At 43.5% G+C, this 144,179-nt stretch overlaps 1 non-coding gene across 1 annotated transcript; it reads left to right on the forward strand.

Annotated features, from left to right (window-relative positions):
* Nucleotides 1-62,203: 62,203 nt before the first annotated feature.
* On the forward strand, nt 62,204-62,278 carry Trnat-ugu. The gene has a single exon. It is a non-coding gene; the product is annotated as a tRNA-Thr (tRNA).
* The last annotated feature ends 81,901 nt before the right edge of the window (nt 62,279-144,179 follow it).

Raw genomic sequence — 144,179 nt, forward strand, 5'->3', positions numbered from 1 at the left:
CCCGTCAGAACGAAAGAAGGCGGTAGTGTTGTGTTGTCAGCTGAGAAGCAGTAATGACACAACGGGTCGGTGAGGAGAGCTCAGTGAGTTCGAAATTTTACTGGCCATTGAACGTTACCTGAGTAAGAAATGCATCAGGGACATTTCAATCCTTCTAAAGCTGCACATGTCGACTTTTGGGGATGTGACTGTGAGGTGGAGTGGTTAGGGTGTGCATTTAAGGGGACCATACCCTGCCTATCTAACCCATGTTAATTTAGGAAAGTATTTGACTCATTTCTGAAAAAAACTATTTGATGCAGGACCTTAATATCTTTACCGTATGTTACATGATGCTAATAGAGTCAACTGCACTAAAATATACTTTATCCATTTTATAGTTTTTAATAAATACTTTTTTTAAGTTTAATAACAAAAAATATTAAGTTTTTTCTGCAGAAAATATTTTTTTGTGAACTTCCTAATGGGGGAATATTAATGACTGTAGTATCAGAGGTGGATTTTCATGTTATGCAGAGTCTCTGAAAAATTCATTCATTTATCTATGATAGTTTCTGATATAATGGGGCATGATGATAATGATCAAGTCCCATACTCCTTTAAAGGACGTATGGGAGCGACGCGGGAGATCCATTGCCTTCCTCCGACCGTAAATGGGGATGAATGATGATGATGAAGACGACACCACAAAACCCAGTCATCTCGAAGCAGGTGAGAAATCCCTGACCCTGCTGGGAATCGAACCCGGGACCCCGTGCTGGGGAAGCGAGAACGCTACCGCGAGACCACGAGCTGCGGACAATGGGACCTATGTACTGAAAATTTTAGTTTGAGGGAAATGGCCTTAAAGAAAAACCTTTTGAAATTTGATACTTACAGTTAATTAAAAGTGTCCTGCTGCATATGATGGCCCTTCTTTGGCCTCTAGCAGGTCTTCCAGCTTCTTTTTCACCTTCCTGAATGTTTGTCTTGCTTTCTTGGCCATATTAGATGCAGACCTGTCTGCATCGGCTATCCTCATTTTATCGCAATGTTGCAGCCCAGTGATCATATTTTCACCAGGATTAATTCCCAGCTTTTTCAGTACCCAACACTTTTCAATATTACCACAAATGAATCTCATAACAGCATCATGAACTCCTAATTTCATTGTATGCATACCTACAAGTACAGTTTTAGGAATGCGGTTCCAAATTATGCTGTTGAAACATTCATTTGGATTCTGTGTCTGCCCATACAGACATTTCCTTAGAAGGTCAGGATGAGCCAAGTCTATGAAAACAGGTTTAATTGCTGTAATGACAGAAGCAGGAAGAGAATGCTGGTGAGAATAGGATTCTCCAGTTCCCTGAGCCCTATTGTATTTGCACCACGAATTTTCTCCATGACATGGCTTATCATCAGTGGAGGACTTATATAAGAGCCGGCCGCGGTGGCCGAGAGGTTCTAGGCGCTTCAGTTTGGAACCGTGTGACCGCTACGGTCGCAGGTTCGAATCCTGCCTCGGGCATGGATGTATGTGTCGTTCTTAGGTTAATTAGGTTTAATTAATTCTAAGTTCTAGGGGACTGATGACCACAGATGTTAAGACCCATAGCGCTCAGAGTCATTTTTGAACTTATATAACAATATGGCCCAAACGTCTCTCTTCATTGCCTCCAGACTTTCTCTATTTCTCCTAATTGCGTGCCCATAGTACACCTGCAAGTTTTCTATAACAACTACTCGCAATCACACTTGAACTAAACTAACCGGGTATTTGAAAGCGTGTTGTTTACAAACAACAGAAACAAAAGAATACCGACCGTTGCATTCCAAGGATAGCCAACACACTCGAGAGTAAAAAAAATCCCTAACGTGCAATGTAGGGGATATAAAGATCTAAAATATATGCAGGAAAATGGGTGACAGAAAAGTGGGCGTGGCACAAAACACACGTGGTAGAAAAATGCTCTTTAAATGCTCGAAAAAAATTTTTCAGCAAAATCCTTTTCACAGTACTTAAATAAAACCTTAATCTATCGAAATATGACGAAAACCGAAAATCGATTTTTTCCAACCTGAACCACGGTGTGTTCCCCTTAAGAAAACGGTAAATGCGGAAGCATATGAACACATTTTACAGTTTTGTATACTGAGTATTGTAGAGGAACAGTTCGGAGACTATGATCGATTCCATCAGCATCAAATTGCACCTTTTCATAAAGCGGCATCTGCGAGGCAATGGATTGTGGACAATAACATTTCTGAAATGGACTGGCCTGCCCAGAGCTTCGACCTGAAGCCAATGGAACACCCCTGGGATGAGTTAGAACGTCGACCTCTCTCCAGACCCAGCGTCCATCACAGCTATCTTTTTTTATTTCGGCTCGTGAGGAAGAATGGGCTGCCATACATCCACAGACGTTCGTACAATGGCTATGAGCACTATGGGACTTAACTGCTGAGGTCATCAGTTCCCTAGAACTTAGAACTACTGAAACCTAACTAACCTAAGGACATCACACACATCCATGCCCGAGGCAGGATTCGAACCTGCGACCGTAGCGGTCGCGTGATTCCAGACTGTGGCGCCTAGAACCGCTCGGCCACACCGGCCGGCCAGACGTTGGTACACCTCATGGAAACTGTCGCCAGCAGAGTTCACGTCGTCACAAATGTGAAGGGTTGACACATCTCATATTAATGTCCACTAATATGTCCGGATACTTTTGAGCAGATCGTGTGTTTGTTTGGAATGAGAAATCCTCCTTTTTATTAAAAAATGAAACAAACATGAAGACACAATGGCTACTCTAAACACGGCATAATAAAGGGACACAGCACTTTTGAAAACGTTACCCAGGCAGTGGCTCTGTTTTGAACATAGAGATGAAAATTACTCATCCGATGGCCCGGTCACGTTCGACTCGTCCGTCTTATTTCCATACTTATGACATCATTTAGTCAGTTGGTGGCTTTCCGTGTGTGTTTGTGGGATTATTGAAGGCAAACTCGAGGCAGTTTCGCGAAGCACGGCAGCGGTGTGCACGCGCTATCGCGTGTACATAGAGATTACGGCTCGAGTGGCGCTCGGCGCTCACCTGCTCCCCATTATTATTTATCTCTTGTGCTCCACAATTAAATGCTTTTAGTAGTAGTTTCAGTTCCAGTGGCTGCAATATCTCCTTCGTACTGCTATTTACGAGATACTGTTTCAACAGAGTTCTTAATAGTTATTGATAATATTTTTACCCGTTGAAGAGAGTATCACGTATGCTACAGTGAAAGGTTCGTTCGCGTTACTACATTATCTATCATATTCCACAGGTTATCTGTTCGTCACCGATAATTATGCCTTCAAAAGGGACGTAATTAGCGTCACATTTGTTCATCACACGCCACACAATGTAAATTCAATGACCGTGCATTTTTAGACGGTCTTCTTTCTTACGTAGTTCTTATATGTTGTAACGAACGTGATGTACTCTCTGAGATCTGGTTCAGCACTCTCTTCACAGCCAATCGTTCTATTACGTCGTTAATTACGATGTTATGAAAGACACTATATATTTTGAAATTCTTAAAATCCTATTTCTGTTGCCTAGAGTTTTTTTTGCCGTTGTATCTGCAGGTAGTCCATGTTTCAGAATAATATTGGAGTATGAGGACTATCACATTAAAAAAAAGTATAATTTTAATTCCTTCCAAGGTTTGCCTTCTAACGTTCACATTATTATTCAGGTGATGGTATGTAACAATTTTGTTTTGCGCTGTTGCCTCACTCTCACTAGCTTTTGTTCCACCCTAAGTATTTTAAGTATGACACTTATTCGAGATTATTACCTGTGTAGTATTAAAATATACCAGAGTTTTCTTCTTAATGTCATTATTTTGAATTTATCCTCGGTAATATTTAGTTTCTTTGTGGAGAAATCAGAAATAACGACATTCAGAGAAATGGCTCTGAGCACTATGGGACTTAAAATCTGAGGTCATCAGTCCCTAGAACATAGAACTACTTAAACCTACGTAACCTAAGGATAACACACGCATCCATGCCAGAGGCAGGATTCGAACCTGCGACCGTAGCGGTCGCGCGGTTCCAGACATTAACGCCTAGAACCGCTCGGCCACTGCGGCCGGTAGTCCAAATTATCATAAAGAAATGTGGCATAAGTGACGTGTTACTTCCCATTAGGTGGTATGACCTCAGCAGCGCTTGTAAAATATCGCGTTAGTTGTCTGCCCTACGGTCACCTGAAAGGTTTATGCTGGCACTAGTGAAAGATCGCCATGCTATTCTTTCAACACCACTCAACGAATCAAGGAAATGTCTATCAGTCATTAGTTCCCGAATTCCCATACAAATATCTTCTCCTTTATTCTTGCTTCATTACTCCTTGTAAACACCTGTCACAAGTCATAAATATTAAGTTTAGTACAAGCCTTTGACGAGACCAAATTTAATGTCTAGCGAAGTTAGATACAAAGTTTTGGGATCAAGGAGGAGGGTGTTCGCCACATTGTTCTATCCAAGCAGTAATTCATTCAGACCAGGACCTTTACCCGCTACAGTAGGTTTTCATTTCTCTGCTGTCCCACTTGCATAGAAAGCCGTAGTGCTTTGTGTACCCTAGCTGTTTGCTGTGAAGAACTGCAATTACCTTGAAATCTGCACATATGCGTCATTTTTATTTCTCATACTTATAAGTCAGAGTAGCAGTTTAAAGTTCTAATATGTTTCCTTCAGATTGGCAGCTTGAGCAATCGAAATGGAGGGAAATTTGCTCCCAGTGTGGAAAAGTATTCTTTTCAGATTAACTATGGACTATGGAACCTATCGACAATCGCTACTCATTTACACTGAAATCACGGCCAAGAGTCTCCATAACGCAGACTTGGAGAAATGTTCAGAAAAAGCAACATTGCGGTAACGATAAGTACTCACTGTCGAATGACAGAGAAAAAGATTCTGTCCCTTTAATCGCGAAACTAAAATCTCAGTCCCTTTTTGTGGCAAATTTAAATCACAAACAAGATCAATGAGATCTTCTTGAAAATAAAAGTGGGGCTCATTTGATACACAGTGGCCTTGAAATGCTGGATCGGAATGTGTATCTCCTTCGCTATCTTTCGTGCATTCATATCTTTATTCGTCTTCACTCACTGTCACATTCTCAGGATGCACTGGAACTGGCAGTTTTTCATTGTCAAATATTAGCATAGTGCACGATTTTCCTTGTCTTCGAGGTGATTTTATGTACTTTTTCCAGCAAAAATAACATCCGTTAACTTGTCCGATGGTTCCAATACATGACAAACAGCATCTCTGAGAGACCTAGTTCGTGTCATGGCTGCCATCCTTACACTCGAAAGAAAATTCCTGCCACCTATTTTCGTGGGGGTAAAATTTCCTTTTTTGCGTTTTCAGAGTTAAGTCTCCACACATGTAACAAAAAGAATTTGGGCTTTTTATACACGTACGATGCATTTCTTCTTCTGAATTAACGAGAAAGATTCTTTGCGCTCGTTTTTGGATCTGTGCCACAGATTTTTCGTGAAAACGTCAGGATAAAATCATAACAAGTGTTTCGTATTAATATGTAAGTTAATTGTGAATCTTCAATACTTATAATATTTCGCGGAGAACTATAATGGTTACAGAATAGATAAGTCACATGTTTATAGAATGTAAAGTCGGTTGACAACGAGACCACATTTAATGGTTATGTTACATACTCGTCTGGCGCTGAGTATGGGGACTATCACAATTTTGATGAAATTTAATTTGTATTTCTTTCAAAGTTTTGCCTTCAAAGGTTTTTATTATTGTTCCGGAGATGGTATGTAACTGTTTCTGTATTGCCTTCTAACGACGCCTGCACACGATCAATAAACGTTTCGACTGTCGTTGGTCGCTCTACCCCCGATGGGCCAGCTATGTAATCGCTTTGATCCGTTTTCCCATTTCCTTTTGGACGCTATCGTAGTTCTCGCATTCCCTCTGTACCGAACTTTTTACTCTTTTTGGCTTCCATTCGACGCGAACTTTTCTCTGACTTGCCTTTCCTATAATTACTAGTCATACGAAACAACATATTTCATTATTTTGAAATTTTCAATTCAATACTGATTTTCGCTAGGATTCCGGGAAATATTTTTATTGTCTCGCTTTTTGTCCCAGTAATGCTCCAAAAGCTCTTCGTATCAGCACCCGAACCAATATACTATCTAAAAGCGTTTCCGCGCTGCACAACTTTGTAGCTTTGCACAAAGCTAAGTTGTAACAATCACGTGCATGCGCCCACTCCGGAACGATGACGTCACGTGCAAAACAAATACTGCGCGAGAAACACGTACAGACATGATCCATCCGTTGTAAGCTCAACCACTGTTTACACATTATATATGTATTTGATGCTGCTGAGCAACAGTCATATAATAATTTTTAAAAGAACACACCGCCATGTCATTAACACATATTGCAGGACATCAAGCCCAAAATTGGCTATAAATTAAGAAAAAATTAATATTGGCACCCCAAGAAATGCCAGATGTAAAATCATCATCTTGTTAAAAGATCAGTAAATACAGGTTTACTTTGGTATATAAAAGAAGAACACATGTCCTTAAGTCGTAATGATAGTGCTCTTTTTCCTTCAGGTTATATACAGGGTGTCCGAAAAGTCTTTCCCTGATTACATAAATTGATAACTCAGGCTAGAAGTAACATACAAATATGAAACTGGTGTCTAACTGTTTACAAGCTATCAAAGTTTTTTTCACACATCAGTAAACTTCCACATGAGCACCCTTGGTAGTACGTAGCACATCTAGGCGATATTCAATTTCCGTCCACACATCAGCCAACATCACTGGAGGGATCAATTCAACGACTGCGGTTATCCGTTGCCGCAGGGTTTCAAAATCTGGTACTCGTGTTCGGTAGACCTCGTCCTTGACATAACCCCATAAAAAGAAGTCTAATGGGGTTATGTCAGGAGAGCGTGGAGGCCAATCCATCTCCCAGGAAAGGTCATATCGAGATAGGCACGGACGTCCAAACCCCAATGAGGCGGTGCACCGTCTTGCTGAAACAAGACATTGGGGTGATACTGAAGCAGCTGAGGAACAGCATACAGTTGCAACATGTCCAGATACACTGCAGATGTGGTGGTAGCCTCAGCGAAGAAGAATGGCCCGATAATTCGATCATGCAATAGCGCGCACCAAACATTCACCCTTGGACTGCCTCTGGTGCACTCCATGACCTCGCCAGGGGGCTGTGAACCCCAAATGCGCACATTATGGCAATTCACTACTCCACTGACAAAAAAGGTCGCTTCGTCGGAAAACGCAATTCGTCTGAGATAACCATCATCGTTCTCAATACGTGATAGCATTTCGACCGCAAAGTCATATCGACGTGTACTGTCGTTGGTCAACAATGGAAGTGGAAGTTTACTGATGCGTGAAAAAAACTTTTTAAAAGTTTGTAAACAATTAGACACCAATTTCATATTTTTATCTTACTTCTAGCCTGAGTTATGAATTTATGTAATCAGGGAAAGACTTTTCGGCCACCATGTATAATTATCTTTGGGGTGGCACTGTGTACCATCATCTTTGCACTAAACGTGTATACAACAAATCATCAACAAATGTAAGGGAACGCCGGCCAGGGTGGCCGAGCGGTTCTAGGCGCTACAGTCTGGAACCGCACGACCGCTACGGTCGCAGGTTCGAATCCTCCCTCGGGCATGGATGTGTGTGATGTCCTTAGGTTAGTTAGGTTTAAGTAGTTCTAAGTTCTAGGGGACTGATGACCTCAGATGTTAAGTCCCATAGTGCTCAGAGCCATTTGAACCATTTTTTTTTTTTTGTAAGGGAACGCAAATTAAGTTGGATGAGGAACTAAAATTAAAAGGAACAAAACGAAATATTATTCAAAGACAATTAATCACAATAAGAATATAGTAAGTGTCACTGATAGTAAGAACGCAGAAGTTAACAATAGGAGTTAAAACCGTGAGGGTAGGAGTGGTGGCGGGGGGTAGGGGGGGGGGAGGTGAGAAGGATAATAGATACTCGAGAGGTGAGTATTTGTAGGGAATATACGAGGGTCGGAACTTTAATAGTGGCAACTATTTATTTACAGCTCGTACAAAATACACTCCTGGAAATTGAAATAAGAACACCGTGAATTCATTGTCCCAGGAAGGGGAAACTTTATTGACACATTCCTGGGGTCAGATACATCACATGATCACACTGACAGAACCACAGGCACATAGACACAGGCAACAGAGCATGCACAATGTCGGCACTAGTACAGTGTATATCCACCTTTCGCAGCAATGCAGGCTGCTATTCTCCCATGGAGACGATCGTAGAGCTGCTGGATGTAGTCCTGTGGAACGGCTTGCCATGCCATTTCCACCTGGCGCCTCAGTTGGACCAGCGTTCGTGCTGGACGTGCAGACCGCGTGAGACGACGCTTCATCCAGTCCCAAACATGCTCAATGGGGGACAGATCCGGAGATCTTGCTGGCCAGGGTAGTTGACTTACACCTTCTAGAGCACGTTGGGTGGCACGGGATACATGCGGACGTGCATTGTCCTGTTGGAACAGCAAGTTCCCTTGCCGGTCTAGGAATGGTAGAACGATGGGTTCGATGACGGTTTGGATGTACCGTGCACTATTCAGTGTCCCCTCGACGATCACCAGTGGTGTACGGCCAGTGTAGGAGATCGCTCCCCACACCATGATGCCGGGTGTTGGCCCTGTGTGCCTCGGTCGTATGCAGTCCTGATTGTGGCGCTCACCTGCACGGCGCCAAACACGCATACGACCATCATTGGCACCAAGGCAGAAGCGACTCTCATCGCTGAAGACGACACGTCTACATTCGTCCCTCCATTCACGCCTGTCGCGACACCACTGGAGGCGGGCTGCACGATGTTGGGGCGTGAGCGGAAGACGGCCTAACGGTGTGCGGGACCGTAGCCCAGCTTCATGGAGACGGTTGCGAATGGTCCTCGCCGATACCCCAGGAGCAACAGTGTCCCTAATTTGCTGGGAAGTGGCGGTGCGGTCCCCTACGGCACTGCGTAGGATCCTACGGTCTTGGCGTGCATCCGTGCGTCGCTGCGGTCCGGTCCCACGTCGACGGGCACGTGTACCTTCCGCCGACCACTGGCGACAACATCGATGTACTGTGGAGACCTCACGCCCCACGTGTTGAGCAATTCGGCGGTACGTCCACCCGGCCTCCCGCATGCCCACTATACGCCCTCGCTCAAAGTCCGTCAACTGCACATACGGTTCACGTCCACGCTGTCGCGGCATGCTACCAGTGTTAAAGACTGCGATGGAGCTCCGTATGCCACGGCAAACTGGCTGACACTGACGGCGGCGGTGCACAAATGCTTCGCAGCTAGCGCCATTCGACGGCCAACACCGCGGTTCCTGGTGTGTCCGCTGTGCCGTGCGTGTGATCATTGCTTGTACAGCCCTCTCGCAGTGTCCGGAGCAAGTATGGTGGGTCTGACACACCGGTGTCAATGTGTTCTTTTTTCCATTTCCAGGAGTGTAGATACGTGTTTCAAAGTTTCACTGACCTTCAAAGTAGTCACCAGTATTGTGTATAACCCGTTACCAGCGATGTGGAAGTCGTAGGATACTCTTAGTAGTGCCAGTTGTGTTGACACTTCGAGCGGCTCGGTCTATTGCCCGACGAATTTGTAGCAGTTCTGAAGGGAATGCCGTGAAGTGTTTCCTTCAGTTCAGACATCGAGTTGAACTTACGAGGGCTTAAGTCAGGGGAGTGCAGTAGGTGGTATAGCACTTAGCAGCCCCATCAGTCAAACAAATCAGTAACAGCTTGCACTGTACGTGCCTGAACATTGTCCTGCAAAATGATGATCAGGTCCTGCAGAAAGTGTCATCACTTCTGTCTCTATGCTGTTCATTTTTGTAACACAACCTACGACCAGCTTAGAGACAGAAGTGATGACACTTTCTGCTGGACCTGAAGAATGGTAATCCATCAGATTAGGTTCGTATAGTAATGCTGGCAGAATGCAGAGCTAGGGATAAGGGAATGGGAGAGAGATCGGAAGACAGACGAGAGGGGGGTGGATTGATTTGGGAGGGGATAGGGCTGTGGGATGGGTAGGGGGATCCAAGGTGGATAGAAAATATGAGACTGCATTCACAGTGCAATATTTATTAAATATAGTAAAAGCAGGGAAATATATAGTAATCATACTATGCTTATGGAAGTGTAAAAATGCGTTACACTTATATAGAATGGTTGCCCCATAGTAGGAAAAACTCCTAATGAACGCTACTTTGGTGGTACATACTATAAACAGCTCATGTATGTGTACAGACTACCTCGATCACAATAGATACAGATCTTATTTATTACAAGGATGTTAACTAAGGACAAGACAGTGACAAAATTTTCTGCACATGCAAATAACCTTGACTTGACTTAGAGGCGATGTATATAAAACTTGTTGCATGTTTTGGTTGTGGATGTAAGAGTAATAGTGAGCTGGGAAGGTAGCAAATGTAGTATTAGAAGTAGGTATTAGAGGATGGGGGGAGGGGGGAAGGGTCTAGAAACGTGTGAAGAGCAGGAAATTCTGGGAGCAAAAAGGGGGGGGGGGCAGCGGAGGGCATAAATGGAAATAAAGAATAACGGACGGTAACTGCACCACAATAGTGCAGCATCCATGCATGCATATGTTACACAAGACATGAATAAAATATATAACAGCTGTGATATGCCTGCAATGTAACAATGCATTATAAATTCGATAGTCTGGAGTAACTCCTCCTTGGCAGGAAAATATACCTAAATAAGACTGTCTCAGGCAGCACGTGAAGAAGGCAACGAGTTACGTGGCCGAAATGTTGTGCCAGAGCGACACAAACATCCGGCAGTAGACACGATAATTCCACATGTCAAGATAAATCTGGTTCAACTAAGCAGTAGTATATCAGTACGCATGTACATCGTATCTTATTAGCAACATGAACGGTACACATCCTTTGAGTCATACGACATCTGCAATGTTTAATGCTTTTGCATTAAACATTGCAGATGTGATATGACTCAAAGGATGTGTACCGTTCATGTTGCCAATGATAGCAGCACCAAAATAGATGCATTTGTACACACGGGCCACAAAACAGCATCCAATACATACAATATTCCTACAACTCATGTACATGGTTTTTTTAAACACTGTGCATTAGTTCTAACACCTCTGCCACACCCGCTGAGATGGGAGAATTATGGGCGACATAGAAGTAAAATGCACCATACTGTTTCTAATTGTAGCAAATAGAATGACAGTTAAATATTGTGGGTATGATACAAGTCTACAGGCACAATAAGTTAGAAACATATTACATCACAACATTTGCTGTGGGTAGAAAAATTATTAGGTTTTTGGGGCTTTTGAGATGAAGAATTTTAACAGACCTTTATTTTTGCCACATAGATTCACATCAATATGTTGCAATGTTGTAAACATGGGGGCACCTCAGATACACTGCAAAAATTGGGTATGTGTGGTAACTGTGTAAGAAAAGTAGCTCAAACAAATATCTGCAAGTCTGAAAGGTCTTGTAATATTTATCGGTTGGTAACCTATATATTACAATCCTAGCAGCCAAAAAAGTCAACGAACAGCCCTAAATTTAGATAAAACATTTCAGTATATAAACTACTAAAAATCCTAGAACAAGTATGTGAAGTTTTCCAATAACCTCCTGTTTCTGAGGTCATGGTCATTCAGAACTTCATCAGGGGCCTTAGACAAAGTATTATATATTTCTTCTAAAATGCTCATCTTTTACTTTTAGGTAACACATGTACTATGCCCATGAATTGTTCAATATTTGAAGTGTCATGATCACAGTCCCTCAGATGTTTACTGTTGCTTTGAGCCTTTCTACATTGTTCTTTATATCTGTCTGAAAAGTATCTGCGAATCTGGCCTACGTAACATTTATCACATGGACCACAACCGATCTTGTACACTCCAGATTTTGTGTTGGAGTCTATTTTATTTTTGTATTGTCTCAGTCGTCTGCTTCAATTGTTATTGATTTTAAATAAAATTTGCACCTTTGTATTTTTAAATAATGCGGCAAATGTTTTTTGTGGGCTATATATATATATATATATATATATATATATATATATATATATATATATAGCCCACAATATATATATATATATATATATATATATACACTCCTGGAAATGGAAAAAGGAACACATTGACACCGGTGTGTCAGACCCACCATACTTGCTCCGGACACTGCGAGAGGGCTGTACAAGCAATGATCACACGCACGGCACAGCGGACACACTAGGAACCGCGGTGTTGGCCGTCGAATGGCGCTAGCTGCGCAGCATTTGTGCACCGCCGCCGTCAGTGTCAGCCAGTTTGCCGTGGCATACGGAGCTCCATCGCAGTCTTTAACACTGGTAGCATGCCGCGACAGCGTGGACGTGAACCGTATGTGCAGTTGACGGACTTTGAGCGAGGGCGTATAGTGGGCATGCGGGAGGCCGGGTGGACGTACCGCCGAATTGCTCAACACATGGGGCGTGAGGTCTCCACAGTACATCGATGTTGTCGCCAGTGGTCGGCGGAAGGTGCACGTGCCCGTCGACCTGGGACCGGACCGCAGCGACGCACGGATGCACGCCAAGACCGTAGGATCCTACGCAGTGCCGTAGGGGACCGCACCGCCACTTCCCAGCAAATTAGGGACACTGTGCTCCTGGGGTATCGGCGAGGACCATTCGCAACCGTCTCCATGAAGCTGGGCTACGGTCCCGCACACCGTTAGGCCGTCTTCCGCTCACGCCCCAACATCGTGCAGCCCACCTCCAGTGGTGTCGCGACAGGCGTGAATGGAGGGACGAATGTAGACGTGTCGTCTTCAGCGATGAGAGTCGCTTCTGCCTTGGTGCCAATGATGGTCGTATGCGTGTTTGGCGCCGTGCAGGTGAGCGCCACAATCAGCACTGCATACGACCGAGGCACACAGGGCCAACACCCGGCATCATGGTGTGGGGAGCGATCTCCTACACTGGCCGTACACCACTGGTGATCGTCGAGGGGACACTGAATAGTGCACGGTACATCCAAACCGTCATCGAACCCATCGTTCTACCATTCCTAGACCGGCAAGGGAACTTGCTGTTCCAACAGGACAATGCACGTCCGCATGTATCCCGTGCCACCCAACGTGCTCTAGAAGGTGTAAGTCAACTACCCTGGCCAGCAAGATCTCCGGATCTGTCCCCCATTGAGCATGTTTGGGACTGGATGAAGCGTCGTCTCACGCGGTCTGCACGTCCAGCACGAACGCTGGTCCAACTGAGGCGCCAGGTGGAAATGGCATGGCAAGCCGTTCCACAGGACTACATCCAGCAGCTCTACGATCGTCTCCATGGGAGAATAGCAGCCTGCATTGCTGCGAAAGGTGGATATACACTGTACTAGTGCCGACATTGTGCATGCTCTGTTGCCTGTGTCTATGTGCCTGTGGTTCTGTCAGTGTGATCATGTGATGTATCTGACCCCAGGAATGTGTCAATAAAGTTTCCCCTTCCTGGGACAATGAATTCACGGTGTTCTTATTTCAATTTCCAGGAGTGTATAAGAAGATTGGTTACTATTGAGATGCTGTAGCCATCATTTACAGCAACCTCTTTTAAGATGCCTACCTGTTTATCAATTTCAGTTTGTTTTATATAAATAAATAAATAAATAAATAAATATATATATATATATATATATATATATATATATATATATATATATATATATATATATATAAGAAGATTGGTTACTATTGAGATGCTGTAGCCATTATTTACAGCAACCTCTTTTAAGATGCCTACCTGTTTATCAATTTCAGTTTGTTTTAAAGGTAATGTTGTCAGTCAACTAATAATTAAAATAAGCAGGCTTTTTATGGGTATTTGGATGGCATGATGTTCAGTTTATGATGCAGTCCGTAGTAGTAGGTTTGTGGTGAATCCCCAGTGTATCATACTATCATTACGACTCAGAAACATGTGTTCATTTTTTATATACCAAAGTAAACCTGTTTTTACTAAATATGAAGTGTTCCAACTATTATTTACTGATCTTTTTACAAGATGGTGATTTTACACCTGCCATTTCGTAGAGAACGAATATTTTTCTTAATTTATGGCCAATTTTGAGCTTGATGTTCTGCAGTTAATGACTTAAACACAATCACTTGAAAATGCCATAAAAGGCCGAAACCTGGGTCGTAATTAAATAAACAACAATACAGTAAAATATTATGTTTGGTACTCTGTTGCGTGCCTCTGCACTTGACCCAGGTATCAAATCATGGAGAAAGTCTTTCAAACATGCTTTAGTAGATGGCGCATGGTCTTTGGGCCAAGCTGTGCTTGTCTCTGGAGTTCTCAAATTTAAATTATATGAGAAGTGATTTTTGTTAACTACAGTTCTACTACTTTAAAATTTAATGCTGTATTTCTGTACTTTATCACAAATAAAACGTAACGCATCATTATTAATGGCACTTGGAACAAAAACTTCGTATTGCTATTCTGTCAATAACTTATATTTTTGAGGCCATGGCTGTGCGCAAAATACAAGACGATACTTACAAAGAAGAAAACAGCAACCAGCCACTGTTAACGCTATTCGTTTACACAAATGGATACGTTGCCGGTTTCGAACCGACAGGTTCTTCTTCAAACGGCTGTTTACGTTTATATTACATTTGTTGTTGTTTACATTGCTTGTTGGGAAACAGTCAACAATTAATACAAACAACGACAAATTTTCGGTTCTAACCCGGTAACGGCGCTATTTATGTGAATAAACAGCGTTATTAACATTGATTACTTGCAGTTTACTTCTTTGAAAGAATCAGCTTGTAAAAACTTTGTTATATCATTTCCCGTTTATGGCACTTTACCGCTCTTAATAAGATATTTACTTTGTAATTTGTCTATTTTTTCCGCTTATGCGGAGAGCAGTATAATTCTGTGGCACTGGAACACCTTATCAATTTTTTTTAATACAAATCTGTTATGTGCAGAATAACGTTCTTTTTTTCATTCTCTTGACAAATGTCAGATTTGGCACTTAGAACGATTTCCATTTTGATTCTTAAAATAATCTTTTCAAGACTTGGAAGAGACAGTTGAACTCTCTTATTTCTTATGTCCTAAGGAAATGGTGTAATGGCGGCTGTTTGAGAAAATTTCTATGATCTTTTCGTAAATTAAACTGTTCATGGGGATGAACTTCTCACAAGATGTGTGGGAAAGAAACAGAAGCTTCAATATCGTTTGAGAAAGTGTGGTCAATGACAAAGTACATATTTCCAAGCTCATTTGAAAGCTTCCGTACTGGAAAAATTCTGTTACTCTCTGCAGAAATACTTAAGGTCCATTTAACTGTCATTTTCGTTTTTGTGTTTCTCTAAACTGAATGCAATTGAGAAAGTCTTGTTTTTGTGAGGAGCACCTGCTCCTGTCGTTTTGATTAGGGCATTTCTAGACTTTCCCAAGCCGTTACAGGCTGTACAAAGTGGTTCTTCCCCGCAAGGAAGAAAGAAAGAGAATGTAAGAGACGGAAAATAAGGTCGGATTGGGGAAGGATGGGAAAGGTAATCAGACGCGCCCTTTCGAAAGAATCATTTTGGAGTTTGCCTTAAGCAAAGTATTGAAATCACGGAAACCTTAAATCTGGATGTCAGGATGGGGACTTAACATGCCGTCCTGCCGGACACAAACCCAGTGTCATCTCTGTGACACCTCGCTCGGTGGCTCCTAACTGCAGCGAAGTCTAACTAAAAGTGGCAGATCAGTTCTAGATGGATGGATTATGGGCTTTTGAGAAACGAAACTACAGTCTTTCCTTGATTAGAAAAAAAATTATGTCTAAGGAACGATGCTAGATAACAGTATACGGTTTGTTGCAAATCGTAGCAAAACTCACAGATTTTTATGGAAACACTTCCCACCAGTATATGGAGACTTTTGCAAATGGTAGCTTAATTAATGAATTATTTCCTGATACTCTTCTACATGTTCTTGCCCTGAGAGCATCTTACTTCTCTTCTTTCTCTCTGTTTCACCCATGCATAGTGTTACAACAATATGGTACACCGCCCCACTGGGTATTACTTGTCCGCCAGGTTTTGGAGGAAACACTTCTGGACAGATGGATCGATAGATATGATCCGTCATCGTGGCCATCACGTCCACCAGACCCGTCCCCCTTGACCCTTTTGTGGGGTTACGTTACGGCTAAAGTGTTCAGTTTACCAGTTCCTGGTGTGAAGACTCATACGGCACGAATACAGTACGCAGTAGAGGCGGTGATGGAAGAAGTATTGGACAAGATATGGAGATAAATTGAGTATCGCGTAGTCGTGCTACAGAAACAAACGGGAGCGCATCCATAAAAAACTTTATGACTTAAACTTCCATTTGCAAAAAAGTTCATAACTGTATCTAGCATAGTTGCTTAGAAATAATTTTTTTTCAATCAAGGGAAAACTTTATGCTCACCGTGTTCTAGCCCCGCGGGGTAGCCGCGCGGTCTTGGGCACCCTGCCACAGTTCGCGCGGCTCTCCCCGTCGGAGGTTCGAGTCCTCCCTCGGGCATGGGTGTTTGTGTTGTCCTTAGCGTAAATTAGTTTAAGTTAGATTAAGTAGTGTGTAAGCCCAGGGATTGATGACCTCAGCAATTTGGTCCCACAGGAACTTACCACAAAAATTCACCGTGTACTATGGTCATCAGACCCTTTGTACTGGATATGTAACAGATCAGCAGAGTCAAAGAATGAGCTAGCAAATAGTAGGAGCACTAAAAATTTTAAAAAAGTAGGCTCAGGGTTGGATTAAAGCTAAGGTGAGCTGTCAGGACTCGAACCAGACCTATGTCTGGGGCTAACTAGAGGCCCCAACGGAGTAAAAATGAGGTCGAAGAAGACCCTCCACACCCATCCAGCAGCCAGAAGGAGAATAACAATGAAATACTCCGATAAAAGTACATAGACCACTAACGGATAAAATTTATTACCGGATTCGCGGCCCTAAAGTTATCAGCTAAGATTTCAGAGAGTGACTCAGCCAGTTGTGAAGCACGCCGTGTAGCAGCGAAGGTGAAGTACTCCAACAAGATATGGGTGACCATCAGAGGGGGGAAGGGGAGGGAGGGAGCCACAACTTCAATAGGTTGAGGCAGCTTGGTGCAGGATGTACCCATGAATCAAATTAGTGTAACCACTATGGAGGTGACAGAAGATTATGGATTCATGGCGATACGGTCGAAAGGAAGACTGCCACAGTGTAGACTGCAAACTCTTTTATAATCTGTCAAGTACTGGTTATGGCCGTGTCACTCCATTCTCTGTTTCGTACTGATAAAATTAGGTGATATAATGTCGTCCCCATATCGAATTCTAGTGCCTCTATTTCGAGATCCTCCTTCCTGGTAGCCTGTAACCTCCCCCTCACTTATCGACCTTAATGACAGTGAAAATTTAAACCGGGTGTAACTGTCGGTAAAGAGGGAGGAAAGGGTTACATCTAAATGAAAGGAAAAATGCTAATGAAACTGGAGGAAATTAATTTTGAAAAGGGGTAAAGTTAATAAAGAAAGTAAATGTGCGGCCGTTACGTTAACAATTAACTAGAGGTAATTAGATATTTGAGATTTGGGGGAAATTACGGTCGCCATTCCTAAGGACAATTACTATAGTAACTGAAAAAAGAAAGGTTATTACACATATAATTAGCACTAGAAGCGTGGCAACTGAAGGTTGACACGTGCAGTGTGAAAACTGTAAGTTTGTCAGAAGTAATAAATTTCGCTACACTCTGACTTAATTTAGCAAAAGAATTAATAAAACCGGAAAATCGAAAGTTAATTTAGTGACTGAAGTTAATAGTGAGCTTTCTTTCTGAAGCACATCGAAATTCAGTAAGATACGGTTAGTCATCGAGTATAGATTTAAGTACAAAATTGTTGAGGCTTTCGTGGCCACTTGTTGACAAACTGCCTACTGGCTTCTGTCTCGGGTTCTTCGGCCGACGTTCATCAAACGATTTTTCTGACGTTTCGCCAGCACGAGTGGCTGGCATTGTCAAAGGTACATATAGTCTGCGCCCGCGAGCTCGGCTCCAGTTCACCACCGGCAATGGAGGGTGAAGCTTTGACAATGCCAGCCACTCGTGCTGGCGAAACGTCAGAAAAATCATTAGATGAACGTCGGCCGAAGAACCCGAGATAGATTTAAGTGTCAGGAAGCCATTTCTGAAAGTATTTGTATGGAGTGTAGCCATGTATGGAAGTGAAACATGGACGACAAATAGTTTGGACAAGAAGAGAATAGAAGCTTTCGAAATGTGGTGCTACAGAAGAATGCTGAAGATTAGTTGGGTAGATCACATAACAAATGAGGAGGTATTGAAGAGAACTGGGGAGAAGAGGAGTTTGTGGCACAACTTAACAAGAAGAAGGGACCGGTTGGTAGGACATGTTCTTAGGCATCAAGGGATCACCAATTTAGTATTGGAGGGCAGCGTGGAGGGTAATAATCATAGAGGGAGACCAAGAGATGAATACACTAAACAGATTCAGAAGGATGTAGGTTGCAGTAGGTACTGGGAGAGGAAGAAGCTTGCACAGGATAGAGTAGCATGGAGAGCTGCATCAAACCAGTCTCAGGACTGAAGACCACAACAACAACAACAACCGTTAGTCTTGGACTACCTCAAAAATCATTTCAAAAGCTACTTGAATCTACGCAATTTAGAAATAGGAGATTTAACTTTGAACTTGAATTAAATGATTCTGAACAATTAACAATAGTAAAATTTAGTACGTACCAAGCTGAGCTGCAGTCACAGGTAAGCTAAAATACGGTAACAAAACTCGCACTCTTAATTTGTGCTTGTGTAATCTAAATATTGTAGCCAGCTATGAATACCTTAACTGAACTTTGAAATTAAAGCAGTGAAATCGAATGATGCTGGCGTTTGAATTTCAATGAGACTCGGGTTCATTCCGGAAAAGGAAGGGACCCTGCTTGGTAATGCAATTGGGACAGTGAGCAACAAACGTTCATGCTAAGTTGCTGTAATTTTGTGATGCAACAATTTTAAAAGTTTGAAAAGCTGAGGTCTGCCATACAGTTCTAAAACTTTACGTGCTTCCAGTCTTCCTTGTTGGTTGATTGAAGGTTTGAAGCCGTCGATCGAGGAGGTGTCGACAGTCACTCATTGTCGGCCGTCGCTGTTGCAGAAGCTGGATGTTGGCGCGCCTTCTTCTCGAGACGGTCACCAGACGAAACGGGCTCTTGATGTGCGCCAGCTAATGCTTCCCGTCCGCGACACCATGTCAGAAACCATCATCGCAAGTCGAGCGCAATTACATGCTGCCAAACCCCGAAAGCCCCTGCAAATCGCGGGAGCGTCACACAACACACCTGCTCCACTGCACTACTCCAGCCAGACTCCCCCTCTGCCCGCGCTCCACGCGACAGAGTTAACACTACCAAAGATCCTAAACACATTGGTTCTCCACACGACCTATCGATGTATTCGTTCGATAGCATAGTTTTCCCTAGGCCAGACCCAGAGTATAAATACAAATAATGTTCACAAAACAAACCAACATAAATGCATATATATATATATATATATATATATATATATATATATATATATATATATATATATACAGTAAGACAATTACAATATATAAAGAGACAGAAATATCATATCTTCAGGTGACAAAATAAGGAAATAAAATTTGCAGTACAATAGATGGAAATAGGAGGATATGCATTTCCGGCGTTACACGTGCCCCACATTGTCTGAGAATGTTCGTGTAACCTAAACAGACTCATAAAATGTCCCAAAAAAGAAACAGCGGAAATGCATATGCTCAAAACATCAACAAAATTTAGCTTTCGTCTAATTAACCATGAATCAATTTTTAGACCATAATAATTGAGTGGAGACACTCCTAATCTTATTCCACTCTGTCATCTTTCACAAAATAAAGCTGGTTGACAACATATTAAAATTCATAGAAAACATTGAAAATGGTTTAGCTATTCAAAAAATCAAAATTCTTAACAGTATCAAGAAATGTACTACTATTTACAAAATTAATCAGAGTACATGGTCATAAAAAACAGATATATCAAAATACGCAAATTAATAATTAATTACATAGAATACGTATTTTATATACTTTTCATAATTAATATTCTCGTCATGAGAGTCCACTTAACGCTAAACAAGAAAATAATATACAGCAGATCGACAAAAACATAAATATTGACAACAGAATTCTTTCACATCAGCTGTCCGGGAAGAAAAACAACTCCGCCTTCCGTACCCGCAAGTACAAAGAATGCCGACAGCGGCACAAGAGCCGACAGCGTCTCCGCCTCGCCAGTATTGTTGCACCCGCCTGTTCGGCACGCTTGATCTCACTCACCTGTGTAACGGCATTTCCAGAACGTCCGTTTCACTGAATTCTTTCGGAAAAACTCACTCCCGAGTAATCTCAAGGAGTCCATTAACACTATCACAGTGGATAACTCAACACTGTCCATCATCACACGCATGTACTAGCCTGAAACTTAAAACAGCGTCTAAGTACATCGGCAATGACTAGTGAAACACACATTCATGAAATCTTACAGCTAGTTACAAAATCATATTTACATTGCTTCATCTACTGTGACTAAGCTGAAAACTTAAACTAGCAGCTTGGATTTTTCAACTGTCAAATAATCACTCTCTCTTAAATCATTTAATAAAATTAATTACTTATTAATTACAGCTTCTTTAATGTCCTCTTGGTCAGGCAAAAGCATGGCAATCAAGCAAATCGTTTAAATCTTACACTCTATATTTACATACTGTACAAATTACCCTTCTGTGGTATTAATCAATCCTAGGTTGGTACAATTTCAAGTCTACAATGTTCCGTATACCTAATAGTTTTCCAGAGCTTGGATACTCTAAGCAATAAGCATTTGTGTGAGGTATACCAATGACTTTATATGGTTCATTATACACAAACTTAAATTTAGAGATTTCATTATCTATCTCGCTCGATTTCTCATGAGCTTTTAGAAGTACTAAGTCTCCGATTGCAAACTTAGCAAAACGCGCTTTAGCGTCATGACGACGTATGCGAGCATCGGCTTTTAGCTTCATTATTTCTCACAAACGATCTTTTTTCACACCAATACTAATGTCAATCCTTGGAGGGAATTTGATTATCTCTTCCACTAAACTTTTACTTCTGTCATCTAACAGGATTTCCTCTGGAGAAAATCCCGTAGACTCATGTCTCAAGGTATTCATAATTGTCTCAAATACTGCTACGTATTTGCCCCATGCCCTATAGTTGTGATGGCAATAGGTACGGCAAAGCCGGCCTAGCTCGCGCAATACCTCTCAGCGGGATTTCCAGCCGGACAGTAAGCTGAAATATGGATCACTTTGACCCCCTTACTTGCCATGCCTTCATTCCACAACTTAGAAGTAAATTGTGCCCCATTGTCTGATAGAATCGCCTTGGGCTTGCTAATATGAACAAAATAATCGTTCACAAGCTTGCTATAGACCGCTTTGGCTGTAGCTTTCCTAATCGGGTATAGTTTGATGAACTTGGAAAATGCTTCTAGCACTACTAAAATGTAGGCAAAGTTTCCTGATAACTTGGGCAAAGGTCCGTACAAGTCCACGCACAGTAATTCAAAGATGTCATTAGGCCTTATACTTTGCATAGGACCACGACTCGTACAGTTGGTAACCTTCACCTTCTGACATAAATCGCAAGTTTTCACTCTACCAGTAACGCGTTTTAACATGTTGTTAAAATGCACTACTTCACTCAGCTTTTCCGTACATTTCTTTGGTCCACAGTGACCATACGCCAAATGGTAGTAGTCTATTATTTCCGTGACGTATTTGGTGGGCCAGCATACCCGCCAAATATTAATATCTTCATCCTTACGTATGTACAAGATATGATCGTATATCTTGTAATACGTCCTTAATTTCTCTCCTTCTGGACTCCTTTCGTCATATCGGGTTTTCACCATATTTAAACAACCATCCTCGTTCTGATGACGACGTAGATTCTTACAGATGTTCACTATTAATTTGCGTCCCTCAACTTCTTTAAAATAGTATAATTTGACCACTCCATCTGACTCATCTTTCAATATATCTTGATTAGACTCGGGCAACCGCGACAGCGCATCCGCTACGCAATTGTCGGTCCCTTTTACGTAACAGATGTCATAGTTAAATTGCTGTAAATACAGCGACCACCTAGTCAGTCTTTCGTGAAGTAGTTTACAATCCTTCAGATAAGTGAGCGCCTTATGGTCCGTATGAATAATCACCTTACGGTCCCATAGGTAACCCTCGAACTTCTTGAATCCCCACACGATAGCGAGACACTCTTTCTCAGAAATCGTGTAGTTTCGCTCACTTTTTGATAAAGTTCGACTCGCGAACGCTATCGTCCGGTGTTCCTTATCCTCTCCTTTACCAACTTCTTGGAACAGTTCTACTCCCACCCCGTAATTCGACGAATCCGTTCCCAGATGGAAGGGTAGCGATAAATCAGGATGAAATAGTATGTTAGATCTTAAAAACTCGTCTTTTAATCTCTCGAAAGCGGCCTGACACCCGTCAGTCCACACAAACGGAACATTTTTGCGTAAGAGGTTATTTAAATTTTCATCATTAAACACTTGTCCTTTTACAAATTTACGATAAAATCCTGTGAGCCCTAGAAAACTTTTTAACTGTTTCCTAGACTTGGGTGGAGGACAATTCCTTATTGCCTCTAGTTTCTCTGGATCTTTCGTAATACCAGCAGTGGTAATTACATGCCCTAAAAATTTCAGTTCCTGCTTCACAAATTCGCATTTCTTTAGCTTTAGAGTCATTCCGCCATGGCGCAATGCTCTAAAAACTTCGTCTAACAGGTCACAATGGTCATGCCAAGTGGCATTGGCCAACAATAGGTCGCCAACATATACAGTTAATCTTGAACTCAGAACCGGTCCTAGCACTTTATCTAGGGCCCTGATGAATACGGACACAGATATATTAAGTCCAAACGGCAGTACTCTATACTGATAACACCTGCCCGCGAACAAGAAGGCGGTGTATGGCCTAGATTCTTCTTCGAGTTCTATTTGCCAGTAACTAGCCGTCAGATCGAGGCTAGTCATGAACTTAACGTTATGAAAACGTTGAAAAATCTCCTCCATACTCTCTGGTCTGTCTGTTTCGCGTTGAACCACCCTATTAAACGTGCGTGCGTGAATCACAATACGCACACTACCATCCCGTTTTGCTACAATGACCAAACCGTTATTGTATGGACTCGTACTTCTTTCAATCACTCCCCATTAGATCATCTTATCTATCTCCCGCTGCACTGCTTCCTTCTTGGACAGCGGTATAGCATACGGTCTCACGAAGAATGGTTCGTGCGGAATTACATGCAACTTGCATTTATATCCTTCCACAAGTCCCGGTTTGTCTGAAAACACACTCTTATTCCTCATTATCACTTCATACAGGCCTCGTCTTTGTTCGTGTGATACGTTTGACACACCGCCTACAATACTTTCCAATTCACTTTCTACACTATTGTCAATGCCGAGATTCCTCACATTACAGTACTTCAAATTCATACCTACGTCAATACCATCCGGCCAGTTAACAATGTGTATAGGCTGGTATTGCCTATGCACACCGTCTCCTGCCTCGTCAAAACTAACTGCTATTGTTTTATCTTGTGACGTACATGTCAAAGTTTTGCTTTCACAATTAATCACTGCACGGTACTTTAATAGCCAATCTAACCCGATAATTACTTCCGTAGTTAAGTCTGGCACGACGACAAACTCTTGTTCAAGTCGTGCCCCACATATCTCGAAGTTGACAAAAATCTGTTTTGTGACCGGTTTACTGGCCTTCCCAGCAGCACCGATAATTTTCACTCCCGTTACTGGCATAACTACGATGCCGGGCCTGTCTTTCAGTAACTCAAATATTTTCCCAGATACAGCACTCAATTCTGCACCGGTGTCAATCAACACGTTTAGTTGTAGGTCGTGCATATTAACAGACACTACTATCTGTCTACACTTGTCCTCGACTGTTTCTTTATTTTCCCACAGTAAATCCTCGTCTATATCCAGGTCATTCCAGAAAAAACCATCCGGCTTTGATCCTAAATTCGGCTTATCTGGCGGCTTTTTCAGCCTCTGTTCACATACAATTTTAATTTCTACACGTTTGTCATGAGGCTTAGTCTGCAGCTTCGCCTCCAGTACCGAAACCTTTTCCTGTAACTCGTCAACTAGCGAGTGTTGCTTTGCTATCAATTCATTAATTGTCACCTTCGTTGATTCCTCTTTGGTCAGATTGATCTCATCTGCCAATCTACCTGGAGGAATGTGCCCAGTAGTATCTGCAATTACTTCCTCTAGATCTGCGCAACCCACACTGCTATCGTCTGACCGTATAATGTCAGCGCTAACCTCATACACGCTGTAATCTATGTGCTTTTCTACCAATCGTGTCCGGCTATCACTAAAATTTTCGTAATCTTTCTCCTTTATACTCTCGCAATGTTTAAACTGGAGGTTTGCGTCGGATGGGTCGGCTACTTCTACCACTATAACTTTCGGTAAAGTCTGCCGGTTAGGACCAGAACTTTCCGTTACTACTTCAACATCCAACTCCTGCGGGACGAAACACGACGAATCTTGCTCGTGCTCCCCATTAACATCAACTATTTCTAGTAAAGTCTGCCGGTTAGGGCCAGAACTTTCTATCACTTCACAAATACTATCTTGCTGTGGGACGAGACGCGGCAAATCCTGCCCGCGCTCCCCATAAACACTTCTCCCGTACAGGTCCCTATAATCTCTTAGTTCGTCGTATAAGCGACCGAACTGCCTTAACCAGACCTCATCCCTCTCTGCATCCCCTCGCTCAATGACGGACGTGTTATCCGACATCTGATCTTCTCTCAACAATTGCGAATCATTCTTAAACTCAATCTCCATTTCCGCTGTGGGTGTTACAGCTGCCACTTTATAATCGTTTTCCAACTACTTAAATTGTTCTCACTGACAGTGAATGTATTTTCTACTGCCGTGTCTACAGCTGATCTACTACTTGTGGGCGCACTCCTTTCTCTTAACACTGGCACACTCTCCCACCGTTGAATATTCCATACGGAATTTTCGTAACGACGTCACCTGGGTTTTCTCCTGTTATTGGGCCTCCAAAATTTCTCCACGCCCGGTCGGCCCCTCACCGGCGTGGCTAATGGTTTCCCTGTCTCGTCCCAGCAGATACGCTCCCCGAATGCTGCTGAGGCGGCTGATCACACCCTCTGGCGTTATTACTATTCTGCGAAGCCCGTATCACGCTAGTATGATACTGGTTTCCGTCATTCCTGTTATTATTTGCATTGTACCGATTGTCATTACGGCCCGAACCACTATTGTTATTGCTGCCAAGATTGCGGTATGCATTATTCACATAGTTATCGTTGTGGTTGCTGTGGTACCCGTTGTTGTTACCACGGCCTCTACCACTGTCGCGATTATTGCGCCAATTGTCCTCGTCCTCAACTCTTTCCAGGAAATCATTGATTGTCCTGTAATTGCTTCCTACGTAGCGTTTTGTATCATCTGGAAGCTTCTTGTAGAGTTCCCAGACTATTTCGGATTCCTTGCGGCGATCACGCAAATATTCCAACTTGCGGATCCAGCCCTCACAAAAATCCTTCATCGAGCCGCGCGAATTCGCATCGAAAGGCCTCGATACGACAAATTCGCGCCAGACACTTTGTTGTTTTTGCTCTGACCAGTATTCAGCCAGAAACAAATTTTTAAACTCGTCAAAAGTCAGGTGCGTGAAGTTGAGGTTTAAGCCCCAACGCTTGGCATCACCAGCCAACACGTCAATAACCGCATTAATTTTTCTCTCATTAGTCCATGATCTGGGTAAAACTCTTTCACAATTTTTAATGAAATCCGTCTCGCGTATACCGCCTTTTTTAAGGGATCGAACCGCTCCTCTTTCGTCAACAATTCCGAACTATGTGCACAGATTGGCACATAGCTCTGTTTTTCGTCAAGTTTCTTTTCTAATTCCGACACTCTCGTAATTACTTGGCAAGTGGTTGTCGCAAGCGTTTCTACTTCCCTTTTTTTCTCTTCGCAGGTATTAGCCTGCTTCGTCACTTTGGTATCTACTTCGGATACTAAAGCCTTTAAAGTTTCCACCTTCTTTTGATCCTCATTTTTCACTAATTGAATTTGTTCCGTCACCTTATTCTCGATGATCGGAGCAACTGCTTCTCCTACACTTTTCTCGATTCTGCTAATTTCGGAATAAAAACGAGTATTTATGCTCGCAATTTCCGCCTGAACGCCTATCATTTCCTGTTTAAGATTACCGATTTCGGTATTAATCACAACAATATCTTCTTTGATTTTATTAACTTTTGTGTTAACAACTCCAACATTGTTGTTAACAACATTAATAGCTTTGTTCTGATTGTCTAGCTTTCGTTCAATTTTTTCAGACTGAGCTTCTTGCTTGGCAGCCTGAGCTTCTTGCTTGGCAGCCTGAGCTTCTTGCTTGGCAGCCTGATCTTCTTGCTTGGCAGACAGAGCTTTAATTTCTGCCGATTGACTCTTGATTTCGTTAATCAAAACAGTCAATAAATCAGTTAAATTCTCGGAAACTACCGGTTTTACTTCCGTAGCGGCTTCCTCTTTAATTGTCCCCCCGTATTCGTCATCAAGGGATTCATATTTGATTTTCAATTCCGATTCCGAAACATTTTCTAAAGTTTGGAATTCCATTTCTGCTCTTTGTTGCGTTTCGGCGGTCGCGTCTTTCTTGCTAGCCGCCTGCCCCTGAACAATGGGTACCGCGGTGCGCGTTTCCCACTTTTCGACCGATTGTTCCGTATCCAAGTCTACCAAATTTTGGCAATTGTTGCCTTCACTCATTTTAATAATTTTCAATATAAATGCCAAATCTCAAATCTAATTAGGATTCCTCACACTAATATTCTCACTGACGTATCGACCATTTCGTAACCAGTACTTTGTTACGAGATTTGCACAATGCAAAATTCGTGTCCAGAACAACCACAGATCCGAAGATTGTCCTGTCACCAGGTCGCCACGTGTAACCTCCCCCTCACTTATCGACCTTAATGACAGTGAAAATTTAAACCGCGTGTACCTAATGGAAATTTGGGAAAAGCAATCGTCACCGAAGTTACTTTGTCGGTAAAGAGGGGGGAAAGGATTACATCTAAATGAAAGGAAAAATGCTAATGAAACTCGTGGAAATTAATTTTGAAAAGGGGTAAAGTTAATAAAGAAAGTAAATTTGCGGCCGTTACGTTAACAATTAAATAGCCGTAATTAGATATTTGAGATTTGGGGGAAATTACGGTCGCCAGTCCTAAGGACAATTACTATAGTAACTGAAAAAGAAAGGTTATTACACATATAATTAGCACTAGAAGCGTGGCAACTGAAGGTTGACACGTGTAGTGTGAAAACTGAAAGTTTGTCAGAAGTAATAAATTTCGCTACACTCTGACTTAATTTAGCAAATGAATTAATAAAACCGGAAAATCGAAAGTTAATTTTGTGACTGAAGTTAATAGTGAGCTTTCTTTCCGAAGCACATCGAAATTCAGTAAGATACGGTTAGTCTTGGACTACCTCAACAATCATTTCAAAAGCTACTTGAATCTACGCAATTTAGAAATAAGAGATTTAACTTTGAACTTGAATTAAATGATTCTGAACAATTAACAATAGTAAAATTTAGTGCGTACCAAGCTAAGCTGCAGTCACAGGTAAGCTAAAATACGGTAACAAAACTCGCACTCTTAATTTGTGCTTGTGTAATCTAAATACTGTAGCCAGCTATGAATACCTTAACTGAACTTTGAAATTAAAGCAGTGAAATCGAATGATGCTGGCGTTTGAATTTCAATGACACTCGGGTTCATTCCGGAAACGAAGGGACCCTGCTTGGTAATGCAATTGGGACAATGAGCAACAAACGTTCATGCTAAGTTGCTGTAATTTTGTGATGCAACAATTTTAAAAGTTTGAAAAGCTGAGGTCTGCCATATAGTTCTAAAACTTTACGTGCTTCCAGTCTTCCTTGTTGGTTGTTGAAGATTTGAAGCCGTCGATCGAGGAGGTGTCGACAGTCACTCATTGTCGGCCGTCGCTGTTGCAGAAGCTGGATGTTGGCGCGCCTTCTTCTCGACACGGTCACCAGACGAAACGGGCTCTTGATGTGCGCCAGCTAATGCTTCCCGTCCGCGACACCATGTCAGAAACTATCATCGCAAGTCGAGCGCAATTACATGCTGCCAAACCCCGAAAGCCCGGCAACTCGCGGGAGCGTCACACAACACACCTGCTCCACTGCACTACTCCAGCCAGACTCCCCCTCTGCCCGCGCTCCACGCGACAGAGTTAACACTACCAAAGCTCCTAAACACTTTGGTTCTCTACACGACCTATCGATGTATTCGTTCGATAGCATAGTTTTCCCTAGGCCAGACCCAGCGTATAAACACAAATAATATTCACAAAACAAACCTCATATATATATATATATATATATATATATATATATATATATATATATATATATGCAAACAGTAAGACAATTACAATATATAAAGAGACAGAAATGTCATATCTTCAGGTGACAAAATAAGGAAAAAAAATTTGCAGTGCAATAGATGGAAATAGGGTGCATTTCCGGCGTTACAAGCCTCCTTAGGAAGATGATAGAATTCATTTTTCGGGGTTCCAGTATAACTGGGGGACTGTTCAGATGGATGTCTAAGAGGATATCTTAAACGTTAATTAGCAATTGATGCAGGGAATGACAGTGGGTTATCGCCAGTAGGCTGCTCATTAGGCTCTGTAGATTAGGAATTCAGTGAAGAGCGAGTGTGATGGTCAACACTCCCGCCATAAAGACTGAATCCACCAGGCAGAGGGTGTTGCTGCCTGTTTCTAGTACATGTGAAGGCGCAGTCTTTCAGGTCTGGAACTCTTGAGCCATCCAAATAAATAATATCTGTACTAGGGTACTCATCGAATAACAAAACGAACAGTGGTGGGTCAGGTCTCGCAGTTGGAATGACGAGGTCGCCGCCGAACCATAGCTCAGGGTTCCAGAATTTAAACGTGATAAAACGAGAGCTTTGAAGACTTGTAAAATGATGGATCGATAGCTTAACGTTCGGTATGTGAGATTACGAAGTTAACTCGCCGTCCAGTGCCAGTCCTAAGAATTGGTATGTCTCCCAAAACAGCAAATATAAAATAAAAATCTAATGTACTTGAACTTCTCTGGGTAATTTTTCTAAGGAACGTTGCTGATACTTTGAGACATATTTTCTAAGTGTGAGAGCCAAATTTCTTGGTGCTCGCGTAATTTTCGTCAGCGCATCGCTAGCGGTGGTGGTCCGTCTTCAGGCAACGAGCGAACGAACTGCAGCAGGTCAGGGGAGACCAAACACAAATCTTAGATACAATAAAATGCCAGGTCGATGTTCATAGTATAACATTGTTGTTGTTGTTGTTGTTGTGGTCTTCAGTCCCGAGACTGGTTTGATGCAGCTCTCCATGCTACTCTATCCTGTGCAAGCTTCTTCATCTCCCGTACCTACTGCAACCTACATACTTCTGAATCTGTTTAGTGTATTCATCTCTTGGTCTCCCACTACGATTTTTACCCTCCACACTGCCCTCCAATGCTAAATTTGTGATCCCCTGATGCCTCTGAACATGTCCTACCAACCGGTCACTTCTTCTTATCAAGTTGTGCCACAAACTCCTCTTCTCCCCAATTCTATTCAATACCTCCTCATTAGTGATGTGATCTACCCATCTAATCTTCAGCATTCTTCTGTTTGCACCACATTTCGAAAGCTTCTATTCTCTTCTTGTCCACACTATTTATCGTCCATGTTTCACTTCCATACATGGCTACACTCCATACAAATACTCTCAGAAACGACTTCCTGACACTTAAATCTATACTCGATGTTAACAAATTTCTCTTCTTCAGAAACACTTTCCTTGTCATTGCCAGTCTACATTGTATATCCTCTCTACTTCGACCATCATCAGTTATTTTGCTCCCCAAATAGCAAAACTCCTTTACTACTTTAAGTGTCTCATTTCCTAATCTAATTCCTTCAGCGTCACCCGACTTAATTCGACTACATTTCATTATTCTCGTTTTGCTTTTGTTGATGTTCATCTTATATCCTCCTTTCAAGACACTATCCATTCCATTCAACTGCTCTTCCAAGACCTTTGCTGTCTCTGACAAAATTACAGTGTCATCGGCGAACCTCAAAGTTTTTATTTCTTCTCCATGAATTTTAATACCTACTCCGAATTTTTCTTTTGTTCCCTTTACTGCTTGTCCAATATACAGATTGAATAACATCGGGGAGAGGCTACAACCCTGTCTCAGTCCCTTCCCAACCACTGCTTCCCTTTCATACCCCTCGATCTTATAACTGCCATCTGGTTTCTGTACAAATTGTAAATAGCCTTTCGCTCCCAGTATTTTATCCCTGCCACCTTTAGAATTTGAAAGAGAGTATTCCAGCAAACATTGTCAAAAGCTTTCTCTATGTCTACAAACGCTAGAAACGTAGGTTTGCCTTTCCTTAATGTTTCTTCTAAGATAAGTCGTAAGGTCAGTATTTCCTCACGTTTTCCAACATTTCTACGGAATCCAAACTGATCCTACCCGAGGTCGGCTTCTACCAGTTTTTCCATTCGTCTGTAAAGAAATCGCGTTAGTATTTTGCAGCTGTGACTTATTAAACTGATAGTTCGGTAATTTTCACATCTGTCAACACATGCTTTCTTTGGGATTGGAATTATTATATTTTTATTGAAGACTGAGGGTATTTCGCCTGTCTCATACATCTTGCTCACTAGATGGTAGAGTTTTGTCAGGACTGGCTCTCCCAAGGCCGTCAGTAGTTCTAATGGAATGGTGTCTATTTCCGGGGCCTTGTTTCGACTCAGGTCTTCCAGTGCTCTGTCAAACTCTTCACGTAGTATCGTATCTCCCATTTCATCTTCATCTACATCCTCTTCCATTTCCATAATATTGTCCTCAAGTACATCGCCCTTGTATAGGCTCTCTATATACTCCTTCCACCTATCCGCTTTCCCTTCTTTGCTTAGAACTGGGTTTCCATCTCAGCTCTTGATATTCATGCAAGTGGCTCTCTTTTCTCCAAAGGTCTCTTTAATTTTCCTGTAGGATGTATCTATCTTACCCCTAGTGAGATAAGCCTCTACATCCTTACATTTGTCCTCTAGCCATCCATGCTTAGCCATTTTGCACTTCCTGTCGATCTCATTTTTGAGACGTTTGTATTCCTTTTTGCCTGCTTCATTTGCTGCATTTTTATAATTTCTCCTTTCATCAATTAAATTCAATATTTCTTCTGTTACCCAAGGATATCTACTAGCCCTTGTCTTTTTACCTACTTGATCCTCTGCTGCCTTCACTACTTCATCCCTCAGAGCTACCCATTCTTCTTCTACTGTATTTCTTTCCACCATTCCTGTCAATAGTTCCCTTATGCTCTCCCTCAAACTCTGTACAACCTCTGGTTTAGTCAGTTTATCCAGATCCCATCTCCTTAAATTCCTACCTTTTTGCAGTTTCTTCAGTTTTAATCTACAGTTCATAATCAATAGATAGTGGTCAGAGTCCACATCGGCCCCTGGAAATGTCTTACAATTCAAAACCTGGTTCCTAAATCTCTGTCTTACTATTATATAATCTACCTGAAACCTGTCAGTATCTCCAGGCTTCTTCCATGTATACAACCATCTTTTATGTTTCTTGAACCAAGTGTTAGCTTTGATTAAGTTATGCTCCGTGCAAAATTCTATCAGACGGCTTCCTCTTTCATTTCTTACCCCCAATCCATATTCACCTACTATGTTTCCCTCTCTCCCTCTTCCTACTATCGAATTCCAGTCACCCATGAGTATTAAATTTTCGTCTCCCATCACTATCTGAATAATTTCTTTTATCTCATCATACATTTCATCAATTGCTTCATCATCTGCACTGCTAGTTGGCATATAAACTTGTACTACTGTAGTGGACATGGGCTTCGTGTCTATCTTGCCCACAATATGCATTCACTATGCTGTTTGAAGTAGCTTATCCGCACTCCTATTTTTTTATTCATTATTGGACCTCCTCCTGTATTACGTTTATTTGATTTTGTATTTATATCCCTTTAGTCACCTGACCAAATGTCTTGTTCCTCCTGCCACCGAATTTCACTAATTCCCACTATATCTAACTTTTACCTATCCATTTCCCTTTTTAAATTTTCTAAGCTACCTGCACGATTAAGGGATCTGACATTCCACGCTCCGATCCGTAGAACGCCAGTTTTCTTTCTCCTGATAACGACGTCCTCTTGAGTAGTCCCCGCCCGGAGATCCGAATGGAGGACTATTTTACCTCCGGAATATTTTACCGAAGAGGACGCCAACATCATTTAACCATACAGTAAAGGTGCATGTCCTCGGGAAAAATTACGGCTGTAGTTTCCCCTTGCTTTTAGCCGTTCGCAGTACCAGCACAGCAAGGCCGTTTCGGTTAGTGTTACAAGGCCAAATCAGTCAATCATCCAGACTGTTGCCCCTGCAACTACTGAAAAGGCTGCTGCTCCTCTTCAGGAACTACATGTTTGTCTGGCCTCTCAACAGATACCCCTCCGTTGGGGCTTGCACCTGCGATACGGCCATCTGAATCGCTGAAGCACGCACGCCTACCCACCAACGGCAAGGTCCATGGTTCATTGGGGGGGGGGGGGGGGGGGGGGAGTATAACGTCCAATCCTTGAAAGTCATCGTCGCTTGTTTCCACCCAAGTCCACGAAACCTGTTCACACATTTACACAGTCAACTTGAACAATTTGTCTTGGCAGTCGAAACGACCACTATAAATATCATCTTGCAGAGCAACATAGACATGACATTCCACTAGACGCTTGATTCTTTTAGACACGCATTTGATCAAATTTTATTTCTGGAATCGGAGCCTTCTCGCTCGCTGTCTCAAGGGGACAAATACCTTGCACCTTCGCACTAGAGAACACGCTGTCCAGTCACATTAATGTGACCCCCTGTCAAAAGGCTAAATAATATCTTTTGCAGCGCGGATCCCTGCGTGACTTGCGGGAAGAGGGTTATTGAGTATTAATTTTAATTTTAAAAATCAACAGCCTCAGTTGCACAGATTACCTAGATTTATCTAGGTTTCAGTCGGGATAACCCAACCTTCTTCAGAATAAAAGTAATTACCGTTTGTCCATAGTGGACATCGTCAAGCTAAAACTACAAATCCATAAATGATCGTCAGACTTTAAAACCTTATCTGAAACTGCCTCGGCCCCACTTCGCGACCGGGCTGCTGCAGCCACGAGTGCTGCACGCTACGGTCAGTTCCAGTTAGTGAGGTTCTGGAGACTACCGTCACGGATGTGGAGCCATGCCCACTTCAAAGACGTGGCCAGCTACGCTAGGTTTCTCGGCTGAGGATCCGTAACGCGAACAGCCCTATCGAGGTGATCCCAAAGATTAGCAATTGGGTTTAAATCTGTGGGATTGGTGTGCAGGGGAGTGCCGTAAGCTCATACTGGTGCTCTCAAAACCACGCACATACACTACGAGCTGTGTGACTAGCTGCACTGTCGTGCTGATAGATGCCATCGTACGGAGGAAAGAGAAACTGCATGTAGGGTTGTACATAGTTCCAAGGGCCGGCCGAGGTGGCCGAGCGATTCTAGGCGCTTCAGTCCGGAACCGCGCGACTGCTACGGTCGCAGGTTCGAATCCTGCCTTAGACATGGATGTGTGTGATGTCCTTAGGTTAGATAGGTTTAAGTAGTTCTGAGTTCTAGGGGACTGATGACCTCAGATGTTAAGTCCCATAGTTCTCAGAGTCATTTGAGCCATCATTTAAAAGGATAGATGCATACTTTTGTTGATTCCTTGTCCCTTCCTGAATGACAAGATCACCCACGGAAAGCGACGAAAACATTTCTCAGACCACAACGCTCCCTCCTCCAGCCTGTACCCTTCCGACGCTTGTTGCATGGTGTTTGCTTTCAGACGTTTCACGCCGTATACGACAACTGTCATCTGTCCGACGCAGCATAAAACGTGATTCATTGGAAAAGGCCACTAGTTGCTACTTAGTGGGTGTCCAGTTGTGGTGCACGTTGCGCCACAGTTGCGTCGGTGCCGGTTTTGAATACTCATTTTGCCATGCACGGTATACTTTATCCACGGTGGCACGTGATCAGTTTAAAACTTCACTGTTTCGAAAATTCTTCCATTCTTGGCGCGAAAGCCAATAATAATGCCCTTTTGGATGTCAGCTAAATCACTCGAATTCCACATTACGACAACGACTGCACTGTTTTCCATGTCCCCCGACACGCTTTTTGTATACTGTCCACTGCTAGGGCTGCCGCCTGTCGTCTGTGAGTGGTTACTGCACGTTGACGCGGAACATAGGCAGTGGTCCCATAAATGTGACCGGACCGTGTAATAATTCTAAGTTGTAGTTGGACTCACTGAAAACAGCTATTTAAGAAATTGGGCATTCTTACTGCACCAATTGGGTACATCTACCAATCGGTCGCGAAATGGACACCACAGTGGAAACCCGATGAAGCTTTGCACAGACGTGTTGGGTAATGTCTCTAGTATGACCGTCGATCGCATCAAGACGCTCTTTTCAGTTGTAAGCGCACTGTGAGCGAATAAAGGTGCCTAGAACAACGATGTCTCCCGCCAAGTAGGAGGGCCTGCCGAGAGGCTTCGCCTTAATGAATGCACCTCACCTAACACAACTGCCACGCACTTCCTTCTTCACGGCAATTATCAGCCGCACTCTGCAGGGGCAATGAAGACGCTCCTGCAGCCTTTTCGATGGGAAGTGTTCGATCACCCACAACACAGCCCTAATTGGCTCGTCCTGAGTATCATCTCTGTTCACATGAAACGCTGGATACGAAGACAACACTTGTGAGCAAGCAACGCGCTATAGACCAGCGTAGAGAATTATCGGAAAGCGCAGGTAGCTGCCTTTTATGACGATGGTGTTGGAAGTTTGGTATAACGCTCCGACGAATGTCTACATCGGAGCGGCGACTGTGTAGAGAAGTATCTGGAAAGTGTAGCTAACTCTTGCAAATAAAATGGTTCTGATTGTCACTGCGGATTCCATTTAGCGACCGATCGGAACTTACTTTCTGGACAACCCTCGTATTACAGTGTGTGGCAAATGAGACAGGCCACCCCAAATACATCCAGAATGAATTAATATATGGAGGTACGGTTTTCGCCTAGCTATAGCGGACAATATGGCAAATTTCACGACGTTCGCAAGTAATTTTTATCGTTTATAGTTGCCGAATACGACGGCGCCTTTTTTTCTGATGAAACTATATGCTTTTTCTGTTATATTTTAAAGATACTTTTAAGAGAACTTCAACGACACAACATGTATGGGACTTGATCAAATAGTGTCAAAATAACAGCGCCGCAAACCACTGTCCCTCCGTCGGGAGAAGAGGTTCCACAGACGTCTGTGTCCGCAGCTCGTCGTCTGGGGGATAGCGTTGCTGCCTCTGGATCACGGGGTCCCGGGTTCGATTCCAGGCGGGGTTGGGAATTTTCTCTGCCCGGGGACTGGGTGTTAGTGTTGTCCTCATCACCTCATCATCATCATCATCATCATTTGTGAGAGTGACTAGATTGGACTGTGAAAAGAAAATAGACTGTGCAAAAACTACGACTTTGTACGGGCGCTAATGACCGCGCAGTTGAGCTCCCCACAAACCAAACATCATCATCATCATCGTCATCATCATCAAACAGACGTCTGTCCTATAATATCAGATGTAAGCAAAGACGTAATTCAGATACGATTCTTATGATTACCCGTGTGCTTGAAACCCATCAGTCTGTTTTATGCTGTTGTAGCATTAGGTAACTTGCTCATAAACCTAATGAGGTATTCAAAATGTATACGACAGTCGAAAAAGTGAATATCATTAATGGCGTACGTCGCCAAATTATTAGAGCTGCTGTACGGTTGTATGCACGGTTTATAAGGAAAAGTTCTAGAAACTGGAAGTGTGGAGAGTACGCAGAACGCCAAGGAAAAAGAAGAACGATGTGACACTAACATTTTAGTAGCAGCAACACACAACGCAAATATCACTAACAGGAATCTCGGAAGTACAAGAGGAGTCAACCAAATGAGTGTTCTACGAACACTACATTCCATCGCATTTCGCTGCTTCTACAGCTTCGTGGCAATGACTTCCAAAGTTGGTAACAGTTCTCCGAATATCATCTACAAGAAACGCATAGTGATGCGGCCTATGTAATCAAAATTTTGTTTAAGTAGGAAGCATCGTTTACAAACGATGGGTAATTCGATTTCTGCCACATGCCCTAATCGGCAGCTGAAAATCCACGCTGACTCATAGAAGTGGATATAAACAACGTTCATGGTTTATCAGTGTTTGCTCCGTGTTTTTCAAGACCCGCATCATTGGTCTCTGTTTTATTGATGGGAATCTAAATACACTCAAGTATCTCGAATTCCTAAGATACGCTGCTGTCTCAGTTATTGGAAAATATCCCACTGGCCATAAGGCAAACAATGTGGCATTAACACGACGGATGACCCTCCCATTCCGCACATGTAATGACAGACCCTCTTAAAATAACATTTGTAGGACACTGGAACGGTGGTTCCGGAAATGCAAAACGGTGTGCACACTCATTAAACTTAACACTTCTATACTCTTATCTGTGGCTAAAATTAAAAAAAAGAGGTCTATTAGGAAACGCCGACGACTCCCGACTCCTTATAATACGGGCCTGTGCTACTGTTAACTCCAGCTGCATTAACGTGCTGAATTGTTTGTCTAGAATCACTTCATAGCATGTAGGAATGCTCAAGGCTAACATTCTGAGCTCTTGACATGATAGCCCTGATAATAAACACACGAACCGTACCTGAGTTACGTGCTTACATTTGGCATAGTAGTGCAGACGTTTGTGGAATCTCTTTTATTGACGGCGGGACTGTGGTTTGCGCCGCCGTTATGTTGATACTATTTTATCAAGTCCCATACATGTTACGTCTTGGTAGTTCCTTTAGAATTCTCCCGAATGCCACAAAAATAAATATATAGTTCAATTAGTGAAAAAAGTTTCGGTGTCGTAATTCGGAGGCTATAAAAGATACAAATTAATTGCGAACATCAGGAAATTCGCCATATAGTCCGCTATAGCTTGGAGAAAATCGCACCTCGATTTATTAATTCATTCTGGACATATTCGAGGTGGCCTGTCTTAAGCCTCACCCTATATACATTGAGGTGACAAAAGTCATGGGATACTCCTAATATCGTGTCGGACATCCTTTCGCCCGGCGTGACGTGACTCAACAAGTCATTGGAAGATCCCTGCAGAAATATTGAGTCATGCTGCCTCTGTAGCTGTCCGTAATTGCGAAAGTGTTTCAGGTGCAGGATTTAGTGCACGAACCAACCTCTTTATCATTTCCCATAAATGTTCGATGGGATTCATGTCGGGGGATCTGGATGACCGAATCATTCGCTCGACTTGTTCAGAATATTCTTCAAACCAATCGCGAACAATTGTAGCCCAGTAACGTGGCACATTTTCATCCATAAAAATTCCATAGTTGTTTGGGAATATAAAGCACATCAATGGTTGCAAATAGTCTCCAAGTAGCTGGACATAGCCATTTCCAAACAGCGATCGGTTCAGTTGGACCAGAGGATCCAGTTCATTCCACGTAAACAAAGCCCACACCATTATGGAGCCACCACCATCTTGCACAGTGCCTTGTTGACAACTTGGGTCCATGGCTTTGTGTGGTCTGCGCCACACTCGAACCCTCCCATGAGCTCTTACCAGCCCAAATCGTGACTCCCAAATCGTGTCCAACCGATATGGTCACGAGCCCAAGAGAGGCGCTGCAGGCGATGTCATTCTATTAGCAAAGGCAATCGCTTCGGTCGTCTGCTGTCATAGACGGTTATTTCACCCAGTGTTACTTGTCTGTTAACACTGACTACTACACACAAACGCCGCCGCTCTCGGTCGTTAAGTGAAGGCTGTCGGCCACTACGTTGACTGTGATGAGAGATAATCCCTGAAATTTTGTATTCTCGGCCCACTCTTGACGCTGCGGATCTCGGAATATTGAGAAATAGAATGTCCTATGTATCTAGCTCCAACTACCATTACGCGTTCAAAGTTTCTTAATTTCCGCCATGCGGTCATCATCACGTTGGAAACCTTTTCACACGAAGCAAATAAGTACAAATGACAACTCCGCATAGGTACTGCTCTTTCATACCTTGTTTATGTGCTACTACCACAATCTGTAGATGTGTACATGGCTAACCCATGACGGCTCTAAATGGCTCTGAGCACTATGGGACTTAACTTCTGTGGTCATCAGTCCCCTAGAACTTAGAACTGCTTAAACCTAACTAACCTAAGGACATCACACACATCCATGCCCGAGGCAGGATTCGAACCTGCGACCGTAGCAGTCGCGCGGTTCCTGACTGAGCGCCTGAACCGCGAGACCACCGCGGCCGGCTAACCCATGACGTTTGTCAGTTCAGTCTATATAGCGTGAAAATTATTTAATCCGTCAAACTCTGGATGGTTGCACGGGACACCAAAATAAATGTTTTTCTCTTATGTAATAATTTCCAATGACGATTTCTTCAACCGGTAGAAGAAGTCTTCTCTCGATGAAAATTGATTAAAATAGCAAACTCTGAGAGGTTGCATGGGACACCAACAACACTTTTTCTAATGTGTGTTCCAGTGAGGTACCATTCTATGAGCACATCAAATCTTACTTACAGTGGACAAAAATTAATACTACCAAAAGACAACAACATTAACACAACTACTTCAGTTACAGAAGAGGTTTAAAAGTGCCTCCATTGACTTGTAAACAAAGGATACACTAACAGGTATCAAAGAATGCGGAAGTGTCGATAATTACTCCTGTTGCTTCTGCTGCTATTTGGGCAACCAGATCCTCTTCTGATTCAACAGAGGTCTTGTAACCAAGGTTCCGCATCTCAACCCACACAAAAATTCCAGAAGGGTTAAAATCAGAGAATCAGATAATTCATGGTACAGAACCACTTCTGCCAATACATTTTTCTGGAAACTGTCGGTTCAAGACTCGACGCACATGATTACTGAAGTGTTATAGCGGCCCTTCATGCTGGAACTACATGCGCTGTCTTGCAGCGAGCGCCACGTCATCCAGCAATTCTGGCTATGCTCTGTAATAAAGACTGCCATTTAATGGTCTAGGTGGGATATATGGTCCAATTAAACAGTCACCAACAACACGTGTACAGACATTGATCCAGAATCGAGCTTAATGAGTGCGAGTAATTGTGACATGTGGATTAACCTCACTCAAAACTTGCGAACTGTGGATGACGAACAGTCCATCACGCCCGAACGTTACCATACTTGTAAACATGGAAATGCAGGATGCATTTGACACTCTTCCAGGTACCACTGCGAAAACTGTGCTCTGAGTGGATAATCATCTGGTTTCTGATTGTGAGCGTGATGTAAGTAAAATGGATGTAACAACTGTTCATGAACCACGCTTCTTACATTCGTCCAATTAATCCCCATGTTACACGCTATTACACGAGTGCTGATGGAAAGATCTTGCTCCACATGCTGCAGGACAGATTCCTCAAACTGCAGAGTTCGTACTGTGCGACTTCATCCCTGTCCATGTAATCAACTAAACGACCTGGTCTCACACAGACGATTATGAACAGCTTTAAACGCTAAATGACGCGGGGTACGGCGTTTAGGATATCGTTGTTAATAATCCCTCTGTGCTGCTTATTCGTTGTGGATCGCTGTGTACTGTAGTAAGCGTCAACCATACATAGGGTGTATCTGAAACGAACGTAGAAAACGAGAGAGCTGGTAGAGTGGATCATGACGAGCACATTTCACATAGCAACCCACGTCCGCATCCCCTAGCGTACGTTGCTAGGCGTCGTTGAGCAGCGTCGCGCGCCGCCAAATGATACGCACACAACATCCCATCCAAGCCGTCATGGCAGCAGGTCTGCAGGGCCACGTTTTCAATATACACTGAAGAGACAAACAAAGTGGTACACTTGCCTAACAGGGCCCCAGCGAGCAGCAGAAGTGCCGCAACACGACGTGGCATGGACTCGACTAATGTCTGAAGTAGTGCTCGAGGGAAATGACACTATGAATTCTGCAGGGCTGTCCATGAATCCGTAAGAGTACGAGGGCATGGAAATATCTTCTGGACAGCACATTGCAAGGCATCCCAGATATGGTCAATAATATTCATGTCTGCGGAGTTTGGTGGCCAGCGGAAGTGTTTAAACTCAGAAGAGTGTTCCTGGAGCCACTCTGTAGCAATTCTGGACGTGTGGAGTGTCGCATTGTCCTGTTGGAATTGCCCAAGTCCTTCAGAATGCACTATGGACATTAATGATTGCAGGTGATGAGACACGATGCTTATGTACGTGTCACCTGTCAGAGCCGTATCCAGACGTATCAGGGGTCCAATATCACTCCAACTGCACACGCCCCACACCATTACAGAGCGTCCACTAGCTTACACAGTCCCCTGCTGACATGCAGGGTCCATGGATTTATGAGGTTGTCTCCATACCCGCACACGTCCATCCGCTCGATACAGTTTGAAACGAGACTCGTCCGACCAGGCAAAATGCTTCCAGTCATCAACAGTCCAATGTCAGTGTTGACGGGCCCAGACGAGGCGTAAAGCTTTGTGTCGTGCCGTCATCGAGGGCATACGAATGGGCCTTCGGCACCCAAAACCCATATCGATAATGTTTCTTTGAGTGGTTCGCACGCTGACATTTGTTGATAGCCTAGCATTGAAATCTGCAGCAATTTACGGAAGGGTTGCACTTCTGTCACGTTGAACAATTCTCTTCAGTCGTCTTTGTTCGCGTGCGTGCAGGATCTTTCTCCAGTCGCAACAATGTCGGCGGTTTGATGTTTTACCGGGATCCTGATATTAACGGTACACTCGTGAAATGGTGGTACGGGAAAAACCCCACTTCATCGCTACCTCGGAGATGTTGTGTTCCATCGCTCTCGCGCCACGTTCGACCTCAATTAAATCTTGATAACCTGCCATTATAGCAACAGTAACTGATCTAACATTTGCACCAGACACTTGTTGTCTTATGTGGGCGTTGCCGACCGTAGCGCAGTACTCCGCCTGTTTACATGTCTCTGTATTTGAATATGCATGCCTATACCAGTTTCTTCGGAGCTTCAATGTATTTGTGGCATCAAGGCAAATGAGAAGTCAGGGTGAAGTTTTATAACCTTCATTTGAAAAAAGTTACAAAAATTGCCTGAAATTACGCCATCCTGCTTGAATGCACGCCATACAACAACGCTGAACTGACCGTCGCACTCTTTCAAACACTCCTGCCAAAGTGGGAATTACTTCCGAAGCTGCCATAATCAGCTCTTCACCAGTCTCAATGGGTGTTTCATAGACAACAGGTTGCAGGTGGCCCCAGAAGAAAAACTCAGTGGGTGTCAAGGCAAGAGAGTCTGCAAGCCATGTCACCGGCCCACCGCACGCTATCCAGTTCTCACCAGTGGTTTCATCCTAATGCTTTCGCACTGTATGTACGAAGTGCGCGGGCGCCCCATCGTGATTGTACCACATTTACTATCGCACGTTGAGTGGAACATATTCCAACAATTCTGGCAGAGTTTCTCGTAAAAATATTAAGAATCTGTTTGCGTTCAGTCTCCGGGGGAATATTTATGGACCGACCAGATTATCGCTTACCAAGCCGGCCCTAATGTTGACAGAGAAGCGATCTTGGTGTCCGTGAACAAAGGCGGTATGCGGATTTTTCTGTGACCACACGTGTTGATTGTGAGTGTTGAACAGTCCTCTCGTCTATAGGATGCTTCACATTTAAAGGTACTCGATTCGGAAAGTCCGGTTGAGTGGCACACCGTTGCGAAAACCACTGGCAGAATTCAATTCAACGTGGATGATCGTCTGGGTTAAGGGCGTAAACCTTCTGAAGGCGATAGGGATGCAAATCATCTTCATGCGACACCCGCCAAATTTCCTAAACAACACGCCGAGAGCTCGTTGAGGGTGTGCTTTGCAGCAGTGCTAACGCCTCCTCTTCAATCACTGGTGTACGCCCTGTGCGTTGATGACCGCATCCGTCAGCCTTTCGCATCTGTGACACAAAATAAATACTCCAGGTTTCGAAGTAGGCCTTAAATGCACGTATCCCAGTACGAGAACGAGCCAGTGGGAAAGGCAATTCAAGCGAACCTGTCTCTCGTAGGGTTCTGTGGATGGCAGTAAACGTGCGTGGATCTGGCACTCGACGATTCGGAAATCGCCGAACGTACAAACGTGTAGGGTGAGCGTTTCCATCCACCGCCCTGTAAGCACAGTCCTCCCAAGGATAGCGATCTATTTCCTCTCCGCTCCACACAGTAACAAATACACGTTTGATGACAAACTTACGCAGGGCGAACCAGACTCTGCAGTGTTCACAGCTGCTGTCCTCTATGCAACACCTATCAAACAGGCATTTGTACAGCCAAAAGTAACGCGCTCAACACCCAATAAGAGGCGGAAAACCCGTAGTGTTGTCCCGCCTGGAATATCCGCAACTATGTCAACTACACCGTTTACAAACAAAGGTCATATAACTTCAACCCGACGTCTCTTTATATCTTGGTGTCAAAATACACTGAAATCGTTTCCCAGCAGACCTGCACCATGACGGCTCGCATGGCACGTTGTGTGCCTACACTCTTGGCAGCACGCAACACTGTTCAACCACGCCTAGCGCCGTTCGCTAACGGATGCGGACATGGGTTGTTGCGTGAAATATGGTTGTTATGACCCTCTCTACCAGCCCTCTCTTTTTCTACATTGATTTCAGATACACACTGTATATACTGTTGTGTGTTTGTGCTTGTGTTTAGCCGGCCGGAGAGGCCGAGCGGTTCTAGACGCTACAGTCTGGAAGTGTTTGATGTCCTTAGGTTAGGTAGGTTTAAGTAGTTCTAAGTTCTAGGGGACTGATGACCTCAGAAGTTAAGTCTCATAGTGCTCAGAGCCATTTCAACCATTTTGTTTGTGTTTTTGTGTGTGTATGTATGTGTTACCGCCTGGTGGCGTTGTGGGCACGTGACGCGTTAACAAAAGTATGTAAGCGGAACTGTCACGGATGGGGTATCACCCTAGCGAAGATGTGGGCTGCAAATTGGGAAACTCATTGAGATAAGCGACTTCGACGAAGGACAGATTATTAATTCGCAGAGCCTGCGGACGAGCATCTCGAAAACGGTGAAGCTAGTCAAATGTTCACGTGCTACTGTCGTGAGCATTTACGGAAAGAGGTAGAAGGGTAGTGTGTGGATGTGGTACTTGACGTTTCGGAAACTGGCGAATGTACAAACGTTGAACAGCGTGAGCATTTCCATCTGCCGCCTAGTAAGCACAGTGCATGTCTCCCATTTCCTCCCAAGAATAGCGCCCTACTTCCTGTCCGCTCCACACAGGCGTTAAATGGTAGGACGTCCACGATTCTTCACAATACGTGGGGTTCGGAGGCTTCTCTGCGCTGTGAAGTAGGATAGATGGTGATCTGTGGCATCCCTGCTGCTGCTCAAGTGTTTCGGAGCACGGAACTCTGCAACAGAACAGCTCTAGGTGTTCACATGTTGTCCCAACGACATTGTCAATTACGATTGCAGTAGGCACGGGACCATTGGGATTCGACCCTCGATCAATGGAAACGTGTCGCCTCTTCGGATGAATCATGTTTGCTACACTTGTTCGACGGTCGTCTCCACAAACACCGTCATCGATGTAAGCGGCGGCTAGAAACGTGCAGCTGATGGGAGCAGTATTATGCCATGAGAGACATTCTCTTGCACTGGCATGGACCTGTGGAAGTAATCTAAGATACGCTCACAGCTGCGAACCACCTGCAATTCTCCATCTTGATGTCTTCCCCGACGGCGATGTCATCTTTCAGCAGCATAGTTTTCTGTGTCTTGGAGCTAGAAGCGTGCTGCAGTGGTTCGAGGAGCATTATGGTGAACTCATGTTGATGTCTCGTTGACCAAATTCGCCTTATATAAATCCTTACGCAAATCAGCGGCCCATCAATTACGCGAATTAGAAGACCTATGTGTTAACATCTAATGCCAAATACCCCCACAAACCTACCAACAAACTGTCGGATCCCTGATACGTAGAATCAGTGATGTATTTCGTTCCAAAGACGGACAAACAAGCTATTAAGCAGGTGGTCATAATGTTTTAGTTCATCAGTGTATATGCATTGTATCATCATATGTGTAGCTAGGAATGAAAACATGAAATCTGGAAAACTGGCAGTAGCTGAAAGAGGTTGAGTTCGTGTCACGATCGTCTTTGCGTCGTTTAATTGTATATTTTATTCACCTGGTTACTTCTACTCCAAAGAGAGAACTCAGTGACAGGATATAAAAGTATTTGTTGTTGTAGTTCACAGAGCGTTTGCATTAGATACCTAACATCAGCCAGTTTCCTTAACATACCGGGTGATAAAAAAGTCAGTATAAATTTGAAAACTTAATAAACCATGGAATAATGTAGATAGAGAGGTAAAAATTGACATACACGCTTGGAATGGCATAGGGTTTTATTAGAACCAAAACAAAAACAAAGTTCACAAAATGTCCGACGGAAGGCGCTGGACAGCAAAACGTCAGTGGCTGCGTATGCAATCGTGTATAAAAGGAGTTGTAATGAGAGAGAGAATCAGATGCGCCAGCAGTTGCAGCATGTTGACGTTACCTGAAAAGGCGCTTTTAGTGAAGCTGTATTATCAGAATGGAGAATGTGCTAGTTCAGCGTTACGATCCTATCGCCATAGGAAGGGGATTAGAACGGTAAAGGTCCGTTGACAAAAGCAGCTGTGACGAGAATGATTTCGAATTTCGAAGCCACGGGTTGTTTAGACGATAGACCCCGTAGTGGCCGACCGAGCACAAGGCGTAATGCTGCTGAGACAGTTCAGGAAGAAATGGAGACTGTAGTGGGTTCGTCTATGCACGGGGTTCAAATGGCTCTGAGCACTATGGGACTTAACTTCTAAGGTCATCAGTCCCCTAGAACTTAGAACTACTTAAACCTAACTAACCTAAGGACATCACACACATCCATGCCCGAGGCAGGATTCGAACCTGCGACCGTAGCGGTCCTGCGGTTCCAGACTGTAGCGCCTAGAACCGCACGGCCACCACAGCCGGCGTATGCACGGGGATGTCAGCGCTCGTGCAGTCGCACGTCGCACCGGCATTCCATAAGCTACTGTTTGGTTGGCACTGAGGCGTACCTTCCGGCGCTACCCGTACAAAATCCATCGGCATCATGAACTGTTACCTGGCGATTGAGTGAAGCGGAGGGCATTTGCGGTGTGGGCGTTTAAAAAGATGGCGGAAGATGACGATTGGTTGAGTAACGTGTTGTGGACCGACGAAGCTCATTTCACGCTCCGAGGGTCTGTCAACGCCCACAACCACAGAATTTGGGCTACTGAAAATCCTAGAACTGTCGTGGAAACTCCAGTGCACGACGAGAAAGTCACGGCATGGGTTGGATTTACCACATCTACCGTTATCGGGCCTTTTTTGTTCGAGGAAATGCGCGATTCTGGTTTTGTAACTGCAACCGTGACGGGTGAGAGGTACGCCGATATGTTACAGAATCGCATTATCCCCAGCCTGTCTGATAAACACCTGCTGGAACGTAAGATGTTTATGCAGGATGGCGCTCCACCCCATATTGCTAGACGCGTGAAAGATCTCTTGTGCGCGTCTTTTGGTGATGATCGTGCGCTCAGCCGCCACTTTCGTCACGCTTGGCCTCCCAAGTCCCCAGACCTCAGTCCGTGCGATTATTGGCTTTGGGGTTACCTGAAGTCGCAAGTGTATCGTGATCGACCGACATCTCTAGGGATGCTAAAAGACAAAGTCCGACGCCAATGCCTCACCATAACTCCGGACATGCTTTACAGTGCTGTTCACAACATTATTCCTCGACTACAGCTATTGTTGAGGAATGATGGTGGACATATTGAGCATTTCCTGTAAAGAACATCATCTTTGCTTTGTCTTACTTTGCTATGGTAATTATTCTATTCTGATCAGATGAAGCGCCATCTGTCGGACAGATTTACGAACTATTGCAGTTTTTTGGTTCTAATAAAACCCCATGTCATTCCAAGCATGTGTGTCAATTTGTACCTCTCTATCTACATTATTCCGTGATTTATTCAGTTTTCAAATTTATACTGATTTTTTGATCCCAGGTATTATTTCTTGAATTTAGCTTTCGTTCTGTTAGTTCCTGATGTTTTCTAAATGTCAGGAATTCGTCGAGAGTCACACTTTAACAATTGGTGTTTTGACAATGCCGTAAGTTTTTGTTGTTTAAGATTACATTCGAAGCTTCAAAAAGTGTACACACATGGCCGCCAAATCAAATGTGATCATGGCCGTAACTATCAGAGTTACAGAAAATACAGCAAAGACAGTTCCTGTGACGAAGTATGGACGTCCAAAACCGTGCCACCTATTAGTGGTTTCACCGTACGTCAGCCACTTCTACATCTACATCTGCATATATACTTCGCAACCCACCGTACGGTGCGTGGCGAAGGGTACCCTGTACCAGTACAAGCCGTTCTTTCCCTTTTCTAGTCGCAGATAGAGCGAGGAAAAAACGACTATCTATATGCCTCCGTATGAGCCCTAATTTCTCGTGTCTTATCTTCGTGGTTCTGTCCGCCTTCGTAGCGTAGCGATAGCGTTACCGCCCACCATGCAGGGCGCCCGGGTTCGATTCCCGGCAGGAGACTGGGTGTTGTGTGTCCATCATCATTATCATCATCATTGACTCGCAAGTCGCTGATGTTCAAAATGGTTCAAATGGCTCTGAGCACTATGGGACTCAACTGCCGTGGTCATCAGTCCCCTAGAACTTAGAACTACTTAAACCTAACTAACCTAAGGACATCACACACATCCATGCCCGAGGCAGGATTCGAAACTGCGACCGTAGCAGTCGCTGATGTGGCGTCAACTAAAGTGGACTTGCAATACGGTGGCCAGACTCCCCGCATGGGGCCTCCCGGGCAGCAATGTCATACGATCATCATCATCATCATTCGTGGTACTTACGCGACATGTATGGTGGTGATATTAGGATTATTCGGCAGTCAGCTTCAAATACCGGCTCTCTGAATTTGCTCGATATTATTCCTCTAAAGGAACGTCGCCAGCCTCCGGGGAAAACCCATTTGAGATAGAGCATAGATGCTCACAACTGTAGCACACGAACAGCCGACCAACTTCGCCGTTTTCGACATGTTCATTAGCAGGCTCCGGCCATAACAATGTGTACTTTGACAGTCGCTTGCGTCAGTGTATGTCCCTATGTGCGACCCGTATGTCACTAGTATGATTCCTCATTCGTCTGTGCTTCGCTTCTATATTTTCCTTGCCGCGTCTGGTGTCCTTAACGTCACCAGGCGGCTTTCAGTCTCGCAGTGGACAGTGGTCATAATGTTTTGGTTCATCAGACTAAAATTGCACCACCCTTAGGATGTGCCACATCTCGTTTCAGTATGCAGTGCTCTTTGAAGCCTTTTATCGAAAGCGATTGGTATAAATATAATAAGTTAAATACGTCCTTTTTTAGAAGATGGTCTACCTCTACATCTGCCTGGATACTCTGCAAATCACATTTAAGTGCCTGGCAAAGGGTTCATCGAACCACCTTCACAGTTCTCTATTATTCCAATCTCGTATAGCGCGTGGAAAGAATGAACACCTATATCTTTCCGTACGAGCTCTGATTTCCCTATTTTATCTTGGTGATCGTTCCTCCCTATGTAGATCGGTGTCAACAAAATATTTTCGCATTCGGAGGAGAAAGTTGGTGATTGGAATTTCGTGAGAAGATTCCGTCGCAACGAAAAACGCCTTTCTTCTAATTATGTCCAGCCAAAATCCTGTATCATTTCTGTGACACTCTCTCCCATATTTCGCGATAATACAAAACGTGCTGTCTTTCTTTGAACATTTTGGATGTAGCATGTCAGTCCTATCTGGTAAGGATCCCACACCGCGTAAGAGCATTCTGAAAGGGGACGGACAAGCGTAGTGTAGGCAATCTCCATAGTAGATCCGTTACATTTTCTAAGTGTCCTGCCAATAAAACGCAGTCTTTGGTTAGCCTTCCCAACAACTTTTTCTATGTGTTCCTTCCAATTTAAGTTGTTTGTAATTGTAATACCTATGGATTTAGTTGAATTTACGTCTTTTAGATTAGACTGATTTATCGTGTAACCGAAGTTTAACGCGTTACTTTTAGCACTCATATGGATGACCTCACACTTTTCGTTATTTAAGGTCAACTGCCACTTTTAACACCACTCCGATATATCTTCCAAATCGTTTTGCAGTTTGTTTTGGTCTTCTGATGACTTTATTAGTCGATAAACGACAGCGTCATCTGCAAACAACCGAAGACGGCTGCTCATATTGTCTCCCAAATCGTTTATATAGAAAAGGAACAGCAAAGGGCCTATAACACTACCATGGGGAACGCCTGAAATCACTTCTGTTTTACTCTATGACTTTCCGTCAATTAGAACGAGCTGTGACCTCTCTGACAGGAAATCACAAATCCAGTCACATAACTGAGACGATATTCTATAAGCGCGCAATTTTACTACGAGCCGCTTGTGTGGTAGTGTCAAGAGCCTTCCAGAAATCCAGAAATACGGAATCGATCTGAAATCCCTTCTCAGTAGCACACAATACTTCATGTGAATAAAGAGTTAGTTGTGTTTCACAGGAACGATGTTTTCTAAACCCATATTGACTGTGAGTCAATAGACCGTTTTCTTCGAGGTAATTCATAATGTTCAAACACAACATATGTTCTAAAATCCTGCTGCATATTGACGTTAACGATATGGGCCTGTAATTTAGTGGATTACTCCTACTACCTTTCTTGAATATTGGTGTGACCTGTGTAACTTTCCAGTCTTTGGCTACGGATACTTCGTCGGGCGAACGGTTGTATATGATTGTTGAGTATGGAGGTAATGCATCAGCATACTCCGAAAGGAACCTAACTGGTATACAGTCTGGACCAGAAGACTTGCTTTTATTAAGTGATTTAAGTTGTTTCACTACTCCGAGGATATTTACTTCTACGTTACTCATTTTGGCAGCTGTTCTCGATTCGAATTCTGGAATGTTTACTTCGTCTTCTTTTGTGAAGGCATTTCGGAAGGCTGTGTTTAGTAACTCTGCTTCGCAGCACTGTCTTCGATAGTATCTCCATTGCTATCGTGCAGAGAAGGCATTGATTGATTCTTGCTGCTAACGTACTTCACATACGACAAGAATCTCTTTGGATTTTATATCAGGTTTCGGGACAAAGTTTCGTTGTGGAAATTGTTATAGGCATCTCGCATGGAAGTCCGCGCTAAATTTCGAGCTTCTGTAAGAGATCACCAATCTTGAGGATTTTGCGTCTGTTTCAATTTGGCATGTTTGTTTCGTTGTTTCTGCAACAGTGTTCTAACCCGTTTTGTGTACCAAGGAGGATCAGCTCCGTCGTTTGTTAATTTATTTGTTATAAATCTCTCACATGCTGCCGATACTATTTCTTTGAATTTAAGCCACATCTGGTCTACACTTATATTATTAATATATAATTAAATATGGCTGCGATCAAAGAGTATGCGGTATCCAAGAAGTGTAAATGAATAAATCTGAATTAACAGAAGCAATCCGAGCACTGAACAGTTACTTCCTGGAACTGGAGGGAAAGTGTTCTAGACAACAGAGGTAGTTATGTAGGCAAAATAGATATTGTTGACTAAAATGTAATTACACTGTCCAACGACATTATGGGACAATCTGTCAAAAGCCCGAATAAGCGCCTTTTGCAGCGTGGACTGCTGTGAGACGTGTAGGAAGAGAGTCAACGAGGTTCTGAAAGGTACCGACAGGATGTGAAGACATGTGGACTCCAGTGCCGTGGCTAGCTACACTGTTTCTCGGTTGTGGATCCTTCACGCGAACAGCCCAATCGAGGTTGTTCAAATTCGATTTAAATCCGGAGAGTTTGCTGTGCAGGAGAGTATGGGAAACTCATCCTAGTTCAAATGGCTCTGAGCACTATGAGACTTAACGTCTGAGGTCATCAGTCGCCTAGAACTTAGAACTACTTAAACCTAACTAACCTAAGGACATCACACACATCCATGCCCGAGGCAGGATTCGAATCTGCGACCGTAGCGGTCACGCGGTTCCAGATTGAAACGCCTAGAACCGCACGGCCACACCGGCCGGCAACTCATCCCGGTGCTCATCGAACCACGCACGTACACTGCGAGCTGTGTGACGCGTTGCACTGTCCTGCTGGTAAATGTCACCGTGCAGAGGAAAAACAAATTGCATATAGGTTTGTACGTGTTCCTCAAGGATAGATGCATACTTGTGTTGATCTATTGTGTTTTCCAGAAAGACAAGATCACGTAGGGAATGCCACGAAAACTTTCCCCACACCATAACGCTCCCTCCTCCAGCCTGGACCCTTTGCTTCAAGACGTTTTGCGAAGTACACGTCAACGGCCATCTGTCCGATGGAGGATAAAATGCGATTAATCTGAAAAGGCCACGTGTCACCACCCTGCGGTATTTGCGTGCATATGTCCTCCTTCGTCGCCTATAAACAGCCGTCACCATGAGTCATTGAACCAGGCGCCGCCGGCCGCTGTGGCCGAGCCGTTCTAGGCGCTTCAGTCCGGAACCACGCGGCTGCTACGGTCGCAGGTTCGAATCCTGCCTCGGGCATGGATGTGTGCGATGTCCTTAGGTTAGTTAGGTTTAAGTATTTCCAAGTCTAGGGGACTGATGACCTCAGATGTTAAGTCCCATAGTGCTTAGAGCCATTTGAGCCGCGCCCTTTTGACGTCAGATAAATCGCTCCGTTTTCGCACTCCTACAATGACTGCACTGTTTTCCGCATCCCCGACAGCTTTACATACCCTCCACTGCTGGTGTTGCCACTTATCGTCTGTGAGCGTTGTTGCACGTTGACGTCGAATATAGGCGGTGGTCACATTAATGTGAGTAAACCGTGTGTAAATCTGATGAGTCATGCATATGAAAAAACATTTCAAACACATTGTCACAGATGGAGCTAAAAACACAGTATCTTTCCATGTCCCTAAGTCAATAAATGAATGTGTAACTGCATTTAATGAAAACTATAAATGTGAACAGAACATGCTGAGTAGTGAAACGTTGCTGGCCGTCCGATGTCGCCGAGCGATTCTAGGCGCTTCAGTCTCGAACCGCGCGACCGCAGCGGTCGCAGGTTCGAATCCTACCTCGGGCATGGGTGTGTCTGACGTCCTTTGGTTAGTTAGGTTTACGTAGTTCTAAGTTCTAGGGGACTGATGACCTCAGATGTTAAGTACTATAGTGCTCAGAAGCATTTGAAACGTTGCTTTCATCCGTCCTCGAAGTTTCCGGGGCGTCGCGCAAAATCACACTCGCGGCCGCGGCCAAAATCCACTCACTCTTGACAATGTGTGGCGCGCATGACAAATTACACGACGCCTTGACCTTCGAGACGCGGTTAAATGTCCGAGGAATGCAAAGTCAGTAATAGGAACTGTGTAGCTATGTAATTCCTTTCAAGAAAGATTCCGAGATCTGACTTCTGGCCTGAAATATGTACTCAATAGAGAATTGAATGCACGGCCTCTAACAGGTTACTAGCAACTCTCGCCGATAACCACCACAACAGATGCAGAAGTATCGCTCCACGTCAATAGGGAAAATTTCAGACAAACGCGTTCCACTCAAATTAGCAGGAATCGAATGAAATTTATTGATATCAGTTAATCTTAAACAGATCTGTCAGTTTTATCGAACACTTAAACCAGATACCTGTTGTCTCGAAACCCTGCTCTGAGGGCTGGCCCAGCAAGTCCCACAACACTTGTTGGGGAAAACAGCAAATTACTTAGGCAGAATTCGACGTCCGCACGTGAGAACACACTTTCTAATGCTTTGTTAGCTTTCTGTACCTGAGAAGTAATCTTGTCGATCACGGAGGACGCTAACTCCAGAACTCCGCAATGTTAACCACTTCCAAATACAAGCACCGCCCTGCATGATCCGACACTTGCTGCTTCAACCCCATGAGGATTGCTGTCCGGCTCCTCAATTTGGCCGAACTCCAAATCGCTCTCCCAAATTATTTAACATATAGGCCTCCCAGCCAATTAAAGTAAGGAGTTGAAAATAGGCAATCCATTGGCCATTTCCTGCCCCAGGTTACAGCGCTTCTGCACGGTGCCGCCTTCTGCAGGGCTTGAACTTTTTCTGCAACGGATGTGGGAAACACCGGTCGTCAAGGGCAAAGTACTCTCCCTGTAAGCCAACCAGGTAGGCTCCGGCCATAACCCATTTAGGAGTATTATGGAAAGACCAATCCATCAGCTAGAAGCTGAAGAAAAACTTCCTTTTTCGTGTAGCCAAAAACATGGGCGTCTAGGAAACGAACCACGTCAGCTGTATTATTAGAAATTTGTTGCGCTACGACTGGTTTCATTCTTAGAACAGATTCGGGTCGTCGAGTTGTCCTGAAGTCAACCTGAAGATCTTCTAAGAACGAAACCGATCGTAGCACAATAAATGCATATGGGAGTACTGAAAAGTAATGCATCTGAATTTTTTATGTGAAAATTCTTAAAATTGTGTGCATGAAACAAATGTGATTACATTCTACATCTTTATTTTTCATGCCTACATATCTGTCGCTCACTACTGCTAGGTGGCTCCGAACTGTAGTGTGCAACATGGCGATGTGCGACGTAACTACGTCGGTGTGTGAGACATTGCGTGCTGTAATCTTGTTTCGAATTAGAAGAGTTCGTCCATACAAGGAGGACTCTCTCCTTCAGAACGACAATGCCAGACCACTCATGAGCGCCGAGACATCTGCAACAATCCGACGCCTTGGATTCACTTTCATTGATCATCTCCCATACAGTCTCTACTTTGTCCCATCCGATTTTCATCTGTTTCCAAAACTTAAAGAAAACCTTTGAGGAATTCACTTTGATAGTGATGAATCGGTGAAAGCATTGGTGAAGTTGTAGCTCCGTCAAAAAAGTGAAACTGTGTACAGTGATGGTATCAACAAGCTGGTTTCCCGTCGGGAGAAATGTTTTTTTTTTCTCCAGGGGTAGTATGTCGAGAAATAAAAAAGTAAACATGAAGAATAAAGTGCTAGAATGTTAATAAAATTTGTTTCACTTAAAAAGCTTTAAGAGTTTTCACATAAAAAAAATTACTTTTCAGTACGTCGTCGTACAGTAATAAGGCTGAGATGGTTTACCTTAACCGTTGCAATTAGTGTCAGATGTGGTGCACAACATGATCAATATTGTTAGGAAATGATGTGTTACAATGCTCCTAGCGCCTGCATAAGGTAAAAGGAAAGAGTGGACAGACTGGACAATTTAACCGCAGTACAACTTGACCAAGCGGCCGCTCTTTCCTCTCACAGCTGAAACTTCAAGCGACACGAGACCGTACACCCTGTCACTATTGCCAATGTGAACTCGCATATTCGTGAACGACTGCTCGTATTCTAAGACGAGAAGAATCTTTTTCCGGTAACTTACCAGCAGTGGCTGATACAAATGAGGAGTTTAATGTGTGGTGTCGTACGTCTGTAGCAGAATAACATGTCCAGAACTTGATGGTCTTCATTCTCTCGTTTAGTGATTTTTTTCTTTCGTGAACAATAAGCCCAGGGAGAAATAATTAAAAACTGTCTTCGACTTCTTGTGCATAGCAGCATGCCGTCCTCGGAATCTGTTTCCTCGTTGATGACTCGCCCTGTATTTAGAGAAGTAACGGCTGCAGTAGCATTAAAGCTGCAGATTGTGTAGTACTATGCTACCACGTCAGCGTCCTGCGTAAAACTTATGACTGTGATAAACAAATATGTTAACCCTTTCAGTCTGCTACGATTAGAATGGGTATTTTTCTTATTCAGCTTTAGATGCAACAATAACACTCTCGCTGCCAGTGCATTGCTGTTTGTATGGGAAGAGTGTTTCGTGATTATCTCAGAGTCACTTATCATGCAGTTAGCGGGCTTTGCGTCTAGGCAACTCAGCTTACAGTATACCGTATGGTATAAAACGTCTAACATTTCTTCCGTCGTTGTCCTCTTGTTCAGAATTATCCCTAGGATCGTCGGATTGATTGTCAATTTCAGATGAATTAAGGAGCTCTATAACTTCGTCTTCTGTAAGTGGCTTTCATCTATCTTAGACTCGGGGCATTGTTAAATCACGGTAAGATGACTAAAAAGACAGCGAAATAATGTCCTAAATTTCTATGCTATTACAACCTTTCAATCACAATGTCGTCATTTGGAGACATGCATAAAGTTATAAATACGTCACTTACCTTTCGTTCTGAGAGACACCTTTAGTTTTCACCGTCAAGAATGCAGCTTTCTGCGCAAATAAATTTTTTTACCTAAACTCAGAAGATATTAGCCGGCTGATGGAAGGTAAAAAGATTACTGGGAAGCGTCCATGTAACTGTGCGCATTCAGTTTTGTTTTGTGGTACCACAGATTGACGGGATATGTCGACACCGTTCTCAAATAAACTCTCTGCATGTGACAATATGAGGATATTAATCACAAATGGTAAAATTTAACAAATTTTAATATACTAAGCATTTATTTAGTATGCCCTTATATGAGGCCGCCATGACCGAATGGGTTAAACTGAGGTGATAAAAGTCAAGGGATACTTTCCAATATCTTGACGGGCCTCCCTTTGCCCGCCGTAGGGCAGAAACTCGACGTAGCATGGACTGAACAAGTAGTCGGAAGTTCCCTACAGAAATATTGAGCAATGCTGCCTCTATAGCAGTTCATAACTGTGAAAGTGTTGTCGGTGCAGGATTAAAATCTTCGATGGGATTCACTTTGCCAATCTTTGTGGCCAAATCATTTGCTCGAATTGTCCAGAATGTTCTTCAAGTTAAATGTGGCCCGGTGGCACGGCGCATTGTCATCCATGATAATTCTATCATTGTTTGAAAACAAATGGTTCCCAAGCAGCCGAACGTAACCGTTTCCAATCAATGATCGATTCAGCTTACCAGAGGACCCAGTCCATTTCATGGAAACGCAGCCTACACCATCATGTAGCCACCACCAGCTTTCACAGTGCCTTATTGACGACTTAGGCCCATGGCTCCGTGGGTCTGCACCATCAGCTCTTACCAACTTAAATCGTGACTCATCTTACCAGGTCACGGTTTTCCAGTCGTCTAGGGTCCAGCCGATGTGGTCACGAGCCCAGGAGAGGTGGTGCAGACGATGTCTTGCTGTTAGCAAAGACACTCGCTTCGGTCGTCTGCTGCCATAGACTATTAACGCCAGATTTCATTGCACTGTCCTAACGGATGCGTTTGTCGTAGTCTCGCATAGATTTTTGCGGTTGTTTCACGCAATGTTGCTTCTCTGTTAGCACGAGCAACTCTACGCAAACGCCGCTGCTCTCGATCGTTAAGTGAAAGCCGTCAGCCACTGCGTTGCTCGTTGTGAGAAGTAATGCCTGATATTTGGTATTCTCGGCATACTATTGAAACGACGAATCGCAGAATACTGATTCCCATAACGATTTCCGTAATGGAATGTCCTAAGAGTCTAACTCCAAATAGCATTCGGCGCCCAAATCTGTTAATTCCCGTCGTGCGGCCGTAATCACGTCGGAATCCTTTTCTCAGGAATCACCTGGCTACAAATGACAGCTCCGCCAATGCATTGCCCTTTTATACCACGTGTACGCAATACTGCCGCTATGCTTATATGTGCATATCTCTATCCCATGACGTTTATCACCTCAGAACTAAAGTAAAGTCGTATCACGTGATTGGCTGGGAGATCCCGAGGGGCAGGTTCAGCCTCCTAAGTGGAAAGATTTCTCCTATCCTTCACGTACACTGGTATCTTTCCCTCGTGGAGTGTGTGATTTGTGTGTTAAATGTATCTGATGCGCATAGATGATTGCAATGGGGCTGTGCGTAGTATAGTGTCACGTCTGCGTTGTGTGTTGATGAGACAAGGACGAGGGTGAAATTCAGTGTCGGCACACCGTCTACTCCTCTCGAACAGCACCAAGAGGCCGCGGGGCCTAACGTCCCCATCCAACTGACGAATCACCATCAACAGTGTCACATGCTCTCACTCCATGAGACACTGCAGAGAGATTTGGAACTTAATCCAGGGCATTGGTGCGCTGTATGGTAATCAAGAACTTTGCGCCACCGCGCATCCTCCCCTTTGCTGGAAAGACAGAGGGAAAATTGCCAACAGCGCGTGACTTATCCGTGGTGGTTATCTATCCAATTACAGGCCACGCCCAGCGTTGCTTAACTGTTGTGAGCTGACGGGAACCGGATTATTCAGGGTGTTGGCCACATACGAACCATTGCCACAAAATTCCCTATCTATTCTTCGTGTGCACCATGGACACTACATTCTCCATGAAATCACCTTACAAGTCGGCGTCACGTAAAGTGGTTAATTTTTTGTCAGATGAGCTTATCATAGGATTGCTGTAGCAGTAAAGAGAGCTTAAGAAGTTTCTTAATGCTGTCAGTTTCATGATTCAAGCCAATAATCACTCTCAGTGTTAGTAATTGTTACGTAGTGGCATTACCGAGTCTGTGGGTGGTACCTACTGCAAAGTTCGTTGTGGACAGATGGTGTTGATCTACGACCGCAAAAGAATAATTTCAGGTTCGTGAAAGTCTCTCGTTGCCCAAAGTTCTACAGGTGGAAAATGGCCTCTTTGACTTCCTACCATATTTCAGAAGTACCTGTAATACTAGAGGGTTGGTTGGTTGGTTGGTTTGTTGGGGGGGGGGGGGGGAGGGGAGGGACCAAACTGCCGGATCATCGGTCCCTACTAGAGACCATATCATATATATAAATAGTGAACAGGAGTGACCCCAACACTGAACCTTGGGGCACCCCTCATTTGACTGTGCCTCACTCAGACCCCACATTGAATAATGACCTTTTGCTGTCTGTTGTTAAAGTAAGAGGTGAACCAAATGTGAGCTACTTCCTGTATTCCATAATGGTCCAACTTCTGGAGCAATACTTCGTGATCAACACGATCAAACGCCCAGTTGGATCAAAAAGTATGCCTAGCGTTCGAAACATTTTGTTTAATCCATGCAGTACCTCACAGAGAAAAGAGAATATAGCATTTTCAGTTGTCAAATCACTTCTAATGCCGAACTGTACACTTGATAGTAAATGTTCAGTGATAACTTCTGAGTATCTTGGTACAAGGGACCCATTGTCTCCAGCAGGAATGAAAAAGACTATGAAGAAGAATATCTCGACGTGTTATTCAGGAATAGAGTCTCTAGAACTTAGAGGTTTCTACCTTCCACGACAGAGATCAAAGTGGAAAGATATAGAATTAATGAGAGGAAACTGTACTGCAATTACAAATACAACAATTACAAGATGAACTTCCAAAAGTGATCAACTCGGGTGCTGAAACAAAACTGGATTAGTATGGATGTCTTAGAAGAATCGAAGAGAGTGTGTGGTCCCTTAGGGTCAGGCACTGAAATCCTGTGACAGAAGATGAAAAGTAAGACCATGGAGGATGGCAGCAAGAAGTATGAAGTTAACGGTATGTGTAAGCTGAGAGAACATGACATTTAAAATCGGAATATATTCTGTGTTTAGTGTGATTTCGGCAGGAGTTCGTCGTAACATCCTTTTCGGCACACTTGGGAAGTTTTTAGAACTGTTTAATAAATTCCTGAAACTGAATCATTTATAACATTAATGCATAATATCTCACACTTGTGCACTAGGTGATAACACAAACGTCTTTGAAAATGAGCTTTATTAAGATAAAGATTATAAACATGTATATTGTCTAAAACCTGTTAACAGTTATTTGAACAAGAACCGGATTTAATTCTGTACATTATTCGTTGATGGAAATACATATAGTGAAATCCGTTACAGGGTATAGCTTATTCTGATATTACTGTTATAAATGTGCGTTTTTGCAGTAGTTACCATATGTTTCCCAACCAGAAAATTTTACAGTTTCATAACTTTTATTCTGTTTTTCTCCGGTTAGTATTTCTTACAGCGTCGTTAATTCTTTCTCTCAATTCTTTAGTTTTCCTGTACCAGTACATTCGAATGTAGGACACCTGTAGTTGGAAACAGATGCAAGGTGCATTGAATTCCGTTAATTGTAATGATATTCAAGAATCATATCTCTAACTTCTGGCTGAAAATGAACATGAACTACTATGAAGAAGCCTAGGTACAGATCTTTAACGGCTTTCTACACAAATTTCCAACTAATTTCTTTTTGTCTCTTGTCTCGCGTGTAGTGGAAATGTTAAACCGCTAAGTTCATTGCGCTTTCATATGACGTTTCATGCCCACTTGTTTTCCTTTAAAGTTTCAAATTATAGTCCACTTCAGATACTCAACCCTCAAACGATTCACTGGGAATGATATTGTATTTATATAAGATACTCCGGGCTTTTTCCCATATCAGTTTGTGACTGCCAGCAGGTTTTATCAAAATTTGCCACGATTTATCCCCCTCCCCCCAAATCCTTATCCATTTTGAGCTACCGTAACATTTCGAATGACTAAGAGGCAGAGGGGTCGATAAACTTTGCCCTTCCTTCGTTATTTTAAAAGCATTTTCATGTTTCCCAAGCTCACGGAGGACGTTGCTATCCCACCTTAAAGAACAGTTAGAAAGCGCCAATCTGTTTGCGTATGGTACCTTTAAGAAGTATCTCTTTTATGTGCGATTGCGTGAGCCAATGACGAGAGACTCGTCGATGGCTCAGACTGTTCTTCACGTTTAATTTACAACGACATTGTCTTGTCCCAGTGTCTGCCTTGTGTGACAGGAGAAGTTTAGTGTTTAACGTCTTACCGAGAGAGAGCTCATAAAGGCGAAGTGTTCGCTCTCGGGTCTGGCAGCCTTTTAGGCAAGGAATCGATATTCGCGTTAACTGACACTACACAGGTTATTTTTAGAGCGAGGCAAGTAGAGTATGATAAATGTGCTGTTGGAAACGACAGTATCTACCGAGTGTGTCTGTCCGTCCTCTTGGACTCAATTTTGTTTTGTTCTATATCTAAGTAGTCTCGTTACTCTCAGTCCAAGTTATCTGGCTGAGTTAGTATACAATCAATTTAACATAACAATTGGACCTATCAAGTAAATTTAAACTACTTTTGTTTTCCTGGCAAGAGACGAGGTATCGAGATGAAATCCCACTCGCATATCAACAACTGTAAAATCTGTCATGCTTGTAGTGAGGTTCTTAGCACGCCGGAGAACATAAAACTGTAATTTGAAAAACTAGGTACAACAGTTATGTCAGGAATGTGGGATTTCGACTGTGTCTATCTCTTAATACAGATAGTGGGGTAAATAAGAAATCATGATTTTTTTCGTAATTTTCAGAGGCAAAAACCTAGAGTTACCGGCTCTCTCGGCATCTGTAGTAGCCAATGATTCTATTCTTTGACGAAATGTGAAACTGTTAATCTCTTTCATGACGGACCTGAACACGTATACGATGTGACTGAATAACCTGCATAAGACAGTGATATTGTTGAGTGCGCTTGAAGTACTTTTATTGAGATGTGATGGTTTAAAGAGCATAAATGCTTTTGCGATAGGTTTTTCTAGAGCAGTTTTAAAAAATAATGATGATTTTTTTTCTACTGCACTTGGTCGGCGAGTACAGGGACAGTTAATGCTGTTTGCGGATGACGCTGGAGTTGTCGTCCGATGATGTTCCACATGGGTGCAAATGGAAGCAGAGAAGTTGATTGAGCACGCAAAAACAACATATAGACGCTCTATAGAATATGTGGATTACAACAGTGGTATGTGGGCGAGCGTTATCCTGTTGGAAAACACCTCCAGCAATGCTTTTCATGAATGGAAGCACAACAGGTCGAATCACCAGACTGGCATACAAATTTGCAGTCAGGATGCGTGGGATAATCACGAGAGTGCGCCTCCTACCATTCGAAATCGCACCCCATATCATAACTCCAAGTGTAGGTCCAGTGTGTCTAGCACACAGCTGGGTTAGTTCCAGGCCCTCCACTTACCACCTTCTAGGCAACACATTCCCAGAACCGACGCAGAACCAGCGTTCACCAGAAAACGCAACAGACCTCCACCCTCCACTGATCTGACGCTTGACACCACTACAGTCGCAAATGGCGGTGGTTTGGGTTCAGTGGTATGCACGCTATAGGACTTCTGGCTCGGAGCTTCCTTGAAGTAACCAATGTGTAACAGTTCATTGTATCACTGTGGTGCCAACTGCTGCTTAAAGTTCTGCTGCAGATGCAGTACGATGCGCCAAAGCTATACGCCGAACACGATGGTCTTCCCTCTCGACAGTACCACGTGGCCGTCCGGAGCCCGGTCTTCTTGCGACCGTACATTCCCGTGATCACCGCTGGAGCAATGATGTACAGTGGCTACATTCCTGAAAAGTCTTTCCGAAATATCTCAGGTGTAACATCCAGCTACTCGTAGCCCCATTACACGACCTCGTTTAAGCCCAGGGAGATGCTAATAATGGCATCTTTGTCGTCTTAAAGATATTCTCGACTAACATCAACTCACCGCGTCCGATCTCAAAGATAACTAACGCTGACGACCGTTACAGCGTGTAGATAAAGCAAATCTGATTTGCATCCTCATAATGGCGCTACTAGCGACTGGTGCGAAATTTAAATAGACGTCATCTTTCAGATGCAGTAACACACCTACCAACTTTCATCTATGCCGCGATTTTTACCCGTCAGTGTATAGTGGTTGGCACGGTTTCGATTCTTGCTACGGTTCTATGTCCAATTTTTGCATCGCTCGCTTGTTCGGTTTCATTAGACCAAATGAAGATCATGTTTCTTAACACCGTCTCTGGCAGACTGCTCGAACTACCTGATGGGCTAACTTCAACGCTAATTAAATTGAAAATTGGCCAACGTATCGATGTTTTTTCTTAACAAATAATTCTCAACACAACTTACGCCACAACACCCTTAGTAGCTTTTCACACTTTTTCTGACCACCCTGTACACTGATCACCCTAGATGTAGTATCATAACTTTTGTTTGTCGTCGGTTGGTATTTTATATGGGACCAGGGTTCCACACATACAATACCTTTTTCACATCGTAGATATCTAAGAAATAATAATTTTAATATGACAAATAGTATTAAAATGATATAATGAAATGATAATTAAATTGACACCCTAGCTGCAAACAGACGTTGATATACATCATTGGGGACATGTTGAAAATGTGTACCCTGACCAGGACTCGAACCCAGGATCTCCTGCTTGCATGGCTGAGCCACCGTGGTCACAGAGGATAATGCGCCTGCAGGGACTTATCCCTTGCACGCTCCCCGAGAGACCCACATTCCCAACATGTCCACACCACAACATTCGTAGTGCTCCTAATACCATCACACTCATTACTCGTGGCAGATTAGTCTACCAAGTCCCGTAAGAGTTGGGGCATAGCGTGTGCGTTCGCACAATGTTGGGAATGTGGGTCTCACGGGGAGCGTGCAAGGGATATGTCCCTGCAGGCGCGCTATCCTCTGTGCCCTCGGTGGCTCAGATGGATAGAGCGTCTGCTCTGTAAGCAGGAGATCCCAGGTTCGAATCCTGGTCGGGGCACACATTTTCAACATTTCCCCAATGATGTGTATCAACGCCTGTTTGCACCTAGGGTGTCGATTTAATTGTCCTTTCATCCTAGAGAAGCTGCACGGTCATCAAAGGCATCTGCTACCTTCATATATAGTTAAAATGATATAAGTGTATATAGTGACAATGTGAGTATGTAATACTGACTATGAACTAATAAAGTTGATACTAGTAGTACTTGTAATATTGCTGCTGCTACCGCCGCTAATAGTGATGATAATAATAATAATAATAACAATAACAGTAATAACGATAGTGGCGGATGTAAAAAAAAATTTAATGTTGTACAGAATAGGTGTTTTCTGGTATCGCGAGTTCTGGGGAAAGGATATTTCAGGAGACTGCAACAGATAAGAATACTGTGAAATGAGGAAGATCTGGCTGGAAAGAAGAATGTGCAGAAATAACGAGAGCGTGCAAAGACAATGGTAGTCACTGCTACTTCAGTGTTTTCTGAAGCTGCAGATGTTATTCAGTTCTCTAATGTAATGCGAGAGATTATACCAGAGTCAGGTTGTTACTAATGAAATCGACTTGGAGGGAATGGCTGACCAATGGAGAAGTGCAGAAGGGATTTTGCTCTGATGGGAACGGGTGTTTGTGTCATGTTGTTCAGACAAGAGGAAAGGAGAGATACCAGGGACGGTATACTATGATACGACAGTAGAGAGGACAGAGCATATGAAAATCTGTGCGCTTGTCGCGCTTGTCTGCGCATACGATGGTGTAATATGGTCAAAGAGTGGAATATCACAGATGTAACGAACACATGCATTCATGACTAGTTACAGGCGCTGTGAGCTTCCCTGTGGAACGCCTTGCAGGATAACGCCGCTGTAATCGATAATTGGTAGTATAAATGTTTGTACAAATATCTTTTCAGATCAAGATAAAAGAGCTTTTTATACTTTTGTAAGGCGTTCAGAGATGCTGATGCCTTCTTGCACATTGCAGTTACGTACTCTGTCCAATTTATATTTTCATCTATTATTACTCCTAGACCCTTTGCTGAGGGAGGGAAGTTGATATTTGTCCCATTTAGAATCAAAGATGGTAGGGATTGCCGATATTTCTGGCTACTGAGACTAGGATTTTGGACAGTTTGGCTTTAATCCTATATTTTATGCCCATTTTGATAGCTGTTTTCAGGTTTATTGTTTTTGCACCAGCTACTGGAGGTCATCAGCATACATGTATTTGCAGCAGGACAAAACTGATGAAAAGAGTATAAGACCTAATACCGAACCCTGGGGGACACCTGATACTGCCTGCTTCCATTGTGACTTAATGGTGCTGGACACGACACATTGCTGGCGAGACGTCAGGTATGAGCGAAACTACTGGCGATGAATTATGGCTTCTAAGTTTGGCAAGTAAAAAGTCGAAGTCGGCAGTATCAAAGGCTTTGCTAAATTCTGAGAACTACATCATAGTCGCCTTTTGTGCTTCCGTGGCAAACTTCAGGTCATCTGATACCTTTATTAAGACAGATACTGCGCTGCAATATTTACGGAAACTTGATTGGTACGAGCGGAACCACTGGTGATAAATTTAGGCTTCTGCGTTTGGCAAGTAAAAGGCTTTTGATACCGTTCCTCACAAGCGACTACTAATCAAATTGCGTGCATATGGAGTATCGTCTCAGTTCTGTGACTGGATTGGTGATATCCTCTCAGAGAGGTCACAGTTCGTAGTGATAGACGGTAAATCATCGAGTAGAACAGAAGTGATATCTGGCGTTCCGCAAGGTAGTGTCATAGGCCCTCTGCTGTTCCTGATTTACGTAAATGATATAGGTGATAATCTGAGCAGCCCCCTTAGATTGTTTGCAGATGGCGCTGTAATTTACCGTCTAGTAATATCATCAGACGACCAATTCCAATTACAAAATGATCTAGAGAAAATTTCTGTATGGTGAGAAAAGTGGAAATTGGCACTAAACAAAGAAAACTGCTAGGTCATCCACATGGGTACTAAAAGAAATCCGATAAATTTTGGGTATACGATAAATCTCACAAATCTAAAGGCTGTCAATTCGACTAAATACCTAGGAATTACAATTACGAGCAACTTAAATTGGAAAGACCACATAGATAATATTGTGTGGAGGGCGAAACAAAGACTGGGCTTTCTTGGCAGAACACTTAGAAGATGCGACAAACCCACTAAAGAGACAGCCTACATTACACTTGTCCGTCCTCTGCTGGAATATTGCTGCGCGATACGGGATCCTTACCAGGTAGGACTGACGGAGGACATTGAAAAAGTGCAAAGAAGGGCAGCTCGTTTCGTGTTATTGCGCAATAGGGGTGAGAGTGTCACTGATATGATACACGAGTTGGAGTGGCAGTCACTGAAACAAAGGCGGTTTTCTTTGCGGCGAGATACATTTACGAAATTTCAATCACCAATTTTCTCTTCCGAATGCGAAAATATTTTGGTGACACCCCCCTACGTAGGGAGAAATGATCATCAGAATAAACTAAGAGAAATCAGGCATCAATCGGAAAGATTTAGGTGTTCCTTTTTCCCACGCTCCCTTCGAGAGTGGAATGGTAGAGAAGTAGTATGAAAATGGTTCGCTGAACCCTCTGCCAGGCACTTAAGTGTGAATTGCAGAGTAACCATGTAGATGTAGATGTAGATGTAGATGTAGATTGGTATTTATCTAGTAAGCTGTTTCTAGTTACGCAGTTTAGTGGCCATTTTTATGGGGTGTGTCCATCCTTTGCCTTTATAACGACTTGAACTTTTACTGAGGTGTTGTGAGTGTCTGAGGAGAAAAGGCAGCCCATTCTTCCTCGACAGCCGAAATCAAAGAAGAAGATATTGGACGCTGGAGCGAAGTCGACGTTCTACCTCATCACTAACGTGTTCCATCAGTTTCAGGTTGGAACTCTGGGAAGGCCAGTCCATTTATGAATTTTGTTTTGCACAAACTATTCCCTCACAGATGCTGTTTTATGACAGGGTACACTGACACGCTGATACAATCATCATCTTCGAACTATTCCCCTGCTGTACGCAGTAGACAATACTGTAAAACATGATTATATCCTTCCACATATAGCGTTTCCTTAAGCGCAATGAGGGAACCATAACCTAACCACGAAAAACACCCTCATACCATAGCATCATCTCGTCCGAACTTCACTGTTGGCACTACATATGATGACAGGTAACATTCACCAGTTATTCACCAAACCCAAACCCTTCCATGGGATTCCTATAGGCTATAGCGTGATTCAACCTCCAAATCATTCGTTTACAGTCATCCACTGTCTAGTGTGGTCGCTCTTTACACTATGTGGAGCGTCTTTTAGCAATGACTACAGGAATGCGTGGCTTAAGAGGAGCTGATCGAAAACTGTACCCCATTATTTTTAACTCCCTCCGCGCAGTCAGTGTGCTAGCTGAACCGCTGGTAGCAAATGGTTCAAATGGCTCTGAGCACTATGGGACTTAACTGCTGAGGTCATTAGTCCCCTCGAACTTAGAACTATTTAAACCTAACTAACCTAAGGACATCACAAACATCCATGCCCGAGGCAGGATTTGAACCTGCGACCGTAGCGGTCTTGCGGTTCCAGACTGCAGCGCCTTTAACCGCACGGCCACTTCGGCCGGCGAACCGCTGGTAGCACTTGGAAACTTCCGAGTAATTCCTTAAGCTGGTTTCATGTAATTTTTTACGACCACCCTCCGCAATGCTCGATGATCCCTGTCTGTTAGTACAAGAGGTCTTCCTGATCTTGGTTTGGTTCTGGTTGTTCCTTCCAATTTCCACTTCACAGTCACATCACCAACAGTCGAACTGGGAAGCTTAAGAACAGTCCAAATGTTCTTAATGGATCTGTTGAACAGATAACATTCATAGGGTGTCCGCATACTTTTGATCAGTTAGTTAATTTAATATATCATTTGTGCGATAAATAGTAATGGTGTGGAGTCAGTTTACTTTCATATTTGCAAATTACACTACTGGCCACTAAAATTGCTACACCACGAAGATGACGTGCTACAGACGCGAAATTTAAGCGACAGGAAGAAGATGCTGTGATATGCAAATGATTAGCTTTTCAGAGCATTCACACAAGGTTGGCGTCGGTGGCGACACCTACAACGTGCTGACATGAGGAAAGTTTCCAACAGATTTCTCATACACAAACAGCAGTTGACCGGCGTTGCCTGGTGAAACGTTGTCGTGATGCCTCTTGTAAGGATGAGAAATGCGTACCATCACGTTTCCGACTTTGACAAAGGTCGGATTGTAGCCATTCGCGATTACGGTTTATCGTATCGCGACATTGCTGCGCGCGTTGGTCGAGATCCAATGACTGTTAGCAGAATATGGAATCGATGGGTTCAGGAGGGTAATACGGAACGCCGTGCTGGATCCCAACGGCCTCGTATCACTATCAGTCGAGATGACAGGTATCGTATCCGCATGGCTGTAACGGATCGTGCAGACACGTCTCGATCCCTGAGTCAACAGATGGGGACGTTTGCAAGACAACAACCATCTGCACGAACAGTTCGACGACGTTTGCAGCAGCATGGACTATCAGGTCGGAGACCATGGCTGCGGTTAACCTTGACGCTGCATCACAGACAGGAGCGCCTGCGATGGTGTACTCAACGACGAACCTGGGTGCACGAATGGCAAAACGTCACTTTTTCGGATAAATCCAGGTTCTGTTTACAGCATCACGATGGTCGCATCCGTGTTTGGCGACATCGCGGTGAACGCACATTGAAAGCGTGTATTCGTCATCGCCATACTGGCGTATCACCCGGCGTGATGGTATGGGGTGCCATTGGTTACACGTCTCGGTGACCTCTTGTTCGCATTGACGGCACTTTGAACAGTGGACCTTACATTTCAGATGTGTTACGATCCGTGGTTCTACCCTTCATTCGATCCCTGCGAAACCCTACATTTCAGCAGGATAATGCACGACCGCATGTTGCAGGTCCTGTACGGGCCTTTCAGAATACAAAAAAAGTTAGACTGCTGCCCTGGCGAGCACATTTTGCAGATCTCTCACCAATTGAAAACGTCTGGTCAATGGTGGCCGAGCAACTGGCTCGTCACAATACGCCAGTGACTGCTCTTTATGAACTGTGGTATCGTTTTGGAGCTGCATGGGCAGCTGTACCTGTACACGCCATCCAAGCTCTGTTTGATTCAATGCCCAGGCGTATCATGGCCGTTATTACGGCCAGAGGTGGTTGTTCTGGGTATTGATTTCTCAGGATCTATGCACCCAAATTGCGTGAAAATGTAATGGTTCAAATGGTTCTGTGCACTATGGGACTTAACATCTGAGGTCATCAGTCCCCTAGAGCTTAGAACTACATAAACCTAACTAACCTAAGGACATCACACACATATCCATGCCCGAGGCAGGATTCGAACCTGCGACCGTAGCGGTCACGTGGTTCCAGATTGAAGCCCCTAAAACCGCTCGGCCACTCCGGCCGGCGAAAATGTAATTACATGTCAGTTCTAGTATGATATATTTGTCCAATGAATACCCGTTTATATCTGCATTTCTTCTTGGTGTAGCAATTTTAATGGCCAGTAGGGTAATTTACAAATACGGCTACATGCTGAACATATTTTATAAGTTGTTTTGTTATATTTTATTTTATTTTTTATTAAATATACAGATTTGAGTTGGTAATTCCTGTCTATATGTCTTGTTGATGAGTTGCTGATTAAAGAAAATATGAAAACTTCAGCTGCTAAATTTCGTTATCTTAGAAATCGTTTGTCGGTTCACTGCAGCTGGACCTGGAAGGAGGACTGGAAACTAACAAAATGCTGTAAGAAGGAAGCTCTTCAGACCGTAGGAAGCACTTGGTGGAACGGTCGGGACGTGGGACAGCTGCCAGCCCTGATAGTTGCTCATGATCAGCATCGTAAACTTATGGTTAGCGTCCCCTTAGTGAAATAAAGATATATTTTTCATTATAGCAAAACGGTTGACATTTCGCATAGTTATCACTAAAATTTGTAATGATTTACTGCTAATAAATGTTATGACAAACGCTGAACATAAAATTCGTATCTCGTTTTATAGCATCTGGAAGGGAGCGTGTTGTACCTAAGGGATAGTATACCCGAGAAAACATTACGATTTTTTGCCGGTACTTCAGTGTAGCGACAGATTTTAGAATCACAGGCAGGAAGGCACCCCAGATCCCGCCATAGGCAATCTCCGATATTTTCTACGGTTTTGATATTGTTAGACACCAGCTTGCGTTTTGTGCAGCATTAGAAAATATTTCGAGTTCTACATATTTAAGGCTAGGAATATATTAATTCTTCAATTACTGGTTTTTTATGCCAAGTAAAATCCTACATGCTTTTAAAACTAATTATATAACGTGTCGCCAGTTAGGCCACAATTCGTCGATCGTGCGCCATCTTGTATCCTGAGAAAGGTCTTTTACCATGAAACGTGTAACGCACTGACGGAAAAAATCACAACACAAAAAAATAACTAACGTAGAATAACAAAATTTCTGGAATACATTTGTCTAGGTAACATAGCTAAGTTATTTAGATTGCAAGAGCACAGGTTAACGTAAGGGCGAGACAAGCCATTGCAAATATAAAATGCTGGTGCATTAATAACCGAAGTAACCACCAGAATGTTCAAGGCAAGCAAGAAACCATACGTGTATTTTGTTGTACAGGTGCCGGATGTCAGTTTGTTGGATTCAATTCCGTAACTGTTACAACACAAGGACGGTTAATGCTGTTAGTGGAAGACGCTGGAATTGTCGTCCGATGGCGCCCCATATGTGCTCGACTGGAGTCAAATCTGGTGACCGAGCAGGCCAAGGCATCATGTTGACACTGTAGAGCATGGTGGGTTACAACAGCGGTATGTAGGCAAGCGTTATCCTGCTGGAAGACGCCCCCTGGAATGTTGTTCATGAAGCTCAACAGGTCGAATCACCACAAAGATGTACAAATTTGCAGTCACGGTGAGTGGGATAACAACTAGAGTTCTCCTGCTGTCAAACTAAATCGCACCCCAGACCAGAGTTCCAAGTATGTGGGTTCAGTTTTTCTAATATGCACGCAGGTTGGTTGCAGGTCCTCAACTGGCCACCTTCTAAATAACACATTCCCATCACTGGCACCGACGCAGAACCAGGTTTCACCAGAAAACGCAACAGACCTCCACCCTCCACTGAGCTGATGCTTGACACCACTAAAGTCGCAAATGGTGCTGGTTTGAGATCAATGGAATGCACGTTACAGGACTTCTGGCTCGGAGCTTCATTGAAGTAACCGATTTGTAACAGTGCGTTGTGTCACTGTGGTTCCAACTGCTGCTCAGATTGCTGCTGCAGATGCAGTACGATGTGCGAGAACCATACACCGAAAACGATGGTCTTCTCTCTCGGTAGTGCCACGTGTCCGTCCGGGCCCGCACTTCTTGGATCCTACAGTCTCGTGACCACAGCTGCCAGCAATCATGTAAAGTGGTTACATTCCTGTCAACTCTTTCTACAATATTGCAGAAGGAACATCCAGCTTCTCGTAGCCCTATTACACGAACTCGTTCGAACTCAACGAGGTGCTGATAAAGGGGTCTTTGTCGCCTTAAAGGCATTCTTGGCTAATATCAACTCATCACGTCCAATCTCAAAGTTAACTAACGCATCCTCATACTGGCGCTACTAGCGCTACTCTCATACGACTGACGCGAAATTTTAAAAAAATCAAATCGTTCAAATGGCTTTGAGCACTATGGGACTTAACATCTGACGTCATCAGTCCCCTGGAATTTAGAACTACTTAAACCTAACTAACCTAAGGACACCACACACATCCATGCCCGAGGCAGGATTCGAATCTGCGACCGTAGCGGTCACGCGGTTCCAGACTGAAGCACCTAGAACCGCTCGACCACATCGGCCGGCGAAATTTTATTAGACCTCATGTTACAGATCTATAAACACACCTACCAAAATTATTTTATGTCACACCTCCTTTTATTGCGATTTTTTTTCGTTAGTGTATTTGCAAATTAACTGAGTTCCGTTAATGTCTTGGCAATTTTACCTCTATTGAGAATGGAGATTTTAGTTAGTTTCCAACAGCTTGGATTTCAGAATATATTTTACTTGTAACTGATTTTTGATAATACTTCTGTTGGATTTAATTTCACTTACTGGTTACTAGTGTTTAGTGGTATAATAACGTGAGAGGTGATTAAATACAGAATTGACGAGGTTTTTGATTGCAATGCTTTTAAATTTCAATACAATATTTTTTCCTAGGCACATGACCATGCTGTAACTGGAACATGTTTTCATATTTGGAAAAATCTTAATTTTACAGAGTAATTTTTGTAATGTCGGAGAAAGGCTGGAGTACATAAAAATGGAACGCCGTCATTTAAAAAGTTGGTAAGAAAGTATACTAAACTTTTATTGCAGGGCTGGATTGAGGCGAAAGTCAATAAAGTGTTATACGGTACAGCACTGTACCGTAGAATAAGAGGCAGAAGTCATACCACTAATTTCTCGTGCCTACTGGAAACTCAAATACATGGCTAGCAATGTTATTTAAGTTTTACACAAAGATTTTTTTGGATACTGAACTAGAAGAGGTTATTTAAAAAACGTGTTCCGTGCTCAGTTTCCGAGACTATACAGCCGCACACACACACACACACACACACACACACACACACACACACACACACACTACTCGATAGTATCTCCTGCACAGTGTGGTAAGTGGGAGGACGAAATATTTACACACGACTACTAGTGTACCATAGAGATCCACGCTTGAAACACACCTCATATACAGTAGAAACACACATTGTATGTCACTGATGATGAATTACGAGGGTTGTCCAGAAAGTAAGTTCCGATCGGTCGCGAAATGGAAATCACAGTGAAAACCAGAAACGTTTTATTTGCAACAGTTAGGTTCACCTTCCACCTACTTCTCAACATAGTCATCGGTCCAACATCGAGTTTTGCCGTAGTGTTGTATCAACTTTCCAATATCCTCCTCATAGAAAGCAGCCACCTGTGCTTTCAGTTAGTTAACTGCACTCGTCTGCAGCTCGTTGTCTGTGGAAAAATTTTTTCTTCATAGCCAGCGGTTCTTGTAAGCAGAGATTACGGACTGTATTGTGGGTTATCAAACACTTCTCATCGGAAACGCTGCAGGAGCGTCTTCATTGCCCCTGCAGTGTGCGGCCGAGAATTGGCATGAAGTAGGAACTGCTCGACACTAGTGTTATGTGGGCTGCATGACACAGGCGAAATCTCTAACCAGGCCCTCATACTTGGCGGGAGGCGCTATTCCTTACACATATTTTAGTGCTCACTGTTCACTCAAAACTGAAAAGAGAGACGAGACACGATCGACGGGCATACTAGAGACTCTGTCCAATACATCTGTGCAAAGCTTTACCGGATTTTCCCAGTGGTTTCCATTTCGTGACCGATCGGAACTTACTTTCTGCACAACCCTCGTATATGCTCGAATACTGTCCTGTCAAGTATTTTTACATGCTGCTCATGGTGTACAGCAAGAGATGTTTTTAGCAAACTCCACGAATTCTTAGCGGATATAAACTTTTATGATATCCTGAGCAGCAGGCCTTCATCAGAAACAAAAGAAAGAAAAATTCGGAATGAAGGAATGAAGATTAGGCTCTAGCGTCTTGTCAACGATGACATCATTAGATACTGAGAAGTAGCTCTGATTGGTGAAGGATGCGGATGGAATTCCGCCATGTCATTTTTAAAGAACTATCCCCAGCTGCCTTTAGCTAATTAGGGAAATCAAATAGCGAAAAATTTGATCTGGATGGCTGGATGTAGATTTGAACGGCTGTTCTCCACAATACGAGTGTAGTGTCATACCACTGCACTACGTCACTCCGTGGAAACTTGAGGAATGCTTCGAAGAAGCATAACAGTGTCTCTTGTATTCTCAACGATTGCAAACTATGTGTTCGACACAGTATGTTACACTCTTAAACTGTCAATAAGGACACAGTTCCGTAATGCAAACCACAGTTAACACTAGGAAATATGGAACAATCAGTCTGCGAAGTCATTGTTAAAGTCTTACGGAAAAGCTCATACGATATGGGATGGACAAAAAGGTGGAAATACCGGGAGAAATGCATGATGGAACATAAAGGCAGGTGCTAGCCAAACCTGCAGGATGCGCTGTTGTATCTGACCACGAATGGCACATGCGCAACGCCAACGACCGCTGTAAAATTCATTACAGAACTGAATTTCGCACTCGCGAACCCTGTCAAATCCAAGACAACACGAAGAGTGTTTCATAAGCAGGGAATTGCAGTGTGAGCTGGAATTCGGAAACCACTCATCAATGATACAAATGCATGTGCATCTACAACTACATCTACATGATTACTCCGCAACTCACAATTAAGTGCCTGGTAGAGGATTCACCGAAGCACCTTCAAGCTATTTCCCTACCGTTCCGCTGTGAACCAACGCGTGGGAAAAACGAACACTTAAACCTTTCTGTACTTACTCTGATTTCCCTTATTTTATTATAATAATCATTCTTCCCTCTGTAGGTGGGCGCCAACAATATATTTTCTCTCTCTGAGGAGAAGCTGGAGATTGAAATTTCATGAGAAGGTCCTGCCGCAACGAAAAGCGCCTATGTTTTAATGATTGCCGCCCCAATTGACGTATCATATCCGTGACGCTCTCTCCCTTATCCGCCGAGCTGCCCTTCTTTGAACTTTTTCGATGTCCTCCGTCAGTCCTATTTGATCCGGATCCCACACCGCACAGCAGTACTCTAGACCAGGACGTACAAGCCTATTGTAGGCAGTCTCTTTAGTAGACCTGTTGCATTTTCTTAGTGTTCTGCCAATAAATCGTAGTCTTTGATTTTCTTTAGCCAGAAGGTTATCTGTAAGATGTGTCCAACTTCAGTTGTTCGTAACTGTAATCCCGAAGTATTTAACTGAATTTACAGCGTTTAGATTGGTGTGATTTATCGTGTTACCGAAATTTAGCGTATTCCTTTTGGTACTCATGTGGATGCTCAGACTCTTTTCATCATTTAGAGTGAATTGCCACTTTTAGCGTCATACAGATATCTTTCCTAAATCGTTTTGCAATTTGTTTCGATCATCTGATGACTTTTATAAGACGATAAATGACAGCATCATCTGCAAAAAATCCAGGCGTGCCACACGGATTGTCTCCTAAGTCGTATGCGTAGATCAGGAACAGCAGAGGGCCTATAACACTTCTTTGGGGAACGCCAGAGATTACTTCTGTTTTACTCGATGATTTTCCGTCAGTTACTACGAACTGTGAGCTTTGAGACAGAAAATAACGAATCCAGTCGCACAATTGAGACTATAGTCCGTAGGCAGGGAATTTGATTTGAAGTGGCTTGTGAGGTACGGTGTCAAAAACTCTTTGGAAAATTAAAAATATCAGTATCACTCATTACTTCGTGAGGATAAAGAGCTAGTTGTGTTTCACAAGAACGATATTTTCTGAATCCCTGTTGGTTTGTCAATGAATCGTTTTCTTTTAGATAATTCATAATTTTCGAACACAGTATACGTTCCAAAATCCTACTGCAAATCGACGTTAGCGATATGGGTCTGCAATTCAGCGGATGACTCCTACTTTCTGTCTAGGATACTGGTGTGACTTGTACAAATTTCTAGTTTTTAGGTAGGAATATTTCATAGAACGATCGGTTGTACATGATTGTTAAGAATAGAGCTATTATATCAGCATACTGTGAAAGGAACACGACTGGCATAAAATCAGAACCGGAGGTCGAGTCTTTATTAAGGGATTTTGGCTGCTTTGCTACACTGATGATATCTACTTCTAAGTTAATCATGTTGTTAGTTGTTCCTGATTCAAATTCTGGAATATTTACTTCGTCTTCTTTGGCGAAAGAATTTCGGAAAACCGTATTTAGTAACACTGTTTTAGTGGGTTTATCATCAGTAACATCACCATTGTCACCGCGCAGTGAAGGTATGATTGTGTCTTTCCGCTGAAATACTTAACATACGACAGAATCTCTTTGGTTTTTCTGCCAGATTTCGAGATAGTTTCTTTGTGGAATATACTGAAAGCATCTCGCATTGAAGTTCGCACTAAATTTCGATCTTCTGTAAAACTTCGTCAGTCCTGAGAGTTTTGCGTTCTTTTAAATCTGGCGTACTTTTTTCGTTTCTTCTGTAACAGTGTTCTGACCTGTTTTGTGTACGATGGGGATCAGTACAATTTCTTATTAATGTATTTGGTATACGTCTCTCAATAGCCGTCGATACTATTTCTTTGAATTTAAATCACATCTGATCTACGCTTACATATTCAGATTGGAAAAAGTGGAGGCTCTCTCTTAGACAGACCTCAAGAGAATTTTTATCTGCTTTTTTTAATAGATATATTTTACGTTTATATTTTGTGGGTTTGGATGTTACGGTATTCAGTCCCGTTACAACGACCTTGTGGTTACTAATCCCTGTATCTGTCATGATGCTCCATATTTGGTCAGGATTATTTGTTGCTAAGAGGTCAAGTATATTTCCGCAATCATTTTCACTTAGAGTGGGCTTTGTTCAAAATAATTTTAAAGAGAGCGAATTCAGAACGATTTCGGAAACGTTTTATGCCGACCTCCAACTTTAAACATGTATTTCCCCTAATATATCGAGCGTAGATTGAAGTCACCACCAACAATAACTGTGTGAGTGGGGTGTCAATTTGAAATGAGATCAAGTTTCCTTTTAACTATTCTACAACTCTATCATCTGAGTCGGGCAGTTAGTAAAATGAACAAATTATTAATTTATTCTGGTTGTCAAGTATAAAAACTACCCATACTAACTCACAGGAACTATCTACTTCGATTTCACTACAAAGTAAACTACTTCTGACAGCAATAAACACTCCATCACCAGTCGTATTTAATCTATCCTTTCTGAACACGGTTAGGTTCTTTGTAAAAATTTTAGCTGAACTCATTTTTGGCTTTAGCCAGCTTTCCGTACCTATAATGATTTGAGGTTCAGTGCTTTGTATTAGCGCTTGGAGCTTTGGTTCTTTTTCAACACAGGTATGACAATTTACAGCTACAATACCGATTGTTTCTAGGTCAAGTTTCCCGCGTTTTCCCCGCAGCCTTTCAGGCTGACGCCCTTTCTGTAGTTTCCCGAGACCCTCTAACCCAAAAATCCGCCCAGTCGCCCCCACAAAGCCCCCGCTCCCTGTCTAGCCGCTTCCTGCGTGTAGTGGACCCGTCACCTATTAAGCGGTAGGTGGTAACCCATCACCCCGTAGCGCAAGTAGAGAAATCTGCAGCCTACACGGTCGCATAACCATATGAGCCTCTGATTCAGACCCTCCACTTGGCTCTGTACCAGAGGGCCAGAGTCGGTTCTATTGACGATGCTACAGATGGCGAGCTCGGCCTTCATTTCGCTAGCCTGACTTTACTACTTCAGCTAGCCGCCCAAACCAAGAGAGAATCCCTCCCAATTCAAAGCGACACACATTGTTAGTTCTGATATGAGCCACTACTTTTAGCTGGCTGCATCCTGTGCTCTACATGGCATCTGGGAACACCCTTTCCTCATCTGGAATGACTCCTCGCAGTATACACACAGAATGCACACTGGATTCCTCCCCCACCTTGGCAGCCATATTCCTAAGGGTCCCCATTATGCCCCTAACGTTGGCGCCCCCAATTACCAGTAAACCTAGTCTCTGCCAATGTTCATACCTTGCGGGCAAAGAGGCTTCCTCTGGAACAAGGCGAGCGACTTTAGATGACTCAGGGACTTCGTCTCTCCCAGATAGTGACCGAAAACTGTTCGTCAGACGAACTGGGGTGGCCCTCCGATCGCCCGTCCCTCTCCAAAAAGTCTTTCGCTGCCTGCCTCTCCTTGGGCGACCTCCCACTCGACCATGGGTGAGGGATCAATTTCAGTGCGGGCAGTGCCCGGGATGGCCACAGTGGTGGACAGACCAGGAGATACATGGCATGTGGTGGATGCCCCCTGATCCCCACGTCCGGCCCCCACAGTGACGCTCATTGGCAACAGCCTCAAGCGGTGTGAGCGAAGCCAACACTGCATGAAGGGTCACAAACTCAGCTCACATCCGAATACAGCAAGCACGGGCGCTATACAGGGTGGTCCATTGATAGTGACCAGGCCAAATATCTCACGAACTAAGCATAAAACGAAAAAACTACAAAGAACGAAACTCGTCTACCTTGAAGGGGGAAACTAGATGATGCTATGGTTGGTCCGCTAGATGGCACTGCATAGGTCAAACGGATATCAACTATAAATATGGTCCGCACTGGCGGAATGTTACATGATACCACGAACTTATGCGCTTGTGACTATTACAGCGCCATCTATCAAAAAGCGAAAGAAGTGGTCCAACTAAAACATTCATATTTCTTTACGTACTACACGAATATGTAATAAAAAATGGCGGTTCCTATTTAAAAAAAAACGCAGTTGATATCCGTTTTGGCCGGCCGATGTGGCCAAGCGGTTCTAGGCGCTTCAGTCTGGAACCGCACGACCGCTACGGTCGCAGGTTCGAATCCTGCCTCGAGCATGGATGTGTGTGATGTGCTTAGGTTAGTTCGGTTTAAGTAGTTCTAAGTTCTAGGGGACTGATGACCTCAGATGTTAAGTCCCGTAGTGCTCAGAGCCATTTGAACCATTTGATATCCGTTTGACCTATGGCAGCGCCATCTAGCGGGCCAACCATAGCGCCAACTGGTTTCCCCCTTCATCCTAGACAAGTTTCGTTCTTTGTAGTTTTTTCGTTTGACGCTTATTTCGTGAGATATTTGGCCCGGTCACTCTGTATATACCAAAGACAGAAAACTGAACGCTACATAGTTATTAGAATGCTAGATTGTGCCTGGTAAGCACACAACACGCAATAAATTAAGAAAATAAACTAGTATCCACAGAGATAAGTGAAAATAAGTATCTCCTGTTTGATGCTCGTAAATATAAATCGCAAACAAACGATGTACTCCCTTTATCTGGAGCAACAGCGGAAGGCCCTCTCTCTCGTTGAGGGCCCTACCACCGATACTGATCGGATTCAAGAAAACAAACAGCATGTATGATACGGAGAACGATACAAAAGTCGATATAGCAAAGCGTGGTGCCGAAGCCATAAAACATTGACTATGGAGTAATGGAAAGAGTTCTTTCATCGGATGAGTCTTTTTTCACACTGTTTTCACCGTCTGACCGTGTTTACGTCTGGCGTACACTGCCCCCTGCAGACTGCATACTACCAACAGTGAAACGTGGCAGGGCTTCGGTGGTGATTTGGACACGAATATCGTGCTATTGCATTGGCCCCTTGGTTACTCTGCAAGGTTTCGTTACTACCAAGGACTAAGTGACATTTTTGTCTGATTAGGACCATCCGAAGGTATAATGTTTGTTCCCCAGAGGTGATACTGTCTTCCAAGACGACAGGGCTCCTGTTCACCCATCTCGCATCAAGGATATTAATGATCCGTTGTGGTCTGCTTTGGAGAGAAGGGTTGCGTGATCGCTATCCTCCTCATGTTTACCTAAACGTTCCACTATTTTCGAAGAAGAATGGCATAAGATCCCCTTGAAAACAATACAGCACCTGTATTTGCCCATTCCGAGATGACTGGAAGCTTTTCTGAACGCCAACGGTTTTCCTGTACGTTATTAGGCGTAGCAGTGTGTTGTTTTTGGTGTTTCCACATTTTTGCCCCCCTCCCCCCTGTAAAACGACATCACATGTGTTTTCGTGATTATATACCAGAATAAAACTGAAAATAAAGTAAGTATGCTTCCATACGCACTGTAGAGCGACTTGCGATGTATACTGGGTGTCCCGGAAATGTTGCGACAAAGTTCAACGCGTCGTAGAGAGTGTCATGAGAAACATATCGAGGCTAAGGACCCGTGTCTGGAAACGTCACCCAAGGATGCTACAGAGCGTCGAAGTTCCAGGCGCCGGCGTGCCTGCCACTGGGCCACCCTTTTTGCAGCAAACATGACTTCGTACGCTGTCTCGCATTGTTGTTTTTTATTCATACACACCATAATTCTGGTTAAAAAAAGTACTAATCACAAGTCCAAATCACTCTCAAACTCGTGAAAATGTTTCAGAGTTCAGTCCTTTCCACCTCGAGTGAATTATTTTAAGTCCGCACCATCGTTAACTCGTCGAAATCTTCCGAGTCCTCACGACTGTTTTACTGCAGATTTTATAAGTATTCGGTACCAAAACACATGAATATCACAAATTCATGTCTCGTACTTATAAAATTTCTGGACACTTTTTTTTTCACTAGCTGCTTATATTTAATGACCCACCGTCTAATTTCTTATGGTGGGTCATATGTTGCCACTTAGTCGCTGTGACTGGGTCCGGGGTCCGGAGTGACTGAAAGTAACACCACCCAGGCTCCCGCCCCCACTCACACCGTTGCCCGTGTCCCGCCACGTGGAGGCGGGCTCTATTTGTTTGGATCCATTTGATATCTTTTTTTGTGTGCAGCATTAGAAAAACTTATAACTAATACAAAATCAAGTAAGATATTAATAAACAAAACGAAATTAAATATTTAGAAAGAAGGAAGGAAGAGAACTGAATAGAGAAGGGATAGGTATAATATTGCCCGTCACCTGGTTGTGGGCGGCGGCCCGGGTCTGGGAATGACCCTTAAAACGCTGGCCGTCGCTCGCCATGCCTTTAACATCTGCCATCCTAAAAACTAACTTAACTAGAAGAGATAAGAGTACGTTAAAGCTAGAAACTAGGACTAAGACCTCCATATCCAGCCTGCTAAACTATTTACGATATACAATAGAGAGGTAACTGATTTTGTGCTTGGCTCAAAGTTGCTAATTAAAGGGTACTTGTGGTAAAGGTAATAAGGTAATGACGCTAACGGTTTGTGTTGAGCCTACAAGGCTCCTAGTAGAGTATATCAGGCGCAAGCACCTCCCGGCCCCGCAGACAACACGACCTGAACGGTGGTTTTCCCCGATTTACCACAGGTATCCGTCGGGTTGGGCTCAAAAGAGAGGAACCACAATTAAGATCTTTCCATCCAGGACGTGCGCCGCCTCTTACCAGGGGGCGTAGGTCCCTTGAAGAGGTGCCTAACTTTAAGCTTCAGATCAGAAGTTTCTGGACACAATAAAAACGTGAACCAAACGCCGCTCTACATACGTCATGTCTCCTCCAGCTCTGGCAAACGAATGACCCTTGACAAAATGGCCGCCGTCCTTAAAGTGCCCTCGCACTGTCGTTCCAGAAATTCTCATACTCGCTTTTTCCATACATACAAAATAACAACTAATCTTACCTCTACATATATGTAAAGGCTCAGCAGACGACTATTGTATTCAGACTGACTGATTAGCGATCCCAGAGTATGAGAAATCCCATGGCTGCAGTAGAGCAGTAGGTAAACTCGTGCTTTGGCTCGGCGCCTGGTAAATCCAGTACACTTGCGGTGGGCGGGGAGCAATGAAGGGGTGGCTACAATGAGCACTCATTCAATAACGCCACGTCAGCTGTCAAATACACGAGCGCTATCGCGCCTCCTTTTCCCACCACAACAAAACGCACGAGTTCAGCCGTGTTTGCTTTTTGAACTTCTGGCATTCAGCCGTACTGGGATGCACCCTCTAGTGGACATTGTTTAAATAATTTGCAGCTTTTTTGTTTCTGATTCATGTATTGAACTACACAACATTAAGAGAAACCTTAGAATTCTTGTACTATTTTCTCTCTACTTGTTATTATGTCATTTGACATTTTAACTGACAAAATTTAATGATACGCATCGTAAATCTCTGCTTTGACTTCCTCGTACTCATATTACTTTCTGATATTTTTCTTACTCAGTTCTCACTGTATCTTCTTACATTATCTACGGCACACATCCGAGTACTATTGTTCACTTCAGTGTATTCTATAATGTTACAGTTTAATTTGATGTGGTTAACTGCCGTATTCATTCTCGTAATCTACATTTATAATTTTTTTCCTTTGAGTTTTTTTCTAGTTTTATACCTTCTTTTACTTTGAATCTCACTCTTCTATGCTCATCTGAAATTCCAAAAAGTGCCTTAGATTTGCCTGTACAATACCTTTATTATTTCAGGAAATGCAGTCATTATCATGTCATATTTCCGTGGTGTGTCATGTAGATAGGACACCCCATCGCCAAGGCGGTGAGACCACGTGGTTTTTTCGCGTATCGAGGGTGCGCCCTCAGTACCCACCCGAATAGCAGCGCGTGTTAACACGCCGCTTCCGGAATTCGGGCAGACACGCAAGCCCAGAATCGAATCCACCCGGCGGATTGACGAAGGGGGCCGGTGGACAGGCCAGCCTGGATGTGGTTGTCAGCCGGTTTCCCACATCCGACTAGGTGAATGCTGAGTTGTTACCCACGTCCGGCCTCATTTACGGATTCGCAAATATTTAGAAAACGTTGACACACTTTCACATGGAGGACACTACACACAAACAGTGGGGATACACATATTCCGTCCCACGTGGTAAAGAGGTGGCGAGAGGAAGGACATTCGGCCACCATCTAACCTTAACGTCAAATTCAGCAACAACCGTGCCGAACTCGTGTAGGTATGCGGAAAACAACCGCCGCCAGAGGCAACGTGTTGATGTCAGGGGTCACCGTCGACCTCCGCGGATTATAATAGTGAGTAACTAAAATACAGTGCAGCAAATATGTATGACAACAACAACTAATGAGCAGCCGTATTATCCAGAAGCACCTCCATACTTCCGTGCTTTGGCTTACAGAAGCCTCCATTCCACTCGAGTGCCTCTTCTCTCCGCACATTAAACAGCACATAGATAATAATGGGTGCAGGAAAACCGCCATATGGCTTTCGAAGAGTGAGAAAAGGTCACTTGGAACTATAAATCGCGTCACACATCGACGGGTGGATTACTTGTTCGCACCTCTCGCAATATGACGGTACGTCCAGCATTGCCAGACATGATCATTTTGGTGGTCCAGGTGCTATGGTGCGTGCAGGCATAATGTTGCATGGGCGTGCTGACCTCCAAATCTTTGAATAAGGGACACTCACCTGTCAAAGTTATTACAACACCATGCTCCTTCATCATGTGCGTCTTATCAGGGGTGCATTCGAGCCTCAATTCAGTTTTATGGATGACATTGTGCGACCACATCCAACAGTGCAGCTGGAGGAACTTTTGGAAGGAGAAGATATTCGGTGAATGGACTGATCTGCCCGTTCCCACGACTTAAATTCCATGGAGCACAGGTGGGATTTGGTGGGAGGCGTAATGGAGCGCACCCAAATGCATCAGCAGTTATCAGCCGCGCTAGTGGAGGGAAGGAACGCGCAACCACAAGAACTTCTTACCAGTCTTACGGTGAGCAAGGAGCACGTTGCACAGCCTGCGTTGTCATCCGTGGTGGCCACACCCCCTGTTAAGAACCAAGCCCTGCCTTTTGTGATGTCGAGGAGACCACGAATCGCGGTGGCTTCAGTGTAATTATTGTCTTTTAATAAAAGAGTGTATTCTGTTCGTCTCTGAAATTGGGTAATGGTAATGACAAACCAAAATCACGATAGTACTCCGTTGTAGTTGCTACACATTTTATTACAAACAAAAGCATTATAAAATCACAATCACAGCAATACAGGAGCCTGCCTAACAAGACCATATCACTTGGACAAATAACAAATAAATTTCTTTAATCGGAACAAGACCCATAAAACTTGAAATTTGAATATGACTAGGTACATATACTCAGGTAAAGCTTTACTTAACTAGTACAAATGTCCATACAATTCCCATCAGGACTCCGGTTACTTCCAGTCAGCTGAGGAACAGATTAAGGGTGAGAACACAGATCTTTTAAGGTTTGGCTAGCCAACTTTCCTAAATAAAACTATATACAAATGACTAAAACAATTAAGGAGGTGCTTTAATTTTGACCAAGTCAATCTTCAAATGTACTTAGTTGATTAATCATCAATATTCTTAGAATGATTACAACTAGAATATGACCATATGACAATACCCCTAAAATGAGGTCGCTTCAATATTGCTTGTGAGATAGCGATAGACGCGAGCAGACCAAGGATTCAAATCAATACGAGAGATCCACGAGACAGGAAATGAAAGAGAAATGTACTCAACTTTGCACTGCAATTGAACTTCGGATGATATAATTCTCCACCAGAAAGATCGAATCACGCAACAGTGACAACATAACCCAAGATGTAACGCAGAGGACAGGGCCTTAAATATCTTTCTGCTCCCGTGGTACTCTGCTCTCAGTATGTTCGCATCGACTGCTGCCAATTATCTTTAACACAACACGCATCAACGGCAGACAATATTCTGAGACATAAACTACACAATGTTATCTAGAGAACAGGTGATCAATGCAATTGAATAAAAACAAATTAGCCTCCGTGAGTCACTTGGCCAGTGCCAGCCCTTAAACTTCGATTAATAAGTTCGCTAAAAATCATGCCCTAAAGTTAAGATGACAAGAATTATCTCGGCGTACATTTACACGCCAAACTACCAAATGAACTACAAGGTAGAATAGAGGACGTATCTCAGCGTGGCTTGAAACGCCAGAGCCGGACTTACTACTCGTTGCACTCCTAGCTACGTCTTTAACCACACTTCATGTCGGTTGGTTGGGCGTAGCCACACTTCCTCAACCGCCGTCAAGATAGTTAGTCACAACACCGAGGTAGGTGATAAACAACTAAAACAATTCCAAAGGATTTTTAGTGCACAGGCATATTCAATTAAGCCGCACGCCACCCACCTAAGCAACTTGGCGACTCCAATTCAATCGGCCGGCGCAGCCTATAACAGACTCGAAGGAGCTTGTCCTTCCGACCTCTAGGAAAACCGAATCACCATGGGCGGTGGATCTGCCCTCACGACTCAACACGCCGTAGCCGCTGGCCCCGCTCCTTCGTTGTCCGACTCGTCCTCTTGCCGTCCTGCCTACGCACACAGTCCCACGTGACTCCCGCTCACCGCCGATCCCGACACACCTCCCCAGCAGAGCGCACGCGTTGCCGTTAAATCCACGCCGCCAAAGATAAGCAGAAGACAAATAAGCATCAAAGTCGACTCAAAGATCAAAATGACGATCGATGGAAACTGGTGCCAGAAAACGCTCCAGCTCAGTCTCATTGCGTATTTCGTTAACTTACTTTCTGTACTGTACTGTAGCAGTTCTTTCTATATATGGTCCACGTTTTATCGTGCTGTGTTACTTGGCAGTGACACATCATACGAAAGTTACTTTTGTCCGTAAGTTTTGCACACCGGGGTAGTTACCCGTGCATCACGTTCCATCCCCCGGATAATATCGTCGCAATAATAAAAGGATCCTTCTCTACATATTTTAAGTTGTCGCATTAGCACATATGAGACAATAAATTGAGAATCTCCATTTGATCGTGAGTCTGCACAGTCTGTATGATTTCGTCTGGAAGGTCATAATAAGATTTTTTCGTTTTTTTTACAATAAGCTCAGTACAAAACATGGAAATTTCTTTTGGCAGCTATAAAATATCACGTGATTGTTCTCCTCTATCACTATCTATCTATCTATCTATCTATATCCGTATCCCGCTCCAGCTACTGCAGGGTCTGGGTGCTGACGAGTCCTATCCATGAGTGGTTCGTTCCGTGGCTCGTCTGTGTTTTGAAAGCAATATATGAAGACTTTCCTACTGGCTTGCTAGGCCTAACGCAAGAAAGGATTTTCTTTTGGGGTTGTCTCCCTGAGCCTTTGGAGTTTCTCCTCCACCACAAGGCAGTGGTTACCTTCTCATTTAATCCCCAGAAAGGAGGGTTGCCTCATCTGCCAGCTACGCCGTTCCGAAGTCTTTATTCTCCGCCGTCGCTGCCATTAAGGTCTTCACCTGTAACCCTGGGCATGGGTTCCGTGTTATACCCCACGAGATTGGGTCCCTGCCACTCCGGCCTACTGAAGTGTAGGATGCCCATCCCCGCGACGTGGACGCGCCAGACAGGAGTTAGCCCAGTGGAGGAATAGGGAAGGGGACCCTACCTCCCTGGAGCCGGGTTAATGATAGTGTATGGTGCCACAATCAAAGCCACCTCTATCACTCCTACATCTAAACCTCTCACCTCTTGAGTGGTGGAAATATTCAGTAGGTACCCATTCCGCTGATCAAGGAATTCCCTCAAAGCTAATCTCAAGTCCTTTAGACGACAACCAGCTCGTTGTTAACAGATCATGCAGGCTGTTTCTTATCAGATTTCGTAAAAATTAATTTTTACAAATTAGGTTATCAACCCAACGCTAACACTCAGCGATACTGGAGTGCCGCTGTTTTCTTTCAGGACTGAATACCTTAGCTGATGGGCCCTCATTTCAAAAAAAATGTTCAAATGTCTCTGAGCACTATGGGACTTAACTTCTGAGGTCATCAGTCCCCTAGAACTTAGAACTACTTAAACCTAACTAACCTAAGGACATCACACACATCCATGCCCGAGGCAGGATTCGAACCTGCGACCGTAGCGGTCGCGCGGTTCCAAAAAAAAAAAAAATGGCTCTGAGCACTATGGGACTCAACTGCTGAGGTAGTCCCCTAGAACTTAGAACTAGTTAAACATAACTAACCTAAGGACATCACAAACATCCATGCCCGAGGCAGGATTCGAACCTGCGACCGTAGCGGTCTTGCGGTTCCAGACTGCAGCGCCTTTAACCGCACGGCCACTTCGGTCGGCGCGCGGTTCCAGACTGAAGCGCCTAGAATCGCTCGGCCACAGCGGCCGGCTCCTCATTTCAGCGCGCCGGGAACTCGCCTTTAACCATTGACACCAAGTATACCGGCTGCCCACGGGCCGTGGCGTTGATGCGAATACCCCAGCCTTGGTAGGAACACGTCTCCTGTGATTTATTAGTACATTTCAACCAGCAGAAAATTAACCCCCAAGATCATATAATATCCCCTCGGCCGCCAGTTATTCTTTGTGTGAGATTAAACGCTACCAAAGCTTCAATCTTCTTAATGCTCCGTGAGTCTTCGCTCTAGAAAAAGATTCAGTTGGCGAGTTTCAACCATACTTCAACAATAAAGTACTTATTTCAGCGTGGGATGAGTTCGCGTTATACTAAGAGGACAACAGAGTGATGCACTAAACGAGTATCAGGTGCTCATCTGGAAATTAATATTGCGTTTTTTGTTGCTTTTCGAACACTATTCCAAAGAACAGTGATGGTTCCTACAGCATTTGTTATTGGCCTTGTATAACGAGCAGCCGGCCGGGTTGGCCGAGCGGTGCTAGGCGCTACAGTCTGGAACCGCGCGACCGCTACGGTCGCAGGTTCGAATCCTGCCTCGGGCATGGATGTGTGTGATGTCATTAGGTTAGTTAGGTTTAAGTAGTTCTAAGTTCTAGGCGACTGATGACCTTAGAAGTTAAGTCCCATAGTGTTCAGAGCAATTTGAACCATTATAACGAGCATGTGTTACCCCCCCCCCCCCCCCCCGAAACAAACAATCTATGATAATTACTGTAGCTTTGCGTGTCTATATTCTCTCTTTCTGTTTTGTGTGTACATCATCTGCGTCCTCCTTGTAGTGCATTCTTTACCTCTGCATCCCGGGGAGTTGGTATTCCACGCTGTTGGGCGTGGGATACATTGTCTCGACTCACGGTGGTATGCTTGCCAGAGTCTAGTGCTGTGTCTCGAGTCAGTGCCTGTCCTAAGATAACCTCCCCGAATTTTAGACTGTGGCCGTTATTTGCAGCCGATGTCGCCGTTAGACCGGCAGAGGATGTGTACAACAAGCGAGTCGCTGCTAATGGACAGACTGAGCCGCCGTCGCCTTAACGCGGTTTGCTTACCCGAGGCATCGACAAAGTGGCTGCAGCAACAAAGGTCGCCGTGATTACGCAACTCGTAACTGTATCGTGCTTATGCAAACAGATAGTAGACAGCTAATCACTGAAATTCACATGTCTAAAGTTCAAGATACGCATTGTCAATCGCGGTAGAAGAAAATAGTTACTTTGAAACCAAGGAATTAAATTACAGCCTCCGAACTCATTCCCTCGTTTTGTGAGTCATTAATCTGCATATGACAGAACACAAAGGCAAGACGAATTATTACAATGTTGCGAAAAATCGCTATTGCAAAAGGAATAAATTACCTATCTTGTGTCTTCTATGTTGTATCCTCGAAGTTTCTTTTCATTGACTCAGCATCTGTTTGATAGATTCCTACTTCACAAGGAGAGATCCATGTTTTTTCCAAGTCATGCATCAAATTTCGCAATGAAACATGGTGGAGACTTTTTTCGTCTTCGTCATTTATTGCTTCAGTTAGAATACCATCACTCAAATAAGGAATTACAAACTTTTCCAATTAAGTATCCGTCTTCCCACACTTTGGCAGACAACAACTTCCAACATAGAATGGAACAGAACTGGTAAGATAGGTTAGGGCTTCTCGATCACAACTCCGTTAATACGCGCCAGAAAGTTAGACGAAGACGACCAGAGATGCAAATCTCGCAGCACAGAGATATTATAATAAATCAATCTACACATTATGTGAATAAGCACAATTCATTATTTACTTTAGGAATATTTTTGAACTATCATCTAAAATAAACCACACAAATAATGATAATAACAATAACAATAAAATCAACAATAATAATTTCGAACGAATTTTCAAAATTTCACAAAATGTATTTAACACACCTTTCTAGTGTTTTCATTTTCAGTTTGAAATAATTTCTCGTTAAGCGTTTTTGTAACTAAACATAAATAGAATAACCCTTTCCTGTTTGCTTACTCGTAATTAAAAAGACAAAATTCGTGATCTGTAACGAATGTCAGTGGATCGGTTAGGATTGGATTGTTTTGGGGGAAGAGACCAAACAGCGAGGTCATCGGTCTCATCTGATTAGGGAAGGACGGGGAAGGAAGTCGGCCGTGCCCTTTCAAAGGAACCATACCAGCATTTGCCTGGAGCGATTTTGGGAAATCACGGAAAACCTAAATCAAGATGGCCAGACGCGGGATTGAACCGTCGTCCTCCCGAATGTGAGTCTAGTGTCAGTGGATCGGGTAGTATATCTGAATGTATCGCGAAGTCTATTAAAGAAAAAGTATGTCACTGACCAGTTCCCTTTACAAACCGTCCCCTTTCGCATGATTACTTTTCACCTTCATTTTGGAATATTTTTTATTGCCGCAGTAAAGATCTGGCTCACTGCATACTGAAATCCGTAAAATTAAGCATGGGAGTGGTCGCTATATGTGGTAGGATGCATTGTGATAGTTTAACATAATACATTTGTCGTGACATGTAAAGAACATGTAGCACGAATTTCTTCTTTAACATGAACCCTTACTAGCAAAATGCCCGACGTTTGGGGAGTCGGTTATGTACTAAACGATGGATGACACATGTTTGTAGACTCTTTTTATTCGTTTTGCGCACTATAGACGGTAAGGTGGTGTGAACGTCCATTTATTTAATAGCGTATTTCTTGCGGAACGCGTTCAGTTTGCTAATGTTCCCTTTAGCCTTCAATGTCTCGTCGGCAATACAATAATTTAAAAAAATGGCTCTGAGCACTATGGGACTTAACATCTTAGGTCATCAGTCCCCTAGAACTTGGAACTACTTAAACCTAACTAACCTAAGGACATCACACACATCCATGCCCGAGGCAGGATCGAACCTGCGACCGTAGCAGTCCCGCGGTTCCGGACTGCAGCGTCTAGAACCGCACGGCCACCGCGGCCGGCCAATAATTAAAACCGGTGGTTTCGCCATATTCACCGCGAACAATTTCCTGAAGTACTTTACCCAGTGTTTGAATTGGAACGGCTTACAGCACGTACGGAAAATAAACTCTCAGTGGCAAGGCCGTGAGTTTAGCTCGTTTCCGTCCAATGTTTAGATCAACATAGAAAAATTGTTCGTTTCATAATATTTCCAAGACTGAAGTAACCATTTTCTTCATGTGTGGTGAGAGGTGATGTTACGAGTTTCATAATGCATGGACTCCAAGCAGACCGTAACCTGTTGTCAGTCTACATCTCTCAGCGGACTTTACACCCACTCATATGAATTTGTTCCTGTGCGCCTTTACCGTGGAATGCACATGATCTCGTTGTTTTCCAATTCTGACTGATGAGCTAGCGTGCAATATATTAATAAATTGGGATCTGTATGCGAAGCTTTGCTTAAATTGTAGCGCTCGTCCTTCACCGCGAGAGTTTTCCCTACAGTTATTTCGGTAGACAGAGTAATTAATTTTCAGAAGTGGACAATAACTTAGAATGTACGTTAAAAGATGTCATTAACAACACAGTAGTTTGTGAAAATGGATTAATACGATTTCAGAGGATGTAGAGTGTAAGTGATTAAGGTTCTACAAAGGCGCACACATAGGCCCGGTACCACACGGTCTTGTGTGATCGGATGGGTGAGTGTTGTAGCCTCGGTCGGTTGAGAGATGTCTAACGGATAAGACGAGGAAATTAGGGTTTGTATCCCATTGACGACTAGGTCATTACAGGCAGATCATGAGCTAGGATTGGAGAAGATGAGCAAGGAAATAGGCTGTATCTTTGTCATAGGAACCATACCGGTGTTTGTTGCGACTTAAGAAATCCACCGGAAACCTACATCTGGATGGATCAACGGGGATTTGAAACTCCGCCGACTCGAGAGTGACTCCAGTGCATTGCCACTATGCCACGTATCTCGGTCCACCAAATAAAGTGAAAACGTGAAAGGAAGAAACAGTATTTCTCGCCGACACCAGAGGGTGCAATATCAGAATATGAGTGAGTTTGGATCGGTCAAAATGATAGCTCTACGGGAAACTGGTTTGTCATAGGCCTATAGAGACATTTCCGTTCGTATAGAGCATTAATCTGCGGCAGTGATACGTGTGTTGAACAAGTGGTTAGAAGAGGGTCGTACACGGCAAAGAACAGATGCTGGACCACATCATGTCACCCTCAGCAAGAATGAGCGTTATCTTGTCCACTCAGCAGCAATGCGTGGTACAGATTCGCCCACAGGATTGATTCGACGCTGGAACATTGCCACTGGTTTCATCGTACCTGCGTTGACGGCTAGACGCCGTCCGGTGAAAGCTAGGCTGCTGGACAGCATGTCATTTCGATTGCTTCCATTGTTCAGCCTATCCGACAGTGGTGACAACATGTGTTTTATTCACTACCGTGGTGACTACAAGCTGACAGCCTCCATTGTATTGTGGTGTATCGGACAAACAAGTTGATGGTTTCGGTGCCGTTAGTACCAGCTACAACCTCAACTGATATGTCTGAGGACAATCTGAGCAGCAACCCCTACATGCGGTCGGTTTCTGGGCACTCCTCAAGCCGCATTTCAGCAGGGCGATGGCCAGTCATAAGTGCTGAACAATGCGCAAGCCTCCTTTGAAGACTGGGGGGTACCACTACTTTCCTAGTCTGCGCGTGTGACGTTTGTCACCAAAGTTTCATGTGACACGGTTGGTCGGCGAATTGTTCCCCACGCTCCCCCTTGAAGCACCGTACGTGCTATATGGACTCGCATGTGTACCGCATGCAGGCATATTTCTTCGGGAACACTTCCAGGCCTGTCTGATTCCGTGCTATGCCGTTCAGGGGCTCTTTAGCACATGGGAATGCCACATCGAATTCAATTGAAGTCATAAATCATGTGTAGTTCTTCATTTCCTATCTTTTGTAATTTTGTGGGGTATCATGTTTACTCCAGTCATATCTATAACCAACTCTTCAACCAGGATTTTCCCAGCGCTCAAATAATTCGTATTTCATGGTTTTGGTGCGTGAAATTTTAGCATGGCTCTAGAAGTTACCTCAAAATCAGGTAGATTTTGACATTATGGAAAGAAAGTAAGAAAATTGTGCTGGTATATTCCTTCATATTTTATGCATATGCTGGGTGTGATTGTATTACAGGTCCTGCAGTGTATCTGGTAAGTCTTTTCAAAATTAAGTGGCAATGATTTTGTTACAAACCATTTAGCAACGACAGAATGCAATATTATCAATCTTTAATAAAACTGGCTTGCTATCAACCGAAATATTTTATCAGCTGGGAACAAGACAATATATATTTGCATATTTAAAATATTACTAATGAAAAGCCAGTAATGTACAAAGCAATGCCCGTAAGACCGAACTTTAGGTGGCTTTACATCGAATTACTTTCCAGTCGGATGACGGCTCATAGGTTAATTTATGTGTTTTTCGTATTGACACACTTTCTTAGCGTTAGATATGAGTTAACCATTTTCAGCTCTTTCTCTAACAGCTTACATTTATAATTTACTTAAAAGGATGCTGTATCACTAAACCACTTTGACATTTTAGAAAAAAATTCAGTACTCTGACATCTATCATTTTGTGAACGTATGTATAAGTAGCCATCTCAATATCGCAACTATTAGGAATTTATAAATGTACATTTGATAATAGATTATTTGTACTGGATATTTAAGTAGTCACTTAGTCACAGTTGTTTCTAAAATTTTTCAGACAAATAACAATTTTGAAATTGGGCGAATTTTCCTTATTTTTTCATCCCCTTTGCTGTACGGTCTTAACGTCATCGTACTTTAACTGCTCTTAACTGACAGTTTAACCCTTTCGGTCATGACGTCCTCATATAACGACATACTAAATAAATGCTTAGCATATTAAAATTCGTTAATTTTTAACCATTTGTGATTGTTGTCCTCATATTGTCACAAGCAGAGAGTTTATTTGAGAACGGTGTCGACAACTGCTATCAATCTGTGGTACCATAAAACAAAATTGAATGCGCACAGTCACATGGACGCTTCCCAGTAATCTTTGTACCTTCCATCAGCCGGTTAATATCTTCTGAGTTTAGGTAAGAAATTTTATTTGTGCGTAGAAAGGTGCATTCTTGAAGGTGAAAACTAAAAATGTCTTTCGAAACGAAATGTTTATAGACGGATTTGCATCCTGAAACATATTCCATCATGTAGGCGCTGAAAAAACCTATACGGCCGTGTGCCCACCTCAAAACAGACATCAAATGAATTTAGCAGCATTCTCATCTGGTCTACTAAAATATACGTTTTTATGAGTTTTTCTTTTTGTAATAGCATTTTTTATTATAGGTTCTGAAGATCCCCTTATCATGAGAATTAGCTATCCTAAAAATAAGGCCCTTGATTTGCTTCACTTTAGGGCGAGTGTGGGGAAAGTACTGACAAAAATAGATAAGCCAGCTGCTAGGAAAAGGAGGCGTGACACTAGGGAGAGTCCAATGTCATCTCCAAGTACTTCAAAACGAGGCAATGCGGAAGTTCCTCCAGAAGCTGATATTCGTTTGGACAACGTTGGGCATCTTCTAGTGGTCAGCGACAAAAATTCATTTGACAGGTGCAAGAAACCGGATTGCAAAGGCAAAATCAAATTTTATTGTGTAAAATGTAACATTTACTTATGTCTGGATAGAAAGAAATTGTTTCGTTGATTATCATTCTTCACAAGTGTATAAGCATAGTTCATGTATATAATCATTAAGTAAGCTTTGCGTAATTTATGTATTTTGGTGAAATAAATAAAATAAAATACTTTGATGTTTCGACTTATACTGCACCCACTTGAACACAATGTCCTCATTTGGGGACGCGTTGTATCCCACCTTAGGGGGCACCTCGGAATATTTTATACATCTGAAAAATCATAATTTAATTCGAAGAACTGGACAGCAAAGTCATGATTTTTTTTTTTCAGGAAAAAATAATTCGTGACCGAAAGATGTAATCCAATATTGCATTTCCAGCTCGGTGATTTATAAACTGCTTAATAACAGCAACTACATTTAAAAGTTGCTATTGAACGAAATAATAGATTTAGCCTAGAATCCACTACTTATCCCCTAATTATTTCGCTTGCAACGAGACATTAAAAACCCCTCTTTCCTTCTTTATTTGGTAGGTAGGAGAGAATCGATGTAGGTAGGTAGGAAGGTACAAAAAGTAGTACTCAACATTGGCGTTGATAGAGGAAGAGATGATACTTGTCACGTAACGAACGTTCAGGGCTTAAAATAACAGTATACAATAACAACGATTCTGATATTTAGGTGGGGATATGGACCAATAGGGAATGTTATTGCTCTTATTTCGCGCCAGTTAAGACTACATAACAAGCAATATACTAAACTTCAGTATTCGCTTTCGTAAGAACAGTCGTTAATCGAAGTTTATACTTCCTAGAACAGTTACAGCATGCGAATAAATACTTTCATATATTTGGTAATAGCATTTCTTGATTCAAATCATCCAAGGGACAATTCCTCTTACTAGCCCATGAGGCGTTGCCACCGACCTACTGATGTTACTCGTCTTGTGAGTCGGCTGATACTATTTCAGATTCTCGGCTGGCGACCCAGTTATTTACGTCGTCGTAAACCAGTCGTGTTTCCCGGCAAAACGTTGGTACTGCTGCAACGTTGTGTGACAGCAAACGGCTAAAGCTAAGCAGATAAGCAGATTAGAAGGCGAAAAGATTCTCGCACTTATTGCGAAAAACTGTACATTTATTGACATCTTCTAATCTTGTTTGCTGTATAGACACCTCGCCAAAGCAGGGATATTACATCAATTTTAATACCCGTTTTTACATGGGCATGGCAGTAGCATCCGGGGTAACAACGAAAATCAACGTTATGCGTTCTGTGGTGCACTGCGGGAAAGTATACGACAAAAATTTCTACGGAGAGTATAGGAAGAATATAGACTAGGTACATACAATGTTGCACAAAATGCAACAGAGTGTTTGTCTCAGGTTTAGGGGAGTTCCCAGAAGCACTGTAGCGGGAGCATTTGAACTACATTCAACTGACCACGCAATCCAGAAGAGTGGAATGATGGAAGGGCCTCTTCATGAGTCGCAGAATGAGTGGTGGCAAGCATTGATCAAAGAATAGGCAGTGAACTGGAATTTTGGGCACGTATCTAAAGGGCTGGCTGGAGACAGGGACCAAGGCAGGTACATGAGGAAGAGTAGTGGAGATGCATAAGATGGACCATATACAACCATGCATGAGAATGACACTCTTTGTCACTAGTCATGGTTCATATCAGGCACCATGCACCGAGTACTTGGCACCATAAGTCCTGGTTGTCGGACCGTATGGCAGGCGACAGTCTGGTTGGCATCCCATTGCTGTCCAGGGCGTCTCCAGACATACCTTCGCTGTTCATCGGGGCTCAGTTAGAAGCGGGACTCATCACTGAAGACAATTCTACTCTAGTCGATGAGATTCCTGCCCGAAGACGCGTGTCTGGATAGCCAGAGGTGGGCCAACGAGTTATTGACTTGCTCAAAAGGTGAAGCTCTTTGTCTTGAATAAATCATCCAACTTTTCTGAAACTTTAATCAGTTGTGTGTCTGTACATATACGTCACATCTGCCGATTTTCGTTCCATTCGGATAAATTCTTCGTGGTGAAAACTTTTTTGTATTAGAGTATTACGAGACGAAAGTAAAAGTATTATGGGGTGTATGGCCTTCCGTTTATAAACTTAGTGCCGTACCGTTGTTAGTACTGTACCCTTGACGTTACGCGCCCCGATTTTGCAATCTCAGTCACAGCCCTGTATTTTACCGCCATAAAAATGTAACAGCCAATCGGTATATAACCCAGCTTAACACGCTAAGATACACTTGGCACCAAAACTCGAATGTGGTTCGATCTTTGTACCGGCTTAGTGCAATGCACAACGGACCCTCAAATTAAGGGTTAAAATGTCATTTACACGTCTCAGATGGGTAAGAAATAAGGTATTTGATGCTTTCAACTACCCACCTACAGCTACTTTGCAGAAACAGGCATTGTTATATACGAGGGTTGTCCATAAAGAAAGTTCCGATCGGTTGCGAAATGGAAACCACTGGCAAAATCCTGTAAAGCTTTGCACAGATATATTGGGCAGTATACCCGTCGATCGTGTCTCATCGCTCTTTTCAGTTTTGAGTGACCAGTGAGCACGTAAAGATGAGTAGGGAATAGCGTCCCCCGCCAAGTATGAAGGCCTGGTTAGAAATTTCGCCTGTGTCATGCAACCCACATAACACAACAGTCCAGCAGTTCCTTCCTCATGCCAATTGGCCCTGAGCACTATGGGACTTAACATCTGTGGTCATCAGTCCCCTAGAACTTAGAATTACTTAAACCTAACTAACCTAAGAACATCACACACACCCATGCCCGAGGCAGGATTCGAACCTACGACCGTAGCGGGCACGCGGTTCCAGACTGAAGCGCCTAGAACCGCACGGCCACAACGGCCGGCTCTTCATACCAATTCTAGGCCGCACACTGCAGGGGCAATGAAGACGCTCCTGCAGCGTTTCCGACGAGAAGTGTTTGATCACCCACAAAACAGTCCTTATTTGGCTTCCCCTGCGTCTCATCTCTGCTCACAAGAACCGCTGGCTACGAAGACAAAATTTTTCCACGGACAACGAGCTGCAGACCAGTGCAGATAACTGGCCGAAAGCACAGGCAGCTGCTTTCTATGACGTGGATATTGGAAAGTCGATGCAACACTACGACAACACACTAAGTTGGAGCGGCAACTATGTACAGAAGTAGGTGGAATGTGTACCTAACTGTTGCAAATAAAACGTTTCCGGTTTTCACTGTGGTTTCTATTTCGCGACCAATCTGGACAGCCCTCCTATACAGTCATCTAGTTTCGGCTACATTTCTTATAGATAAGGAAAGAGGTACCCGCTTTCAACTACTTTTCAACATCACCATCCAAAAGTCACATCTAGATTATCATAAATAGGAAACATTTTCAGGATTTTTGGTTGGGTAACAAACAGGAAAATAAATATTCTTGTACAAAATGGTTGCTAATTTTTGAATATGCATTACATACAGTGAACAACTGTTTCTTTACTTTTGTGTCGTGTAGCTTTAATTATATTCAGCTCTATTTTTAAATTGTGGAAGACCCGGGTTCAGTTCCCAGAATTACCAGAGATTTGTCCTTGGTGAAAGGAATGGAACGTGGAACGCACAGCCTCATGATGTCATTTGAGGAGCTACTTAAGCAGTAGCGTCTCCAGCTTAATAAAATTGACAACGGCTGAGAGAGCGATATGTTTATCCCACACTCCTCCATACCATAACCAATGACCCAACTGGCGGAGGATGACACGGTGGTCAGTTGCTACCAACGTGTCTGCCAGGACTTCCGGATGGAGTTTACGTATAATTTTTACTTATAATTTAAATCTACATCCGAATTAGCTAATTCATTTTCCAACTAGTAGTGATAAATGTAAAGTAGGTACGTTCTCAAATTCTCAAACATAGGTGTTTTTTTCTGTGAACAATATGTCATATCCATTTAAAAATTAGCTCCATTGATTCTTGCAGTTCTTCTAGGCAAGAGCATTTGGGAATTTTAATTTAGCCTCTAGCATAGTAATACTGTTACGAAAGTCCCTATTCTCTTGGGTGTAAGATGGCAACTTTCCCTTATACTCCAGCGGAATTTCCGAATAGAACTTCACGTTTACCACTTTAGTTTGAAAAACTGTAGTAATTCCGTCGGTTTTAACCTCTGGAAGTGGCTTCTCTGTTGCTAGATGGTCAGTGTGAAGACCACCATATTTAGATGCAATGCAACTAGTCCTTTAAGTAGATGAAACGGGAATGGCGATTTATTAACAGGTATTTCGTGTATCATTAAATGCTGTACACATCCTTATATCCACTGTTCTCTGTGAATATTTGAGTGCACAGACACCTTCCATTGGTATTTACAGTAAATTCCGATATGTTATACTCCCCCGTTACATCCAGTTTTTCCCATATACTTCGTTTAAAGTAGTATGTTAAAGTAATATGTTAGCCATGTTTGTACAGACAACAGTACACCTGAAACGACTTTCTCTATTTTCAATAGTGGTTTACATTCTTCATTCATGGCAACTGTTTTCGCCAAATACTCCATTCTGCATTTTTTGGTTTCAACCTCTTCCGTCTTCAGCTTTCTTTGTATACACTTAATACATTAACTGCATGTAGAAGAGTAATTCTGCAGTAAGTAATGCCTCAAGTCTGTAGTGTATTGAGAAAAATAGGTTTGTACGGCTTTAATGCAACATTTATGTATGAGGGGTCTTAATATGTGAGTTACGTCTATTATCCTATGCTAAGACCTTTGCGAAGCAAAAGTAGCGCATTGTTAGACGAAACTACATGTTCTAGGTTTCCTGTAAACACAGCTTTGCTGCAGTACAGATAACAGAAGCGTCACAGAATGGGGGTGAATTGGGATAAAAGCTGGAAATGCACTCCAATGTCGAAGTACACTATGTGATCAAAAGTATCCGGACACCCCCCAAAACATACGTTTTCATATTAGATGTATTTTGCCAGGTACTCTATATCAGCGACCTCAGTAGTCATTAGACATCGTGAGAGAGCAGAATGCGGCGCTCTGCGGAACTCACGGACTTCGAACGTGGATAGGTGATTGGGTGTCACTTGTGTCACACGTCTGTACGCGAGATTTCCACACTCCTAAACATCCTTAGGTCCACTGTTTCCGATGTGATAGTGAAGTGGAAACGTGAAGGGACACGCACAGCACAAAATCGTACAGGCCGACCTCGTCTGTTGACCGAGAGAGAGCCGGCCATAGCGGCCGAGCGATTCTAGGCGCCTCAGTCTGGAACCGCGCGACCGCTGGGGTCGCAGATTCGAATCCTGCCTCGGGCATGGATGTGTGTGATGTCCTTAGGTTAGTTAGGTTTAAGTAGTTCTAAGTTCTAGGGGACTGATGACCACAGATGTTAAGTCCCATAGTGCTCAGAGCCATTTGAACCATTTGACTGAGAGAGACCGCCGACAGTTAAAGAGGGTCGTAATGTTTGATAGGCAGACATCTTTCCAGACCATCACACAGGAATTCCAAACTGCATCAGGATCCACTGCAAGTACTGTGACAGTTAGGCGGGAGGTGAGAAAACTTGGATTTCATGGTCGAGCGGTTGCTTCAAAATGGTCCAAATGGCTCTGAGCACTATGGGACTTAACGTCTGAGGTCATCAGTCCCCTAGAACTTAGAACTACTTAAACCTAACTAACCTAAGGCCATCACACAAACTCATGCCCGAGGCAGGATTCGAACCTGCGACCGTAGCGGTTGCGCGGTTCCAGACTGTAGCGCCTAGAACAGTTCGGCCACTCCGGTCGGCGAGCGGTTGCTCATAAGGCACACATCACGTCAGTAAATGTCAAACGACGCATCACTTGGTGTAAGGAACGTAAACATTGGACGCTTGAACAGTGGAAAAACGTTGTGTGGAGTGACGAATCATGGTACACAATCCGATGGCAGGGTGTGAGTATGGCGAAAGCCCGATGAACGTCATCTGTCAGCGTGTGTAGTGCCAACAGTAAAATTCGGAGGCGCTGGTGTCATGGTGTGGTCCTGTTTTTTATGGAAGGTGCTTGCACCGCTAGTTTTTTTTTCTTTTTTGCGTGGTAGTATTACAGCACAGGCCTACATTGATGTTTTAAGCACCTTCTTGTTTCCCACTGTTGTAGAGCATTTCGGGGATTGTGATTGCATCTTTAGCACCTGTTCATAATGCACGGCCTGTGGCGGAGTGGTTACACGACAATAACATCCCTGTAATGGACTGGCCTGCTCAGAATCTTGACCTGAATCCTAAAGAACACCTTTGGAATGTTTTGGAAAGCCGACTTCTTGCCAGGCCTCACCGACCTACATCGATACCTTCCTTCAGTGCAGTACTCTTTTAAAAATGGGCTGCCATTCTCCAAGAAACCTTCCAGCACCTGATTGAACGTATTCCTGCGAGAGTGGATGCTGTCATCAAGGCTAAGGGTGGGCCAACACCATATTGAATTCCAGTATTACCGATGGAGGGCGCCACGAACTTGTAAGTTATTTTCAACGAGGTGTCCGGATACTTTTGATTACATAGTGTATCTAGGACAGTACGATTCTTGTGGGAAAAAGTCTAAATTTCACACAGATTCACCATTACATTCTGGCAGTATATGGACTAAATGTAATGTCGCGTTCAGTCGTAGTGCTGAAATTATGATCCAGGCTACACAGACGTAGTTGATAGTTATCGGGAAGAAAGGCAGTCGATTTCGACCACAAACAAAAATTGTCAGGCAATCAAGGAACTGATTTGCAACAGTCAGAGATTTTCCGATGATGAGGACATTTACAAAGCGGTTCAGGAGTGGCTCCATGACCAAGAAGCAGATTTCTATCGTTGAGGACCATTGTTTGCAAAGAGTTGGTGACTACGTTGAAAAACAATGTCATGTATCTATGTCTTTTTGCATCATTGAATAAAAGTCACTTGAGCTATCATAATAACGTGTATCCTACTTTTTGTAGTCCCCTCGTATAATACTTATGTTGTCTTTGTAGGCGTCTGTGTTAACAATTTCCATATAGGTCATAAGTAAATAATTAAAACTATAGGCAAGCAGAACAGTTTATAACATTTTCTACGTATTGATGGTGGAACGTTTACACTTATGCTAATCACCTTCCGTGTATTCTCATTTCCCCAGTAGGCAAGTTGCAAAACACTGCTAAAAAAACATAGACGCTATTTTATACGGAATCCGATAGTTCACATGACACGGAAGCGATAGCGGTAAAGTACAGCGTCGCATATTGTAAATACTGATTGTCGGCGTTTAATACACAAACCCCTCCCTACCACAGTATGCGATGCGGAAATAGGGGTTACCCCAAAGGGCAGCACCCAGCAGCATAAATTTAGGAGACAATCAGAAAAGACGTCATGATTATGTGATCATAAGTGTAACTATCTTGGATCTTTAGAGTATATGACAATCTTTGACAGCCACAACTGATAAGTGATCTATGGTAGAGGAAAGTGTCGACATGGTTCTCTCAAGGTGTGAAACATACCTTAGCTGTTAGGGAAGAAGACAAGAGCAATTGATGGACGCTGTGATTTATGATTATTGGCGAACCTGGACAATCTTGTTATTGGCATTGGTAACAAATTACCTGAAAATGACAAGCCAATTAGCAAGAAGAATTTAAATGTGCTTATACCAATTATAGAACCATTGTATTACATTATTGTGGTTAAAAACTGTGATCAAATAGAATGCCAAAAACAACCCGAGAAGGAATGGTCTGTAATGTTAAAGACAAAAATGTGCGGTGCGTTTAACTGTTATCTACATGGTAAAATCTCCAAGCTAATCTCTGCGACACACAAGGTCAAACGAAATTACCATTTCTTGTACACAGAAACAACAATGTGCCGGCAAGAGGCTTATTGGAAAAAAACTGGCAGTCAAACACTGGAAATCATATAAAAATACTGTGGCTGTACTATATAAAGTGGAACTGGCTGATGTTCAGACGGTAGTATTAATGGATGAGCTGCCTAGCATACTGCATCATCTTGGTGTTAACGACTATTACTTTACGGACCTGTATATAACGGAAGATTTTGTTGGAATTTTTAAGACGCTGGAGATGTGTGATACCTAAAACCAAACCATGGCTTCCATATCCAAGAAGACAACCAAAGTGATTGTGAACAAAGATAAGACAGTTGTTAGAGACCGTTTAACGTGGATGAGCACGAATTGTAGAATAAAGATATATATTAAATTTATATATCGAATCACAAGCCTAGCAGTGAACAAAGATATCAGTAAATATATTTCAGATTTTTTTTAAAGTGTCCTGATTTGCATCTACAAGAAATTTTTATATCTTCCTTGGGGTATTATCAGATTGAAAGCTACGATTTATAACTACAGAATTTAAGGTGTTTTTCATCCTGTTTAAGACTAAGGGTGTGAAATGTCAAAAGCTTTATTTACATTACGCTCTGCTGTACTCTGTACCAATCACTTCTACGTGGTGTCAGACTGACCCGCTGCGCATGATGATATACGAGTGCAATGACTAAGTTTTGCCTGCAGTATCTGCAATCGTACACAATATGATGCATGGAGGGATTCTCCCGCCACACCACATCAGGTCTGAGGGCACGCACCACAGCCCCCTGTAGTTTCTGGTGAGTAATCGCCAGTACCTTCGCCTTAATCAAGCTGCGTTCAGTTCGTACTTCCGGAGAAGGTGGCTGGCCATCAAGGTAGTGGAGGGCGCTGAAATAGAAGTGTGCCAAGCGGCCACCTCCCTGTTGTAAGAGATGAATGTGCGCAGGAGTTTCGGTTTGGCATATTTCAGCCACCAGTCCACGATGAATGCGTAGGATAGGAGACGCCGTTCGCATATCGTCCACGTCTCAGTGAGACATTTGCGACAGTCAGGATCCTGCAGATGCTGAGTGTTGAGTTTCCATCGTGCTCGACTCCTCCAACCTCCTGGATGGGTAGGAGCAATGTACACATGTACGAGCAGTGGTCAGAGAACACGAAAAGCCGCGCTATACATCGAGCACTGCTTCAACCAGCCTACAGGAGACATAAATGCAGTCTAACTGACTAGCCGAATGGCTTGTGTGAAACGTGAAGCCTGCATCTTCCGTGTGCCGTTCCTCCCAGGTACCCCGGAGGGCTAGACCACAAACAACAAGACACAGCTCCTGGCACGGTGTAAAATTCGGGTATTGATCTTTCCGGCCGAGTACGCAGTTAAACCCTCCAAAGAGAAGATTGTCATGTCGACCTATGAATGGTGGAACAATTTCCTCGGCATAAAATCGCGCTCTTTCACGTCGATGTGCAGTACCAGAAAGCGTATAGACATTAATTAGATGCGTGGAGTGAATCGTAAAAGCCATACCCCTGGCAAGTTGGGAGATATATGAAGTCGTCAATCAGGATGCCTTCACGTACATACACCGCCACTCCAGACCAAGGCGATCTCCATGAGAGGCATAGAAGTCGTATCCTGCTATCCAGGGCAGCGCTGCTAAATACACCTCCTGTAACAGTATAATGTCTAGTTCCAAAGCTGCCGGACGTTGTGGCCGAGCGGTTCTAGGCGCTTCAGTTCAGAACCGCGCTGCTGCTACGGTCGCAGGTTCGAATCCTGCCTCGGGAGTGGATGTGTGTGATGCCCTTAGGTTAGTCAGGTTTAAGTAGTCCTAAGTCTAGGGGACTAATGACCTCAGGTGTTGTCCCATAGTGCTCAGAGCCATTCGTTCCAAAACCCCTATCATTTCTTTCAGAAGACGGTTCTTGACTGGCGAGCGGACGCCGATGACATTCAGTGTCGCGATACGGTATGCGTGGAGCTGTGCGCAGGTCAAATGATTCAAAAATGGCTCTGAGCACTATGGGACTTAACACCTATGGTCATCAGTCCCCTAGAACTTAGAACTACTTAAACCTAACTAACCTAAGGACATCACACAACACCCAGCCATCACGAGGCAGAGAAAATCCCTGACCCCGCCGGGAATCTAACCTGGGAACCCGGGCGTGGGAAGCGAGAACGCTACCGCACGACCACGAGATGCGGGCTGTGCGCAGGTCGCAGAAGTTGACATCAGCAGATCGCCTCATCTAACGGTGGAGACTCATGTACGGGATCTGCTGGTTTTTTCAAACTCCTCGCTCCACGCCGGCGGTGACTCCTTCGCCGTTGTATCCATATGTTTAAATGCTGCCGACACTGCCAGATCGGCTGGTATCGTTCCTTCTTCGGTAGGGGCTTCAGAAGAAGGAACATTCCGTTCAGTCGATACGAGAGCCACTGAGGGCCACTCGTTCCACAAACGCACTGAAGACGACGTCGTCGACCCTCTCAGATGCTGAAACGTTAATTTCCTCAGCAGGTGGTGTATCAGTTGGGCAGGGCAAAGAGTCCCGCTCCGACGTCTTACGGTACCTCATTTTAGGGGAGCGTTATTCACGCAAATCATCCTTCCGTGTCCGAAGACGGGAGAAAGTCGCGCCAGTCAGGCAGAAAGGCCGGCGTCGGAACAACCAGAGAGTCGACCAAGGAGTCGCGTTCCACATCAGCGCCGGCCACAGGCGCAGCCGGAGCAGTCACCGGAATTGAGGACATGGCTGAAGTCACATCGTCAGTCAACTCGTTCACAGCCGGTCCAGGAAGGAACGGAATCTATCCATCAGCTGTTCACGTGATTCCGAGGGCCGTCGGGCGGCCGGCGGCGGCTTAAGCGTCATCGCATATGTGATCGGAAGTAGCGTAGACGACAAGGAAAGAACCACTCCTCCAGTTGGTAGCTGCATCATACGTCGCTGCAGACATTCAGATCTGATGTGTCCCTTTTTTCCACACCCAGAGCAAGTTTGCGGCTGTCCGTCGAACATGATTACGGCCCGACATCCGCTGATGGTCAGGTAAGAGGGAACATGGCTGCATAGATCAAATGTGATCTGACGCACCCCTTAAGAACAGGGTATGTGCGGGTGTGGACCCAGCGTTCTGCCTTATGATCACGAAGAGCGCCGATGGCCGGAAAGCCGCTATGACGTCCTCTGCAGGTGCCTCGAATGACAGTTCGAAAATGCGAATAGTTCTAACGCCTAATCTCGCATGTTCGACTTTGACTACGCCGACGTTACCGTCAGCGTGATGGAGGAGTCACTGTTTGGTCGCGCTCAAAATGGTTCAAATGGCTCTGAGCACTATGGGACTTAGCTTTGAGGTCATCAGTCCCCTAGAACTTAGAACTACTTAAACCTAACTAACCTAAGGACATCACACACATCCATACCCGAGGCAGGATTCGAACCTGCGACTGCAGCGGTCGCGCAGTTCCAGACTGTATCACCTAGAACCGCTCGGCCACCCCGGCCGGCGTCGCGCTCAAAACGCGATCGTACGCAGCGTCATTGATCATTTTAACGTAAACGGTGTTGCTGAGAATCGAGAGGCAGATACCCACCTCCTCGCGGATGAATCGTTCCACGCCGTAAAGCTTTTGGCTGTGCAAATTCCGGGCAAAAGTTGAAACGTAATGTCAATTTCCTGAACTTATTTGCCATGATTTCAGTGAGCGAGCCCGCGCGCAGGCTAAGTCGAAATGTAAACAAACACGAGCTCACACGCTCCACAGGTGAAATTACGGCTTGTCCACTCCGGGAGGCCGCTAAAGCCTGACTGTTACCTCGTCTTCTACGTTCCAAACGTCCGGCTGAAGTACATCTGTGAGGACGGGCCATCAGTCGTGTTTGGATACCTCAGTTGGTAGAGCACTTGGTCGCGAAAGGCAAAGGTCCCAAGTTCGAGCCTCGGTCTGGCACATACTCTTAATCTGCCACTTAGCTCAGAGTGAAAATTTCATTCTACCTACTGAAATAGTAAACAACCCTTGACATTTAACACATTTGCAACGCTGGAGTGTGAACCAAGCCAACAACAATGCACTCTCGCACAAACCCGTGAAAATGCTGTTAGTGGTTCTCGACGCTAAGATTGGAAGCTGTTGTCCACTACCAGCTACAAAAACTCCTGGTGGGAAGAGAAAATGTAAGTGGACAAGCCAGTTCAAAATCGTTATCTTTTCTTTTACATACACAGCAAGGCACAATCTTTCCAATGGCTTCTCGTTTTACAGAGAGCGGTTTTGTAACGGTAGCTTGTGAGTTATCATTTCGTTTACATACACAGCAAGGCAAGATCTTGCCAATGGCTTCTCGTTTTGCAGAGTACGATGCTATAACGGTAGCCTGTGCGCACCTATTACGACTTCCTGTACCAGAATTTATCTTTGCCACAGGAAAACACCCTTCAGAAACCTATTGAGAACTATACGCAAGACTTACGCTAACTAGAGATGGCACCTCCTAGTAGTGATGGCTCAAATGGCTCTGAGCACTATGGGACTTAACATCTGAGGTCATCAGTCCCCTAGAACTTAGAACTAATTAAACCTAACTAACCTAAGGACATCACACACATCCATGCCCGAGGCAGCATTCGAACCTGCGACCGTAGCAGCAGCGCGGTTCCGGACTGAAGCGTCTAGAACCACTCGCCCACAGCGGCCGGCTCCCAGTAGTGATAATTAATGCAGAAAGTAATAAACTCATCCAAAATAATGAATCAAAGGTTTGACACTACTGAAGTCAAACATTAGCTGTCGGGCAACGGAAGTGTTAGTTACCTAAAGATCAAGATGGACAACACAAGCAAGCAGTCAGAAGCACAATGGGTGAGAACGAATTCTGATCGCAACAAATATCACAAACTCTTGTTGGCAACAGATGTGACAGGAATGGAAATGAGTCCCCTTACTTCCTATGGATAGAAATTTTGCATAATGCAATCTCAAAACTGCTGGAAATAAGCTCTCCACAATCAGTGAACTAACGCTCGTCTTTTCCTAAGCTGCCCAAAAGACACATCTGTCCTCTAGAAATGGCCATGCGACAAACACTTGCTATTTACACTCCTGGAAATGGAAAAAAGAACACATTGACACCGGTGTGTCAGACCCACCATACTTGCTCCGGACACTGCGAGAGGGCTGTACAAGCAATGATCACACGCACGGCACAGCGGACACACCAGGAACCGCGGTGTTGGCCGTCGAATGGCGCTAGCTGCGCAGCATTTGTGCACCGCCGCCGTCAGTGTCAGCCAGTTTGCCGTGGCATACGGAGCTCCATCGCAGTCTTTAACACTGGTAGCATGCCGCGACAGCGTGGACGTGAACCGTATGTGCAGTTGACGGACTTTGAGCGAGGGCGTATAGTGGGCATGCGGGAGGCCGGGTGGACGTACCGCCGAATTGCTCAACACGTGGGGCGTGAGGTCTCCACAGTACATCGATGTTGTCGCCAGTGGTCGGCGGAAGGTGCACGTGCCCGTCGACCTGGGACCGGACCGCAGCGACGCACGGATGCACGCCAAGACCGTAGGATCCTACGCAGTGCCGTAGGGGACCGCACCGCCACTTCCCAGCAAATTAGGGACACTGTTGCTCCTGGGGTATCGGCGAGGACCATTCGCAACCGTCTCCATGAAGCTGGGCTACGGTCCCGCACACCGTTAGGCCGTCTTCCGCTCACGCCCCAACATCGTGCAGCCCGCCTCCAGTGGTGTCGCGACAGGCGTGAATGGAGGGACGAATGGAGACGTGTCGTCTTCAGCGATGAGAGTCGCTTCTGCCTTGGTGCCAATGATGGTCGTATGCGTGTTTGGCGCCGTGCAGGTGAGCGCCACAATCAGGACTGCATACGACCGAGGCACACAGGGCCAACACCCGGCATCATGGTGTGGGGAGCGATCTCCTACACTGGCCGTACACCACTGGTGATCGTCGAGGGGACACTGAATAGTGCACGGTACATCCAAACCGTCATCGAACCCATCGTTCTACCATTCCTAGACTGGCAAGGGAACTTGCTGTTCCAACAGGACAATGCACGTCCGCATGTATCCCGTGCCACCCAACGTGCTCTAGAAGGTGTAAGTCAACTACCCTGGCCAGCAAGATCTCCGGATCTGTCCCCCATTGAGCATGTTTGGGACTGGATGAAGCGTCGTCTCACGCGGTCTGCACGTCCAGCACGAACGCTGGTTCAACTGAGGCGCCAGGTGGAAATGGCATGGCAAGCCGCTCCACAGGACTACATCCAGCATCTCTACGATCGTCTCCATGGGAGAATAGCAGCCTGCATTGCTGCGAAAGGTGGATATACACTGTACTAGTGCCGACATTGTGCATGCTCTGTTGCCTGTGTCTATGTGCCTGTGGTTCTGTCAGTGTGATCATGTGATGTATCTGACCCCAGGAATGTGTCAATAAAGTTTCCCCTTCCTGGGACAATGAATTCACGGTGTTCTTATTTCAATTTCCAGGAGTGTATCTGTCTCTACAGTGTGCGTGGCTAACCTCTCTCGCCGCGCCCATCCTGTCCCGCCCAGCTCGGCGAGCTGCGACCGAATCTGTATCTGCCGTCCTAGGCGCTCCGCGCCCATCTTCTGTCTCGGCGCTCGATGTCCGACTTCCATCTAGCTCCTCGGTCGCGCGTCTGCATCAGGATCGTGGCAGAAACACCTTCAGAAAATCAGAGTGACCCCATGCTATTTCAGCACCCATGGAATCGTCTTACATCAACGCATACACTCCCTCCAGTGTCCATGCAACAGAGAGTTAGCAAAAACGACCCAGTCTTCTGACATCAGTCACACAGCCAGTCAAATCGAGTTTCATCGTTTTCACCTGGAAATGCGTCTTGCTGCCGTGCATGATGTAAAAAATATCTGGCGCCGCTGTGTTGTGGGAGCCAATGTTCTGCCCACACCGCTGTGGCGTACAGTGGCGTCACCCACATCATTTTCTGCCCGGTCAATGCCCTGCACTGCCTTGCAGAGAAGATAAACGAGCCAATGCAGTCCTTTGCAGGCTCGCCGCCTGTGAGATGTGCGACGCAAGGCCACAAATCTGGATTGTTTGACATGCAGCCATCTTGCTGTAGGGTAAGAAAAATATGTGGAAAAATTATAAAAAACAAATAATACACACAGTCCCTAGAGAGTGGTATTTAGAGACCTTAGATGAACTCTCAGAAGTAATATCGCGAAGCAATGTGGCTAGCCATGAGGTGTTACGAATGCGAATACAAGGACAGGGGCAGCACAACAAAGTTTACCACGTCAGCACTGCTAGCGGAGCAGGCTGCTTCCAAAGTGATGGAAGTCAAAACAAATATGGCGCCAACTAGTAACGATCTTCTACCGACTAAGAACTGCAATGGAATAAGGTTGGGCGAATGTCTTTCGGTGGTTTTGTGAACTCGGACGCAGCACCGCAGTGTGCCTCCTCTCAGTGAAAAATGCTCCTATAGCCATCTTTACTGGGGGTGGCTGCTTTCCATCGGAGGGCGGCTTGACCTCCTGGTGTTTAAGTTGAGTAACCTGTCCTGGCACCAGGTCAGTGGATGCTGGAGAAGCTAATATTCCTATGCAGCAGTGTGTCTGGACACAGCCAAAATTTGAACGTAACACCCACGAACTTCTACTGATATTCGCCATCTTGCGGCTTTTATAAACTGATTGATCGGTGAACACGAAAATCACTCCACCCCCATATTCGATAGTTCCTTACAAAGGCAAGCCAACAGTGGTCTCCGACGGATGGGTAAAATTGATTTTAATGCATAAATTCGCAGATTTAATCTTAGTGACTCTTAATTAAGTAAGCAACATGCCTGTGACTACTATCTCTGACATCACGATTATGTATGTAGTACGAATCTGTTATTGGAAACATAATTACTGTTTAGTTTAAATCTATCTATTTGCATGGGAATCGTCTAGGCAGCTGCCGAGGCTTCCCTACGTGTGTTGCACATCTCAGAAAAGTCTCATTGTTACAAGACAAAGTCAAGGTTCAGAAATTCGTATGAAGAGTCAACACTTTGATGGCATGACCGACATCCAAGCCAATGTGATGTGCGACTTGAACATGATCCAAAAGAAGAGCCTTTCTGACAGTTTCACATGGTTGGCTGAACGTTGTTCTCACATGCATGTCGGCCGCGGTGGTCTCGCAGTTCTAGGCGCTCAGTCCGGAACCGCGCGACTGCTACGGTCGCAGGTTCGAATCCTGCCTCGGGCATGGATGTGTGTTATGTCCTTAGGTTAGTTAGGTTTAAGTAGTTCTAAGTTCTAGGGGACTGATGACCACAGATGTTTAGTCCCATAGTTCTCAGAGCCATTTGAACTCACATGCATGGAGACTATGTATAACATCTCAAGCATTAAAACGACTTTTTTAACGCTTTTCTATTTTTTTATTCTTGTCTCGAAACTTTTTGGACTGACGGAGTAATCTGAAAAATGAGAGCCAAATGTAATACATCATGACTATCAAGCTAAAACAAGAAGCGATGCCCACTGGAGGAGGGAATAAAACTCAAATAGCATGAAGCAATTTTGGGCTCAGAAAAAAGATGGGCACAGTGCCAAAAGCAGCAAGACGTTACGTGATCCAAGGCAGTCCCAACGATTAATACAAAGTAAAGTCTCAGAATCTTCATTTGTGCTGAGGATTTAACAGCTAGGACACTGAACCGTATGAAGCACGTGCTAAAAGTGGTTGTATGAGATGCAGGAAAATGCGAATCGATTGAACACAAAATAGTCGGTTGTCTTGCGCTCTACAACAAAGTGGCACAGCATCGACATAACCAGTCAGCAAAATTAAACCATCAGCAACTCATTACAGGTAGATGGCTGGAAGAGGATATTTTAACTTATTGCAAATATCCTGATGCTGGTATGATATGCAGACAATATCGGATGTATTGGGAGACCTGAGACGTCTGGCTTCAAGAGACCAGTATTTATCATGCCAAAAGCGGGATTAAAGTTTCTCTAATACACTGCATAAAAATCGCAAATATCAAAACAGAGTAAGCATGAATAAATACTTATTAAAGTGAAAGAGATATTGCATCAGCAAACTACTGACCTATACAAAAGAAACAGGTTCAGGAAATCTCGAAAAGCAGGTAATGATATTAGATCCATGGAAAAGGGCACGCGACAAAAGAAAGAAACTTGTTTTATCAGAAACTAGCAATTATATAAAGAAAATTTGAAACTGCGTACACAAGACTAATTTGCTTTCTATTGTAATGGTCTGCAACTAAGACGGAAATATCTAACTGACCACTGACATAAACATCAACTTGAAGAGTATATACGAGGGTTGACTGAAAAATAATGCCTCCACCTTCGTTAATTGGGTTTGGATGGGAATATTTTAATAAATAAAGTGCAGAAATAATCCTTAGAATGTGATCTTTAATTACCAAAATTCACTTTTCCACATAATCACCAACCAGTTGGATACATTTCTGCCAATGATTTACAAGTTTTCTGAAGCCGTCACGGAAGAAGTCGACACTCTGTTTCCGCAACCAGTCTCATAGTTCTCTCAACGTCTTCATCAGAAGCGTAATGATGTTCCCCCAGATCGTCTTTCATTATCGGGTACAGATGGAAGTCAGGCGGTGCATCTGGACTGTATGGAGGGATGTCTTAACGGTGGTGAGATTCAGTCTCTGAGGTTCTGCTGTGGTGGCACAGGAAGTCTGTGGTTTGGCATTGTCATGCTGCAGGAAAACATTTCCCTTTTCCTTTCGGACCCTTGTTAGTTGTCGTTTCAGAGTTCACAGCACTGTGATGTAACGCTCTGAATTTCTTGTTGTTACAAGATCAAGGAAATCAACATGGATAACACCATCTGCGTCCCAGAACACTGTGGCCATGAGTTTTGGAGCTGAGGGCTGCGTCTTGAATTTCTTTTTCACGGGCGAGTCTTTGTGTCGATATTCCATAGACTGACGTTTCATCTCCGGGTCGTAATGGTGTACTCACATTTCATCTCCCGTCACAATTGAATGGAGAAAGGCGTCACCTTCATTCTCGTAACGCAAGAGGAGTTCCTGGCAAATTTCAAGTCCGTGCGCTTTCATCTCAGGAATCAGCGTCCGGGGTACTCATCGTGCACAGATCTTCCGATAGCCAAGCAAAGCAATAATGTGGCCCACATGTTCTTGTTAAATGCCGATTATGCTTGCAATTTCCCTCTGAGTGATACAACGATCGTCCTGAATCAATCTGTCAACATTTTGCTTGTGAAACTCGGTGGTTGCTGTCGCAAGACGTCCAACTCTTTTTAGTCAAATGGTTCAAATGGTTCAAATGGCTCTGAGCACTATGGGACTTAACATATGGTCATCAGTCCCCTAGAACTTAGAACTACTTAAACCTAACTAACCTAAGGACATCACACAACACCGAGTCATCACGAGGCAGAGAAAATCCCTGACCCCGCCGGGAATCGAACCCGGGAACCCGGGCATGGGAAGCGAGAACGCTACCGCACGACCATCTTTTTAGTCAACCCTCGTATAAAATGACACGACCATCACCACAAGAACAACATATGGAGCTGCTCATTTTTTAAAAGCCACGCCCACGTTACTGAAAGAATGGAACTACATTAAAGACAACAACAGGGGAAGATGAGAATCCGTGAGGTTGGGCATGTGTGTTGCCAATATTCAAATGGCCACAAGTTCAGATACACTCCTGGAAATTGAAATAAGAACACCATGAATTCATTGTCCCAGGAAGGGGAAACTTTATTGACACATTCCTGGGGTCAGATACATCACATGATCACACTGACAGAACCACAGGCACATAGACACAGGCAACAGAGTATGCACAATGTCGGCACTAGTACAGTGTATATCCACCTTTCGCAGCAATGCAGGCTGCTATTCTCCAATGGAGACGATCGTAGAGATGCTGGATGTAGTCCTGTGGAACGGCTTGCCATGCCATTTCCACCTGGCGCCTCAGTTGGACCAGCGTTCGTGCTGGACGTGCAGACCGCGTGAGACGACGCTTCACCCAGTCCCAAACATGCTCAATGGGGGACAGATCCGGAGATCTTGCTGGCCAGGGTAGTTGACTTACACCTTCTAGAGCACGTTGGGTGGCACGGGATACATGCGGACGTGCATTGTCCTGTTGGAACAGCAAGTTCCCTTGCCGGTCTAGGAATAGTAGAACGATGGGTTCGATGACGGTTTGGATGTACTGTGCACTATTCAGTGTCCCCTCGACGATCACCAGTGGTGTACGGCCAGTGTATGAGATCGCTCCCCACACCATGATGCCGGGTGTTGGCCCTGTGTGCCTCGGTCGTATGCAGTCCTGATTGTGGCGCTCACCTGCACGGCGCCAAACATGCATACGACCATCATTGGCACCAAGGCAGAAGCGACTCTCATCGCTGAAGACGACACGTCTCCATTCGTCCCTCCATTCACGCCTGTCGCGACACCACTGGAGGCGGGCTGCACGATGTTGGGGCGTGAGCGGAAGACGGCCTAACGGTGTGCGGGACCGTAGCCCAGCTTCATGGAGACGGTTGCGAATGGTCTTCGCCGATACCCCAGGAGCAACAGTGTCCCTAATTTGCTGGGAAGTGGCGGTGCGGTCCCCTACGGCACTGCGTAGGATCCTACGATCTTGGCGCGCATCCGTGCGTCGCTGCGGTCCGGTCCCAGGTCGACGGGCACGTGCACCTTCCGCCGACCACTGGCGACAACATCGATGTACTGTGGAGACCTCACGCCCCACGTGTTGAGCAATTCGGCGGTACGTCCACCCGGCCTCCAGCATGCCCACTATACGCCCTCGCTCAAAGTCCGTCAACTGCACATACGGTTCACGTCCACACTGTCGCGGCATGCTACCAGTGTTAAAGACTGCGATGGAGCTCCGTATGCCACGGCAAACTGGCTGACACTGACGGCGGCGGTGCACAAATGCTGCGCAGCTAGCGCCATTCGACGGCCAACACCGCGGTTCCTGGTGTGTCCGCTGTGCCGTGCGTGTGATCATTGCTTGTACAGCCCTCTCGCAGTGTCCGGAGCAAGTATGGTGGGTCTGACACACCGGTGTCAATGTGTTCTTTTTTCCATTTCCAGGAGTGTATTTTGGTTACGTGATGTCTCGTACTGGCCATCTTTTTAAGTGCATTTCGGTTACGAAGTTTTCAGTCATCTCAATTTGTTCATCGACGAATCCATAGTGTTTACAGTGTAGGCAATCATAGGCACAGTTATGATCATTTTTCTTAATGTTTCACCACATACGCTCATCTAATCATGGACTGTCGCACCCTATCAAATCCTCCCTGACGGTTTCAAATCGTTTTGCAGGCTTCCAAGACAGATCGGTGAAGAATTTCTGCATCCGGTTGGTTGGTTGCATAGAACAATTGTTTAAGCTGCCCCAGAGATAATAATCCAAAGGACTGAGGCCTGGGGAGCGAGCAGGCCGTGGATCTGGTCCTCCTCTACCTTTCCATCTATCATGGTAGATACCAGCCACTGCATCTTGAACTCTGACATTGAAATGTGCTGCAGCACCATCATCATAGACCACACGTTCCTTATTTTCAGGGACACATCTCCTAGTAGGGCTTGGAGAGTGTTCTGAATAAAGTCCCAGTAGACCGCATCTGTAAGACATGCTGAAAGCGCGCATGGCCCTACCAGACACTCACCAACAATTTCAGCCCAAACATTTATCTTAAACTGATGCTGATGTCTAGCCTGCATTGTAGCATGAGAATTGCGATATGTGTTGGTCGTGGAGCCGGCCGCGGTGGCAGAGCGGTTCTAGGCGCTTCAGTCCGGAGCCGCACGACTGCTACGGTCGCAGGTTCGAATCCTGCCTCGGTCGTGGATGTGTGTGATGTCCTTAGGTTAGTTAGGTTTAAGTAGTTCTAAGTTCTAGGGGACTGATGACCTCAGATGTTAAGTCCCATAGTGCTCAGAGCCATTTGAACTATTTTTTTCTTTTTTTTTTTGTTGTGGGAATTTTGTTATTCCATCTCTTCCAAACGTTGCCGCGTGTGTAAACAAAACTGAAGACACAAACAACGGATTGGCGGTTTCTGCAACAAACCACCGGCAAAAGTTCTCCCAGGTGGGAGATCGGCAGGCGTAAGACCCTGCGCACGTTGTAGATAATAGGGATACATGTGTTGTTTGTGAAGTATCCTTCATGCTGATCACGTAGCTCTTTTTCGACAGCCCGTAGAGCACGTCCTTCTTGGTCAGGTGTACGAGCAACGTGTGGTCTTCCTCGATCAATAGTTTGTGGTTGTACGGATCCCGCCTCTGCAACACATCTCCAATGGTTGGATGACTCGGCTGTCTTGTGTCTGGAAACGCAGCCCCGTGTCCATTACCATTCGCGCAACCGGACACAAAAATCATGTCTGTCTGCTCACAAAATGAATATCGTGTCATTTTTTAAAGGAGCACTTTCAGTTAACGCACACCTGCAGTACATGTACACAATGGACACTTTGAAAACAAACAAATGAAAAATGTAATCAATTATCCCTGGCAACAAAACTTCATCTAGGATACGATAAATGAAACGAGTACATACATAAGTAAAGTTGTTGGGCTGTGCCTGGAAAGCCGCTGAGCGTCACCGTTCGTTAACAACTCGAAAACGAAGAATTTTAGGACACGTGTTTATATTAACTTTTCTCATATTTTTGTGTCAGAAATCTGTCCCCGAAGTTTTTAAGTGCATTTTGAAACACCTTGCATAATCTGTGACAGTCTTGAGTGTGTGTCACGAACCTGGCTAGTGTCTCGCTGTGCGCTGCAGCAATAGGCAATAGCTGGACGCGGCTGGCAGGGTAGGCAGATAAGCGTAATGGAGCAGCTGCCAGCCCGATAACTGGCCAGCCCAAGTATTTGTGGCCGCTGTCCCTCCAGGCGCTTCCGTGCTGGCTTCTCTACTTTCGCTCCTCATTGAGGAAAGGCGCGCTCTCCAAAATACACAAGCCCAACAGGCAAACAAATAATGCACGGTCCACGTCCCCTCGCCTCACCTTCTCATTCCTCATCACACCACGCACTTTGCGTCCCGAGCCTGCTTTAGGAAGAGAAGGTAATATAAATCTAATACTGCTTTTTACTAGGTGTGGGTCACGTTAGTCGAAGAAAAGTACGCTACAGCGAATTTTTAGCAGAATCACCTACCATCGCTCCTCTGACAACCTTACTCTGCTGCTGATCTCCATTGCATGACAAAAAAAAGTCAGGCACCCAGAAGTGTAGGAGGACATACGATGAAACGTCACGGGTTGAGATGGCATGTGATGCTATTTCAGTGATTACTAAATCCAGTCAAATTTACAAAGAAGTTGGCAGTGTGGGCCCACTTACCACTATGACGTTGCACTAGTCTGGCCTGGATGCGTGCACTTTTTATATACACTACTGGCCATTAAAATTGCTACACCACGAAGATGACGTGCTACAAACGCGAAATTTAACCGACAGGAAGAAGATGCTGTGATATGCAAATGATTAGCTTTTCAGAGCATTCACACAAGGTTCGCGCCGGTGGCGACACCTACAACGTGCTGACATGAGGAAAGTTTCCAACCGATTTCTCATACACAAACACCAGTTGACCGGCGTTTCTGGTGAAACGTTGTTGTGATGCCTCGTGTAAGGAGGAGAAATTCGTACCATCACGTTTCCGACTTTGATAAAGGTCGGATTGTAGCCTATCGCGATTGCGGTTTATCGTATCGCGACATTGCTGCTCGCGTTGGTCGAAATCCAATGACTGTTAGCAGAATATGGAATCGGTGGGTTCAGGAGGGTAATGCGGAACGCCGTGCTGGATCCCATCGGCTTCGTATCACTAGCAGTCGAGATGACAGGCATCTTATCCGCATGGCTGTAACGGATTGTGCAGCCACGTCACGATCCCTGAGTCAACAGATGGGGACGTTTGCAAGACGACAACCATGTGCACGAACAGTTCGACGACGTATGCAGCAGCATGGACTATCAGCTCGGAGACCATGGCTGCGGTTACCCTTGACGCTGCATCACAGACAGGAGCGCCTGCGATGGTGTACTCAACGACGAACCTAGGTGCACGAATGGCAAAACCTCATTTTTTCGGATGAATCCAGGTGCTGTTAGCAGTATCATGATGGTCGCATCCGCGTTTGGCGACATCGCGGTGAACGCACATTGGAAGCGTGTATTCGTCATCGCCATACTGGCGTATCACCCGGCGTGATGGTATGGGGTGCCATTGGTTATACGTCTCGGTCACCTCTTGTTCGCATTGACAGCACTCTGACCAGTGGACGTTACATTTCAGATGTGTTACGACCCGTGGCTCTACCCTTCATTCGATCCCTGCGAAAGCCTACATTTCCGCAGGATAATGCACGACCGCATGTTGCAGGTCCTGTACGGGCCTTTCTGGACAAAGAAAATGTTCGACTGCTGACCTGGCCAGCACATTCTCCAGATCTCTCACCAACTGAAAACGTCTGGTCACTGGTGGCCGAGCAACTGGCTCGTCACAATACGCCAGTCATTACTCTTGATGAACTGTGGTATCGTGTTGAAGCTGCATGGGCAGCGGTACTTGTACACGCCATCAAAGCTCTGTTTGACTCAATGCCCAGGCGTATCAAGGCCGTTATTACAGCCAGAGGTGGTTGTTCTGGGTACTGATTTCTCAGGATGTATGCACCCAAATTGCGTGAAAATGTAATCACATGTCAGTTCCAGTATAATATATTTGTCCAATGAATACCCGTTTATCATCTGCATTTCTTCTTGGTGTAGCAATTTTAATGGCCAGTTGTGTAGTTTAGCCTCTCCTGGAGCAAGCTGGTCCACAACAGTTGTAACTGATCCCTGATATCATGGATATTGGCACTGGGACGTAGTTGATGTACAAGCTGGTCTTGCACGGTATAACGGGAGACACGCGGATTGGCCGTGCGGTTTGAGGCGCCATGTCACGGATTGGGCGGCCTCTCCCGCCGGAGGTTCGAGTCCTCCATCGGGCGTGGGTGTGAATGTTGTTCTAAGAATAACTTAGTTTAAGTAGTGTGTGTAAATCGAGGGAACGATGACCTCAGCAGTTTGGTCCCTTAGGAATTCACACACATTTGAACATTTTGTAACGGGACATCCTCAGCTAGCATTACTTTTCCTCAACAATCGTTGTCGATACCAGCATTATTTTTCGAATTTTGGACACGTCAGTATTATCTCAATTGCTTTTCTGAAAACATTCATATAACTTTATAGACAGAATGTTATATTTCAAGCTAAAATTTATGAAAAGGAATTACTTTATAAAATATTTTAGTTTCTATGTTATAATCGATAAGTACTAGTTCCGACTGTACAGTTAAAATTCTTTTTTTAGAAACATTTGAAATTACTAATTATTGGCATACTTAAAATTTCTATTATTCAATACGCACTCCTGTACTGTTTACTGTATTTCCGGATTCATTTATGAAATAATAATCGAAATTAATTTGTTAAGAAAAATTGTAAACCCTTTGGAATATTGTTATTTGCGCATGATGTGAGAGTCGTAAGCTTGCCTCTGATGTGATCCGACGTATTTTCATATTTTTGTGCGAACAATGTCGTTTCGGCTTTGTTAATGTGAAAAATCAAAATGCAGTCATACTGTATTTTGATTTTTCACATTAACAAAGCCGAAACGACATTGTTCGCACAAAAATATGAAAATAAAATGTGAGAAAATATATTTACGTAAAAAAATTCTGCGACTATCTTCAGGCTTATTTAGTACAAACCAATCGTGAGGACCTAATGTGAGATTTTCAGCTTCAAGAATCGGACCCCTAGACAAGAAGAACCGGAACCATCTCAACATGACGTGCTAAGTAAGCTAGAAAGTTTATTGTAATCTTCGCTCCTCTCAAGTCGTCATAAAAGACTTTGCTTCTTAATTACTTGGACTGGACAATGTTTAATGTGGACAATAGATGAAAGTAGGAAGGAGGGGGGAAATTACAACATGTGCTATTGGCAACAGATCTGGAGATATTTTGGCCACGGGAGTACCTCAACATCAAGCACAGATTTGATACAGCCACATGCTGCGTGTTGACGAGCATTGTCCTGTTGAAAAATCGTATTATGATGCAGTTGCTCAAGAGGTAAGACAAGAGGACACAGGACGTTCGTGTCGTACCGTTTTGCCGTCAGAGTACTCTGCCGTGACTTGGAGTCATACGCGTTTGCTCCCCACACCATGGCACCAGGAGTACGACCGCTGTGCCTCTCCAAAACACAGCTGTTAACATGAGTGACATAAAAGTAGATATCTCAGGTGTTGCGAAACAACTCAAATCACTTAAGAAAGGCAAGTCTTCCGGTCCAGATGGTATACCAATCAGGTTCCTTTCAGAGTATGTAGACACAATACCGCCTTTCTTAGCAGTCATATACAACCACTCACTTGACGAAAGGTCTACACCTAAAGACTGGAAAGTAGCACAGGTCACACCAATATTCAAGAAAGGAAATAGAAGTAAACCATTGAATTACAGACCCATATCACTGACCTCAATTTGCAGTAGGATTTTGGAGCATATACTGTACTCGAACATTATGAATCACCTTGAAGAAAATGACTTATTGATACATAACCAACATAGATTCAGAAAATATCGTTCTTATGCAACATGAAGTAATGAGTGCTGTCGACAACGGATCTCAGATCAATTCCGTATTCTTAGATTTCCAGAAGGATTTTGATACCGTTCCTCACGAGCGACTATTAATCAAATTGCGTTCACATGGAGTTTCGTCTCAGTTTGTGACTGGATTCGTGATTTCCTCTCAGAGAAATCACAGTTCGTAGTGATGGACAGTAAATCATCGATTAGAACAGAAGTGATATCTGGTGTTCCGCAAGGTAGTGTCATAGGCCCTCTGTTATTCCTGATTTACATAAATGATCTAGGTGATAATCTGAGCAGCCCCCTTAGATTGTTTGCAGATGACGCTGTAATTTACTGTCTAGTAAAATCCTCAGACGATCAATTCCAATTACAAAATGATCTAGAGAGAATTTCTGCATAGTGCGAAAAGTAGCAATTGGCAATAAATAAAGAAAAATGCAACGTCATCCACATGGGTACTAAATCCGATAAATTTTGGGTATACGATAAATCGCACAAATCTAAGGGCTGTCAATTCGGCTACATACCTAGGAATTACAATTACGAGCAACTTAAATTGGAAAGACCACATAGATAATACTGTGGGGAAGGCGAAACAAAGACTGCGCTTTGTTGGCGGAACACTTAGAAGATGCGACAAACCCACTAAAGAGACAGCCTACATTACACTTCTCCGTCATCTGCAGGATTACTGCTGCGGGGTATGGGATCCTTACCAGGTAGGATTGATGGAGGACATCGAAAAAGTGCAGCTCGTTTCGTGTTATCGCGCAATAGGAGTGAGAGTGTCACTGATATGATACGCGATTTGTGGTGGCAGTCACTGAAACAAAGGCGGTCTTCTTTGCGGCGAAATCTATTTACGAAATTTCAATCATCAATTTTCTGTTCCGAATGCGAAAATATTTTGTTGATGCTAACCTACGTAGGGAGAAATGATCATCATAATAAAATAAGAGAATTCACAGCACGAACGGAAAGATTTAGGTGTTCCTTTTTCCCACGCCCCATTCGAGAGTGGAATGGTAGAGAAGTAGTATGAAAATGATTCGATGAACCCTCTGCCAGGCACTTAAGTGTGAATTGCAGAGTAACCATGTAGATGCAGATGGAAGAGTGGGACTTCTCCCCAGGTCGCCGGCATATCCGCCGACAGTGGTCATTTGGGATCGTTTATAGCCGCGATTCATCGCTGAACACAATGCGACGCCTTTCATAAGCTCTCCATGCCGGTGACGGCACCACTCCAAAAGACGTTGTTGTATAAAGGGCAGCCTACACATGGGACAGTAATTCCCCAGCCCGGCTGTTGACAGTCTCCGACAGGTGGTGCAGGGAGTAGAATGTTGCAGGGAGTCCCTTACCTATTTTCGGAAGGCATGCCCAGATGTGAAGCGGATACGATGTGCTTGGAGCACAAAACGGCGATCCCCCCCATGTGGTGGTCAGAGGTGGTCGACTGGAACCTCGACGACGAGTATGCTTGTCGTCACGTTCCCATGCACTCCAACATTCTGCCACTGTGACATCCGAATGACCCGCAAATTTGGATACTGCACCATGCGACCAGCCGGCCAAATGGAGGCCCACAGTGAGGCCTCTTTCAAACTGTGTCATGTGCTGATAACTCTGTCTCATAAGAGTACGCGGCATCTCCGTGTCATTCGCAGTGATCACTCAACTTCTGACGCTGTTCACACCCCTTTATATACCCTACCAGGCCTGGTAACAACACTAAATACGAACAGTACTAATTCACTATGGTGTCCGTTCTACCCGTCACAGAGAATTGCCGCTCTAATAATTTACATGTGCACCAATTGTGTGTATGTGCACGAAGTTACATTGACACTCCATGTATTTTGAGGGCTTCACTTTTTTTTGTCAGGCAGTGTATTTTTCGATAGATGTAGCTTCTTATTCATAATAGGCGAATGGTGACGTATGGATGCTTTGAGGGCCTTTCTGAATTCACTAATCGAATCAGGTTTTTTGTAGCTAGGGAGATGAATGGTAGCTAAGTTCAAATCCCACTAACGCCAAATTATTGGTGGTACTGCACGGATTTCTGTCTGATTTCTGCCCTCATTGCCGGCAGGGTGGCCGAGCGGTTCTAGGCGCTTCAGTCTGGAACCGCGCGACCGCTACGGTCGCAGGTTCTAATCCTGCCTTGGGCATGGATGTGTGTGATGTCCTTAGGTTAAATGGGTTTAAGTAGTTCTAAGTTCTAGGGGACTGATGATCTGAGATGTTAAGTCCAATAGTTCTCAGAGCCATCTGCCCTCATTGAGCCTAGAGCTGTGATTGTTTTTAAAACTCACCTCCCATATATTATTCATGTTATATGAGTTAGATTAATCCAAGCATCCACCTTCCACTAACTCGTGGACCGTAAAGGTGTTGCCGTGTGCGACGGTTCCTAACGATCAATGCTGAGTAGTTGCTCTTCTTAACAGCATCTACATCTACATGGATACTCTGCAAATCACATTTAAGTGCCTGGCACAGGGTTCATGGATCCATCTTCACAATTCTCTATTATTCCAATATCGTATAACGCGCGGAAAGAATGAATACCTATATCTTTCCGTACGAGCTCTGATTTCCCTTATTTTATCGTGGTGATCGATCCTCCCTATGTAGGTCGGTGTCAACAAAATATTTCCGCATTCGGAGGAAAAAGTTGGTGATTGGAATTTCGTGAAAAGATTCCGTCGCAACGAAAAACGCCTTTCTTTTAATGATATCCAGCCCAAATCCTGTATCATTTCAGTGACACTCTCTCCAATATTTCGCGATAATACAAAACGTGCTGCCTTTATTTGAACCTTTTGGATGTACTCCGTCAGCCTTATCTGATATGAGCAATGAAATAGCGATTTTGCCTGATATTGCTCGTACCTTAGGTAGTTGGGCTGTGCACGGCTCTGTTTAAAAAGAAAAGCTCGATGTAGTCACAGGGTCGAGCCACGTACGTCTGCTTTCATGCAATGCAGCTAATTCGCTGCAAATAATAACCTGTACCTGAGATCCAGCAGCCAAATAGTCTAAGCACTGGCCAGAACTGCAAGCTAATAAGGCGCGCAGAAATATGAAATAAAAGATAATTTATTAATTTAATAACAAGTGTTCTGTTCTCACGTCTGTAATTGATGTAGACGGCATGACAGAGAATTGTGTTGAATAACGTTTATTAGAGAAAGGACATCTGTAATGAATGGGAAGTGGTCCTACGATTGTCAATTAAAACACATACAGAAAATACACTTACCAAATGCAGTAAAGTTACGTTGAGAATGGTAGGAAAATGTCCAAACTAAATAGTCACCAAAGATACCTGAAAACTAAGTCCATTTTGTGATCACAACACAAGAAATATTCACCAACTCAAAACAGTTCAGAGTCCAACATGATGATTTACAAATTAACACACGCGATAGAATGAATAGTAACTCATACTGTATCTATCCTCAGTTCCGTAATTCAAGCGGAAAAAAATTGGAGTCCTACTATGAAGCACATTCAGACCTCTCGAAATACAAAGTCCCTTCAGAAGTTAAAGAATGGTAGCGGCCGTTCACAGCCTACAATCTAATCCATGATCGAATACCATTCGTTACCACAGGCAAGCTAGCTTCCTCCCAGAACTCGCGTCAGAGTGTCCATAATCATGTCCCAGTCACTACTTGACTCCCGTAGTGTTCCGCCACTGTCCAAGTCTCGTTTACTGATGGCCATCTCCACCAAAAATACATGTTCTTAAGCTCTGCAGACTTCATTCGACTCAACTTTGACAACTTCCCGAGCAAAACTAATATCTTACAACAATATTTAAATAAAGAAATCTCATAATCATTCGGTTACACTCAGATCATTTACATTAAATATAAGTAATAGCTGGTTCATAAATAAATAACCCAGCATTTTTGCGCAAATGTGTTCACGATAAATGACAACAGATTGTCCTTAAACATTCTTTAAACAGTTATTCGATTCCCTTTTCAATTGTGGTGTCCGCTAACACATGCGATTAACCACTTTTAAATTAGCGCAGTTTTTTAAATAGCAGTTATTGGTAAAACAGTAACCTGTTCGTTAAGTAACTACGCAAGCATGGCAATATGTGAGATATTCATGGGTTATTCATTGTGTGTAAATACGATGTTCTGACAAACATTTCAATAGTGAAAAACGTATAAAAGACGTCGTATATCAATAAATAAAATAGACATAGATAGGCCTATGTAGCTTTAAGAGTTCATGGCTATAGTACAATGCTCTCATCTGAGATATCGTTTGTTGAAATCGCATGAAGCGATTAGAAGGTATTAACTCAGAAGTACATTGTTAAAATGTTTATTACATGCGAAAATTAACTTCTGTAGTTCTAAAGGTACTGAAATATTGTTATATCAGTGGATATGTCTCATTTTTCTGAGATCGTAAATATAGTCAGATTTGCATTAACATTTGATTGTAAATTATTATAGACTCTTGAAGAACTGTAAGAAGCCATCTTTCAGTTTGTCTCAAAGCCCGTCATTTCTTGGACCATCTCCCGCACAAAGATCATGCGAGTAACAGCCGTCCAAATTCCCAGCTTCGTGATTTTTCCTATTTCCGGTGACGCTGCTATTGTTTATAGCCGGACTTGCTCGTATCGGTCACCTATTTGGAAGCCGGAACTGCTTCGGCGTGCCCTGAGACCTGGGCCCCTTAGCGTTCAACCGTACAACAAATTCATCTTACCTCTTAGCTATACTGGGCGGCTGATTAGCTGGCGAAAATACGCGTAACGCTACACAAGCAATATGAGACCCAACAATTCTTTCTATTCATTCGTTCCTTAACTCAGCCCAGGAATTTCTTAACACTTTTACATTGACTATGACTTGGACAAATGTCTTTGTAATGACATTTTTGTGCCGACATGGGAAATTCTCTACAATAAACGAGAAACTTTGAGGGTTCAGTATAAAATCCTTTTCTTCTGAAAAAATTTCCTGTACTGAGGTAAAAGATAAGTAGCAGTAGACGCCTATACTACCTGCAAATTACCGAGAAACCGTACACGCTTGTATACAACAGTTTTCGCTTTGAGTGGTACTGTAACAGGAAACAAAAGAAAGATTCAACCTGTAGATTTTATCTGGCAAAGTGTGAACACCAAGTTGTGGGGGACGGGGCACTGTCGTGGATCACTCTACGAATTTATCAGCAGTGCCATATGAAGTACAAGTACAAAACGCTTTTCATGCTCTCCTTTATGAAGGAGATGGGATGAAGATTGTGTTGTATGGTAGCTTTACTATACATGTTTGTGTCGTGAATGATTCTGGGTGATCGAGAGAAACTTCAAGTGTCAGTAACTATATTAGGAATTTAATACGAAAGGGTAAAGCTGCATATAGATACAGAACATTTACTGGGGAAAAAAATCAAGTCAAGTGTAAGATACTTCAAATGGCTCTAAGCACTTTGGGACTTAACATCTGAGGTCATCAGTCCCCTAGATTTAGAACTACTTAAACCTAACTAACCTAAGGACATCACACACATCCATGCCTGGGGCAGGATGCGAACCTGCGACTGTAAAAGCAGCGCGGTTCCGGACTGAAGCGCCTAGAACCGCTCGGCCACAGTTGCCGGCCCAAGTGTAAGAACTCTGAAGTAAATTTTTACCGATCGAATAGTCATAAATCCTAAAAAGTTTTCGTGCCACCAGATATGAGTCAGTGGATCGGAGTCGTCTGATAAGATGCTCGCTGATCAGGAACAAATTATCGTAACCAACAATGACCGGAGACAAGTGTCATGACTTGTTGATAACACGTCGGAATTTCTTCTGTCAGTGAATTCAGGTCTGTCTCAAATATTTTCTAAGCGAAATTCTCGAAGTCAACAGACTGCACTGGTTATTTTTGGTGTCACGTGCCTTGCAAAAAGACCTTTGCTCACAACGATTCATATAAGCTGCACGTCTTCAATGGACCAAAGAACACAGAAACTGGACATTATTTGATGAGTGGTGACTTTTGTATCTCCTCAAATAACGCAAGACGTCGAGTTCATCGGCAGCCCAATGACACATTTAATAGTCAATGCGTAGAGGGTTTAGATCACGTTGGAGATACTTCTGTGATGTTTTGGGGTGTTTTTCGTACCATGACTTGAAGAGACTCATCCAGGTTACCATAAACATGAACCAGAAACATTCTTGGTGACAAAATGTTGTCCTTTCTTATACACCATAATGAGTACACTGTGGATACTCCCTTCTTCCAAGATGCCAACAGCCATTTTGACAGGGCTGTACACATACGTTCTTTGTCTGACTCTGGCTTCCTATCACACGTCAACTGGCATGGTATATCACCCAGTCTTAATCCCATAGAAAATTTATGGGAATATTTAGAACAGTGGATGAAACGTAGCTATTAACAAGCCCACAGTTTGGTAGCTGTAGGGGATCTAACCATAGCATCGATGTCATGATCATACAAATGTATTAGAATGTAGCGTGTAGCTGAACAATGGTAAAAAATTTAAAGATAAGTTGAATGAAAATCAGAACAAGAAAAGAAGAGCTTTGCTGCTGTGTAGCAGTCATGAGAAGGGTGTAGGCCTGTAGCTACAGGAAAAATTAGGAGGATATACGTCTCATTGCCCACACCTGATTGGGAAGGTAAGGAAAGGTTAGAGAATATATTATTAAAAAACCTAAGGTGGTCGACCAGCATACAAACGTAAATCCTTTTGATTATTGGGGTCAGATGAGACATCGCCTTTAGGTCAAATTCAGAATTCATACAGACAGTACTAAAAACTATTAAACTGACAGAAATTAGCAGTTCATCCTATAATAACAGAGCAAAAGGTGTAATCAAATTGCTTCATCATAATATCAGAATATAAAGTAAATTAGATGTCAATTTGCTTGCACAATTTCTGTAGCTTGACAGGAAATGATGTCATTTGCCTGTCTTAACACCATATAATCACGTGGATAGAAAATCTTGATGCAAGTGGTTATGAATTAGCAGCGTGTTCATGTAGATTTAATATAGGTTGAGGAGGAGATGTTCCGTTCATAAAACAGGAATATAAATACCAAATTGTAGAAACAGATACATAATGTGTAAACCATGGTATAGAGGTGTGTGCTTGTGAGTTAATATTGGGAAATGTAAAACTTGTTATTCTTACAATACACAAGTGTTCACTAGATAATACTTAAACTTTCACTGAAAATTCTGATTGTTTACTACGCTGCCCGTAGAACAGAAAGAAGGACTTGTTAATTTGTGGTGATTTTAACGTGAATTTCTTGAGGACTCGGAAAGGAAAAAACGATCTGGAAGTGCTGTTAGCCCATTAGGATTTAGTATCAGTTATAAATTTCTCTACACGTGTTGCTCAGGATAGTAATAGCTTTATATGTAAAAGTATTAAAACAAGCGGAAGTTAAAGAGATGCTTACTTGTCTTGTGGTAAACAGATTGTCACACAACGATGCACAGTCGCATTGCATAACTTAGCTCCTTGTACAGTTCAGAGAGATTCTAAGAAAATAGTGAAGTTGATTACTGACAACACTACTGAAGAATTTCAAGAAAACTTTAAAATGTTGATACTTCATATTTCGTAATGAGTTTGTATTAATTTTTAATGTACGTTTCCTAAAAAGATAAATGTAATAATTGGAAGTAATTAAAGAAGCATTGGATCACTACAGGTATCAGCCCTCCCAGTGAAAACAGATAATGTACCAAATACTCTGAACAGGAACTGATCCATAAATACTTTCATTTTATAGACAATACTGTAATGTATTAAGAAGTTGTAGAAGTACAGGAATGCGTACAAATTTTCGCAAACTGATAGATCCGACAATAAAAATAAACCAGCATGGAATATTATTAACAGACAGGGAAAGAAGCTATAGCATATAACTTTATTTCTGTCGAAAAGAACGGGAGCATTGTAAAGGAAAGCTCATTTTTAGCATATATTTTTAATGATTGCTTCTTAAAAGTAGATGAAAAAACTGGGGCAAATAGTTGAGAAGAGGAAGCGCAACAGTTCACCGAAGAAGAAATACAGAGGACATTTACTGAAATAAAAATTAATCTGAAATCGCTATTTCAAATCAAGAAGATCATCATGACTGAATATTAAAAGTTCAAATGAGGTGGAGTCTATTTCCTACAAAGCACTAACAAGTTCTGGTCCTATAATATGTAATGTTCTTAGTCACTTATGCAGTGCATCCTTAAGTCAGTGTGTTTTCCCAGACAGATTAAAATATGCCATGACTAAGTCACTATAAGAAAGGTGACTTCAAAGATGTCGATTACTACCTCCTAGTCATACTCCCTATGTCATTTTCTAACATTTTTGAAAAAGTAATGTACTCCACAGTGGTGAAAGTGGTACTTAGCCAATCACAGTTTTATTTCGAATCGGCCACTCTGCTGAGTCAGCTATTCCTGGTTTAGTTCTTATTTAAGAAACAGAATGCAAAAGGTTACCCTAGCCTTAATAAAGGTGTGACAAAAATTTACGTAGGAGGTTAGCGACCATTCCAGTAAATATTCGTAGGTATGTAGTTAACGTGGCTAGGTCGCATAAAAAGCCATACAGCAGGTGAAGAATGATTGTATTGTTCACAAAGTATGCATGACGCGTTTCGGAATTATTTCCATCTTCTGAAGTGATAGAGTTGTCTGTCATCTCGTATTACGTACGTATTACGTACACAACTAATAACGCTCTTACCCTTGTACTACCATTGCACTTGGATTCCTGAAGACGGAAATAATTCCGAAATGCGTCATGCGTTCTTTGTGACCAATAAAGTCATTCTTCACCTACTGTATGATTTCTTATGAGACCTAACCAGCTTAACTACAGATCTACGCATATTTACCCTAGGCTTTTCGAGCAATATAAAAAGGAACACTACATCACCTGCATGGAGAGAAGTTACAATGTTACAACGTTACATGGTTCGATCATCGGTGCATTATTATTCTTGCTTTACCTTAATGACATACCATTTTATTTGAATCAGGAAATAGAATTACTCGTGTCTGCAGGTGATACTATCAATGTTGTGAAGCCGAGCAGATAAGCATCAACAGAGAAAATAGCAACTGATGTTTTCGTGTAAGTTACTGACAAGCTTTGCGCAATAGGCTGTTTCTTAACTTTGAAAGCACGCAGCTCATCCGGTTTTGAATTGTCAAGAATAACTCACTTTCTGTTAACATAATAAACCAAAAAGAAATAACAAACGGGGTAGGAAGTTCTAAGTTCTTAGATGTGTATATTGATGAAAATGAACATCAACCATTAGTAGACTTGTTAAAATGTTTAGATTCCCCTTTTTTGTCGTAATTATAATTTCCTGATTTGGGGATATTTCCATACATGCAGTCCTGATTTCTTGCCAGATAGTATTCTGAGATTCTCATTCAGGGAAAATCTATTCATTGTACGAACGAAAGTAATCAGAATTATATGGGATTCACACACATAAATCTTGCAAGCAGGTCTTTAATCAGCCTGGAATGTCAACGGGAACCTCGCCGCATAATCAATTTTGAAATTTGTTATCAACAATTCATCTGAGTTTGAGAGTAACAGACATTCACATGTACAAAACTACGAGGAAGAATGATGTACATTACCCCGTAACGAATCTATCTTTGACGGTAAACATGCAGCTATAAAATTGTTGGCTATCTATACATGGAAATGAGATGTCTGACAGATAGCAGAATAAGTTTCAAATGTAGACTAAAGACGTTTATCCTTAACGACTCCTATGTCAAGAGGCATTGTTGAATAGAAACTGACTAACTGACTAATTCACTGGGTGACTTTAGCTGAGCATGGCATATTTAAAGAAACTTCGACGAACTGAAGCCATTATAGCTATAGGTGTTGTTACATTGTATTGGCGAGATATCTCCTAGCAGTGAGTAATTTTTTTGTCTCGTGCGCTTTCTTTATCAAAGAATATCACAATTCATGTTTACGAACGTCTTACAGATGCAAAAGTGATGGATAGCGTAATACATGAGCATGATGTTGAGGAAACAGCTAAATACACTCCTGAGAGTAGGGGTTCTCAACCTTTTCCTCTGACAGAACACTTTGAGAATCCTTATCCATGATGGAACACTTCGTTAATTTTGAAGGTAAGTAAAATTTTAAAAAATGAGAAAAATTTGTTTTATACCGTGATACATTGAATTTTAAATCGCATCAAATAACACAGAAATCATAATAAAATTTTTAAAAAAACATTTGTGCAGTCAAAAAACGGACAAAACCGCTTTGTTATTAATAATTTTTCGCGGAACCCTTATTCACTTCCCATGGAACAGTTTGGGAAAGCATGCCATAGAGGAAAGGTCATAGAACGTGCTTGAAGTACTCATATATCAAATATGCTGAACAAGTGGCCCCTCTTCACAACAGTCTATCCTATATAGCTGCAACTACGGAGTGCCCATGTAATTCGAAACAACCACACGTCATTCTACACTTTAAGCCCTAATAACTGCTCTATATGAAGGAATACGGCTTCTGGAAACACCGATCGTCCTAAACCCAGCTCGCTCTTTTCGTTCACGAAATCTAGAATACTGTAACTAGCAGATATCGAGTTGACGCTGTATATTTTAATTTTGGGGAAGCTTTCGGCACAGTTCTGCTCCTTAAACTACACGACAAAATTGTTTACGGCATACCGGATCTGCTATTCGGAATGGCATTGCAAACCTCGTAGTCAACGGGACCCAGTAAGTTGTTTTTAATTGAGAAACATCTTCAGAAGCGAATGTAGTGACAATACAATCTTTCTGGTCTCTATTAGCTATCCACCTCCAATGAGGTCTACTTAGTTCTGCCTTTGCCAAAAAATAAAGAATTATCGGCCGACTGCAATCTATTTTCTGTCATCCTATCAAAATTATCCCTCTATTTCAGTTTATTCTCTTCTGTTTTCTCACTGACTGACAATATTTTTAAATCAGATCTTACTGTTTCATTCCCAATTTTATCCATTTTATTACAGCCCCTCACAAATCTTACGAACTTCGTCTCTGCTGTCTGTATACGTGATTACCACGTTTTTATTAGCTTGCTTACTTGTCTGTCAGACTGTTGGAGACAAGTTTTTCTACTGATTTTAAACGAACTTCCCAATGAGCTAAAGACTTGAAATTTTAAATATGGCTCAGAACTGGATGACAGTTCAATATTAACTCGCTAACTCTGATCGGTAGAGGTCGGTTGGGGTTGGGGCGTGAAAAAGTTGGTAACACGTCATAGTTGTCCTGCACAACAAGCATGTTGTATAATAGGAATGCATTTCAGGGGGTATACATGCGGACGGGCACAGCTGAGCAGAGAAGGGGCAGGATGAGATGGACAGATAGAGGTGAGAGGGGGACAGGGAGACGTAGGGAGGAGGAGAGGGATGGAGAGAGAGACAGGGATAGGAAGAGATGATCAGACAGAGAGTGCGATGAGCAAATAAACAGACGTGGAGATTGACAGATAGACAGCGTAGGAACAAATGGACAGAAGGCGGGAAGGAAGCTATGGACAGAGAGAGTAGGGGAGGAAGAAGTAGGCAGAGAGAGGGGAGAGGGTGAGACGGTCAGGCAGAGGGTAGGACGCGATGGACAGAGAATGGGGGCAGGTTCCGATGGGCAGAGAGAGGGGGAAGGAAGCGACAGACAAAGATAGGGGAGAGGAGATGGACAGGATGGCACAGGAGCAGATGTGTGCAATATATGTGATAGACATACACAATGGCGAAGCTGTGGGTATAAAGATGATATTAAAATTAAAATCATATAAAAATCATACTAACTTAACTTTGCTTGCTTCTTTATTTAATTTTTTAGGTAAATAAAAATTAAACAGTTTGATATGTTATTGGATATATTATTTCAGCTATTATCATGTGATGAACCACTGAAATAAACTTTAAATTTAACTTATGTTTCCCTTATAATCTCATCAATATGTTTAAAATACACTCCTGGAAATTGAAATAAGAACACCGTGAATTCATTGTCCCAGGAAGGGGAAACTTTATTGACACATTCCTGGGGTCAGATACATCACATGATCACACTGACAGAACCACAGGCACATAGACACAGGCAACAGAGCATGCACAATGTCGGCACTAGTACAGTGTATATCCACCTTTCGCAGCAATGCAGGCTGCTATTCTCCCATGAAGACGATCGTAGAGATGCTGGATGTAGTCCTGTGGAACGGCTTGCCGTGCCATTTCCACCTGGTGCCTCAGTCGGACCAGCGTTCGTGCTGGACGTGCAGACCGCGTGAGACGACGCTTCATCCAGTCCCAAACATGCTCAATGGGGGACAGATCCGGAGATCTTGCTGGCCAGGGTAGTTGACTTACACCTTCTAGAGCACGTTGGGTGGCACGGGATACATGCGGACGTGCATTGTCCAGTTGGAACAGCACGTTCCCTTGCCGGTCTAGGAATGGTAGAACGATGGGTTCGATGAGCGGAAGACGGCCTAACGGTGTGCGGGACCGTAGCCCAGCTTCATGGAGACGGTTGCGAATGGTCCTCGCCGATACCCCAGGAGCAACAGTGTCCCTAATTTGCTGGGAAGTGGCGGTGCGGTCCCCTACGGCACTGCGTAGGATCCTACGGTCTTGGCGTGCATCCGTGCGTCGCTGCGGTCCGGTCCCAGGTCGACGGGCACGTGCACCTTCCGCCGACCACTGGCGACAACATCGATGTAATGTGGAGACCTCACGCCCCACGTGTTGAGCAATTCGGCGGTACGTCCACCCGGCCTCCCGCATGCCCACTATACGCCCTCGCTCAAAGTCCGTCAGCTGCACATACGGTTCACGTCCACGCTGTCGCGGCATGCTACCAGTGTTAAAGACTGCGATGGAGCTCCGTATGCCACGGCAAACTGGCTGACACTGACGGCGGCGGTGCACAAATGCTGCGCAGCTAGCGCCATTCGACGGCCAACACCGCGGTTCCTGGTGTGTCCGCTGTGCCGTGCGTGTGATCATTGCTTGTACAGCCCTCTCGCAGTGTCCGGAGCAAGTATGGTGGGCCTGACACACCGGTGTCAATGTGTTCTTTTTTCCATTTCCAGGAGTGTACATTGAAAAATTCCATACTCACACAAATAAAACTAAAAGAGAGAAAATAATTGTTTGAATAAATATAAATTTTTAATAAGCCACAGTTTTAAATCGGATTAAAAAGTTTAAAATAATTTCTCTTAGCCCCATATAGATTCCTAACCACATACAGATAGTCCTGAAAATTTGTGATTGTGAATTTCTAACAGCTTTGAAAAAACTTGTAAGATTTAAAACGAAGAAGTGGGCGCATGCAGTACATAACTGATGCTTGAATCGTTCATCCCCTTACTATTATCTATCGCATTTGCCCCATGTTTTTCGTTTTAAATCTTACAAGTATTTCCGCAGCTGTTAAAAACTTCGCAAATTTTCAGGACTATGTGTGAGATTGGCAATCCGTGTGGGGCCAGGAGAAATTATTTTATACTTTTAGACCGATTAAAAAAGTCGTTTTCCCTAAAATTTATTTTTATTTCAATAATTACTTTTCTTTTTTGTTATTGCCTATGATTCGAATCCATATACAAGATTAGGTACAGACATAAATTTATGGAATTTCACTTATCCGTTTTATAACAGCCCCTTACACATGTCACGAACTTCATCTCTGCTGCCTGCAAACATGTTTTTTTTAATGTCTGTGATTCTGAACCATATACACGATTAGGTACAGTCATAACTTTATAGAATTTCATTTGCTTCTTTTCATGTTTTTCTTCCCAAAGTTGTTCCAACTCTTCCACGCATAACATGAAATTTATTAACCACCTTCTCAGTGTCTCTGTCATAGTAAAAACTAATATTGCTTTCCTAGATAATTGCAGTGGGGTACTTGTTCAAAACTTTTCCAGTTTATTTCGACCTGACCGGAATCTTCTGTTTGAAAGACATTATACAGAACTAGGTGCCGCAGTGGTTAGCACACTGGGCTCGCATTCGGGAGGACGACGGTTCAAACCCGCTTTCGACCATCTTGATTTACGTTTTCCGTGATTTCCCTAAATCGCTTCAGGAAAACACAGGGACGGTTCCATTGATAGGACAGAATGTAGAACAGCGATTCATCGCTGAACACACTGCGACGCCTTCCATCAAAGACGTTGGCATGTTAACGGCAGCCTACACAGAGGACGGTAATTCCCTAGTCCCACTGCTGACAGGCTCCGGCCGTTGGTGCAGGATGACACAGATTGTTGCAGGGAGTCCATACTTGTTCTCTGAAGGCAAGTGCAGATGTGAAGGGGTTACGATGTGCCTGGAGCTCAAAACGGCGACCCTCCCGTGTGTGGATCAGAAGTGGTCGATTGGTACCTTGACGACCAGTATACTTGTCGTCACGTTCCCAGGCACTCCAACACCCTGCCACAGTGACATCCGAGTGCCCCACGAATTCGGATAGTGCACGATTCGACCAGCCGGTCAAATGGAGACCAGCAAAGAGGCGTCATTCAAACTGTGTCATGTAGTGGTTCCTTTGAAAGGGCACAGCCGATTTCCTTCCCCGTCCTTCCCTAACCCGAACTTGTGCCCCATCTCTAATGACCTCATTGTTGACGGGGCGTTAAACACTAATCTACTCCTTCTCCTGAAAGAAATTATCTTCGGCTTATTTGCAGATATATGAGTTGTTGCATTTCGACTCAGTCTATATAGCGCTCATCAGCATATAACAGAGTACTGAGTAGTGTGCTACATCCTAGTTCAGTTCCTGAGTGTATTCGATCTTTCCAATTCATAACTAGGTCGTGAATACATAAATTAAATAAGGTAGGAGTCGGACGTCATGGTTTATTAAAGTTTCAACTGACGCTTTCGAACCCGTTTATGAAAACCTTTTATTTCTAATACTTTCGACCAAAGTGATATTTTTACCTTATCGAAGGCTTTCTCGTAATCAATAAATGCTAAATGTGTTTCTAAGCCAAATTCCCAATGGTTTTCAGTAATTTGCCTCGTTATGAATACATCATCATTACAGCAACGTATCTTCCCGAAGCCTGATTATTCTTCTGAAATTACCGCTTCAGCGATAATTTGCAATCTTAGATTAAGAATTTTCCCATAAATTTTATACCCTGCATTCAGCAAACTCATTCCTCTGTAATTTCCCGTGTCTTTCCTCTTGCCTTTTTTAAATATAGAAATAACTTAAGCTGTGTTCCATTGTTCAGGTACTGAACAGTTCCTCTAACACATATTTAAGCCCGCCCAGCTAGCCGCTCGGTCTAACGCGCTGTTTCCTGAGCGGGAAGGCGTGCCGGTCCCCGGTATGTATGCGCCCAGCGGATTAGTGTCGAGGTCCGGTGTGCTGGCCACCCTGTGAATGGTTTTTAAGGCGGTTTTCCATCTACTTCAGCGCATGCGCGTTGGTTCCTCTTATTCTGTCTCAGTTACACTATGTCGGCGATTGCTGCGCAAACACTGTATTCATGTACGTGTACACCATAATTAAATTACTGTACCACGCAAACATTTGAGGTTACACTCGTTTGGTATGAGACGTTCCCAGGGGCGGGGGGGGGGGGGGGGGGGGGAGGAGGGGCACTGGTGGCCTAACCCACGATAACCCCCTGGGTTCCGTGTGAGGCGGCGGTGGGGTGGATGGACTGCTGTGGTCTGTTGTGGGCTTGTGAACCACTGAGGCCTTCGGCGGGACGAAGCCTCACCGTCGTTTCTATGTCCCCTGTTTAACATACAACACACGACACATATTTAAAACAGGAAAAGGCGAGATTTTAAAATTATCCCTCTGTATTTAGTTCAGCATTGATTCCATCTAGACGAGAAGCTTTTCTTTTTTTGTTAGATTTAGGGGTGATTTTATTTCTTTTGTGTCTGTTTCATCTACAATGTTATTATCAGTTTCTATATGATAACTTTCTTCACTTCTTCATCATACCATACATTTCTGTAATCCATGACGCTATCACACACTGAGCCGTGGAACTGAATTACAGAGACTTTGGGCCAGTGCTTGGCTGTTTATCGACGGCTCTGGAAAGCATTTGCATCATTTGACCCGCGCGTATATGACTTGTTGAATATGCAATGTACTCGCCGACTAGTTAGGTCCACGGAGATGTGATATGTGCTTACATCTCATTACTCAGTTTGAATTCTTAGACTCGCCAATGTTAGTCATGTTTAAGCAATGGTGGTGTCGTAATGAATGAACGGCAGCCATAATACTACAGGACGCTACTATCAGTAACGTTTCAGCGGTTGCGATTAGCGGATACCTGATGGTTACAAATATATGTACGGGAATCATTCTAAAAGTAAAGAACATTGCTTCTCAAGAAATTTTTATGCAAAATAATTAAAGAAAAAGTACTTTTCCAAGTATTTTGAATCTTAGCAATTTTACCACGTAGTCGCCGTTCAACTTGAAACATTTGTCGTAGCGCTCCGCAAATTTTCATATGCCTTCTGCGTACTAAGATGCCGCTAAGTTGCTTCACCAGTCAGTATCGTTCTCTTTCAGTTCGTAACTATTTCCATAATGCTTTCCACCCAAAAAAAAAATGCTTCAATTTTGGATAACGATGGTAATCTCTCGGGGCCAAGACCGGACTGTTAGGTAGATGTACAAAAACTTGCCACTCAAAATATCAAAATAAATCCATCGTCAAGGCAGCAGAATGTAGGCGACTGTTATGGGGGCGAAGCACATTGCAACTGGACAACAATCCACACCGTTTATTTTGACGGCGAGGCGCAGTCGCTGAAGGGTCTGACAACAGCGGCTGCATTGTGGTCTCTCTAGGTGTAAGTTGATGAGTAGGGTGTCCTTTCGATTGCAAAACCCTCTGACCATAATCCTTCTGGTGCTCAAAACATGTTCGACTTTCTTTTGTTTTATTGGGGATTGTGAATGACACCATTCCATTGACAGGCGCTTTACTTCTGGAATTTTGTGTTAAATTTCGGTTTCGTCACCAGTAACAATGTAGTTCAAAAACTACTCACCTTTCTTGTCGGGTGAGAAAAGTCAGTACAGCTCCCATTCGTTGTTTTGCGTATTCATTTGTCAAGAGTAGAGAAGTCTGCACACACTTTTCTCCATCCCAAATCAGCACTAACAATCTGAAAAGAACAGATTGTGAAAATTCAGAAAGACATAAGCTCAGACCAACAGTTGTGAAACATCTATCACGTCGAATCTTTTCCTCAATCCGCGATTTGAGTTCGTCGGTTACAACTGAAGGTCGATCTTATCGTTGTTCACCACGAATATTTATTCGTTCGCCATTAAAAATGATGCACCATTTCCGAACTGAAGCTTCATTCATCACATATCCATAAACGTAGGATATCTGACAGTAAATTTTGATAGGTCGAACTCTCTTTGCATTCAGAAACCGTGTTACACCAAGAACCTCACTCTCGGAGGAATTGGTAACTTTGTCACAAACGTTAAAATCGCACGAATAAACATTTAAACGATAGCCCTAGATAACTGTTAGCGTCATATATGCGCCAACAGTTAGAAATGTCGGTAGCATGGCGGTCCGGAGTGGAGGGAGAATTGCGTGGACAACACATCAAAACGTTCTTTTCTTTTAGAATGATCCTCATAGATCTTCAAATGATTAATATTGTTCTACTACATAGCATGCAGGGCTTCTTATAGAAACTGACGGATTACTCTTTTAGCCGAAATACTCAGATCTGAAGTTAATTTGATGGAAGCGAGACCGGTCACAATTTTACAAACACATGCAGTCTAGCTGTTTTATTACCTCTGATTGAGGATTTTTCCATAAAACACTATATCAGATTTTGTTTCGCATTTCAGTTTGTAACTCTGATAAACATCACCTGACAATACGCTGTCGATAGTGGCCCATTCTAACAATTACAGGAGCGATCAAAACGTTTCCGTGTAAGGGCGTTGCAGCAGCATACGAGGGTTGGAACTTTAATAGTGGCAACTATTTTATTTACAGTTCGTACAAAATAGATACGTGTTTCAAAGTTTTACTGACGTTCAGAGTAGTCACCAGCATTGTGTATAACCCGTTGCTAGCGATGTGGAAATCGTAGGACACTCTTAGCAGTGACAGTTGTGTTGAGAGTTCGAGCGGTGCGGTCTATTGCACGGCGAATTTGTAGCAGTTCTGAAGCGAATGCCGTGAAGTGTTTCCTTCAGTTTAGAAATCGAGTTGGACTTACGAAGGCTTAAGTCACGGGACTGCAGTAGGTGGTATAGCACTTAGCAGCCCCATCAGTCAAACAAATCAGTAACAGCTTGCACTGCACGTACTTGAGCATTGTCCTGCAAAATGACGGCCAGGTCCTGCAGAAAGTGTCATCACTTCTGTCTCTATGCTGTTCATTTTTGTAACACAACCTACGACCAGCTTCGGTTCCAATCATCAAATTATTTTTCTTTCATATCTTGTTATAATTGTTTTTCCATACAAGTCTGGAACCAAATCTTGAATGAAAAATGTTTAGATTCTAAGTCACAATTAAAGTGCACATTAAAAGCTATTATTTTATGGTTATTTTGTCATTTATAATCTTTGAGGGCCTTAACGGACTGCTAGCGCGCTGGCTTGCGTAATTAGAAATGTAATCTTCAAAATGGTTCAAATGGCTCTGAGCACTATGGGACTTAACATCTGAGGTCATCAGTCCCCTAGAACTTAAAACTACTTAAACCTAACTAACCTAAGGACATCCCACACATCCATGCCCGAGGCAGGATTCGAACCTGCGACCGTAGCAGTCGCGCGGTTCCAGACTGAAGCGCCTAGAACGGCTCGGCCACTCCGGCCGGCAAATGTAATCTGCTTAGATCTTTTTCTGTATTCTAACGAAGGAAACGCCCCATGGCACCCTCCTCTGATTTAGTGGTAATATATCCCAGAACACAGATGAAGCATAAAAACAGGGAAAATATGTGAAACTTCCTGGCAGATTAAAACTGTGTGCCGGACTGAGACTCGAACTCGGGACCTTTGCCTGTCGCGGGCAAGTGCACTACCGACTGACCTACCCAAGCACGACTCATGGCCCGTCCTCACAGCTTTACTTCTGCCAGTACCTCGTCTCCTACCTTCCAAACTTTACAGAAACTCTCCTGCGAACCTTGCAGAACTAGCACTCCTGAAAGAAAGGATATTGCGGAGACATGGCTTAGCCACAGCCTGGGGGATGTTTCTATAATGAAATTTTCACTCTACAGCAGAGTGTGTGCTTTCAGGAGTGCTAGTTCTGCATGGTTCGCAGGAGAGCTTCTGTAAAGTTTGGAAGGTAGGAGTCGAGGTACTGGCAGAAGTAAAGCTGTGAGGACGGGGCGCGAGTCGTGCTTGGGTAGCAGTCGGCAGAGCACTTGCCCGCGAAAGGCAAATGTTCCGAGTTCGAGTCTCGGTCCGGCACACAGTTTTAATCTGCCAGGAAGTTTCATATCAGCGCACACTCCGCTGTAGAGTGAAAATTTCATTCTAGGGAAAAGACGTACTGCACTCTGAAAAAAAAGCAAAATAGAAACAGTGAACAGTCAAAAAACAAAAAGTACAATAACGAGCAGAATGAGACACTAATGGTGTCGTTGAGTAAGTGGTCTCGGTGCTGAACTATCAAATAGACGAACCGTGTTCAGGACTCCCTGGCGCCATATTCTTTTTTTTTTTTGCACAACATTATGAACTGTTCTTCCGGTCATTAAATATTTGTTCTCTTTCTGTAGTCTCGGCAGTTGTCATACTATACATTGGTGACAGAATATGAGTCATGTGGTAAAAATACGATACTGTTGCAAGTAAATGTGCTGAGTAGTGAGAGCAGGCGAGATACACATACGCGTAGATGTCTCACAGAAATGAAAACAGCAAATAAAGAGGTGTGAACTATGTTACAACAAAGGAATTCAAGAGTAAAGACTTCCAAAACGGAACGCAACTTCAACGTTAAAAACATATGTTTTGACACAGCACAGAGAGACAGTGTGATTGTGAAACTGTTGCGTTCATTTGTTGCAGCGTATGTTTTGATCATTTCCTTGGGAGTGATTACATTCACAATCATACGAACACTATATCGGGCAAGAAAGCATACCTCTCCCACTTACCAGTCGTAGAAATTAAGTGCGTCGATAAGAGATTCCTATCATATGACACGAGTACTGTCACTATTGCCGTGTATTACACACCAGATATGGTTTGTTTTTTTTTCGATGGACGATTCGGCTGACTTGTCGCTTTGTCATCAAACGTTTGGGGTTCCCATTCGAAAGCCACTTCCTTTCGGCTGCTGCTGCTGATAGAGTAGTTGTGCAGAAAAAAATGGCTCGCCGGAGGTTTGAACATGGATCGGCCGCTTGGCAGTCCAACATGCTAAACATTTTTTTTTTTTAATTCGCATTTTGTTCGATATCGTTCGTTGCATTTGTTCGGGGCGGACGTCCCATGACACCCATTCAAGTTCAGTGTTGATCCGTCCACTCAGCTTTTTATTACAGAGGGCAGCGAACCCTCTGACCGAACATGCTGAGCTACCTTGCCGGCTAAAACCACAGCCACGACACCATTTCTGATACCAGCTGCTCTATATTGCACTTCTTGCTCTTGGAACCTTCACTGTTTGTATGTTGCTTTTTTTTCACAGTCCAGAACACCTTCTACCTGTTTTCATGCTTGATCTGTGTTTAGTTTTTACCGGGCTGTGCGTTGGGCCCTCTTACCACTAAATCTGAGTGGGCCGCGATGGGGAGTTTCCACTGAAAGAGCTTGTACAGTAGAGACGTGGGTAGCACAGCAGACTCGTATTCGGGATCCGACGGGCTGGGCGGTGCAGGCAGGTTTCACAACTTCTTTGCCTTCATCCTTCTCCTACTTTCCAGCTTCCTCAGCAGCTCTAATACATACCTTCTTATACCAGTACTTACGTCAGAAAGTTTCATGTAGACGGAGAACAAATTAAGATGAAGTAATCATGGTGTGTTCTGCATTTATTGTTTACAAGGCAGAAATTCCACTTTTTACTATGTTGCGTAGAATACGGCAAGATCGTGCCCCTCGACGGGAAGGTTGCTGATTGCTGAATTCAGGGTTTAAGACATCGAAGGTTATCAGTCTCCTACTCATTGCCCACGACAGTAGCAGTGTACCTAACCTGTTTGCGCATAGAGTAAATTCTGTGTGCAAGTGTGAGGAAGTGTTTTAAATGTCTGCGTGGTGTGTGTCTGAGGTGGAATATGGGAACCAGCCAGGTATTCACCTGGTGGAATGTGGAAGACCGCTTCTATACTGCCGCGTGGGATTAGCCGAGCGGTCTAGGGCACTGCAGTCATGGACTGTGTGGCTGGTCCCGGCGAAGGTTCGAGTCCTCCCTTGGGCATGGGTGTGTGTGTTTGTCCTTAGGATAATTTAGGTTAAGTAGTGTGTAAGCTTAGGGACTGATGACCTTAGCAGTTAAGTCCCATAAGATTTCACACACATTTGAACATTTTCTTCTATACTACATCCAGGCTGGCCGGCACGCCGATCTGTCGTCTTTTATCCGCCGGGCTGACTCGATGGGGGGCCGGGTACATCCCAGTCCCGGAAGCTGTTGCGTTAACACGGGCGGCTATCCGGGCAGCTCTTTCGGGGAAGGCTAGATGACTTCCGAAAATCACAAAAATCGCGACGAATAAGATATCTGATTTAACCTCAATCCTTATTAGCATATATGCTACATCCAAATTTTATTTTTTGTGGTTCAGGGAAGAAACGAAACTTTCTGTGCTTGATTGTAGCATATGTTTTACACCACGTGCTATCAGTGTGTTTTCATTTCTACATATCCCTAGCAAATGGAAGCATATGCTTAAAACACCTGTTAATCGCAGTATCCGCTTATCTTCGAGAAGTGAAGGTAATTTCCGTTTGTTTTTTAGTAAATTTGGACTAGAATGTGTTTAGAACGTGCTATAATATGCTAATACAGTATACAGAGTGGTTAGAAATAGTCTGAAAAGCTTGCAAAAGTGATTCAAGGAAGGATGTGCTGAGAAATAATTGTTAAGAAAAAAGCTCAATATGTTGTATCATTTCCGAGTTGTTTAGCATTAAGTTAGCCAATTAGGTCCTGCGCGGCGACCTGATTGGCTGAGTTCAACGCTATATAACTCGAAAGTGGAGCAACGTATCGCATTTTTTTCTTGACAGTTATTTCTGAGCTCAACCTCCCTTGCTACCCCCTTAGAAACTTTTCAGACTTTTTCGGATCACCATGTATTATCGAATTAGTCACTGTTTAATCCATCACAAAAATAGAGCGATACATTCTTTCTGACGTAGCACTGAGCCTACATCCGGCAAGAACCTACACTTTCATAATTTTTGTGTGTTTAATATTGAGTTTTCGGAGTATTGCACGTATTTCTATCATTTTCTAACATAAACAGCATTCAATTTGATTATGTTCTAAAATTTTGCTTTTATTACACCAGTCTTTTTAATGTTGTATTTTAACCTATTTAGTCACAGAAAACTCATTTTGAACCAGTAAAAACTTTTCATTCATAAAATCTATGCTCAGGACTGTTGAGTTTTGGAGGCGACAGAGTACCGCGCGACGCGAAGTGTTTGCTGGGTCACTGTGATTGAAGAGATCGTAGAAATGAAGCGTGTGTGGTGAACGTTTCTGTCCGTAAAATGCTTCTCAATTGAACCGTGAGTGGGCGCTGTAGTGTGACCGCTGTGGCCTGAACGTGACGAAGTGGATCTAACAAAACAGCATTCAATTTGATTATGTTCTAAAATTTTGCTTTTATTACACCAGTCTTTTTAATGTTGTATTTTAACCGTATTTTGTCCCAGAAAACGCATTTTCACCAGTAAAAACTTTTCATTCGTAAAATCTAAGCTCAGCACTGTGGAGTTTTGGGGGCGACAAAATACAGCGCCACACGTAGTGTTTGCTGGGTCACTGTGATTGAAGAGGCCGTAGAAATGAAGCGTGTGTGGTGACCTTTTCTGTCGGTAAAATGTTTTTCAATTGGACCGTGCGTCGGCGCTGCAGTGTGACCGCTGTGCCCTGCACGTGACGAAGTGGAGAGAGCAGGGCGCGAGCGCCGTAACGCGAGACCAGGGACAGGGCTGCCGCGCCCTCACGTACACACACACACTCCAGTCGTGTCCGTCACGCGCCGCCTGATTGCTCCGACTATCGGAAACTCAGCAATAGGCCACGAGATTCAGAGATCGATACTCTGAACACAAACTTCACCGTCAAAATATCAGAGGTTCTTCGTGGATACTAGCTGAGTATTTTGATTTAAGAGGGGCTAGTGGGCTTCGGTGGGCTGCTAGAGAGTAAAGTACTTACGACTTATTTTGTTACACCAGTTACTTAAAGCTTTCTGTGGAAATGTCTTCGCAACACTCAAAAAGCCTGTAATATACAATCATCGAAACAAAACACGGTAGGGTAACAACCCTCAGGCAGATGCCTGTACTGTGACGCGGTTGCCGTCGATGCGGGAACAGCTTAGCATGGTGTCATTGCGACGCTCTTCCATTGCGTTCAGTGAACCCAAACACGAGGTGCATATCGGCCAACTCTTCATTAGTAAAACTATCCATGCTGCTGTTTATAACCGTTAATATACAATTAATACTGCCGCAAAAACAAGCGCCAGACAGAACCGAGTAGTATGGATGGTCAAATGGCTCTGAGCACTATGGGACTTAACATCTGAGGTCATCAGTCCCCTAGACTTAGAACTACTTAAACCTGGCTACACTCCACACAAATACTTTCAGAAACTACTTCCTGACACTTAAATCTATACTCGATGTTAACAAATTTCTCTTCTTCAGAAATGCTTTCCTTGCCATTGCCAGTCTACATTTTATATCCTCTCTACTTCGACCATCATCAGTTATTTTGCTCCCCAAATAGCAAAACTCCTTTACTACTTTAAGTGTCTCATTTCCTAATGTAATTCCCTCAGCATCACCCTACTTAATTCGACTACATTCCATTATCCTCGTTTTGCTTTTGTTGATGTTCATCTTATATCCTCCTTTCAAGACACTGTCCATTCCGTTCAACTGCTCTTCCAAGTCCTTTGCTGCCTGTGACAGAATTACAGTGTCATCGGCGAACCTCAATTTTTTTATTTCTTCTCCATGGATTTTAATACCTACTCCGAATTTTTCTTTTGTTTCCTTTACTGCTTGCTCAATATACAGATTGAATAACATTGGGGATAGGCTACAACCCTGTCTCACTCCCTTCCCAACCACTGCTTCCCTTTCACGCCCCTCGACTCTTATAATTGCCATCTGGTTTCTGTACAAATTGTAAATAGCCTTTCGCTCCCTGTATTTTACCCCTGCCACCTTTAGAATTTGAAAGAGAGTATTCCAGTCAACATTGTCAAAAGCTTTCTCTACGCCTACAAATGCTAGGAATGTTGGTTTGCCTTTCCTTAATATTTCTTCTAAGATAAGTCGTAAGGTCAGTATTGCCTCACGTGTTCCAATATTTCTACAGAATCCAAACTGATCTTCCCCGAGGTCGGCTTCTACCAGTTTTTCCATTCGTCTGTAAAGAATTCGTGTTAGTATTTTGCAACTGTGGCTTATTATCTGTATCGGTAATTTTCACATCTGTCAACACCTGCTTTCTTTGGGATTGGAATTATTATATTCTTCTCGAAGTCTGAGGGTATTTCGCCTGTCTCATACATCTTGCTCACCAGATGGTAGAGTTTTGTCAGGACTGGCTCTCCCTAGGCCGTCAGTAGTTCTAATGGAATGTTGTCTACTCCCGGGGCCTTGTTTCGTCTCAGGTCTTTCAGTGCTCTGTCAAACTCTTCACGCAGTATCGTATCTCCCATTTCATCTTCATCTACCTCCTCTTCCATTTCCATAATATTGGCCTCAAGTACATCGCCCTTGTATAGACCCTCTATATACTCCTTCCACCTTTCTGCTTTCCCTTCTTTGCTTAGAACTGGGTTTCCATCTGAGCTCTTGATATTCATACAAGTGGCTCTCTTTTCTCCAAAGGTCTCTTTAATTTTCCTGTAGGATGTATCTATCTTACCCCTCGTGAGATAAGCCTCTACATCCGTACATTTGTCCTCTAGCCATCCATGCTTAGCCATTTTGCACTTCCTGTCGATCTCACTTTTGAGACGTTTGTATTCCTTTTTGCCTGCTTCATTTACTGCATTTTTATATTTTCTCCTTCATCAGTTAAATTCAATATTTCTTCTGTTACCCAAGGATTTCCACTAGCCTTCGTCTTTTTACCTACTTGATCCTCTGCTGCCTTCACTACTTCATCCCTCAAAGCTACCCATTCTTCTTCTACTGTATTTCTTTTCCCCATTCCTGTCAATTGTTTCCTTATGCTCTCCCTGAAACTCTGTACAACCTTTGGTTTAGTCAGTTTGTCCAGGTCCCATCTCCTCAAATTCCCACCTTTTTGCAGTTTCTTCAGTTTTAATCTACAGTTCATAACCAATAGATTGTAGTCAGAGCCCACATATGCCCCTGGAAATGTCTTACAATTTAAAACCTGGTTCCTAAATCTCGTCTTACCATTATATCTGGTAGAAAATATATAATATTTCGTGAGAGGAATATATGAATGTATAGTATGAAACTTCGTTCAAACCGACAGATGGCAATGGCGACTTTTATTATTAATTTTCCATGCCGATTACTCAGTATTTTAGTTTTCGTCAGAACAAAAATCTATACAGAAAGCAAATACGAATTACAACAGATGCAAAGTGTAAGGTCTCATAAGAATATTGCGTTTGTGTAAGTCAGAGTAGCTACTGTGTGAAAACTGTAGCAACGAGCGCTGTTCGCGTGTTGTTATCGCTGCTACAGTTAAACTATTCCACAATTTCTTACCAAAAAAAAAAAGGGAAATATTAAAGACACACTATGGCTTTGACTTAGAGTGGGACGTGTTCATCATTAGAGGTATATATCACCATTTTATCCTAATGCATTCGATGTATCTCCACGATTAATATTGACATATTAGTTGTTCATATAGATTCAAGACTGGTGGAATAAAAAGCTGGGATGAAACTAATTTACATAATGAACTGCATTTCTTAAGATTTATTTAACCTGAACATCAATCTTTTTCTGTTGTGTGAGATGGTATCTGATGTCGGCTCATGGTAACAAGCCTCAGAGCCCACAACTTCGGACAAAATTTCATTTTGTTTTCTGCTATTAAAGATTTAAGACTTATTTGCGCTAATCAAGCTGCGCAACAATACACGAATTGTACAGCGCGTGAATTTACGGCAGTTACCATGTGTAGGAAGACCTGCCCTCGAATTTAAAATAATAATAATTGAAATTCATGTCTTTATTTGAAAGTGATTTTAGGAGGCAATTAATTTTTATGAAGGAGATCGTTTAAAAGACAAGAGTAATTATTTGAGTAACAGTCATGGAACACTTAATGTCTCCGTTGTTACA

Source organism: Schistocerca piceifrons, chromosome X (genome assembly GCF_021461385.2).
Source record: "Schistocerca piceifrons isolate TAMUIC-IGC-003096 chromosome X, iqSchPice1.1, whole genome shotgun sequence".
Lineage (NCBI taxonomy): Eukaryota > Metazoa > Arthropoda > Insecta > Orthoptera > Acrididae > Schistocerca > Schistocerca piceifrons.